Source organism: Gymnoscopelus microlampas, assembly GCF_963454915.1.
Source record: "Gymnoscopelus microlampas genome assembly, chromosome: 16".
Classification (NCBI taxonomy): domain Eukaryota; kingdom Metazoa; phylum Chordata; class Actinopteri; order Myctophiformes; family Myctophidae; genus Gymnoscopelus; species Gymnoscopelus microlampas.
The window spans coordinates 30,360,730-30,504,908 of record NC_139953.1 but is presented as its reverse complement, the minus strand read 5'-3'; the positions used below and the strand labels follow the sequence as shown (position 1 = coordinate 30,504,908).

The 144,179-nt window shown below is 40.7% G+C and overlaps 6 protein-coding genes across 9 annotated transcripts in view; 2 read left to right on the top strand and 4 right to left on the bottom strand.

Moving 5' to 3' along the window:
* Positions 1 to 26,885, top strand: part of LOC311062940 (toll-like receptor 5) — a gene marked incomplete at both ends in the record, with an annotated part of 43,800 nt that extends 16,915 nt beyond the window's left edge. The window contains 5 exons of the mRNA XM_084082159.1: positions 2,410 to 2,520; positions 2,792 to 2,902; positions 3,175 to 3,234; positions 3,934 to 4,017; positions 24,957 to 26,885. Of these exons, the coding sequence (XP_083938285.1) occupies positions 2,410 to 2,520; positions 2,792 to 2,902; positions 3,175 to 3,234; positions 3,934 to 4,017; positions 24,957 to 26,885 (2,295 nt within the window). The remainder of the gene's footprint in view (positions 1 to 2,409; positions 2,521 to 2,791; positions 2,903 to 3,174; positions 3,235 to 3,933; positions 4,018 to 24,956) is intronic.
* Positions 26,886 to 32,975: 6,090 nt separating this feature from the next.
* On the bottom strand, positions 32,976 to 44,540 carry lats1 (large tumor suppressor kinase 1). Its single transcript, XM_084083038.1, has 8 exons — positions 44,364 to 44,540; positions 42,599 to 43,080; positions 41,745 to 41,895; positions 40,021 to 41,504; positions 37,386 to 37,968; positions 36,616 to 36,804; positions 36,088 to 36,194; positions 32,976 to 35,847 (listed from the first exon to the last, which is right to left on the bottom strand). The coding sequence occupies exons 2-8, from the start codon at positions 42,950 to 42,952 to the stop codon at positions 35,281 to 35,283; spliced, it is 3,435 nt and encodes a 1,144-aa protein (XP_083939164.1). The 5' UTR covers positions 42,953 to 43,080; positions 44,364 to 44,540; the 3' UTR covers positions 32,976 to 35,280.
* A 1,162-nt stretch (positions 44,541 to 45,702) lies between these two features.
* nup43 (nucleoporin 43) lies at positions 45,703 to 50,064 on the bottom strand. The gene is made up of 8 exons (XM_084082986.1): positions 49,838 to 50,064; positions 49,298 to 49,411; positions 48,771 to 48,848; positions 48,329 to 48,491; positions 47,820 to 47,955; positions 47,332 to 47,483; positions 47,106 to 47,222; positions 45,703 to 46,802 (listed from the first exon to the last, which is right to left on the bottom strand). The coding sequence occupies exons 1-8, from the start codon at positions 49,955 to 49,957 to the stop codon at positions 46,573 to 46,575; spliced, it is 1,110 nt and encodes a 369-aa protein (XP_083939112.1). The 5' UTR covers positions 49,958 to 50,064; the 3' UTR covers positions 45,703 to 46,572.
* A 1,319-nt stretch (positions 50,065 to 51,383) lies between these two features.
* On the top strand, positions 51,384 to 58,888 carry pcmt (protein-L-isoaspartate (D-aspartate) O-methyltransferase). 3 transcript variants are annotated; one of them, XM_084083085.1, is made up of 8 exons: positions 51,384 to 51,536; positions 55,424 to 55,528; positions 55,633 to 55,664; positions 56,050 to 56,154; positions 56,328 to 56,448; positions 57,269 to 57,354; positions 57,844 to 58,013; positions 58,730 to 58,888. In XM_084083085.1, exons 1-8 carry the CDS (start codon positions 51,482 to 51,484, stop codon positions 58,740 to 58,742), a joined length of 687 nt encoding a protein of 228 aa, XP_083939211.1. In that variant the 5' UTR covers positions 51,384 to 51,481; the 3' UTR covers positions 58,743 to 58,888. The 3 variants fall into 3 exon arrangements, with proteins under 3 accessions (XP_083939211.1, XP_083939212.1, XP_083939213.1); XM_084083086.1 differs by having other exon boundaries at positions 57,844 to 58,069; positions 58,730 to 58,865; XM_084083087.1 differs by lacking the exon at positions 51,384 to 51,536 and adding an exon at positions 52,957 to 53,164.
* A 2,197-nt stretch (positions 58,889 to 61,085) lies between these two features.
* lrp11 (low density lipoprotein receptor-related protein 11) lies at positions 61,086 to 74,568 on the bottom strand. Its single transcript, XM_084082905.1, has 10 exons — positions 74,015 to 74,568; positions 72,707 to 72,900; positions 70,366 to 70,523; positions 67,622 to 67,763; positions 66,445 to 66,570; positions 65,890 to 66,120; positions 62,452 to 62,619; positions 62,303 to 62,359; positions 61,963 to 62,064; positions 61,086 to 61,674 (listed from the first exon to the last, which is right to left on the bottom strand). The coding sequence occupies exons 1-10, from the start codon at positions 74,539 to 74,541 to the stop codon at positions 61,520 to 61,522; spliced, it is 1,860 nt and encodes a 619-aa protein (XP_083939031.1). The 5' UTR covers positions 74,542 to 74,568; the 3' UTR covers positions 61,086 to 61,519.
* Positions 74,569 to 75,299: 731 nt separating this feature from the next.
* Positions 75,300 to 140,894, bottom strand: map3k5 (mitogen-activated protein kinase kinase kinase 5). Of its 2 annotated transcripts, none has more exons than XM_084083358.1 (30): positions 139,760 to 140,894; positions 124,346 to 124,485; positions 121,124 to 121,147; positions 113,468 to 113,661; positions 111,339 to 111,507; positions 108,793 to 108,899; positions 105,007 to 105,177; positions 104,034 to 104,146; positions 103,165 to 103,324; positions 102,128 to 102,281; positions 101,008 to 101,115; positions 100,176 to 100,228; positions 98,542 to 98,637; positions 95,994 to 96,075; positions 93,616 to 93,752; positions 92,369 to 92,496; positions 90,897 to 91,033; positions 89,359 to 89,464; positions 87,580 to 87,737; positions 84,960 to 85,137; positions 84,476 to 84,493; positions 83,387 to 83,564; positions 83,105 to 83,273; positions 82,517 to 82,702; positions 80,944 to 81,049; positions 80,053 to 80,305; positions 79,690 to 79,802; positions 78,858 to 78,988; positions 77,750 to 77,826; positions 75,300 to 77,359 (listed from the first exon to the last, which is right to left on the bottom strand). In XM_084083358.1, the coding sequence occupies exons 1-30, from the start codon at positions 140,217 to 140,219 to the stop codon at positions 77,299 to 77,301; spliced, it is 4,167 nt and encodes a 1,388-aa protein (XP_083939484.1). In that variant the 5' UTR covers positions 140,220 to 140,894; the 3' UTR covers positions 75,300 to 77,298. The 2 variants fall into 2 exon arrangements, with proteins under 2 accessions (XP_083939484.1, XP_083939485.1); XM_084083359.1 differs by having other exon boundaries at positions 93,616 to 93,749.
* Between the last annotated feature and the right edge of the window lie 3,285 nt (positions 140,895 to 144,179).

The window sequence follows — 144,179 nt, the reverse complement described above, 5'->3', positions numbered from 1 at the left end:
ATGACTGCTATTTGAAAATAGCCAATCTACAAGCTCACAACGCGTCGCATGGCTATGCCTTGTGAGCTTGTAGATCTGCTATTTTAAAACATTATAGTATTTCACTTTTGGTACTTTATGTACATTTTGACTTGTAACAGAGTACTTCTACATTGCAGTATTGATACTTTAATTACATAAGTAAAACTTTTTCCACTACTGCTCCTGTGTGACAGCCCCGTGTACACTTGACGTACACAGGTCACTCAATCAGACAGACAGAAGATTTATGGCTCCAGCTGCACAGCCCTTGTCCAACGCAGTACTTGGTGCCCTTAGAATGACCTGGCCTGGGTCAATCTACTGAACATTTTGACAGGGGGGTCTGGTGAGGACCCCCCACAATTTGGAATAGTCCAAAACTTTTCTGAGACCTGATTGGCTCACACTGACTTGGCGTGACCTTACATTTATCCTGCATCTCAACATCTGCATCCTCACATCAGCATCTATCAGGTGAAAGTAATGTTCCAGAGTCTTGTAAAGTGCATCTTTTAATAATTTCCCAATCAAGATGAGTAATCCACGGAGTCGGTAAGTATTACTCTCACAACTATGCTACTGCAAACATTTAATAAGATATATTACCACCATTAATTATTAATGATAAGTTAATAATTAAGTTACATTTATGCCTATTTTAAAATTGTGCCATTCAGACAGGAGGTATAGCATGTTGACCGAAACCTGTCTGTACGTTTTGTTTGTTACTTATTTATTTTAATTGTAATTTTTGAAACATTATTTTTAACACATATTTGAAAATCACTTGCAAGAGGATAAATATATTTTCATAATTGCAATCTTTGATTTGTACTGTGCACCCAGGCCTCTTGAGAAATAACTATTTGACAATACCCTGTACTTCTCTTATGTGAATATGTGAGTCAAGACAATTGAGTTGTGTTGATATACCTATATATTAATAATAATAACTATTGGGCCGCTTCGTGGACATCACATCAAGATGTTTTTTTCACCTTGAGTGGTCCTCCTCTCCTCTCCTCTCCTCTCCTCTCCTCTCCTCTCCTCTCCTCTCCTCTCCTCTCCTCTCCTCACCTTCCTCTCACCCCTCTCTTCTCCCCTCCCCTCCTCTCCTCACCCCTCTCCTCTCCTCTCCTCTCCTCTCCTCTCCTCTCCTCTCCTCTCTTCTCCCCTCCCCTCCCCTCCCCTCCTCTTCTCACCCCTCTCCTCTCCTCTCCTCTCCTCTCCGTAGTAAGAGATGTAGATGTACAATAGCTCTGCACACACATCATGTGTCATGCAAAGTCTGGCATAAACTCTGCCCATCAATCAGTCAAGTATAGTAGTAGGATAATATGATGTATAATGTAATATTGGTGTCTTATATATACATTATTTAACTTATTTATTATTATTAATTATTCTGAGGGTCTGATAGGCCTATCATGGGAATGAGTCAAGCTTGAGAGTCTGATCACTGATTAAAATGGGGAAAGAAGCCTACATATTAGCCAGAGCTCTGATAAATAGTCTGTGGAAAGCTTATGGACAAAATTGTCCATAATTTGTGATGTAGTGTGAAAGTGTATGTATTTAAAAAATATATATATTTGTTTTGTATTTCAGAACATATACTTTTCCAAGATTTGCAGGGGTGAGTAGTCTATATGTGTGTGTGTGTGTGTGTGTGTGTGTGTGTGTGTGTGTGTGTGTGTGTGTGTGTGTGTGTGTGTGTGTGTGTGTGTGTGTGTGTGTATATATATGTATGTATGTGCGTGTATATATATATATATATATATATATATATATATATATATATATATATATTATATATAATATATATACCCCCCCAGAAGTTGTAACAATGTTCGCTTTAAAACATATATATTCAAAAGATCTCTTTACCATTTTGTAAAAACAAACAAACATGTGCTTTTGCCCCACCAGTCCAGAAAAATGAAAATATCTATTGAAGACATTCTAGCACATGTTGAAGCACTTCAACAATCGTCTGAGTGGAAGACTGGGGAATGTTTAAAAGACCAGAAGTTTTGGAAAGCTGTAGCCAAAGCATTAGGTGTAGGTAATACACCCGCCAATGCTTATCGACTGAAAAAATCATTCAATGTTCAAATTCAGGTATGTTAAATCTATCTTGAAGTTAACATGAACTTATGCTTTAGGCAAATAGCCTACATTTCCACGCTCTTCCAGAGTCATTTCTTTTAAAAAAAAGGCACAAATAGCCGACCTACAAGCTCACTATTTGTTACACTTGCAATGAAAAATGCTGTATGCTTGTAGATAAGTTGAGTGAGGCCAAATCTCATATCCCAAATACTAGAATGTAGTTTGCTTTTGGACTTGTGTTGTTAACCTATAATACAATCATGTTGAAATGATCAGGCTTCAAGCAAAGACACAGGAGAATCGGATGCTGGGGACACCACTCCAGAGCAGGAATATAAACATCAAGAGGATACAGTAAATGTTGAATCTGAACAGCCGAAAATTCAGGTACAGTATGCTAAATCTGTCTTGAAGTTAACATGAACTGAGCTTTAGGCAAATAGCCTACATTTCAACGCTCTTCCAGAGTAATTTCTTTTTAAAAAAAAGCACAAATAGCCGACCTACAAGCTCAGTATTTGTTGCACTTGCAATGAAAAATGCTGTATGCTTGTAGATAAGTTGAGTGAGACCAAATCTCATATCCCAAATACTAGAATGTAGTTTGCTTTTGGACTTGTGTTGTTAACCTATAATACAATCATGTTGAAATGATCAGGCTTCAAGCAAAGGCACAGGAGAATCGGATGCTGGGGACACCACTCCAGAGCTGGAATATGAACATCAACAGGATACAGAACATGTTGAATCTGAACAGCCGAAAATTCAGGTACAGTATGTTAAATCTATCTTGAAGTTAACATGAACTGTGTTTAGGCAAATAGCCTACATTTCCACGCTCTTCCAGAGTCATTTCTTAAAAAAAAAAAAAACACAAATAGCCGACCTACAAGCACACTATTTGTTGCACTTGCAATGAAAAATGCTGTATGCTTGTAGATAAGTTGAGGGAGGCCAAATCTCAAATCCCAAATACTAGAATGTAGTTTGCTGTTGCACTTGTGTTGTTAACCTGTAATACAATCATGTTGAAATTAACAGGCTTCAAGCGAAGGCACAGGAGAATCGGATGCTGAAGATGATGAATATCTCAGTGATGATGTAGATTTTTTTACAAGGAGACTTCCTGCACAACCCTGTTTTTTTTCCGTCTGTCCATTCCTCCTAAGGAATGGACAGACATAAGAAAAAAAAAAAAGAAAAATCTGTTCCGTGGACTGGAATGGACAAATGTCATTTCTAAGGGCATTTACACTGAAAAATGGAAGCAGCGGAAACAAAATAGGAGCGGGATCTATAATACCTCAATCAAAAAGCCTTTTGCCTTCAAACATAGTGGTAATATGAAGAACCTTTTCAAATTGTAGTAGTATTATAAACAGTTTGACGAGACATTGGAAGTTTCTAATGGCTTATCTGAATTCATGCAGGTGACTAAACAGCCCCAGTGACAACAAAAAATCCTCCTGCTGACAACCCAGCATCAACCACTGCAGTCGAGGACCATGGGGCCCAAAAACAAGATGGCCAGCAGACAGAAAGTTTGAAGGTGTGCTTAATTTGATTGCCTTAAAAGTAGGGCCCCATGTCCACAAATGTTTTTTTCCCTAAGTGAAGTGCATGTTTGAAATTGTTTATAATGGGAGCACCGTGTTTTTTGAAAGTCATCAGCTTGGCTAAAGGTGCATGTTCATAGCAATCATATATCTTGGTGTTAAATACTTGAGATATGTTGCACAAATGCTTTGGAAATAACACTGTTTGAAAATATTCAGTACTGGTTTTCCTGAATTTAATCAGGTAACTACAGCCCCTGTCACACCTGACAACCAGACATCACCAGTGTCTGTGAAGGACATGGGGACCACACCAAAAACTAAAAAGGTTCGCATAAATGATTTGGAATTTTTAAAGTATAGGTGCATTTAATATAATGTAAAGTGTTATCACCATTCTTATAAGGCATTATAATCTCTATTGTACTGCATTATATAGTGTTTTTAACCTACTTTAAAAGGTCATTGTGCGATTTAGGGGGGGATAATAGCATATAATGGCTCTAAGTTTGCTTACAAAGCATTAGATACATGGGATGCATAGCAAGTGTTAAAGACTGGGTAGACTGAAAGAACGAGCCCAATCGATGGTCTTGAAGGGCGGATCCAAACACAGCCGCAGGATTCTTGCAGCGCTTCCTATTGCTTCACCAATCTATGTCCCGGCCTCCCCTCCCCTCCCCCCGGCCTGTGCACGGAGCACGCTGGCGTCACCAAATTTAGAGCGACGCCCCTCTGCACACTGATTGGTTAGGAGATAACAAGGTCCTAAGACCAGCGTTCCTGCATGGTTCGCCCAGCCTTTTTTTCTTTTGAAACAAAAAAAAAGCATGGGTTTCTGAGGCTAAAGACTGGGTAACACTTGCTATGCAGCCCATGCCTATAATGTGTTTTAAAAATACTTAAAAGGCATTTTAATATGCTTGCAATAATGTATAATTATAGTTATAAACATTTTTTTTTAAATATAATGCTTGATAAAAAGAAGCAGAACATATATATATAAAGCATTGTATAATGACTTATTAGGTCAAGTATTATAATGATAACTGTAATTGGTAGTTGGTTGTAGGTTTAACCAATTGCGTCGAGGCCCATTGTTTTGATCCCGCCCCTTCAGAAAAAAAACGTCCTGATGGAAGCACCAGACTCATATCCACGCAGTGATATAGTCTAGCTACGCCAGGCTTGCATTTACCCATACTTGCTTTGTGTGAACAACTCATTAGGAGACCAGAAGTAGGTCGTGAGTGTCTTAATTCCAGTGGAGAAGTGAATGGAGTGGGTGGTGGAGATGAATGCATGAGGGGGTTGAGAGGCAACCATGGTCACGAAATGGTACACAAATGGTAAACACATTATTCGTAACATTTGTACAATAGCTGTTGCATTTTATAACTACCAGCGACATGTGTGATGGCGTATATTAAAAATCTTTGATACATACTTTCCATCCATCAATCAGATGACCTATATATGTGCTGTCCATGGTACCGAAGTTACTCCCAAGTCCTCTGCTCCCCTAGTGGGCGAGCTTGTGTAGTCTTGCCTAGAGTGACACTCCAGATAGTTATGTTTATAATGGTTTTCTTGATATGACTTCAGCCACAGTTATAGCAAACTAATGTTCACCTTGCAAAACAATAGCAGAAACAACAACCAACAACCAAAGGTCACACAAGGACCACAAAAAGCGTTCCTCATGCCTTTTCCATATAAAACATAAATATTAAAAACATAATAACAAAGGAGTGATACCTGGTTTTAACTTCAGACCAGAGCTGGATCAGAGAGAGGGAGAGTGAGAGAGGGGGGACAGAAGCAGAGAGGTTGTATGTTGACGTCAGAGCGAAAATGCACAGTGTGCATGTGTGCTAAAGACATAGATGAAAGCAGGTAGGTGGTGGGGGAGAGAGATAGGTAGAGAAGAGGGGGGAAGAGAGAGAGAATATTTGAGGGAAATGCTTGGTACCAGAACCTGAACACTGATCAATTTCAGTGATCGCGCCAGTGCTGGCCAAGATGATAAACGTGTGTGTGTGTTAGTTAACAAAGATTACTGTATATCTCAACTACACGGTACACTCACAAAAACAATGTTGTACTGAGGGAATAACTGTCAAAGGTGAGAGCCCATTTCAAGTAAATCATTAGTGTGTTATATGGTACTTGTCTCATAGGTAAGGAAGAACCGGCGGAAAGGTACAAAACACCATGGACCAATTTGGAAAAAGTAGAAGCCACAGGATGTCATCCCAGCCAACAGACTTACAAGATCACCAGTCATTCTTCAAGAAGACCTGTTTAGCATCCTTAAATCAGACATTTGGCTCAAAGATGAGCATAGGGATGCTGCATGTTTTCACATGTCCAAAAAGTTTCCTGACATAGATGGCTTTCAGTCAGTAAACTTGACTGAAACAACGGCACAAAGATGTCGTGGCTACTGCGTCCGCTGGCACCCATATTCCTGGTGCGAAAACCGGTGCAGACAAATTGCAGCAATTGTGGCCTTTATTGCAAAGTCTTGAACCTAATTCAGGCAATTGCATTTTCCTACATGTGCTATGTCAGTTTTGCACTTTTATTATGTCATGTCCACCTTTTGATTAGTAAAGATTAAACTTTGATTATAATCCTGCCTCTGCCTTGTTTCTGTTTTCTTTTCTTTTTTTTAAGGTGCTACTGTGGATGTGGATCCAAGTTGAGAAATTATTTAAATTATTTAATTATTTAAAAAAATATTTAAACTCGTCAGAGCAATAACATACATGCAGACATATTGTACAAGAATATTTAGTCATTTTCTGATATTAAATTGATTAACCAAATTGGTTATAATCACAGGTGTACAAGAGACCATGGGGCATATTAATATATAGTTGTTGGGTGATAACTATGTGTTTTGAAATTATTTAGGTTTTTTGAAAAATTACATTGAAATGTATGGGATCCTGTAATATTTCAATAATTTATTATTAATAATTGCTGCTGTAAAACATATTGATAATCATCACAGGTGTACAAGAGACCATGGGGCACATTAATATATAGTTGTTGGGCGATAACTATGTTTTTGGGATTTTTTATGATTATTTTAAAGATTACATTGAATAAGATGGGATTCTATAATATTTCAATAATTTATTATTAATAATTGCTGCTGTAAAACATATTGATAATCATCACAGCTTTAAAAGAGACCATGGGGCACATTAATATATAGTTGTTGAGTGATAACTATGTTTTTTGGATTTTTAAAGATTTTTTGAAAAATGACATTGAAATGGATGGGATCCTGTAATATTTCAATAATTTATTATTAATAATTGCTGCTGTAAAACATATTGATAATCATCACAGGTGTACAAGAGACCATGGGGCACATTAATATATAGTTGTTGGGCGATAACTATGTTTTTGGGATTTTTTATGATTTTTTTAAAGATTACATTGAATAGGATGGGATTCTGTAATATTTCAATAATTTATTAATAATAATTGCTGCTGTAAAACATATTGGTAATCATCACAGGTGTAGAAGAGACCATGGGGCACATTAATATATAGTTGTTGGGCGATAACTATGTTTTTTGGATTTGTTATGATTTTTCTAAAGATTAAATTGAATAGGATGGGATTCTGTAATATTTCAATAATTTATTATTAATAAATGCTGCTGTAAAACATATTGGTAATCATCACAGGTGTACAAGAGACCATGGGGCACATTAATATATAGTTGTTGGGTGATAACTATGTTTTTTGGATTTTTTATGATTTTTTTAAAGATTACATTGAATAAGATGGGATTCTATAATATTTCTATAATTTATTATTAATAATTGCTGCTGTAAAACATATTGGTAATCATCACAGGTGTACAAGAGACCATGGGGCACATTAATATATGGTTGTTGGGTGATAACTATGTTTTTGGGATTTTTTATGATTCTTTTTAAGGATTACATTGAAATGCATGGGATTCTATAATATTTCAATAATTTATTATTAATAAATACTACTGTAAAACATATTGGTAATCATCACAGGTGCACAAGAGACCATGGGGCACATTAATATATAGTTGTTGGGCGATAACTATGTTTTGGGGATTTTTTATGATTTCTTTAAAGATTACATTGAAATGCATGGGATTCTATAATATTTCAATAATTTATTATTAATAAATACTACTGTAAAACATATTGGTAATCATCACAGGTGCACAAGAGACCATGGGGCACATTCATATATAGTTGTTGGGCGATAACTATGTTTTTGGGATTTATTATGATTTTTTTAAAGATTACATTGAAATGCATGGGATTCTATAATATTTCAATAATTTATTATTAATAATTGCTGCTGTAAAACATATTGGTAATCATCACAGGTGTACAAGAGACCATGGGGCACATTAATATATAGTTGTTGGGCGATAACTATGTTTTGGGGATTTTTTTTGATTTTTTTAGAGATTACATTGAAATGCATGTGATTCTATAATATTTCAATAATTTATTATTAATAATTGCTGCTGTAAAACATATTGGTAATCATCAAAGGTGCACAAGAGACCATGGGGCACATTAATATATAGTTGTTGGGTGATAACTATGTTTTGGGGATTTTTTAATGATTTTTCTAAAGATTACATTGAATAGGATGGGATTCTGTAATATTTCAATAATTTATTATTAATAAATGCTGCTGTAAAACATATTGATAATCATCACAGGTGTACAAGAGACCATGGGGAACATTAATATATAGTTGTTGGGTGATAACTATGTTTTTTGGATTTTTTTCTATTTTTCTAAAGATTACATTGAAACGGATGGGATTCTATAATATTTCTATAATTTATTATTAATAATTGCTGCTGTAAAACATATTGGTAATCATCACAGGTGTACAAGAGACCATGGGGAACATTAATATATAGTTGTTGGGTGATAACTATGTTTTTTGGATTTTTTTCTATTTTTCTAAAGATTACATTGAAACGGATGGGATTCTATAATATTTCTATAATTTATTATTAATAATTGCTGCTGTAAAACATATTGGTAATCATCACAGGTGTACAAGAGACCATGGGGCACATTAATATATAGTTGTTGGGTGATAACTATGTTTTTGGGATTTTTTATGATTCTTTTTAAGGATTACATTGAAATGCATGGGATTCTATAATATTTCAATAATTTATTATTAATAAATACTACTGTAAAACATATTGGTAATCATCACAGGTGCACAAGAGACCATGGGGCACATTAATATATAGTTGTTGGGCGATAACTATGTTTTGGGGATTTTTTATGATTTTTTTAAAGATTACATTGAAATGCATGGGATTCTATAATATTTCAATAATTTATTATTAATAAATAATACTGTAAAACATATTGGTAATCATCACAGGTGCACAAGAGACCATGGGGCACATTAATATATAGTTGTTGGGTTATAACTATGTTTTTGGGATTTATTATGATTTTTTTAAAGATTACATTGAAATGCATGGGATTCTATAATATTTCAATAATTTATTATTAATAATTGCTGCTGTAAAACATATTGGTAATCATCACAGGTGTACAAGAGACCATGGGGCACATTAATATATAGTTGTTGGGCGATAACTATGTTTTGGGGATTTTTTTTGATTTTTTTAGAGATTACATTGAAATGCATGTGATTCTATAATATTTCAATAATTTATTATTAATAATTGCTGCTGTAAAACATATTGGTAATCATCACAGGTGCACAAGAGACCATGGGGCACATTAATATATAGTTGTTGGGTGATAACTATGTTTTGGGGATTTTTTAATGATTTTTCTAAAGATTACATTGAAATGGATGGGATTCTGTAATATTTAAATAATTTATTATTAATAATTGCTGCTGTAAAACATATTGATAATCATTACAGCTTTACAAGAGACCATGGGGCACATTAATATATAGTTGTTGGGTGATAACTATGTTTTTTGAATTTTCTATGATTTTTTGAAAAATTACATTGAAAAGGATGGGATTCTGTAATATTTCAATAATTTATTATTAATAATTGCTGCTGTAAAACATATTGGTAATCATCACAGGTGCAAAAGAGACCATGGGGCACATTAATATATAGTTGTTGGGCAATAACTATGTTTTGGGGATTTTTAATGATTTTTTTAAAGATTACATTGAAATGCATGGGATTCTATAATATTTCAATAATTTATTATTAATAAATGCTGCTGTAAAACATATTGGTAATCATCACAGGTGCACAAGAGACCATGGGGCACATTAATATATAGTTGTTGGGTGATAACTATGTTTTGGGGATTTTTTAATGATTTTTCTAAAGATTACATTGAAATGGATGGGATTCTGTAATATTTCAATAATTTATTATTAATAATTGCTGCTGTAAAACATATTGATAATCATTACAGCTTTACAAGAGACCATGGGGCACATTAATATATAGTTGTTGGGTGATAACTATGTTTTTTGAATTTTCTATGATTTTTTGAAAAATTACATTGAAAAGGATGGGATTCTGTAATATTTCAATAATTTATTATTAATAATTGCTGCTGTAAAACATATTGGTAATCATCACAGGTGCACAAGAGACCATGGGGCACATTAATATATAGTTGTTGGGCGATAACTATGTTTTGGGGATTTTTAATGATTTTTTTAAAGATTACATTGAAATGCATAGGATTCTATAATATTTCAATAATTTATTATTAATAAATGCTGCTGTAAAACATATTGGTAATCATCACAGGTGCACAAGAGACCATGGGGCACATTAATATATAGTTGTTGGGTGATAACTATGTTTTTGGGATTTTTTATGATTTTTTTAAAGATTACATTGAATAAGATGGGATTCTATAATATTTCAATAATTCATTATTAATAATTGCTGCTGTAAAACATATTGGTAATCATCACAGGTGTACAAGAGACCATGGGGCACATTAATATATAGTTGTTGGGTGCTAACTATGTTTTTGGGATTTCTTATGATTTTTTTAAAGATTACATTGAATAGGATGGGATTCTGTAATATTTCAATAATTTATTAATAATAATTGCTGCTGTAAAACATATTGATAATCATCACAGGTGTAGAAGAGACCATGGGGCACATTAATATATGGTTGTTGGGCGATAACTATGTTTTTTGGATTTGTTATGATTTTTCTAAAGATTACATTGAATAGGATGGGATTCTGTAATATTTCAATAATTTATTATTAATAAATGCTGCTGTAAAACATATTGGTAATCATCACAGGTGTACAAGAGACATTAATATATAGTTGTTGGGTGATAACTATGTTTTTTGGATTTTTTATGATTTTTTTAAAGATTACATTGAATAAGATGGGATTCTATAATATTTCTATAATTTATTATTAATAATTGCTGCTGTAAAACATATTGGTAATCATCACAGGTGTACAAGAGACCATGGGGCACATTAATATATAGTTGTTGGGTGATAACTATGTTTTTGGGATTTTTTTATGATTCTTTTTAAGGATTACATTGAAATGCATGGGATTCTATAATATTTCAATAATTTATTATTAATAAATACTACTGTAAAACATATTGGTAATCATCACAGGTGCACAAGAGACCATGGGGCACATTAATATATAGTTGTTGGGCGATAACTATGTTTTGGGGATTTTTTATGATTTTTTTAAAGATTACATTGAAATGCATGGGATTCTATAATATTTCAATAATTTATTATTAATAAATACTACTGTAAAACATATTGGTAATCATCACAGGTGCACAAGAGACCATGGGGCACATTAATATATAGTTGTTGGGTTATAACTATGTTTTTGGGATTTATTATGATTTTTTTAAAGATTACATTGAAATGCATGGGATTCTATAATATTTCAATAATTTATTATTAATAATTGCTGCTGTAAAACATATTGGTAATCATCACAGGTGTACAAGAGACCATGGGGCACATTAATATATAGTTGTTGGGCGATAACTATGTTTTGGGGATTTTTTTTGATTTTTTTAGAGATTACATTGAAATGCATGTGATTCTATAATATTTCAATAATTTATTATTAATAATTGCTGCTGTAAAACATATTGGTAATCATCACAGGTGCACAAGAGACCATGGGGCACATTAATATATAGTTGTTGGGTGATAACTATGTTTTGGGGATTTTTTAATGATTTTTCTAAAGATTACATTGAAATGGATGGGATTCTGTAATATTTAAATAATTTATTATTAATAATTGCTGCTGTAAAACATATTGATAATCATTACAGCTTTACAAGAGACCATGGGGCACATTAATATATAGTTGTTGGGTGATAACTATGTTTTTTGAATTTTCTATGATTTTTTGAAAAATAACATTGAAAAGGATGGGATTCTGTAATATTTCAATAATTTATTATTAATAATTGCTGCTGTAAAACATATTGGTAATCATCACAGGTGCAAAAGAGACCATGGGGCACATTAATATATAGTTGTTGGGCAATAACTATGTTTTGGGGATTTTTAATGATTTTTTTAAAGATTACATTGAAATGCATGGGATTCTATAATATTTCAATAATTTATTATTAATAAATGCTGCTGTAAAACATATTGGTAATCATCACAGGTGCACAAGAGACCATGGGGCACATTAATATATAGTTGTTGGGTGATAACTATGTTTTGGGGATTTTTTAATGATTTTTCTAAAGATTACATTGAAATGGATGGGATTCTGTAATATTTCAATAATTTATTATTAATAATTGCTGCTGTAAAACATATTGATAATCATTACAGCTTTACAAGAGACCATGGGGCACATTAATATATAGTTGTTGGGTGATAACTATGTTTTTTGAATTTTCTATGATTTTTTGAAAAATTACATTGAAAAGGATGGGATTCTGTAATATTTCAATAATTTATTATTAATAATTGCTGCTGTAAAACATATTGGTAATCATCACAGGTGCACAAGAGACCATGGGGCACATTAATATATAGTTGTTGGGCGATAACTATGTTTTGGGGATTTTTAATGATTTTTTTAAAGATTACATTGAAATGCATAGGATTCTATAATATTTCAATAATTTATTATTAATAAATGCTGCTGTAAAACATATTGGTAATCATCACAGGTGCACAAGAGACCATGGGGCACATTAATATATAGTTGTTGGGTGATAACTATGTTTTTGGGATTTTTTATGATTTTTTTAAAGATTACATTGAATAAGATGGGATTCTATAATATTTCAATAATTCATTATTAATAATTGCTGCTGTAAAACATATTGGTAATCATCACAGGTGTACAAGAGACCATGGGGCACATTAATATATAGTTGTTGGGTGCTAACTATGTTTTTGGGATTTCTTATGATTTTTTTAAAGATTACATTGAATAGGATGGGATTCTGTAATATTTCAATAATTTATTAATAATAATTGCTGCTGTAAAACATATTGATAATCATCACAGGTGTAGAAGAGACCATGGGGCACATTAATATATGGTTGTTGGGCGATAACTATGTTTTTTGGATTTGTTATGATTTTTCTAAAGATTACATTGAATAGGATGGGATTCTGTAATATTTCAATAATTTATTATTAATAAATGCTGCTGTAAAACATATTGGTAATCATCACAGGTGTACAAGAGACATTAATATATAGTTGTTGGGTGATAACTATGTTTTTTGGATTTTTTATGATTTTTTTAAAGATTACATTGAATAAGATGGGATTCTATAATATTTCTATAATTAATTATTAATAATTGCTGCTGTAAAACATATTGGTAATCATCACAGGTGTACAAGAGACCATGGGGCACATTAATATATAGTTGTTGGGTGATAACTATGTTTTTGGGATTTTTTTATGATTCTTTTTAAGGATTACATTGAAATGCATGGGATTCTATAATATTTCAATAATTTATTATTAATAAATACTACTGTAAAACATATTGGTAATCATCACAGGTGCACAAGAGACCATGGGGCACATTAATATATAGTTGTTGGGCGATAACTATGTTTTGGGGATTTTTTATGATTTTTTTAAAGATTACATTGAAATGCATGGGATTCTATAATATTTCAATAATTTATTATTAATAAATACTACTGTAAAACATATTGGTAATCATCACAGGTGCACAAGAGACCATGGGGCACATTAATATATAGTTGTTGGGTTATAACTATGTTTTTGGGATTTATTATGATTTTTTTAAAGATTACATTGAAATGCATGGGATTCTACAATATTTCAATAATTTATTATTAATAATTGCTGCTGTAAAACATATTGGTAATCATCACAGGTGCACAAGAGACCTAGGGGCACATTAATATATAGTTGTTGGGCGATAACTATATTTTGGGGATTTTTTATGATTTTTTTAAAGATTACATTGAAATGCATGGGATTCTATAATATTTCAATAATTTATTATTAATAAATGCTGCTGTAAAACATATTGGTAATCATCACAGGTGCACAAGAGACCATGGGGCACATTAATATATAGTTGTTGGGTGATAACTATGTTTTTGGGATTTTTTATGATTTTTTTAAAGATTACATTGAATAAGATGGGATTCTATAATATTTCAATAATTCATTATTAATAATTGCTGCTGTAAAACATATTGGTAATCATCACAGGTGTACAAGAGACCATGGGGCACATTAATATGTAGTTGTTGGGTGATAACTATGTTTTTGGGATTTCTTATGATTTTTTTAAAGATTACATTGAATAGGATGGGATTCTGTAATATTTCAATAATTTATTAATAATAATTGCTGCTGTAAAACATATTGATAATCATCACAGGTGTAGAAGAGACCATGGGGCACATTAATATATAGTTGTTGGGCGATAACTATGTTTTTTGGATTTGTTATGATTTTTCTAAAGATTACATTGAAATGGATGGGATTCTGTAATATCTCAATAATTTATTATTAATAATTGCTGCTGTAAAACATATTGATAATCATCACAGGTGTACAAGAGACCTAGGGGCACATTAATATATAGTTGTTGGGCGATAACTATGTTTTTGGGATTTTTTTCGATTTTTCTAAAGATTACATTGAAATGGATGGGATTCTGTAATATCTCAATAATTTATTATTAATAATTGCTGCTGTAAAACATATTGATAATCATCACAGGTGTACAAGAGACCTAGGGGCACATTGATATATAGCTGTTGGGTGATAACTATGTTTTTTGGATTTGTTATGATTTTTCTAAAGATTACATTAAAACGGATGGGATTCTGTAATATTTCAATAATTTATTATTAATAATTGCTGCTGTAAAACATATTGATAATCATCACAGGTGTACAAGAGACCATGGGGAACATTAATATATAGTTGTTGGGTGATAACTATGTTTTTTGGATTTTTTTCTATTTTTCTAAAGATTACATTGAAACGGATGGGATTCTGTAATATTTCAATAATTTATTATTAATAATTGCTGCTGTAAAACATATTGATAATCATCACAGGTGTACGAGAGACCATGGGGAACATTAATATATAGTTGTTGGGCGATAACTATGTTTTTTGGATTTCTTATGATTTTTCTAAAGATTACATTGAAACGGATGGGATTCTGTAATATTTCAATAATTCATTATTAATAATTGCTGCTGTAAAACATATTGATAATCATCACAGGTGTACAAGAGACCTAGGGGCACATTAATATATAGTTGTTGGGTGATAACTATGTTTTTTGGATTTGTTATGATTTCTCTAAAGATTACATTGAAACGGATGGGATTCTGTAATATTTCAATAATTTATTATTAATAATTGCTGCTGTAAAACATATTGATAATCATCACAGGTGTACAAGAGACCATGGGGAACATTAATATATAGTTGTTGGGCGATAACTATGTTTTTTGGATTTTTTTATGATTTCTCTAAAGATTACATTGAAATGGATGGGATTCTGTAATATCTCAATAATTTATTATTAATAATTGCTGCTGTAAAACATATTGATAATCATCACAGGTGTACAAGAGACCTAGGGGCACATTAATATATAGTTGTTGGGCGATAACTATGTTTTTGGGATTTTTTTCGATTTTTCTAAAGATTACATTGAAATGGATGGGATTCTGTAATATCTCAATAATTTATTATTAATAATTGCTGCTGTAAAACATATTGATAATCATCACAGGTGTACAAGAGACCTAGGGGCACATTGATATATAGTTGTTGGGTGATAACTATGTTTTTTGGATTTGTTATGATTTTTCTAAAGATTACATTGAAACGGATGGGATTCTGTAATATTTCAATAATTTATTATTAATAATTGCTGCTGTAAAACATATTGATAATCATCACAGGTGTACGAGAGACCATGGGGAACATTAAAATATAGTTGTTGGGCGATAACTATGTTTTTTGGATTTCTTATGATTTTTCTAAAGATTACACTGAAATGGATGGGATTCTGTAATATTTCAATAATTCATTATTAATAATTGCTGCTGTAAAACATATTGATAATCATCACAGGTGTAGAAGAGACCATGGGGCACATTAATATATAGTTGTTGGGCGATAACTATGTTTTTTGGATTTGTTATGATTTTTCTAAAGATTACATTGAAATGGATGGGATTCTGTAATATCTCAATAATTTATTATTAATAATTGCTGCTGTAAAACATATTGATAATCATCACAGGTGTACAAGAGACCTAGGGGCACATTAATATATAGTTGTTGGGCGATAACTATGTTTTTTGGATTTTTTTCGATTTTTCTAAAGATTACATTGAAATGGATGGGATTCTGTAATATCTCAATAATTTATTATTAATAATTGCTGCTGTAAAACATATTGATAATCATCACAGGTGTACAAGAGACCTAGGGGCACATTGATATATAGTTGTTGGGTGATAACTATGTTTTTTGGATTTGTTATGATTTTTCTAAAGATTACATTAAAACGGATGGGATTCTGTAATATTTCAATAATTTATTATTAATAATTGCTGCTGTAAAACATATTGATAATCATCACAGGTGTACAAGAGACCATGGGGAACATTAATATATAGTTGTTGGGTGATAACTATGTTTTTTGGATTTTTTTCTATTTTTCTAAAGATTACATTGAAACGGATGGGATTCTGTAATATTTCAATAATTTATTATTAATAATTGCTGCTGTAAAACATATTGATAATCATCACAGGTGTACGAGAGACCATGGGGAACATTAATATATAGTTGTTGGGCGATAACTATGTTTTTTGGATTTCTTATGATTTTTCTAAAGATTACATTGAAATGGATGGGATTCTGTAATATTTCAATAATTCTGTATTAATAATTGCTGCTGTAAAACATATTGATAATCATCACAGGTGTACAAGAGACCTAGGGGCACATTAATATATAGTTGTTGGGTGATAACTATGTTTTTTGGATTTGTTATGATTTCTCTAAAGATTACATTGAAACGGATGGGATTCTGTAATATTTCAATAATTTATTATTAATAATTGCTGCTGTAAAACATATTGATAATCATCACAGGTGTACAAGAGACCATGGGGAACATTAATATATAGTTGTTGGGCGATAACTATGTTTTTTGGATTTTTTTATGATTTCTCTAAAGATTACATTGAAATGGATGGGATTCTGTAATATCTCAATAATTTATTATTAATAATTGCTGCTGTAAAACATATTGATAATCATCACAGGTGTACAAGAGACCTAGGGGCACATTAATATATAGTTGTTGGGCGATAACTATGTTTTTGGGATTTTTTTCGATTTTTCTAAAGATTACATTGAAATGGATGGGATTCTGTAATATCTCAATAATTTATTATTAATAATTGCTGCTGTAAAACATATTGATAATCATCACAGGTGTACAAGAGACCTAGGGGCACATTGATATATAGTTGTTGGGTGATAACTATGTTTTTTGGATTTGTTATGATTTTTCTAAAGATTACATTGAAACGGATGGGATTCTGTAATATTTCAATAATTTATTATTAATAATTGCTGCTGTAAAACATATTGATAATCATCACAGGTGTACGAGAGACCATGGGGAACATTAAAATATAGTTGTTGGGCGATAACTATGTTTTTTGGATTTCTTATGATTTTTCTAAAGATTACATTGAAATGGATGGGATTCTGTAATATTTCAATAATTCATTATTAATAATTGCTGCTGTAAAACATATTGATAATCATCACAGGTGTACAAGAGACCTAGGGGCACATTAATATATAGTTGTTGGGTGATAACTATGTTTTTTGGATTTGTTATGATTTCTCTAAAGATTACATTGAAACGGATGGGATTCTGTAATATTTCAATAATTTATTATTAATAATTGCTGCTGTAAAACATATTGATAATCATCACAGGTGTACAAGAGACCATGGGGAACATTAATATATAGTTGTTGGGTGATAACTATGTTTTTTGGATTTTTTTCGATTTTTCTAAAGATTACATTGAAACGGATGGGATTCTGTAATATTTCAATAATTTATTATTAATAATTGCTGCTGTAAAACATATTGATAATCATCACAGGTGTACGAGAGACCATGGGGAACATTAATATATAGTTGTTGGGCGATAACTATGTTTTTTGGATTTCTTATGATTTTTCTAAAGATTACATTGAAATGGATGGGATTCTGTAATATTTCAATAATTCATTATTAATAATTGCTGCTGTAAGACATATTGATAATCATCACAGGTGTACAAGAGACCTAGGGGCACATTAATATATAGTTGTTGGGTGATAACTATGTTTTTTGGATTTGTTATGATTTCTCTAAAGATTACATTGAAACGGATGGGATTCTGTAATATTTCAATAATGTATTATTAATAATTGCTGCTGTAAAACATATTGATAATCATCACAGGTGTACAAGAGACCATGGGGAACATTAATATATAGTTGTTGGGCGATAACTATGTTTTGGGGATTTTTTATGATTTCTCTAAAGATTACATTGAAATGGATGGGATTCTGTAATATTTCAATAATTTATTATTAATAATTGCTGCTGTAAAACATATTGATAATCATCACAGGTGTACAAGAGACCTAGGGGCACATTAATATATAGTTGTTGGGCGATAACTATGTTTTTGGATTTTTTTTCGATTTTTCTAAAGATTACATTGAAATGGATGGGATTCTGTAATATCTCAATAATGTATTATTAATAATTGCTGCTGTAAAACATATTGATAATCATCACAGGTGTACGAGAGACCATGGGGAACATTAATATATAGTTGTTGGGCGATAACTCTGTTTTTTGGATTTGTTATGATTTTTCTAAAGATTACATTGAAACGGATGGGATTCGGTAATATTTCAATAATTTATTATTAATAATTGCTGCTGTAAAACATATTGATAATCATCACAGGTGTACGAGAGACCATGGGGAACATTAATATATAGTTGTTGGGCGATAACTCTGTTTTTTGGATTTGTTATGATTTTTCTAAAGATTACATTGAAACGGATGGGATTCGGTAATATTTCAATAATTTATTATTAATAATTGCTGCTGTAAAACATATTGATAATCATCACAGGTGTACAAGAGACCATGGGGAACATTAATATATAGTTGTTGTTATGATTTTTTTAAAGATTACATTGAAACGGATGGGATTCTGTAATATTTCAATAATGTATTATTAATACTTGCTGCTGTAAAACATATTGATAATCATCACAGCTTTACAAGAGACCATGGGGCACATTAAAATATAGTTGTTGGGTGATAACTACGTTTTTTGAATTTTTTATGATTTTTTGAAAGATTACATTGAAATCGATGGGGATTCTGTAATATTTCAATATTTTATTATTAATAATTGCTACTGTAAAACATATTGGTAATGATCACAGGTGTACAAGAGACCATGGGGCACATTAATATATAGTTGTTGGGTGATAACTATGTTTTTTGGATTTTTTATGATTTTTCTAAAGATTACATTGAAACGGATAGGATTCTGTAATATTTCAATAATTTATTATTAATAATTGCTGCTGTAAAACATATTGATAATCATCACAGGTGTACAAGAGACCATGGGACACATTAATATATAGTTGTTGGGTGATAACTATTTTTTTGAATTTTTTATGAATTTCTGATAAATCACATTGAAATGGATGGGATTCTGTAATATTTCAATATTTTATTATTGTTAATCGGTACAGTAAAATATATTGGTAATAATCACATATTGTAAAGGACACACATGGGCACAATAACATTTAGTTGCTGGGTGATAACTATGTTTTTAGATTTCTTTATGATTTCCCAAAAACATACATTAAACTGTATGGGATTCTGTAATATTACAATATTTTATTATTAATAATTTGTGCAGTAAAACATTTCGGTAATAATCACAGACGAGAACATTAGACACAAACAATGTTTTTAGTTTGTTTTATTACATTTTTACATGTATATATTGAAGTAACTGGGATTTACGATTTCATTGAACGCACCATCAGTTCGCCTAACCGTAAAAAGCCACGTAGCTGCGCAATCATTTTTGAAGCACGGCTGGTGCGACCGAATCTCTCTGAAGAGCGGCCAGCGTGACCGCAGTAAGTACCAAAAGTAGAAAGTAGTCATTATGCAGAATGTCACATTTCACAAGTTTTCAAATGTATAAAAAATATTTTGGAAATAGCAGATCCACAAGCTTGTAGATCAGCTATTTTCAAATGGCCGAAATGAAGGCTGAAGTGGGCAATGTGTGTTTTGTAATAATACAAAAAAATCTACAAAGTAACTAGTAACTAAAGTTTTCAAATAATTGTAGTGGAGTAAAAGTATACTATTTGCCACTGAGATGTAGCTTAGTGGAGTAGAAGTAAAAGTAGGCCAACTGAAAATTGAAAATACTTCAGTAAAGTAAAACATACCCCAAAAGTGTACTTATGTACAGTACTTGAGTAAATGTACTTAGTTACTTTACACCACTGAGTACTATATGAATGGATGACAGCCAACTCAAACAGCCATTGAACTGTACAAAAGAAATTGGACAAAAAGCATTTAATCTGTAATTTGAGCTCTGTCAAGCCCCTCTATGTCTCTGTCTTTCTCCCTATTTGGCTAAAACTGTCATACTCCGACAGTCGTGAAATTCAGCAGTTCTATGTGATAAGTAAACGTGCATGCACGCACGCACGCACATGTGCGCGCTCACACACACACACACACACACACACACACACACACACACACACACACACACACACACACACACACACACACACACAATGGGGTCAATAGGTCATTTTGGCTTACATTACAAATTGAATAGACTTTGACTGAAATTCGAACGTATTTCACCATTCCATGATTGTATGTACAGTAGGCTATGTGAGGTGAGGTTGTAATTTACAATATTTAGCTTATAGTCCCGCAGTAAGGCTATAGTGTTTGTCTACATAATGTCCAGGGAACAACAGTTTTCTTCAAGACAGTGAAATGGGATAATGTTGTTGTTTTAATTTTTTACATTTTTTATATATTTGATTATATTTATTGTAGTTATTTAGTCACATTGTTATGCTTACTGTTAGGCCAGTATCCTTTGATGATCAAGTTCAACAGTAACTGGGTGCACTCAGTTAATTTATTTGGCCTGCCACAGTGTGGCAATCTGAGGCATTACAATCATGATTCATGAGGCTCTGTAATGGACCGACAATCAGCTCAAAGACAGGAAAGTTGTGAAAGTTTCTGGGAAAAGGACTATCTTACGTTTTAGGAATTTTTGGAATTGCGAAATATGGTATGGTAAATAGTAGGCCCATGTATGTGCCCAGAGAATAAATTTAGTAGGCCTGTAGGAAAATGCCTATATCTCAGAAAAGTTGGTCAATGTGAACTCATAACAAGTGGAATATAAAAACAAGATATGGAATTATTTAATATTGAACATTACATTACATTACAGTCATTTAGCAGACGCTTTTATCCAAAGCGACTTACAATAAGTGCATTCAACATAGGTAGGGAACGAAACTACTAATCACCAGAGGTCTTAAGTGCATTTCCTGTAAAAACAAGCAACCAAGTCAAGAGTATACCTAGCGCTAAGGTAAAAGTGCAATATATCAGCTATCTACTTTCATAAACACATGAGATAAAATAGCCAAATCAAATGAGCACGAGCTAATAGATCCAATACAACAATACAACAATAGTTCCTACAACGAGTTAACAACAAGTAGGCCAGGCAAAGAGGAAGGGTAGCGTTTCCTGAAGAGGTGGGTTTTCAGTCTGCGGCGAAAGATGGGCAGTGACTCTGCTGTCCTGACATCAGTGGGAAGTTCATTCCACCACTGTGGGGCCAGAACAGAAAAAAGTCGTGACCGTGTCGATCGACCAGAAGGACCGTTGAGTGGGGAGGGAGTCAGTCGCCCCGAGGTGGCAGACCGGAGTGGTCGGGCAGGGGTGTGGGCATTGACCAAAACCCGGAGGTAAGAAGGAGCTGTTCCTTTCACTGCCCTATAGGCTAGCACCAGGGTTTTAAACTGAATGCGAGCCGCTACGGGGAGCCAGTGCAGAGAACACATTTAATGAACACAAATGCAATGTTTCTCCTTTCAAATATCCTGACTTCCTGTAAAAAAAAAATCCTGTCCTTTAATAAAAGTGTGATTTTTCACGTGATCTTAAAAGTTGTGCTAGCTTGCCCAAAGTATGTCTGTACAAAATGTTACTAAACATAGTCTTTGGGCACACTTGTGAAGAACATTTGAATTGACTGTATTGACAATGAGTTATTATAAATAAACTTGACTTAAAACTGGTCAGTGGAAATGAAGGATTTGGGATGGGAATATCATTGATATGTACAGTAGTGAAGCATTGGCGTGTTTTTCAAGAGATGTTCTTGAGGAGTTTCTAAACAATGATTTAGAAAAGAGGGAATCCCCCAGCGCAACTGCACATGATAATCACTAGTCATAGGAAAGGCACTGTACTAATGACAGAGCCTAACCCTAACAGTCACAAAGTGCTGGGACACTCTGGTCAGGCATCTGTGTTGCAGACCGACTCCCTTTCGAAACTTCTTATTGAAGAAAAAATGTCTGTTTCTGTCTAAATATAGAGGTTACAGGACAAGTAAAGTAAAGTATGCATGATTAGAACATGCTTAAATATTTGACAATTAAGGTCTAATATTTCTGCAATTGCTACAAGTTCAAGTCTGATGATGTACCATGCATGTTCACATCATGTATAGGCCTACTTTACATTACTTAAGACAATTTGTCAAATATTAAATGTTTTAAAATTGTGGACAAAATAGACAATCTTACATCGAGGTGCCCAGATGTCCCTAGTCCCTATCCTGTATCCAACATAGATATGTTTATGGCATGCAAGCACTCTTTCTGGTTTATTCAGTGAAACTCACAATTTTGGGGTGATGTCTACATTTTTGAATGTATTTATCAAAAACATGTTTTCCATGAAGAATTGCATGTTTAATAATGTATTAATCTTATGAGAAAGATAATTCTTAAATTGAAATATCCCAACTGCATTTGAATGGAATGGTGAAGGGAAAGCAATGGTAATTTATATCAAGATTGAACCAAATCCAGTTTCCAGGGTGTGTAAGACTCAATATAATCTTTGTAGGAGAAACGTTCAGCTGCTGTAACATTCCATAACAGTTCTCAATTACTGACATTCAATTTGCCTACTTTATGACTGACTCAACCGGGGTAAATTGAGTTACACAAATTGTCAGTCTTACACTGTATTGACATAAACATAACAAATTAAAATAACATTATAAATGGGCTACAGGTGGAAAGAAATCATTTGTCGGTGACAGTCACAACCATCATTCATTTTAATCCAAGCCAATTAGACAATCACTTAATGTGTTTGCTTTAAAAAACAACAAATCAAACATTGTGGAAGCACCAGTGGACTATGAACCTCTCAATGACGTCTGAAAACACATCCTTCCCCATAAAGCTGGAATATCCTAAATGTTGAAACTAGTGTCCATGTGGTATTTATACAGCAGGGTCATGTTCTTCATGGTACAGAACTGATGAAGATACAACTGACTGCATGCCACATCCCTCAGTTATAATTTATTTAATTGTACGATGTGTTCATGTATTTAATTCTACCTATTTGTTGAAATTCCTCACTCTCGCAAGGCAACAATGTGGATGCTGGCTCTTCAAGTGGTTATTGGTGTATACCTACAGGTATTGATTGATTGAATATTTTATTAGGCAAAAATGTAAAACAGCACAGTTACATTTCAGATACTTTGTCTAAAAGGTCTGTTCAAAAAAGTCCTTGCGGTCTTGTTTCAATTGAGGTCCTTGTAGAGCTGTATGCAATGTAGGCTACTACAGTACTGCCATACCTTATTCATGTTACAACATTTTATTTTATTGTATGTGTTTGAATTAAGTTAAAAAAATGAAATAATGTATTTATTTTGTAATGCATTATGTGCAGAACGGGGACCTATCAGGGAATGAGTTCCCCGACGAAAATATTCTAAATTCAAGATGATTTAAATTATTTTTCTTAAAATAAGTGTTAAATTGCTCTATATTCTGATCGTACTCATAGAGTGGTTGTTCAGTAATAGGGGTCTCCCTGGCTCTCCAGCTCTTTAGTAAACAGAAGATACATTTTACAGTCAGGATACCAATTTTTGCCAATCGGGAGAGAGAGAACTCATACAGGATAAACAAGTGAAATTGTAAGTGATGAAACAAAATAACGATTAGACAAATTTGGGACTGAAACATTATCAAATTTAAGCTGATAAATGGGTTATCTCTCCTGATTGGAAGAAACTAGCAACTCACCTGAAAAACGTAATTTCTGTCTATAAAGAGGTGGAGAGACGATCTTTAGGAATGATTACTATCAGAAGATAGATCTTTTTGTTTTAACCTAAAAATATCACTTACAGCAACATTTAGCACATGGTTTAGGCCGGGAATATTACTGGAGCATATTACTTTCTACCTCTTCACCCCTCTCTTCTTACATTTTGAGTAAATCCCAAATGTCATCTGTTTAACCTACAGGTGTCCAGCTGCTCGCCTGCCTGCCCTATTTATGGCTCAATTGCTGCATGCACTTCCCAAAAACTATTCTGGGTCCCTGCTCTGCCGCCCGACATCACCCATCTGTACTTGGAGATGAACTACATCAGGGAGATCAATGACACGTCACTCTCAGGCCTCGATAAGCTGCAGGAGTTGGACATTGGAAGGCAGCTCACTCCTCTTGTGATCAGGAGCAACACCTTCCACAGACAGAGAAACCTGATCCGGCTGGTGCTGGGCTTTAATGTGGGCCTCAAACTGCAGCCAAAGGCATTCGTGGGACTGTCCAATTTAAGGGACCTCGACTTGGATTATTGTTCATTGAATGAGTCCATTTTGACAGGAAGCTACCTGCAGCCTCTGTTGGCCCTAGAGACATTGAATCTCTTTGGTAACCGAATTGGAAGACTCCAGCCTGCTCTATTTTTTTCAAACTTGACTAAGTTGACAGAGTTGAATCTCAAGTTGAACAATATCAACGAGATAAGTGAGGCTGACCTGACTGGTTTCCAGGGTAAACACTTCAGACTTCTGAATTTGGACTCAGTCAAGCTTAATGGCATGCATAGTGAAAATTTTAACTGGGAAAGATGTGGGAATCCTTTCAGACGGATGTCATTTAAAACACTTGTCTTGTCCTCCAATAGGTTCAGCGCAGACAGATTGAGAACATTTTTAAGAGTAATTGAGGGAACTAAGATAGATAATCTCATAATATCTGGATCCATGGGTAAAGGATTTTCACACAACAACCTCCCTGATCCAGACCACAGAACATTTGAAGGCCTCCAGAATAGCTCAGTGAGAACTTTGGACTTGTCTAAGAATAGGATATTTGCTTTGCAACCGCGTGTTTTTAGTCCACTGAAAGAAGCGAAAATAATCAATGTTTCACAGAACCAAATCAATCAGATCTCTAGAGATGCTTTTGAAGGTCTTCAGGACAATTTGCAGATTCTCAACCTGTCACATAACCTTTTAGGGGAAATCTATTCTCATACATTTGCTAATCTGTCAAACCTTAGAGTGTTAGACTTGTCTCATAATCATATTGGCACATTGGGATATGGGTCATTCAGAGGACTTGCCAAATTAAGAATGCTAGATCTAAGTGGAAACTCTCTCCGGAAGTTAGGTCTTCCTGCGTCACTACCAAGCTTACAATATCTCCTTTTGAAAGACAACAAGTTACAGACACGTGGCAGTCTCGTGCAGTTTGCCAGTAACAGTATCCATATCGACCTTGAGGACAACAGACTGACAGACTTGGAGGATGTTTATGTCATTTTAACTCAACTGAAGCAACTCCAGAATCTCTTCTTTGGTGGAAACTTGATCAAGTGGTGCATCCTCAGTGGCAACGTTGCCAAGCCTCAATCAAACAGTTTAAGAGTGCTGGACCTTCATGACGGTTCACTGCAGACCATCTGGTCTCAGGGGAGATGCCTGACTATTTTTGATAATCTTGTGGAATTAATCGCTCTTGATTTAAGCTTCAACTTTCTCCAGTCTATCCCAGACGGTGTCTTCAATGGTCTGAACTCGTTACAAGAAATCAACCTCTCCTCCAACTCCTTGACGCACCTTCAAATTGATATTTTCCCCCAAACCCTGAGAACACTCGACCTCTCAAACAACTTCCTAGCTTCCCCAGACCCTGTGACCTTCCACTCTCTCCAGTTCATCAACCTGTCGATGAATCGGTTCCACTGTGACCGCAATCTGTATGGCTTTCTTACATGGTTGAAACAGACCAACGTAACTTTCCTGAGCCCTGTTGAAGAGCTAAAATGTGAATTCCCCTTTAAACACTATATGGTCACTCTGTTGGATTACTCCACAAGGGCCTGGCAGAGAGAGAGAGCACATGTGAAAAAAAGCTCAGGTGAAAAAAAAGACCACCACTGAGGGTGCACTGTAATAGCCTGGCCATCCTGAAAATAGCTCTGGTGTCCATCTAAAAAATAAGAATGGCATTCAACCTTAACTGAGAAATGTATTTTCACTGCCTTGTAAACTTGAGTAAAGCATATGGTCTTTTTAAAATATGCGTTTTAAACAAGTAAGCCTACCCAATACACAGGCATTAATGAAATGATATTGGTACCCAAGAAGTGTTTTCTATCATTTAACAACACTATGTTTTACCAGTAGATGGCGACCTTTGCCATTTTTATTTATTTTTACCCATATCGTTTTAACTTGGTGTGAGTGAATAGCAATTGACCTTGACTGATTACTGGCAGCTCTGAATGTAATGTCACAGCAGGATAATGGTGACATTGACCGTAATCGATTTTTTTAGGGTATGAAATTATATGTTGCATATTAAAAAAATACAATATTCATTTGCCACCTGTGCCTGGACGTCACTTTCCAGTTTTAGAATTACTTTTTATTTCTTCTGTATTACTATGATGATGTAGCCTTGGATCAAGACTATCATAGATGTATTTTATCGAGTCTGCCTTTTACTTTCGTGTCAATGCAAATGTCAACATTGATCAAATACATACATCTATGATAGTGTTGATCCAAGGATAATGATGATGATTGTTATCATTTATTATTATTATTATTATTTATACAACTACAACACTGCACACACACACACACACACACACACACACACACACACACACACACACACGCACGCACGCACGCACGCACGCACACGCGCGCGCACGCACACACACACACACACACACACACACACACACACACACACACACACACACACACACACACACACACACTAAATAACATTAAATCAAATTAAATGAAATAAAGATGTGGTATGTGTATGTGGTTAAAAAAATATACATTCAATTCGCTCACTTCCCCACTGGGGAGCGACACTCACACATGACTGTTGAAATGGTAAAGGTTGCAGTAGCAGAAGAAGTCCTTAGCTCTCACATTACCTCGACTTTGACGTGCAGCAGCAGCTTTCTCTTGACCTTCCCTCTGTACAGAACACACTGAACGGTGAGTGGGCTTCATAACAACAATGCAATAGAAAAACAATTTGATTTACGTAGTATCAATTGTTATTCTCTCAATGACGATCAAACCTTTCATTCACTGTAATGATTCATTCAGTGTGCCTGCATTCAGGGCCTGAACAGTTCAATGAGTTAGCATGTGGCTAACTGTTTGCTAAAGCTTGTGAACTTGTGAACAGTGCAACACAGACAGCTAGCCACGTTGGATTCTCTCTCTCTATATATATCCATCTGCTCATTTGCTCTATATGTTGTCTTGTAACATTTGTGCACATTTTGACAGATTTCGCAGTATTTCAGATAAGTGGTCAGGTTGTCTGTTCCTCAGGCGTTTAGGTAACATTAGCTGTAGCTTGTAGCCAATCGGCTAATAGTGTGGAGATGAGGGCAAAGTGACACTCAGTGAAGTAATGCTCCAAGTTCATCCAACACTGAATTAAGGAGGAGCATCACTTGTCATCTTCATTTGTACCTCGTACATCATAAGCTTTAGGTAGCTGGCCACAGAAACGGTAGTGTTAACTTTAAAGGGCAAACATTTGGCACTATTGAGTTGCACCGACTCACCGAGTTAACTGACCTGTCTGTCTGGCGTGTTCTGCATTGGTTGGCCATGAGCATGCCATAGGCGAAACTGATTTATCCATTTTCACAAATGTAAGCAGTTTAATAGAATTTTCTTCAAATCGGCACACACAACATCCCTGCAGGCTGCAGACTAGTGTTATGCAATCCTCCAAAGCAGTTTCTTGACCTTAGCTAGCTCCAATCGGAACCTCACCCTCCGCTGTATAGCTCCGAGATGAGGTTCCATATCGTTCTCTGCCGTTCGGCTGAAAAATGTCCGCACATTTGCCACTTTACATGTTTCTTACCCCTTTCTGCACATCGTATCCAAAAAGTAAAGGTATTCTGAAATGATCACAGATGTTTGAAATTTTAACTCACCATAAAATCTAACAAACGAGTTGAAAAAAGCACTTTATTCGCCTCTCTCCTCCGCCGGTTACATGTTTTTAAGACATTGCGCAAGAGTTGCGCCCATAGAGATAACATTACTGATTCCCCTACTGGTCAAATGTTGAATTGCATCTTCTAATGCATAATATTATTGAACCGGCTGAGGAGAGAGGCGAATAAAGTGCTTTTTTTCCAACTCGTTTGTTAGATTTTATGGTGAGTTAAAATTTCAAACATCTGTGATCATTTCAGAATACTTTCACTTTTTGGATCGGATGTGCAGAAAGGGGTAAGAAACATGTAAAGTGGCAAATGTGCGGACATTTTTCAGCCGAACGGCAGAGAACGATATAGACTCCGGGCAAAAGGCGTGGCCAAGCTTAGGCTGAAGTAGTTCCGGTGGCCATATTAAGGGAGCTCCATAACAACAGCTCGTATCAACAACATTGACAGTTACCCACGAGTCACGACGTGTCCTGAACTACAGCGAATTTATTGGTAAAGGACAGAAGATGGACCTGGCAATGCGTGACAGAGAGTTACCATACAGAGAGAAGCTGAATGCAGACGCAAAGGCACGCTACCTGCGATCAGTGTTGCCATGTTTTGCGAGAGAAATAAGCAACCAGGTCTATGAAAACAAGCCCAAAAGAAGTGGCTTAGATACATCGACTACTTGAAAATAGCCGATCTACAAGCTCACGTGAGCTTGTACATAGGTTATTTAAAAAAACTCTTGCAATAAAATAAAGAATATTTGGAATATTTTTTAAAACATTCTAACAACACAAATGCTCCCTGGCACAAAACATTTTCATGAAAAGATTTGAGAACCACTGGTTTAATTTTTTTTGTTTTTTTTAAAAAGCCTAAATAATCAAGCACCTAAATAAGCCTAAATAAGCAAGTACCTAAATAAGCCTAAATAAGCAAGTACACTTTATAAATAAGCCATACAAAACTACTAATTTTACAAGCAACTTCACAGAAAAAGAAGCCCAAAGTCGCTTATAATAAGCCGACATGGCAACGCTGATGCTGATCCTCTCGCCTCCAACAGATGTTTACATGTTTGATTGTGTGCTGTCATGCTCGTTTGAGCTTATATGTGTTTGGGAATGTTGTTGAAGGTTATGTTATTTGGTCAGCTGACACCCAAGCCATACTACATTTATTTGATATCTCCGACGTCTTAACTCTTGCTGACAGACAGACAGCTGTTTACTCAGCCACCGTGACCGTGAGCCTGCACCCACGTTACACTACGTTTCTCAGACTGGACACATAGAGAAACACAATTTAGCTGATAGCTCAATCTCATTGTATTTAAGATACCCATGCCAAGCCGTTTCTTTGATATCTCGACATCTGATCTCCAACAGCTTTTCCTCCAGGTTGGAAATGTGTGCAATTTAACTTTTTTAATTTAACGTCTGAAACCTTGGCATTGCATCCGATAATGCAGCACTGTCGTACCATTGCTAAATTAGAGCAACAGACAAGTTAGAGATAGATAATAATGTACACCGTCTACTTGCTGGACAACAAACACAGGACTACAGACTACACTACACTACTCTACACTTGTGGCAGCTGTCAATCTACTCCCTCAACATGGCGGCGGAAGTGGCACGATTTAAGGGCGTGGCGACCATGTTACGTCGCTATGCCCGGAGTCTATAGGACCTCATCTCGGAGCTACATAGCGGAGGGAGAGGGAGAGGTACTATATGGGGCTAGACCTTAGCAGGACAATTTTACATTCCATGGTTAATTTGACCCTGGTCCTCCTAACTCAGTTTCTCCAAAGTGAGCCTCCCTACTAGCTGTTGTGTGCACTACGGTCTTATTTGGTTAAATGCTAAATTATTTGGGAGTGGGTCAATTGGTAATGGACTATTATGGACATCATTTAAAGCTCAACACAGTATGTTAAGTTGAGCTTTAATTGTGACTGTGTCAATACTACATAGGACTTTGTTTTGATACCATTGCATATTTCACTGACAGATGGCTGGACGTGCGTTTGCAAGTTGGTGGGGCAAGATGAGCCCTTACTATAAAGGGGCATACCAGGAGATGTGGCCCGGTATGATCATCATGACATACCTGTACTACAAAGTATCGTACGGGGGTAAGTTCAGAATTCACTGTTTTGGCAAGAATTTTCAGGACTTCTCACTGATGGGATTTTGAAAATTACAATAAAAATTACCTTTAGACTTGACTTAAGACTAAAATAGCTGATCTATAAGCATCTGTTTTTGCAGAATGTTCACCGCAGAACAGGGACGCTAGGGTTCATATGGTTAATTCAATTGATACTGGATCTAAATACTTTTAGCATTTTCTCTATTCTACTTGTGTATTTTATGTATGTATAACAGTATAAAGGAAAACACGTTCTAAAATCCAAATATTTACACAATCCATGCTGGAAAAGGTGTTTGACATTACAGTATATACATAATCAAATGCAGTATATTGACAATGTAATTTATTGGCCACAAAATCAACAATAGAGCAAGATTAGCAGTGAATATTTGGTTCTATGTGCGTGGAAGTAATCTATTTTAAGTACTGTAGATGTAATGAACATTCTAATCAGCAGTCTTGAAGATGCAGTACCTCGTGTACTACAAGTTCATGGTCTAATGTTTTTCCCAGTGCTTGGCTTTTTGTTTTGCTGTTTTATGTAATGTCAAATATAATTTCTACTTTCTCTTTGATTGCAGGAAATAAAGCTGTGGGCGCCAGTAAGTAGCCTGATATTTGATATAAGAATCAATACATGTAGCCTAATGACATGACAAAAATAAGGACATTAATACACAAATGTGATGCACAGATACAAAATGCAACTTACTAGTCACATTTTGAGTTCAGTGCTTTTGTTTCTCTGCTGGGATCCTGCTTGATTTTAAAGGATTCTATAGTATGCTTTCTATTTCTCAGTTTCCCATTACTTGCATATGTTTATGGCAGATCTTTGATCAGGTGTTTTCTCCTTCTCCAGAACCTGCTCACTGATCGTTCCACCATGATGACCATCCCTCTTCCCTCTGTGAAATATCTGCTAAATTCTTTCATGTTAAAATGTCTATTTGTATGGAACAAATAAAGTTGTTCTCAGTTATCCTGGAATCCTTGTTTCAGTGTTTTGGTGTTGTGTAGTCCTTTCCCACTATAGCTTTGAAAGTAGATATGGTGCTTATCATTTTGGAAGCCAAGCCTTTTGAGTTGTTTACTGCTGGGAAAGGACAACTCAATACAAAATAAGATGTACAAGTAATCCTATTCATTGTTAACTGGCATTTAAAGAACCTCTAACTTTAAAAGCTATGATACATTTTATAGATTTGATGTTTTGTGTTGAGCTCAGTGATGTAAGTGAAGTTAAAGGTAGGGTAAGTGATTTACTTTGGTTAAAATAAGTGTTAGATAGCTCTATTCTGATAGTACTCATTTCTATAGAGTGTTTGTTCAGTAAAAGGAGTCTCCCATGTCTCTCCAGCGCTTTATTAAACAGAAAATGCATTTTCAGTGCTCTCTCCTGATTGGCCTAAATTTTGTCACCTACCTGAAAATGTACTATATTCTGTTTACTAAAGAGCTGGAGAGACCCCTGTGACTGAACAAACGCTCTGTAGCAATGACTACTTTCAGAATATAGTACTTCACCTTTTAACAACAAAAAAGAGAAAATATCGCTTACCCTACCTTTAATAGAAAACTAGTGGAAAACACTTATTGAAACTGAAATCTGCACAGTTTAGTTGAAGCCTAAGTTTGTAGATTATCTCATGATTGCAGTACAATAGCTAACATTACAGTATCACATTTTGTTAATCCTCTAAGTAGTTTACTTTTTAAAACAAGTGAATGTCTAAGCTTTTTAAACCCAGCCCGTAGAATGGCAGTATGGGTTCTGTTTGAATATCTTATCTGCAACTGTCAAAGTGTAATGAACTTTGTGTTCTGTTAAGGCAGTGTGAAATAGAATACCAATGCCTGAGTGCAGGCTTTATTGTGACTCAAAGAAGGCTGTTGATAAATTCCAGGTAACTACATGGCTTTGTAGTAATGCCATTGTATCACTATTGTAAATATGCTACAGTATATCAGGAAGCTGGTATTCCATGGAGCCACTTGCTTTAGTACTTTAGTTGATATGTAATAACTTAGTTCTCATTTATCAATACAGCTATTGTTTTGCACATAGTAACCGGTTTCTTCCAACATGGAGAATAAACAGACATTTCTAAGCCTTCCGTGAAAGGTGCCATTGGGTGTAATGCTGTAGACTACATATCGCTGGTGGAAACCTTTAAATATTTAACCTTTGTTTTCATAAATGAATGCCTCGTCAGTCATGACGGCAAAAGTTGCAAAAATAACACATCACATGTTTTGAGCTTGTAGATCTAGTTTTTTATATTTTGCCTAAGACATGCCCGACAAAGTGGTTAAGTCAGTTTTGGATTTTATAAATCTTAAAAGCTCTTTTTACTTTTCAGTGGTTAACTAAATTATATTGAAACATAGATTCTTTATTCCATTTCCTAAAAATAATAGTTGTGGTGGACATAAGGGTTCTGTCCGACAGTGAATATAATCTGAGTGAATCTATTTAATGAACCCCCGGCCCAGTGCTCCAATTGCAGTGAATCACAACAGGTCTTCCATGTTTTTACCTTAAAATTACAATAACAAGGTTGATATACAAACACTTTTCTTTATATTCTTTATTCGTCACCCTCTTCCCTGTACCCAACCTCCCAAAACAAGTGTACAGAAAAAATAAAATTATCTCACCTTTACATGATTACAGTGCAGAGATGCCAGTGGTCATATTTTTGCAACTACATTCAGAGTTCTTTCCTAAGCACAAAGTACAAGGGGATCCAATACATCATGACATGAGATATCAAAAGTGTGCCCTCTGCAGAAATCCTGTTTTTCAATACAGAGGCATGCAGAACTTCAAGAGCTGGTTAGCCTGCCATATATCGCTAAGCTCATATCACAACATGGTCAAGTGCTGTGTGTAAAGATATAAATGCAAACTTATGTTATGCCCCCAATTAACCTATGAGTACCTAGGTTTAAGGTAACATTTATGTTCCTAGAAACCTGGTTGTGTAAGGCAAACGCAACAAGAACCTATGCAGGAGTGAGTGGTGGCCAATAAAGGGAACAAAAGGAAATATCATGTGCTTGAATAGAGTAATTAGTAGCCAATGAACGGATTTGAGAATGTGGGTCCCAAAAGACTTGAGACCCACCCATTTGGTGCTTTGGTTGAGCAACTATATTAGAATGAGGGATGTCAATGTGTATTTTAAAAGAGTGCTTTTAACTCAGGAAACACCAGATGTCTTGTGATTCCAGCTGTAAATACCTATGTACATAGGTAGATGCACAATAGGGCATTTTGAGTAAGGTGGCTACAAGCACATGATAATTCCCCCCCACCTCCCCATACCCGAGTGGAAAGAACAAGACGACAGAGGCAGTCAACACAGAAGAGGGCCTGCCCTAAAGAGAAAAATCAACTAGCTGAAAAGGTAGAGCAAAAATATTTACATGGAATGTGTACAACATAATTTATAAATACATTTTTATGTATAAATTAAGAAACATAAAAGCAAAACTACCTCAAATCAACTAAATCTATTCTCTTTTAAATGCCATTCAGATGATTAACCCCTTTAATATTTGGTGAAAGACAGCAAAGGATCAAAAAGGCACAGCAATGAATAAGAGTTATTTGTCCCTGCAAAATTCTACAAGTCACTGCACTAAAAATCCCCATTGCAATAGACTTCTTAAAATATAAATTAGAGACGATCTCTGGGTAAAAGCACAGTCCAGTCCCCATGCCCAGACAGCGTCTAAAACTAAGTATCACCAGTTACAACTTAAATAAATTAAGGCTTTAGGGGGGGTTGCAGGAGACATCGTCAAAGAGAGAGCACCCTGATAATCTTTCGATTTCCCATCGCCTCTTCTGACGGCACATAATAATGCATACCCTGTACATCCCACTAATACGACCTGTAGTGGAGAGAGAGAGCAGTTCTTGTAGTGTTTCAGAGCGGTCTGTTCATGTGTCACGAATGCCTTTGATGTACTGTAGCGTCCTGTTTTTCCACAGGTACATTCCTATGTGCTACGTTTCAAATGCCGTACCTATGCAAACAACGGCCCTGCTGCACACACACAAACTCACTCATTCACTCACACACACGTGCATGCCCCTCTTGACAGAGACCAGGCAGTTATCTCCTTGGTTGGCCCCATCTTCAAGTACCAGCAGCTCGACAGAAATGGGGTAGCTAGACATACACCAGGTCCCGGCCCTGGGCCCCTGCAGGACTACCGCCGCTTCCCTCCTCCTCCTCATCCTCCTCCTCCTCCTCCTGCTCTCCCTCGTCATCCTCCTGCACGGGGCCCTCTGAGGGGTCATCAGTCTCGTCGGCACCATAACCCTCGTACTCGATGGGCTTGGGGCTGTTGTATGGATGGCCGTTGTCGTCGAAGAATCGGCGGAAAGTGAACTCATAGAAGGCATGCTCTGGGTGCTCGCCGTTGCGGAACCACCCGGCGAGTGTGTCGTTGTGGTTGCCCTCGCTGTCGCTGCTCCACAGCTTGTCCGGGTCCACGGGGTCGAAGTTGGACGTGTCCGTGCAGTGGGCGATGGTGGGGATGTATGGTGCCGGCTGCTGCCGCAGGTCGTTGGAGAAGTCAATGGACCTGAAGAACGGCTGGGCCTTGATCTCGTCTGCACCTTCCTTGCCCAAGCGGTCCTCTGGGCCACGGCACAGCTTGACGATGAGGTCCGACGCCTCCGGGCTCAGCTTGGCCTGCGGGGGGATGTGAAGTGTGCTCTGCCAATTTATCACCTGGTGGGGAGAAACGGTATACAGCGTCATGTCATGGAATATAACATGTGTGGATTCAAAGTAGGTTCAAAAGCACTGATGCTACTGGTCACTGTAACTTTAATGTATGGTTATTGAAACAGGGCGATGCTGTAAAAGAACATGCATGCTCAGCAATCTACCCCATATAAATCAAGTTTTATTTAAAAAAAGAAAAAGGTAGAAAGCTAAATCAGGTTTAAGTACTGGTATTTAACACACCTTCAGCTGGGTTTCGAGGGGCGTGGTTGCTAAGAACGGAGGCTGCCCGACAACCATCTCATACAAGATGACACCAACACTCCACCAGTCACAGAGCTGGGTGTATCCTAGACAAAAGAAAAGATGGTGTTTTTTAAATTCCTTTTAGAGAAGAGAGGGAACGTAATTAACATTTATATCAAACCACAGCATTTGGAATTTAAATGTTTGGGTCAGTTCTATAGCAAAACAGAGAGTGAGGTTTTGAACTCTCATCTAAAATGATTAATGTTGACCACCTAAACAGTATATGCATACATCACAACAATATGAATAAGCAATTTACTCTTACATCTTGACTTGCATATTCAATTATTTACAGGAGAAAAGATCTGCTATTTGTGAAAACCTTTTGAAAGATTTTGCCAATAACGACATGCCCAAAATCAAGACACCAAGGGGTCACACCAAGGGGTGTTTGTTTGTGCACAAAAAAAGTGACGACTAAAATGTGGAATGGTGGCAGTATATTTTCTCTAACAGCTGTACCTGTCCGAAGCAGCACCTCTGGGGCTATGTAGTTGGGTGTCCCCACAAGTGAGTGGGCCAAGCAGCGCTGGTGCTGCCTGGCCTTTCTCCTCTCCAAAGGCTTGAGTCTATCTGCACAGCGACAATTGGCTGGGTCTTCCAGTTCCCACTCCTTGCTGAAGTCCATGCTGTCCTGTCGGACATGGTCTCCTGCAGGGAACCATCACACAGAACAGAGATCAGCCTTATTCACGTTTGCTTTAATTTCCATGTACAGCAGCTGCGTGCTCATTTGTTTGATGACATTTGGTGCAGGATATCATATTTCAGCATAAATAAACTTGCACAAATACATTCAGCACTTTACTGTGCTGCTGTGATCCATCTGTATTACTACTTTGAAGAATTAAATAGCATTAAAGGGATTCTGAGCTGTGTGCAGACAGTGCAGTACAGACATAGTTCGTCGGCTTAAGTGGTGTAGTGTAGACTTACAGGCAAATCAAGTGAACCAGCTAATTGCGAAGACAACAAGCATGTGAAATGTACTATACGTTTTCTATCCATTCCCTTAGGATAGCATTTCAATAGGTTTAATTATTCATTGCATTATGCTTCCCACTTCGGCCTAATAATTAGTTCAACCACGTAACACCTCTGGGGAAACCCTTGTAGTTACAATTGAGGTATTATATGGAGCATTGGGTGAACATTGTAAACATTTAAATAAAATACAATACAATATAACAGTCAAGAATTGCTAAAGCACTGGAACAGAGGTCAGTACTAACCACTCTGGTAGTACTTAGAGTCGTGCGTCCAGCGGAAGCCAGTGCAGAGGCCAAAGTCGGTGAGTTTGATGTGTCCGTCTCGGTCTATGAGGATGTTGTCTGGCTTGATGTCCCGATGGATGAAACCCATCTTGTGGACACTCTCCACGGCACTGGAGAGCTCAGCGATGTAGAACTGGGCCAGCTCCTCTTTGAAGATGCCCAGCCTTATCAACAGGCTCATCATGTCCCCGCCAGGGATATAGTCCATGACAAAGTACAGGTTGTCCTTGTCCTGGAAGGAATAGTAGAGCCGTACCACCCACTCGTTGTCCGCCTCCGCCAGGATGTCCCTCTCCGCCTTGACGTGGGCCACCTGGTTTCTCAGCAGGACGTCCTTCTTCCGCAGCGTTTTCATGGCATACAGCGCGCCCGTGTCCTCCTTCCTGGCCAAGCAGACCTCACCGAAGGCCCCAATGCCCAATGTCTTGATCCGCTTGAACATGGACTTGTCCATCTTGGCACGCTTCAGCCGGATGTAGTTGGACTCCTTCTGACTCAGCATCATGCGCATCTGCTCCTGGGCGTCCCCTGACAAACCCACCTGTGGGACGTACAGGAGAGAAATTCAGATTTCAGGAAGAACAAATTGTTGCTGCCAGACAGAAACCTTGTAGAACCATATGTAATCTTTTTATGTTTTTTTCATTATTATTTCAAAAACATTTTCAAATGAATGCCCTATTTTATACTTTGTCGTATGGCATATATATATAATACCCTATCTACAAGTTCACAGCATAACAACGTGTTGTGGACTTGTAGATTTAAAAAAAAGAAGATAGCTTAGTTTAGCTTATAATAACATGCTCAAAATAGGGACGTCAGGTTAAAAGTGGTTAAGTCTGTCTGTGGGTTTTATGAATATTTAACCAATGAAAAGTATAAACAAGAGCTTGTGACTAAATAATAGCTACATTGGATCCATTGAAACACAGGTTCTTTTTTCCATTTTCTGAAATGTAATGGCTTTGGACATACAAGGATTCTGCCCGACAGTGACAAATTCTTCAATTAACCCAAAATAGTTTTCTCTCTCTTGAGTTGATTACAGATTTTGTCAGGCACAATAGATAAAGTATGACAAACCATGGTTAGAAATAAAAAGCAAAAACATATCACAGGAATTGATTGATTGTACACATCTAGGACAACTAGTGCAAAATGCAGTGAGCATAACCTGGGGACCAACAACCGAAAAGTCTTAAATTGCTGTAATCACACGTCATCAAACCCCTTTTGTTATTATTTCTCACAGAGCAAAAAACACATTATGTGGTGGATGAACATGAGGTGACATGCATTTCCTCTGGACCATGTGGTCAACATGCTGTTTTCATAGGATTTAAAAAGGTAGGGTAAGTTATACGTTTTGGTTAAAAGAAAACACACTATATTGTGATAGTTATCATTGCTATAATGTATGTTCAGTCATAGGGGTCTCCACGTCTCTCCACCTCTTTAATAAACAGAAAATACATTTTCAGGGGGGGTTGCAATTTTTCAGCCAATCAGGAGAGAGTACCCATTTATCAGCTTAGATTTTATACTGTTCCAGTTGCTATTTTGTCTGATCATTTCTTTGTGTCACCACTCTTTCTCCTGATTGGATAAAATTGGTATCCTGACCTGAAAATGCCATTTCTGTTTACCAAAGAGCTGGAGAGACAGGGAGACTCCTGCTACTGAACAAACACTCTTTAACGATGAAGACTATCAGAATATAGAGCTATTTAATACTTAGCTCTCTATTAATGTGGTTAATGTATGCCAATCAACTTCACAAGAACAACATCGTATATGGCTCAATGATACAGTGCATATGCATGTTTGTGTGTTCAGGAGGACAGGAAAGCAGAGATACCTTTACCTTCTATGTCAGCTGTTAGTGACAGCAAGAGAAAAAGAAAAAGAAGGAACAGCTAAGAGGAAAAAATGGAAGAGTGTGAAAAGTACTATCAGAGATTAAAGAGATAACATGTCTTCAGTAGAGAGTAAAACTGGAGGAAGTGCAGACAGAATAAAAGCTTAAAGGACACAATTTATTTTAGATCAACACAAAATAGTTGAAGGAATGAAATTACATTTCAATTTTGGTTGGCTAATTCTTTACCAGACATTGCACAACTAAGTGCCTCCTGGTTTCAATTAATAAAATAGCTAACAATGAAAATAATAAATATATAATATAACATAAACCGTGGCTAATGGTCTTGTGTAGCTAGAGGATCAGAGATTTCCACCTACTGATACGCCTGGGAAAAACCTACGGCTACTGCATTGAAAACAAATATCACCGTCACAATATGAAGGACTGCTCTAAAGTCTAGTTTGCATTGGTTCTGCGATGCTGTTATTTTTTACATTTCCGAATTGTTTCCACCCAGTGTCAAATTCTACCCCTAGATAAAATTGAATGCAGATGTCAGGCATATCAGTAAGCAGCGATCTCTGATCATCTGGTTACGCGATACTAGAGAAACAGAGATAAATGTAGGAAATGTTTTTGTTAGCCGACATGGATAAAAATGTTAAGTATCCCTTTCACAGGTAAATGTGACCACAAATGTACATGATGTGACTAGCAATCTCTCACCCGCTGCATCTCGCTCTCCAGCTGTTTCCTCCGGCAGATGCGCATCTGGTGGTTCTTCAGGACGTTCTCCACATGCTGCTCCATGAAGAACTTGAATGCCTGCGGGGAGTACAGCGGTAGCCGGGGCGTCTCCCCTCGCCGCTCCTCGTCTTTCTTGTTGCGCCGCACGGGAACGGGGGATGTGGTGGTGATCTTCTCCTTCTCTGTCGCAACCGCACTCTCAGGGCTGTCCGTTGGCCTGTCGTTTGAAGAGGACCCACTGGCAGCACTGGCCTCCTCCTCTGGGTCGGCCAGTTCCTCGCGCCCGGTGCCATGCTTGTTGACCCCCGGGTCGTAGGCTGGAGGACCGGGTGCGGCGGCGGGCTGCTGGAGCAGGTGTTTGGGATAAGGGGGAGGGGGACCCTGGTAGCTGGGCACCTCCGTTGCCACGGGGATCTGCTGAACAGGGGATGGGGGCTCTGGGTAGTTATTTGCGGGCGGGGGCGGCTGCATCCATGGCGGGTGCGTGGGGGCAACGGCTGTGTGCAGCTCTGGCTTCTGGACGCGTGTGCTTTTCACAGGCTGCAGGATGGGCGCCTGGGTGATGGCCGTGACGGTGGTGGCTGAGGGCTGGGAGCTGGCTGCATGGGCCTGCCTGTTACTGAGCTGGTGGCTGTTGAAGGAGTTCGAGCGGACAGGTATGTTGTGCTGCCATGAGGGGGACAGGTCCTGGTTGGCGGCGTTGCCGGGAGAGGACTGTTGCTGGCCTGGGGCCAGCGGGGCTTGGGACCAGGACTGAGGAGAACCAATGTTGTACATGTCAAGGTTGTGACTGTTTCGGTTGGGCACCATCATGGACTGAGGAAGGTTGCCGCCGTTAACGTACGAGGGAGAGGAGGCGCCGCCCTGAATCTGCTGGTCAGTGGGACTCTGCCGACTGCTCTGGTTGACTGGGTATGGTGGGGGGGGCTGTCGGTTACTCCCTGCAATGTACTCTGACTGAGGAGAGCCATTCTGAGACCAGCTGGAGGAAAAAGTGAACTTGTTCCCGGCAGAGTTCTGCATTATGATGGGTTGGCGGCCCACAGGCACTGGGCTGATCCCGCGCTGGTTTTGCGGAGCCGGGGCTGGGTACGCCTCAGGCCACGCCCCTTGGGGCACCGGAGAGATGCGGGGCACCAGGTAATCCATGTTGCCGGAGAAGCGCTTGGTGGATGGGTTGCTGTCCCAGGTGGGCGGGGAAGGGGTGGTGCCTCGGTTCGGCGGCGGAGTTACGCTGCGTACCTGAGGTGGCAGGGGAGGGTTGACTCTCTGGCCGTTGCCAGGGTGACCCTGGGGGAAGGCCGGCGGGGGTCGTGCTGCCAGGTCTCCCTGCGGTCCAGGGCTGTCAGAGCGATACATCATTCCGTCCACCATGAGGGGGCCGTGTCTCTGGCTCAGAGACTCTTTCGAGCCCTTCCAGCTCTGCCTCCTCAGCACAGGCTGCTGGATGTGAGAGGCTCCTCCTGCAGGTAAGAGCACAGCAACCACATAGTTTAGGATTGTTATAAAACACTCAACTTGAATGCCTCTCCCCCCCCCATATTTGAGTTATATACATTGTATATACTCGTACTATACTTGTTTCCTTTGTCAATGTTTATTGCTATTCCATCAACAAATGACCTAAATCCTGCAACAATTGCAGGCATCTGTGGACAGGCAGGGAACCCTGTAGTTGGCCCCCAGGGGGACGGTATATCTACCTGAGGCTTTCATGCCTGCATTGACGGGGCGGGCCGCAGCGGCCGCCATCTGCTCCCTCACCGGGTCCTGGTAGCTCATCTTACTGATGAACTCTATAGCTGCCTCCATACTGCGACTGTTGGTCTGCTTAAGAGCACGGATCACCATTTCCTGAACACACAACATTACATTTACCATTTAGTGTCCTTTAAATTGGCTCATGAAAGGTTATACAGTAGGCCTAATTGCCGTAATGGCAAAACAATTTGTGAAGGCACTTTTTGTATTAACAAGTCTGTATAAATATTCTTTATCAGTTTCAGTTAAAACACTAAAGGCCTTTTTGTCCCCTCCAGGACAATATGCCAGGCGATGCGTAGCCAAGGAAAAACGTCCACCTGTACATTTGACTACTGTACATACAGTAATTACCATTCTTGTTGCTGTATACATAATATATACCTTTAATCCTTTTATGCACATCTTCTTTACTCTTATTTTTATTTCTACTTAACAATTTAACTGCAGTCATAGGAAGCCAGCACAAAATAATTTATTTCACCCACTCCTGTATACTCTACTGTAAATTTGTGATGTGACAATAAAGTTGTGTTTGAGTTTAAAGCAAGTACATAGCACCATGAAAACGCCAACTGAGAAAACTGCCGTCAACAGTTCAAGCTGGTCATTCCACATTGCATACTTTTCATATTTCAAATAATTCTCTTCGACAATCGCACGCATCTTGTCTGTAATTGAGACTGCTCAGAATGACATTCCCCGACAATCCTACTAACTTGTCTCTACTGGAAACAAACAGTCAGAAAAACAGTACTGGCTCTTTGAAAACATGCATGTATGCTTTCTGTCTCACCTCTTCAAATCCAGCAGACAAGAGCTCCAACAGCATCTGTCTATTGACCTCGGCCGTCCGGCCTGAAGTGCTGGGCTCATTGGCAAAAGGCATCAGGGACTTGCGGATCTCCTGCAATGCCTTGTGGTAGGGGTTCTTCGGGTTACTGCTGCGCCCCTGCTGCCTCAGATCTTCGGGCAGCGCTTTTCCGGCACTACCCATATCCACTTTAGGGGGGTCGGAGGGTCGAGACAGGTTGCGGAGACTCTCCCGGATTTCCTGCAGCATTTGTTGGCTGTTGCCACTGTAGTTGCTGGCGGGGAATGTCTTGGGTCTCATCTGTCTGTATCCTTCGGGTTTCTCCCCTCTCTTCATGTAAGAACATGTATGTAGACAACCAAAGTGATGAACAGGGTGGTGCACAGTACTGATTTTCTGCGTGGGTACCAGTGTTGGAGAGTGGTCTCAACGTCCCCAATATCTGACTTCACATCTGCATGCTACTGCAATAAGAGAAGTCATGTCAAATTAAATTACACAAACAAGACAAGGATAGCCTAAAGTGATAAGATGTAAATGCCTATTTGACTTTAAGACAGCCATAATGGAATCACTACTACAATGACAGGTTGTACAGAATTAGTAACTCAAATGTTGTATGCCTTTGAGGTCAAACAAGTTGGAAAAAATAATATAATAACATTGAGACCACCAGGGTCACAATACAAGAGCTCTCACATACTTGCAACGTTTGTTAGGTACGCCACGTGATAAGAGAGGTTCATCATGCATGCAAATGATGACATTAAATTCATTATTTGTCATAACTGAGTAAACGTCATGTTTGTGTAGACACAGTCATATACAAGGTGGTGGTTATCAGTGGTGTAAAGTAATTAAGTAAGTACATAGTAGTACAGTACTAAAGACTCAAGTACTGTAGAAGTACAAATTTGAGGTATTTTTACTTTACTTTTACTTACTTCAGTATTTACAAATGTCAATAGTCTTACTTCTACCCCACAGGAAAATATTGTACTTTTGCTCCATTACAAGTATTTGAAATCTTGAGTTACTACTAGTTACTTTGAAGGTTTGGATTATTAGAAAACATTAACCACTTCCGCCCTATATATACTTCGGCTATATCAAAATATTTTGTATACATTTTGAACTTGTGAAATGGGACATTCTGCACAATGAGTCATTTTAGTTTTGGTACTTTAAGTACATTTGTATACCAACACTTTTGTGCTTTTAAATTTTGAACACCAGACTTTTACTTGTAACAGAGCACTTCTCTTCTACATTGCAGTATTGATACTTTTACTTAAGTAAAACATGCGAGTACTTCGCCCACCACTGCCTTAGTGTTACTGTGCACACTGAGGTGGTGCAGCAGTGGCCCCGCGGCCTGTGTGTCTATCAAAGGGCAACCATTTGCTGCTAGGTAGAGGTAGCAAGGGAGCCTCAGCCTACGGACTCTCTCTTTTCACGGTGTTTCGACCAGGTGGGCGTGGTTTTGGGGTTAGGTTTAGGCATAGTTCCTGTGAGGTTAGGGGTAGGCATGGTTTTTGTGAGGTCAAGTTTTAGGCTTAAGGTTAGGTTTAGGCATAGTTTTAATGAGGTTAAGGTTGGGATTTAGGGTTTTAGGGAAAGGCATAAAACCACGCCCACCTGGGCGAAACACCAAAGAAAGAGGGAGTCCCAGGGAGCCTATAGCTAACGAGCTAATTCAACAACAGGTTGCGAATTAGCTCGTTAGCGCAAAACATCAACAACTTACCAGTTAGCTGAAGCAGCTGGCACTTTTCATTCCACTTGTTATTCCGCTTATAAAGCGACGGACACTTAATAACACACGTTAGTCGGCTAATAATTACGTGTTTTCTTTTTTTGATAATGATGTGTTGGTTTTCTCCCAGTCTCGAGCTAGCTAGTGGGTGACTACTAGCCGTGTTGAATTCCTAGGATGTCTAACAAGTACAACAGCCAGTGTTGCCAGATGTTGTGAGAGAAACAAGCTCAAGCAGGTCTATGAAAACAAGCCCAAAAGAAGCGACTAATAGGCCGCATGAGTATTTTAAAATAGCAGATATACAAGTGCACTTGTAGATCTATTATTTTCAAAGAAAAAGTGTGGACATTTTTTAAATGTAGGAATATTTTCATATCCACAAAATCTTGTATGGGAGTCTCTGACACAAAATATTTTCAGACACGGGGGGCGGGTGCTGGGGGGGGTCTGCAGATAAATAGATATTCATTTGGGGGTCCTTGACCTTGACATGAAAATGTTTGAGAACCACTGGTTTAAACAAGATTAGGAAACGAGCCCAAATAAGCAACTGCACTTTAGAAACAAGCCCAAAACCCCGCAACCCTCAACTTTACAGAAAAACAAGCCCAAAGTCGCTTATAACAAGCGGACATGGCAACGCTGACAACAGCAGCAGCGAGAAAACACATACAATAGTAACAAAACACACTTCCGGTCAAGTGCCATTTCTGCTTTCACAATAAAGGTTCTTCATTTATAGCGTGATCTCAACAGTGATTACTGTTGAGATCTCAACAGTGATTACTGTTGAGATCACGTTGATACATTTATATCAGCTCTGCAGACTTGAAATAATACTAACATAGACCTACAGTCTGCATTCATAACCCACTGGATCTTGGTCTAAAAATAATATTCAGCTTCCCAAGCTATTTTAAACTTTAGTCCGTTAAATGTGTTCATATTTATTTGTGCTGATAGAGCGTTGTGCTACAGTGCTGTAAAGAGTAAATAGCATTCGAAGAAACGTTAAATGGAAATACACTTAGAACATAAAGTTATAGGCTTGTGAATGGCCATTAACCACTTGAACCCCAGCATCCAATCTCACAACGCGATGCATCCCATTGTGAGCTTGTCGATCGGCTATTTCCAGCGAAAGCTTTCCCCACAATAACAGAAAACACACTAGCCCAGAGGGACTCCAGTTACCCATATGAGGTTTTAGTGTTTAACGGCAAAAACGGAAATAACTATGTTGACTATTAAACTAACTTTACAAAGCATCGGATGTTGCCCGGATAACACTGGATATCACACCAGATGAATTACACATTTCTGCAAAAGTATTTTATTTGGAAAAGTTTGAACATGTATCATTACATAGCCCTTCTCAAGTACAGTAGAATGGAATGATCAGGCTTATGACATTAGCAATATTTAGATTAGTTCCTTCCACTCCACCTGAGGGAGTGGCGCAAAATTAAAGATCTGTACTTCAGCACCTTAAATCACTCAGTGAAAAATGTAAGCAAAGTTCCACGACAAACAAAATTATGCAATGAAAATGAATGTCACCAGGATATTTTGCAGGGTTCCTGTTATGTGTTAGGTTAAGGTTCTTCAACCCTGGCCCTAGCCTGAGCAAAGTCTCCAGCTGATCCAACGATCGTTTATATCTTCCTAAAGCCTGTACTTAGTTGCGCCTGGGTGTTACACACTGAAAATAGCTGATCTACAAGTTTTTTTTTTACTCTGAGTCAATATTGTGCAGATAACATTTTGACTGACATATTAGTCTTTCTTGGCAGCAGCCAGCACATTGCTCAGCTCTTCCCTCTTTCTCTTGGCCCTGATGGGAGTTCCAATCCTGTTCTTGATGAACTTGAGGGCTCTCTTATCCTTGGACACCTTAAGCAACTCCATGACTTGCCTCTCATAAGGAGCAAAACCACACACCTCACGGATCATATCACGCACACACTTGCTGTGCTTGGTAAGACAACCCTGCTGCTGTGTTCTTTAATGGCGGTCAAGCGGGAAGGCCAGATAACCTAACTTTAACATGATGGACAATACCACCTTATTGTCCCACGACTCAGTGTTTTGGTTTTTGAGCATTAGCTTAGCCTCCTAAACTAAGCACAACTCTGTAGATCTGCTTTTTTTGGTGCACAACAAAGTATAATCAGGCTTTAAGGGACGCTTGTCATTTCTAAACTGGGACCTGCCTGTTGACAAAAATTGCTTCCCCGTCTGTCCCACAGACGAGACATTGTCCAAGTACATCCAGACTGTTGACCGACAAGGTTTGGCTGGGAAGCATGTGAGTTGTCTCCAGACGCCCTTTACTAGAGTCTCCACTGAGCCAGGCACTGATGAGGGACTGGTTCCCACCAACCGGGGCCACGGCACTACGAGACATGACACTGTTGTTTCGACCACCTGTAAAAACAATGACAACACTTCTGGTTAGGATGTGTGCCTACATTATTATCTACATCTTGTGTCCGTTTTTGAGTTGGGTAAGGGTAGAAGGGGAGGATACAAACCCCGGTCAGAGCAAAGGGAAGGGAGTGGGGTTGGGGTTTGCCCCTGTTAGATATGGACCCTGGTTCGGGATAGGTTGGTAACATTTTAGTGATGGGTGGGTATGATACATTTTTAGGTTGCCAAGAAAGGTCCAATATTGGTCACCACTTTTTTCAATTACATTTTATTTGATATACTGTACATAACATGACTTGCCTTGTAGGAAGGAGGGCATGTCTGAATGTGAGGCAGTCTCCCAGTGAAGCAGTGATCCGTCCTGAGAGCACGAGAACAGGTGGTCTGGGTTGGTCGGATGGAAGTGGATCTCCCACACTAAACAAACATACCATATGAAATACTTCATAAAGTAACCATCAAATGGCTATACACAATTGTAAAATCACATGTAAAAGTAAGTCCTCTTAATGTAATGTGAACTTACTCTCAGCGGAGTGCGCCTCCATAAGTGAAAATGGTGTGTTGCCCTGTCTTACGTCCCATATACACAGCATGCCATCTTGGCCTCCAGTGGCCACAATGTGCTGTTGGTTGGGGTGTCTCGCCACGCAATGCAGAGGGACTCTATCGCCGGTTCTTAGAAAGAAGAGAGGACAACATTATTTAAATCGTCAGTAGCCATACGACATCCAAACAAAACCTCCCTCTCTTTAAACAGGCTAGCATCCCTTTTTTGGGGATGTTATAATAGGCTAACATTCACTGAAAGTAGCCAATCTACAAGCTCACAACATATTGCATGTGGTGTGGGCCTGTAGATTGACTACTTTTGGCAAAGAGATTTGACGTAGAGGGAAAAAAGTAAGTATAGACCCTTGGGGGACACTGGTCAATGAAGTATTTAGGGTTTAGGTGGTTAAGAAAGAATGCTCTATACTGGGAAAGAATCTTGAGAATTAAGATGCTCTTTACAGGGAGAGAATCTGTGATGGCGCGTTGCTCTGTTGCCTGAAATCCCACAGTTTGAGCTGGCCAATGGAGTTCACTGTTAGGATCTCTGTTGTTCTCAGGTACGTGGCAGCATGGATCGTGCTGCTGTCAGCATTATCTAACAAAGTACATAATAAATAAATAATTAGAGACAGTTCCGAATATGATTAAAACAAATAATTGAGCTTAAAGGGTATCACACATCTAAACATCTTCATGCATTTTAACCACATGAACCCTACTGTCCCTTTTCTGGGCCAAATTATGATAATGATAATTTGGCCAAATTATCCAATGGACAAGTTCACAACGCGTTGCAACCAGACACTGTGAGCTTGTAGATTGGCTATTTTCGGCCAAGAGATTGCTGTAAAGGGTAGGGCCACGGATAGAGCCTTAGGGGACCCTCGGTCAACAAGGTATATAGCCGGGTTTAAGTGGTTAAACAACATGCCTCGATGAGCCATCTAAAGCTGGTCAATCTCTCTCACCTATGATGCGAGTCACTGCTTCCTGGTCAGCTCTGTATACAATTATCCTGCCATCTTCCCCAACTGAAACAATCTCAGGACTGCTGCACACCACTCCAGTACATGGTGCATTGTCGCAAGGATAACTATGTGCTCTCGTCCAACAGTGAGAAACGGATATTGTCTAAAAAAAAAGACACCAAGATGAAGTTTAAACAGGGCCTCAAACAGGGCCTAAGAAAACAAATAAATAACAGGTACAGCGGTGGAGTGTTGTAAATAGGGCTGCCACTATCAAGTATATTCTTTTCATTTTATATCAAAAAATGGATTAACTACTTAAGCATTATTGTATACTTAATTGCACAATGATGTGCAAAAATAATGAAAAATAGCATATCTACAAGCTTGTAGATTGGCTATTTTCACCACACAACACCATCGTGCGACAACGTTTAAGTACCTGGACGTCGTGATGATGCCGGAAGATGGTCACTGCCCCAGTCGATGATGCTGTGACAATTCTGTGTTGGTCCAAAAACTATTAAGAAATACAGACCATGAATTCAGGCAAATAAATACACATACAGTACATGTAGTAATAAAAGCCCGGTCCATATTTATTTAGCCTCTCTGCCCTTGTGTGTCAGTGTATGCTGTAAAACTGTAATTCTTTTTTGTTATATTGTATTGTTGTTTTAGCAGTCTCTGCAGCACATGTCCCACCAACAGTTCACTACTTGTACCTGTATGAGTACGTGCCAAATAAATCCCTTTTCATTCCCGAGTTGTCTAAAGTCTATGTTTCTCAATCTCCATATAATTTCCAGCACTGTCACTGTAATTTATACCAAAATAGACTCTTGTTTCTTTGACAGGTGCCATTGCCATGATGTAGGGACACAGCAGAAGAATGCTTATGCTTATCAAGACAGTGACCTAAAACATAGATCAAGAAACAAAGTGATCTAGCTATTTCACCCATCTTACTTGAAGATCAAGAACATCTCCATCATGCTTGTATTCGCATAGTAGCTGAGGGTCTCCTTCAAATTCATCTTCCATGTCATGATCTCCTATGGACCATATTGAAATCTTGTTGTGCTGCAAGAGAATCAACAAGATTGGATCAGTAGTAGTAGTGTTATTCATAGCCTTGGAACAAGACTGTTATAGATTTCTCTTATCGATTCTGACATCAGACGTCTTAATCCAAAGCTATGTTACTTGTTATTCTACTGTTAACTAGATAAAGCAGTGATGGAAGGTAACTAAGTACACGTACTCAAGTACTGTACTTAAGTACAATTTTTAGACACTTTTACTTTACTGGAGTATTGCCAATTTTCTATAGTTTTACTTCTACTCCACATCTCAGAGACAAATATTGTACTTTTACTCCACTACAATTATTTGAAAGCTTAGTTACTAGTTGATATAAGGATAACCACTGACACAAAGTAAATCCTCAGTGTAGTCTATCCATTTGTAACTCTTGAAGACTGTGCAATGTGCAGATAAAATGCCCACCTCGTTGTCCCACGACCCTGTGGCAAAGATGTCTGGTTGTTGTAAGGAAGACGCTGATACTGGACTCCATCTCGTTTTGCTGATTTTTTGCGACACGTATTTTGCAAACGTACCCTCCATGGAGACCGACGCACAGATGCTTACTTTTAATACAAGAGTGTTTGTTTGGGTTTTAAGCTGTTAACTAGCTTAGCATCCCACGAGCATTTCCTCGAATGAAACCCGCCGTACGGTGGCCCAGAGAGGTCAGAAGTCTACAATAACAACCTGCTCTCTTTCGACAACGGGAATCGGATCTCGTACGCCCCCTAGCGGCAACTCTCCAAGGGCGGTGATATACAGACATCAGTAACCTATCGAATTATGTGACCAGAGGCTCGGCTCGACTCGGCTTGCTAGGTCAAAATCACCCAAAATGGTCATAACAATATCGTAAATGAATTCCACACATCACAATTAGTCGAAATGGAGGTGGCATTAAATGTGTATACACTCAAAAACTAAAAAGTTGTATTTTCATTTGATTTGGCCATTACGCCAGCCATTAAACAAGCTACGTGCTTAACTGAGCTATCCAGTTTAGTAGACCTTGTATTGCGAATTTGTACTTCCATGTACTGTTATGTACTGCCATGTACTGTTCTCATGTCTTACTAAATAAAGTACATCAATCAATCAATCAATTCGTGGCATTATGGTGGACAAGCACCTCTGTGATTTTTCATGTGCACGACTCAGTTCAAGGCAGAAATTCCATATCTATGAGAAATTCCCCCAACACCAAATTGCGAACAGGTCTACAGCAGGCCAGGTACAGGACTAGTCTCCAGCTCTATGAGAACCTCCTACTCAGCAGCGACCTCTGGAGTCAGAGAATTCTATAGATCGCCGATTTGACCGAAACACCAGCAAATCTGGTTATCCACTTACTGACACTGTGGCAAGGTAAACCTTTATGGCTGATTATGAATGATATACACCGACATTCATTGATGAGGAAACAATGCACTAAGAAGTGACCCCTTGGACCATCATCATGTGTTTTATTATTATGTTGTGCTCACTAGCGTATGGTGGGTTCTAACGTGGACCGGGCCAGATTCTTAAACCGCCCGCCCCCGCCCCCTCGCGGGGGGGGGCTCGCGCAACGACGGCTGATAAGTGACAGTCTATTGAGAATTACCATCAGCGTTAATGCAAGAGAGAGAGTCTCTCTCTTGCATTAAGTCTCTCTGAGAGACGTGAATAAAACACAATAAAACTAATAAAACAACTGTTTACCTGGCAAGAGAACCGGTTTGACGGGGAAACCGTTTTTTAATGGCCACCCATTAACTATCCGGCCGAATGCAAATAAGCCCGATTTGAAAACAAAGGCGTGCTAATGTTGTTATGTAGATTTTTTGTTTTTTTCCCCCTGGGGGCAGTGGGGGAGCAGAGTTTTCCAGACCGGGCCATGGCCCCATTGGCCTCTATGACGATACGCCCTTGGTTGTGCTGAAGGGGTGGATGTCTGCTCTCAGCTACGCCCCCTCAAGCTCCGCTCCGTCTGTTGTGGAGGTGCTCACGTTCGTAGCGAAAACAGTTGGCGCAGGCGCGGCATTGACAGCTGCTCTTTACTGGCTAAGCAGAGTGTTTTCAACCATGGCGTGGAAATCTGGAGGATCCAGCCACGCAGAGCTCGTCAACAACCTCCGCAGTAAGTCGCAACAAATACTGTCGCAATATGAAGTGAAACGCGTCGCCGCATTCAACGCGAGGTCAGATTATAATTCGCAGGACGGTGTTCTTGCAGCGCAGAACAGCTCGGTGGTGGTGCAGCAGAGGCTAATGCTAGGCTAGCAGGTAGCCCTGATACGACAAGTCATGGATGAACTTAAACATGGGGTTTGCACGTTCTCCCTTTTAGGCCAGTCCATCTACATAAACGTTCAGATGTCAAATATAAAGTGCTTACCACATGGCCACGGATATTACAATTATGTACGGGCCCTCAGAAGTACCCGTATCTTCCGTATTGTTGAATTAAAAAGCATTTTAATCCGATTGGTGGCCATTTTCTCCGTATTTTCGCCATATGTTTTCAACTACGTGAACCTATTGGTTTTGAGGTGTATTGCACTCTGATACATTATAACTCTATGAGAAAATGGCCACCGATCGGATTAAAATGCTTTTTATTGAACAATACGGAAGATACGGGTACTTCTGAGGGCCCTACATAATTGTAACATCCACCATGGGGTAAGCACTTTATATTTGAAATCTGAACGTTTTTGTAGATGTACGGGCAAATGGAGAAAGTGCAAACACCAGGTTGAGGTTCATCCATGACGGTCGTGACAGACGGCCGTCGTGTGATCCATGGCAAGGCTAGCAGGTTGCTAGCAATACAGTGTCAGCCTGGTATGTGTTGCTGACCTAGCCGTTGCTTTCGCTTCCACCACACCCGTTTTCTAAAGCTCGTTTATAGGCGTCCAGAATCGGATGCATTCACGCGAGACGTCGCAGCAAATTGGGGAATTAATAGCCGAGATAATGAAATGTTCCTGACATCAAAGTCCATAACATTACACACAGCATCAGCTTGTCTATACTGTATGTGCGTCATTTGCAAGTCGCAACCCTTCCTCGCAACCCTTCCTGGATCCGTCGTTAGCCACGCTGCTAGCTGCCCTGCCCACACTTGATTGATTTCTTGAATGAATACTTTATTCACATTTTGCAAAAAAAATATCTGGGGATAGGCTTGGGCTTTTTACAGGGGCCATTTCCGAATTGCAGCCACCTTACACAACCATTGATGGTGGTGTTGATCTCCATATATTATTAATGATAATGTTTTCATTCATGGGTAAAGACATTCTGGCTCGTGGGAATAGGGTAGCTCATCGGTTCCTGTTTTGATGAGGCTTATTATGCTGATTCCCTGATTGCATGTTGGCTAGGCTGATCTCTTGATGGTCACTGCCAGGTGCAATACAGACTAAACACTTGACTGGACACGACACATGCCATGGGACTTGTTTTCTTGTAGCAAATCCGCTAACTCGCCAGTAAACGATCAGCACCTGGCCTATTCTGTCTGTGTCTTGGTGGAGCAGTGTGTGAATGTACAGCATATGGTCTGCCTCTGAAAAGCTCTTTGTTGGTGAGCTATAATATATCAAGCAAGCAATGACCAGAACTAATAGCTAAAACATTTCTCTATAACATGTTAAATTTGTGCAGAAACACAGCTATTAAGAGTGCTCCGCAAAGTGTGTTTAGCAAGGGCGTGGAAATCTGGGGGAGCCACCCACGCAGAGCTCGTCAGCAACCTCCGCAGTAAGTCACAGTGTTGGATGAAGTGAACATGTCGTTGCATTCAACGTGCGATCAGATATTTGCACGGCAGTGACTTATAGCTGTGTTCCAGGCGCTTGTAACGGTGGCTGACCTCCTGATTATCACAGTCAGGTGCAATAGAGACTAAACAACACTGACTGGACATGATGTATGAAAATGGGCTTGTTTTCTGGTTACAAGCAAATACACTAACTCAGCAGCAAACCAACAGCACCTGGCCTATGCTCTCTTGGTGGAGCAGTTTATGTACAGCCTGAATCTCTCTTTGACAATTTACATTGAAGTTACATTGCAAAACCAAGTAAAGAGTAAATAGCTTGATCCCTAAATGACAGGGTAAATAGTCATGTAGACTGCAAAGAAGATCGTTTGAATTTAGTGTTTCAAAGTAACTACAGTAGAATACCAGATAAACATCTAAATCTAAATAACATTCTTACCATTGAGGTCATGCAAACAGTATGTCTAATCTAAATTACAAGTAGCCAGCATGCATACCGTACAGTAGTATAACTAGGAGCATAATATATAAAAACGCAATGACCTGAACTAATAGCTGAAATATTTCTCCATATCATGTTACATTTGTGCAGAATCACAGCTATTGAGTCTCACAAGGGTGCTATTTTGTGACTAGTTTGTGACACATTAAACAGCAACTACCTTGCAGGAAACAATCTATTTATATTCTGTTCAGTCCAGCATAGAAGCATTTCAACAGACGTAAGGTAGCTCTGAGCATGGTGCCAACATCCTTTGGGTTGTGGGCTGTGCTCTGGTTAACTCACTTGCAAGAGAATGCAAAAGTAGCCAGACTGCTTGCATGCGCTTCACTGCAGCTTTCTGCCTTGGTAGAAAGCATTGTGTTTATAAGGCTACACACATCTGATATCGTATTCTAAGCTGTACATCTTTTATATTAAAAGCTCCACCTTGTTGTGCATGACGGAGCATTTGAGTGTCATACTACATCTGCTGTCTTTTTGTTCTTTTATTTTCTCCAATTTTGGCATCTCTGCTTTTGTGCTATTGTTTAATAATTTAATACTTGAATACTCACATGATCATAATATCACATGGCATGACTATACATAAAAAACAACCTTGTGGTGATCTGCAATGCACTGCAATTACTTCTAAAGGAGGACAGTGCTTGAGCTTCCTGCTTGACCCATTTCCACTCTTTAACAGGGCAGACCCTAAGTTAGGATAAGCTGCATTTAAGCAGGTCACACTCCGGACGCATGCTAATTCTTCTGACCAGCACTCTGTGCTGCATCAGTTTCAGTCCTTGTTCAGGACATTCTGTTGTTGAGGTCTCAGACACATCGTTTTTCGAGTGGAACTTCTTTCCTAACCAGTCATTCTCCTTGCGAGCTATTGAGGCCAGTGGTTTTCCAAACCATGGCTCAGGACCTGAAATGGATTGAAGGGAATACCCCCACTTAACCACCCAATCTACTATGAATTGCACTTACACACAAATTATTTGAAGGGTTCTGTTCAAAGGGAATTGGGTTGGTAGGCTGAACAAAATCATGCAGATTTGTGCTTACACGAAAAGCCTGCAAATTTAGGTTGAGGTGATTAGTGATACATATAATCAATTGATATTTTTATGCATTTTATTTTTGAATAATTGTGGAGCTCCAGAAAATATATTTCACTGATTCTAGAAATTGCTTGTAGGTGTCCATCTGCAATTGATCCTGTTGATGACCATTAAGCAGCACATGACTTAGGGTGAGAGGATTCGGTAATGAGAGCAGCACCGGCTGTCCTTGGCACTTTCTGCTATTGGCACCAACTGCCAGTGGAGCCTCTTGTGGAGTACTTGTCTGAAGAGACACTGATGATTCTGTGTGTGTGTGAGAGAGAGAGAGATGTCTTTGTGTCTTCTATTCATGCCATGTGTTTAGGGCTGTCATGATTATGACATTTTACTTGACGATTAATTGTCACTCAAATAATTGCGATTAACGATTTATGTTGTTTAACATTATGAATAGAAATTACATTTCGGTTTGGCTTTTAGGCTTCGTAAACTAAAGTTGCACAGGGCGGATATGACAAATAACTTACATATTTAATCATTTTATACTTTGATTACTTATAAAAAAACATTAATAGTGGAATATAAAAACATTAGTAGAAATAGCCAATCTAAAAGTACTCTATGCTCTATTTTGTCTTGACGAACCAACTGTAACAAAAATACACTCTCTTTCGCCCCCTCAGAAAATGGGATCATTAAGTCAGACAAGGTCTACGAAGTCATGCTGGCCACTGACCGAGGACACTTCTCCAGGTGTAATCCATATATGGACTCCCCGCAGTCAATAGGTATGGGATCATCTCACCATATGATATGCACACACATTTTCCTGTGCAAATATTATGCCCTAGATGTACAATCCTAATCTATGCCTCTCTCTTTTAACCAAAAGGCTATCAAGCAACCATCAGCGCTCCACACATGGTATGACTCCAAAGCAAACGTGGATTCCTACACCTTATTAATCCCAGTGATCATCAGTAACTGTGAAGCATTTTCTATATACACATGAGGAGAGGAATGAAACATCACCTGCTCCTAGATTCTAAACCAAACCATGTGTTGTGCAGTAAAGTATTTTTCCGTCGGTAAACAACATTCATAATGTTTGCTTAAGTCAACAGTATTTAGTTCTTACAACTATTGTTAACAGCTTGTAAAATGGTTAGAACTGTTAGCTTCATACTGCTAATATAAAGAAAAGCGCTGCGGATGGGTCACAAGCACGTATGGTAGAGGTTGCTAGTCCGTGTTTTGAAAGGTGAGCAATGGGTGGTCATGCAGTCCTCTTGTTGGTCTGCCCCCTTAGCATGCTTACGCCCTGGAGCTTCTGCACGACCAGCTGTACGAGGGAGCGAAGGCTCTGGACGTGGGCTCCGGCAGTGGAATCCTCTCTGTGTGCTTTGCACGAATGGTGAGCCACACATGACGGGTAAACAAACACAGCTTTTCTTCAGAGGCAATTCCAAGTAAATTGATTGATTCAGATGATGATATCATTTTTGTTCAACCAATCGCCCCAAAAATCAAAAGAAGTTTTACTGAGCGAGAAGTACTGAGTGCCATCTCTTCTCTTGTAATTCACAGGTAGGCCCCAAAGGGAAGGTGATAGGTATAGATCACATCAAAGAGCTGGTAGACGACTCTGTAACCAATGTGAACAAAGACGAACCAGACTTGATAGCATCGGGCCGAATCACGCTAATAGGTAAGGTCAAAGCCATGAAACACAACGTGCTGGGTGTCGTGAATGCAGGCTATTAGAGCTGCCTGCCAAACGAAGTACATTGTAATGTTCGCTAGACCTTGAAGCCCTTCCTCCTGTGGGGAGATGAACTTTTTTATTTTATTTTACGTTCTGTTTATTGAGTTTTGGGGATTTTTTACATACAGGTCATATAGGCATGTACTGAAGCAAATAAACAAGGTATCTCAAAATAGTCAAGAAAATTAGTGGGTAACAGGATAAATAATTATAAAGAGTGAGAAAAAAAGATACATTCAATAAGGTATAGACAGAGTAAAATAGCAGCCAAAACAAAAGCAAACAAATAAAACACAGTCTATGAATGGCACATTGAGTTAAGATAGGCATGGTCTTGCTTGTCAGTGAGGTGATAAGCAGGTATAAACCAAGAGGTTATTACGCAACGAATGACTACTCCCATATGGTCTGTAACCTGCCACAGGTTACAGACTCATTCGGGTTCCGTCGGGGGCTGAAGTGTAAGATTGTCAACGTGCGATAGAAAAGGCTGCCAGGTTTTATAGAATGTTGAGATAGAACAGAACCACTCAATGTGTATTTATTTTTTGTGGTAGCTTGTTTTTGTCTGACCTTTTATCTGGGTGGCATCAATTTCTGAGGTCAGAGGAGCTGGGATGGCACACAATTAATTTGCAGTAGCAATTTCTGGCCGGCCCTGCTAATATAAGCTGAGCATAGGCTTTAGGGGTTGGTGTTTCCATGGCATAAACACAGAACGGCCCCTATGTGTGTGACAGCTGTCATGTGTTCTGTGTTCCAGTGGGAGACGGGCGATTGGGAAACCCAGAAGAGGCACCTTTCGATGCCATCCATGTAGGTGCAGCGGCACCCACTGTGCCCCAAGCGGTGAGTCTCTTCTCTTCTCAAAATGTGTATTATTATTATTATTAGTGCCAGAATTTGGGATGGGGGGTTATATTGTATACCCACTGAGGGATTAATGCATATTTTGAACAACAAAATATTTAAAGTGAAAGCAAATGCTTTAAAACAGAAAACAAGATGACAATTTGGCCTAAGCACGGCGCTAGAGGAATGGCCATGAGGTCACTAAAATCAGGAGGGTGCACCCTTTGGGGAGCATTAGGTGTACAGCAAATTCTATTTGTATTGTTCGAGATATGGTTATCCTACAGATTGTAAACCTATTATTATAGGAGATCATATTATGCAATCATGAGTTGAAGGGTAACCACGCTTGCATTCCAGTTGGAGCGAATCAACCATAAACAAGTTTGTGGTTCTGTGAATTGTCGCCTTTAACCTGTTCCGCAGTAGGTGTGCCCTTGTTTGGTGTACATTCTGTGTGTAAATTCTCCTCATTCCTTCTGGCAGCTCCTGGACCAGCTGAAGCCAGGCGGCCGGCTGATCCTGCCCGTGGGCCCGGCAGGGGGCAACCAGATGCTGGAGCAGTACGACAAGCAGGAGGACGGCAGCACCACAATGAAACCCTTGATGGGGGTGATTTATGTGCCTTTAACAGACAAAGACAAGCAGTGGTCCAGGTGGAAGTGACTTCCTTCTCCCTCTCCTCTCCCCTTTCCTTCTTGCGGCGGCAAAGGTGAAATGGTGTGGCTTGGAGCAGACGAATGGATCACAAGGGCCTGCGTTTGCTGCTTGTTGACATTTTTTTGCTTCTCCCATACCATGCCAACTGGCTGCACGTTTTTTTTCTATTGCCCTTTTTTTAACTGCTCGACTAAAGCAAGTGAATATGCGTTAGATTTGTAACAAGTTAAAAGTATGGACTAAATTTGGTTGCAGTGTGATGGCATTATGTTACAGTATGTAGTGGTTTCCATTTGGCTGTTATACTTTGGTCTGGATGCCCTCTGGAACAAGTGCATGCACTTCTTTTCTGTTGTGACACCCCGAGGAGGTTGACAGAATGTTTTGCCTATGGTTATTAACCATTTTAACCCGGCATCCCTATTTTAGGCATGTCAATTATTTTTCTAAATGTTAGAAAACTTTGAAATTCTTCGAAAATAGGCGAAGTATGAAATGTGGCATAAGTGGTTAATACTGTTGATTTACAATATGATTTGTATTTATTCTCGAACTTACTTGTATAGTTATGTTTTGAAGTGATAATCCATGTAAGAAGTATGCATGGGAGCGTTTTCTAACTCTTGATTGTCTGCGTGCATGACAGGACTGACAGGATTGACAGGTTGTTGTTTTTCTGCATCTTGTAACACTCAACTTCTGTATTTCACAGGGACGAACTCTGAGGAGGACGACATATTCCACGTATTCAGTTCGAACCCGGAGGAGAACAGACTGGGTTTTTCCGGCATACCTTCAGAATTCTCTCAAAAGCATAAACCACATGTCTTTGTCTTTCTTTAAAGCTCTAACATGGATTAGAGCATCACGCTGGTGAAGCAGCCCCATGGGGTGGCAGGGATTAAAAGAGACTGCTTGAGTTTGAGCAAAGAAAAGTGGAGAGGGGCGCTGTTAAGTTTTGTTTTTACAGGCCTGTATATTTGGCTATGTATTCATTTTGATTGCTGGATTTTCTTTTTTGTGGTTTTCATTTGATGTGACACTCTTGTTGGACACTGCAGCATCTACAGTATTCTAGGCCATTTTACACTTAGACTAAGCAATGCATTTGAGTGTGCATCTCAGCACACTCCCAAGCAGAGTGGAGCACTAATTTCACATACAGTACATGGCTGTTCTTTCTGCCTGGCAATGATGCTTTGCTGCTCCTGGTTTCCCACACAGTAAAATCTAATAAATCAATGAATTAATTAAACTATGCCAGTATACAAATGTAACCTAATCGACCCGCAAGGGTCCATTTGGTTACATTTGTATACTCAGAGGTACAAATGGATGAATTAACACTGAGGATGTTACTGCGCTTTAACATCTGCTGGCTTATCTGGTGACAGAACTAAATCCCTGCTTTGCCAAAAATAAACACAACCATATAAAGCGAATGAATGTCTGATGTTTTCTTTGAAAAAGAAATCATACATGGAATCTAAAAGTAGTACATTTTATGCTGGGCAAGTCCATGGATTATCTTTTGGCTTTCACACTTTCTGGAATGGCATATGAAAAAAATAAAGAGATGCTTATGTTTTACCCTGCCTTTGTGTTATTAAAAAAACATATAATTGTGAATTGCAAAGGCAAGTTTAACATGAGATGTAGGTCCACAACATAGCTGTCATACGCAAACCTCCATAATAGTTGTTGCTTTTCAGGAACAGGGCTTCTAGTGACTGAAAAAAATTCATTGGTCACAACTAAATGATATGCTAGTAGTGCACCTACTGTTAATGAAAAAGTTAGGCGCACCAGTGCAACCAAAAAAATAACCTGTATTCCAATGTAGATAAGACAAGCTGTTAATACTTTTCATTGGTTAAATATTTATAGGACCATAGACCGACAAAGACTTTCAACCTGGTGTCCCTAGTTTGGGCATGTCATAAGCAAAAATAAAAAAAATGCTGATCTACAAGCTCACGTGTCATATCACGATGCGTTGTGAGCTTGTAGATCGGCTATTTTTGCTACTTTCGTGTGCCACTCATACAAAGTATAAATATGAACTTAAGGTTTCTGCACGTCAGTGACAATAATTTAACGCAGCATACCACCAACTGCATGATATTGATCAATAATAAACTTTAATATCTTTAACATAAAAGACATTGCAGGTTGAGGAATACATCTACATGTAGGCAATTCATAACGTCACAGAGGCTTGCTTGATAAAGAAGCACTGTATAAGCAGTGAAGAATTAGGCTGGAGTAAGTTATTTGTTTATTCTACACCCAGAGATTTGACCTGGTTATGGCTTGCTACGATTCTGGGACATAAAACTGCTTTGAACTGATTGAATAAAATTATGCAATTGGTTAATTTGTGTAGCAATCTTGAGACTGCATCACAAGCAGTACGATACATTACCAAGCTGTTATAATTTCAGTTTGTGATTTGGTTGACAAGTGTGTCTTGGACCTAGCACAACATTGCAGCAAAAATATAGCAACAGTGCCACCCAGTGGCAGATACATTACTGTGCAGCACTAGATTTTAATTGAAACATCCACAAGTGAAAACAAGATTGAAGGTAATTGATATCAAAATAACCAACATAAGAGGGACGTGGGTAACACATTGGTATTTGAAAGAGGCAGGGCTGCATTCTTTGTTGACCGCAATATTTAATGATTGTGTATCCCAAACAAAGTCAATCATATTGATGGTTAATACTAAACTGAAGTGGTTGGGGGGGCGTCCGGGTTGTGGTCAAATGGGTTAAAGTTCCTGCTCACCACTGTGGAGACTAGGGGTTCGAAATAAATCCTCCATTTGGCCGGGCGCCGCCGCGCTCCTACAAACATGGGTGAGAAGAAACAAGGTGGGATGGGCAATATCTGTCACTGCACTAGCAACTCCGACAGTTTGTCAAGCTATTCTTCTATTCTTCTCTGGTGCATTATTAGTGTCTGTATTGGAGGAGACGTGGTTGTCTGTGCTAGTGTGCTCCCCCTAGAACTACTGTAACTGTAGGGGTTAACAGTGACAAGGGGATACAATACATGGAGAAATTAGTAATTGGAATAAAGACTAAATTGGGGGGAAAAAAGGAAAAAAGACCTTCAGTGGTGTAGTTGTGTCTACCTTTAATCATAAATACATTATCAGTTGTGTGTTATAACAGTAACAAAAGGGGATTTTACAAACATCTGAATCTTTATCAGTGAGTTTGGAGGCAGCCTCTGCCAACAGCTTCTTTGACAGTCTGTAAAGGTCTTTTGTCTGTGCGTTCATGACAACAGAGAATTGGAGATGTTCATGACCTGGGGAGAGGACACTGCTGTCAGAGACTGAACTGGGAGTTCCAACAAATGCACAGTTCAATTTCTTTAATGCCCTGCTTCAGCCTCTGGTGATCGCACTGTCCCTTCTCCGTTTTGCTCCCGTCTGAAGGTCAGGAACATCCCACTTCCCAGGTGTCTTTGAACGCCGCAGCCTGAGTGGCTACAGGTACATGCCATTGATGAGGTAATCAGATTCCTCCGTAGTGAGGGGGCGGGTCTTCTTCATCTTGTGACGAACAAGCCTCATACGGCAGCCAATCATGAGCAGTAGCAGAGACGTGATTATCAGGCCAAAGGCCAATGGGAGGATTGCGCCTGCATGAAAAAAGTGAGGCAGCAATGATAATGTAACTTCCAATTAAATAGTCATAAGAGAATAATTCTAATTTTTTTCTCCAACAACAGAATTCTGTTCAGGTAATTAATATACAAAACATGGTACCAGGCGAGGATGACAAGAACATAAAACAAAAAAACAACGGCAAATCCATGGCAACAGCAACTGTTTGGTGCCAAACATGTTGGGTACTGTAATATAAATAACAGTAAATTATTAATTATTATTAAGTAGGAGCACTTCACATTTTTCACATTCAAACTCACCTGACTCGGGCCCAGGGTGCCCCCCCTTTACTGGATATGGCTCAGAGATTGGGAGGTCGCTCTCAGATTGGCTCTGTGAGATGGCTCCTTTAGGTGCAGCCACTATAAAGATAGTCAAACAAAACCGTGGTTATAGTCTAGCATTTCATTGAAGCTATGTAGCTTCGGTCTATGCAGTTGTATTGCTTGTGTCAGTCTGTTATTTACCTGGTATTTACTTGTGTCTGTCTGTTATTCACCTGCCATTTACCTGTGTCAGTCTGTTAATTACCCGTCGGTCTGTTATCTACACACCTGTGTTGGTCTGCTATTTACACGTCTGCGTCGGTCTGTTATTTACCTGTGTCAGTCTGTTTGGTAGTGGTAGGGGCCACGGTTGCTGGGTTTAAAGCAGGACCTAAACAGAAACATCACTCCTGTTAAAGCCTGGTGTCACTGTGATGGAAAAACACTATGTTGGGAGGAGGAGGAGATGAAGAAGATACTTACTCTTTTCAACACATTCACTGACACAGTCTGCTTCTTGTAGGAAGTTGTTATGGTTACCCTGGCAACCGCCAAACAAGAAGTGTTTGCATTCTCCGGCGTCCTGATCGTAGTACCAGCGTGGAAACGTCCCTTTACAGGCCCCTACCACAGGGGGTGCCGCACAGGGGTCTATGGGGACAAAGTGAAGGGAGACAGCACTGGCTTTTAGACAGGGAAGATATAATCTACTTACATTATACACAATACACATTGCATTGACCTACAATGACACAGCAACCAAGCTTCAATTCAAACCACCATCATTACAACTGGACAGCAGTGAAAGGGTCAAAGCCACAGTGAACAGACGGCTATGACACCGTCTGTACCATGGAACCATTAACCACTTAAACTCTCTATACTTGGTCAACAAATACTTGGTTGACCGGAGTCGGCTCTGTACTTGGACTGCTCTTTTTTTCTCCACTCTACACCAAATCTCTTTGCCGAAAATAGCATATCTACAAGCTCACATGTCACGTTGTGACGCGCTGTGAACTTGTAGATTGGCTATTCTCAGTGATCTGTCCCCCCCGGAATAGGGATGCTAGGATTCAAGTGGTTTAAAAGCCTGTGAGAGCGCCGACTTGTGGCTGGAAGCAGTACAGAGGCCTGGAGTAAGGTATAACCCGAAGGTGTATTTATTTATCATCATATATGGATAAACTGTACCAAGCACCCTTGGCATGGTGGTATTTGTCTCTCCACTCACAGCTCGACCGATGTCAACCGGCAGCTCTTTATAGCCAGCTGAGCAAATGAGCTTGGACTGCACCATGTCAAGGGGTGTTTTCCATCTAGAATATATACAGTACATAAATAACCATACAATAAATACATAACCCACATTAATTATCTTAAAACTTGAACAACAATTAAATATAAATTCTTCACACTACTACAACATTACACAACCACAATATCCTTAGCAACCACAAATGTATATCACAACCCCCCTCTGCCATTCTGACTTGGTCCAGCCCAATTACACTGGCCACAGAACCACTTGGTACATGTTAAGGTTTTCAATCATGACATAGCATTACCCTCTCTAATGCACTCATACATTTCACATTGCACTTGCCCCTCATGATAATCATTCAATAATAAAATCATGTGCAAAATGCAACTGTGCAAACTGCTATAAAGTGCCAAACATCAATAACAGAGGTCCTCTCTGTTACAAAGCCTGATTCATACACTGTCGTACGACTAAGCATAAATTAAGTTTTATGTCAGTGTTCCTAGATTTGTCTGTGACTGAAACTTTGTAGTTTTCTTTTGTAAGACTGCATTTCTGTGATTCCTTCCAACTCTCACCAACATCCCAATCTAGTTAACCCATTTAGGGCTTCTAAATCCTGACCTAAGTTTTCTGAACAACTAGCAACAACTACGGGGATTCCCGGATTGAAAGCAGTGGTGTGTTCTACCGTCAGATGCTGTGTACGGCGTATACCTTGAGATTTTTTTCCGTCGCCACCGTATACCTTCAAAAACTGTTCAAAACAGCGTATCTGATACGTTGATACGCATCTGATACGCTGCACCCAGGGTGGCTGCTGGCTGGGCTGGGGGGCGCAGCAATACAAACAGCAAAAGTGTGGTCTGACCATCTGACTAGTCTAACTCTGAGGTGATGGCTTATCATGTGCGTGGCTATTGTTCTTGAGGTGATAATTAATGGCTACTGGCGAAGGAATTCACACATTTCAACGACCTGCCATTCACTTCATTGAACGTATGTCACTGAATTGAGTACTTCATTAGTATTCAAATTGCGCGTCATAGCACAGCAAAACACAGTTTTGTCAATACAGTTTGTGTCTTCAAAGTTAATTCTGTAATAGATACAGGAAGGCTCGCTGTTAACACTGCTATTATATATGATAAGCCTGACCATCAAAAGCCTGAGTGGGCCTGGCCGAGTTTGTTGCATTGAAAATGCATCTAAGCTTGGAAGTGGTTGAGCTCAGGTGATCAGACATCAGTAAGAAAAATCAGTACAAAGCATATTGCATAATGTTCACATTAAATATTTTTTGTGGGCAAAGCGCGCGTGCAATTTTTTTACATTTAATTAATTATAGGCGCGCGCATGCCGTGCGTGTGGGAGGCAGGGAATAATCATAGTATACCTTCAAGAAAAAACTAGAACACAACACTGATTGAAAGGTACAGTATAGTTACGCATAGGGTTAATGGGTTCTCGGTCTAAATGGGTTAAGGGAAAGTACAAAATGATGTCACAACCCTATGTTACGGATCTCGACTTCCTATGCCTTTGGAGAGCCGGAGACATTAGAATTCACCAAGCGAGAAAAAGGAGACTTATGGGAGCACACCTTGGCTGAGTAAGCCCTGTGGTAGAGTGACGGTGGGGATGGAGGGACAGTGGTGTGGGTGGCATTCCGTCTTAGCCTAATGCAGGGATCGGGTGGCAGGGGGACAGAGGCGCTTTGTCTCCATGCTCAGGGGGTATGTGGGGATAGAGCTGCATTCCCATGGCAGTTCTGTGTGCTGGGCTGGGACAGTGGGCCTCTGGCACACACCTTGCCTTGCACTGTGCTGCGCTGTGACTCGCTGGCTGCCTGCAGGGCTTCCATCTGCCCTACTGCTAAAACACAAAAAAGACTAACATCTAATATCAGAAAACTGCACCCGTTGAACCCCAGTCACAGGAGGACCGTATAGTGAAAAGTAGTGGTTTTCAAAATTTGACAGTGGGCAATGGCAAAAAAGCAGGGACAAAATAAATCTCAGATTTGGTGAGGAGGTGAGTACAGCTGACAGTAGTAGCATTGGCTACGTGCATGTGGTGTGATACTGTATACAAACATGGCAAAACATGCCTCTATCTATGGTGGAACGGGAGCAGCTTGCCAAGTCAAGTGCAATAGCTCAATGTCTGTGTCTCTGTGTGTGTGTGTGTGTGTGTGTGTGTGTGTGTGTGTGTGTGTGTGTGTGTGTGTGTGTGTGTGTGTGTGTGTGTGTGTGTGCGTGCGTGCGTGCGCACGTGTGCGTGCATGTTATGGTACCCCCTCATCTCTCAATCTCTTTCTACCTCTCGAGCATGAATGGAACAAGGGGAGGTGGGCTAAAGTGATAAGATAATGTGTTTTCCCCGTAGGACAGAATAAGAGTCTATTTGTGTGCGTAAGCATGTGCTGGTGAATATTTGTTATGATGCCTCCCTTATTTCATTCTCTCCAGCCTCATTGTATTCATTTCTTCGTTCCCTTACTCCCCCCCCACCCCCATCAATGAAAATACCAGATGTCTTTAATGACAACAGGGTGCTGATGGAGTGGGCTTTGCAAATAGATGCAGTGATGCTGCCGTGAAGCTTGCCCAATAGCTTCATCCCAAATGTTTCAGCGATGCAACAAACAACAGTACCTTGACTGACTGTGTCCTCCTGTGGACTGGGGTTTTGTGGGTGGGCAGGTGGTGGGGGAGGGACCCTGGTCCTGTCTTGAGGGACAAAGGGAATATTCGGGGGTACAATGCTCTCCACGGTCTTCCTGGGCCCCTTCTGTAGCTGCTTGGAGCCATCCTCAACCTCCTCTGTCTGGGCAGACAAAGGCCTGCTGGGATTGGCAGCATGGGTCACAGACTTCCTGTTGCCATCTACTGGATAAAGCACAGAAGAAACAATAGCTAAATGCTAACAACAAATTGGATTAGAACTGCACCTCCTAAAAATACGCATTCATCACCTCTAAGCTTTAACTTAGAATTAGATTAAGAATAGGCTTTAGAATGAATTTCCAGTTTCCACAAGTGACAAAAGTCTGCGTTAGTAAATAAAGGCAACCCATTTAAAGTGTTTTCAATAGGTTTGACAAGAAATCAAATAGTTGTGGAAAGATTAAATGACATGCAATTCATCATAATCTATAGAGGCAATATTAGGTGCAGGTGAAATGTGTATATGAGATGACTCATACGCACAGTGCTGGCAGAAGGCCTCATCAGAGCGGTCTGTACACTGCTGCTTCCCATCGCAGGCGTAGGTGATGTCGATACAGCAGCCATCGTCACACAGGAACTGGTAGCGCGAGCACTGGCCTGTACACACTGTACAACACAAGAGACAGCAGTCACACAATGTGTCCTGATGCAACGCATTGTGAGCGCTATTTGCGCAATAGGGCTTAAGTGGTTGTCAAAGATATGATACAAACAGTTTGTGTCACATACTGGAGTGGTGAGAACTCAAAAGCAGGACAGCCAGACAGTGTTCAAAAACCATGGTTGGGTGTTTTAATAACAGAACAGACATCACAAACAAACTGACATGATGCGACACCAAACAATGACGACAAGGACTTGAGATACAGCTGGGGAAGACAAGAACATAGAACTATGAAAGATAGAACATGAACAAAACAAACGACTAGATAATAACCATACATTGTCGACACGATACTATGCATTTTAACACTTCAGGTTAGTCACATGGTCATGAAAAATGACTACCGGTACATGTGGAGGCAGGGTTGTAGCCAGCAAGCAGCTAATTTTAGAGTTTGTCGTATTTTCGGCAAAGACATTTGGCGTAGAGAGGAGAAAAACAGAGTGGTCCGAGTACGGAGCCGACACCGGTCAACAAAGTATTTGTTCATTAAGTATAGAGACAAACAGCGAAAATAGCTTATCTACAACGTGGGCTACCTCCATTACCTCTGGGTAATGGAAAATAGCATCTACCATGCAAATAATGTTTATTTTTGTGATCTAAGATATATCCACCTGTTTCCTAGGCTTTTCACTGTGTTCCACTTCCTGTCTTTTGATCCAATGAAATCCAATGAAACCGGTCAGATGACTAATGATATCCAATGAAATCCGACAGGAAGTGGAAAACACACAGCCAAGAAACAGGTGAAAATGTTTTTTAACAAAGGCGTTTATTTGCTTTTCTTGCAGGGACATTTCACAGTGTATACATTATTTTTATTTTTTTCCAGCAAACAAACTCAAATAAAAACACTGATCTAAGATATTTAATTGACATTTAAAAATGTTTCCCCCATTCATGCAGATTTTCTACAGTGAAATCTAGACACATACTAAATTTTCCCCCAGTAAAATGAATGAACAGAATAGGAGGTTTGTGGTTCAGTACCTTCAGGCTGGTTTTCTGGGGCCAGCACGGTGACGGAGACGTTGTCTGAGCTCTTCTGTCCCGTGGTGTCGGTGACAGTCATCTGGAAGGTGTAGACGCCCTGCTGGAGATCGCTTATCTTCAGAAGCCCTGGATGGGTCACCTTCGACAAGAAAGGGAACATTTCAAGATCAAGACACTGACAGCTCGTTAGCATTTCAACCAGTGGTTTTGTCAATGGTTAGGACCAAGTGTATTTGTTATGATGCATTTTTTATGAGAGGGAAGTTACCAAAAACCCTCTTTCCAGAGACTGGCATTTATTGAGACAAACAAACTACATATCCCATGCTCCCACACAGGCTGTTATATGGGTGAAGGCGTGGGTACAATTTTGTCATGGAAAAATATACTGTCATCAGACAAATAATTAATAAAGTACATCTATCTTTATCTTTAATTTATCTAAATTGTGAAAGTAATGTTTGTAATTACAGTTGTTATTCAGCCTAATAAATCAATCTCACTGAGACTTCAGGCTTTTATTTGGATATAAGAGTGTAGAGAGAAAGGTAACAGAGGACACAGAAAGGGAAGAGACATGTGAAGTATGACAATATATATCGTATTTGCAATCCCACTCACAGGGAACACATACTCATTGCACTAATTGGCTGCCTTTCTCAACACCTGCTTCAGAAGAATCCTCTGAATACACTGGCCAGATATATAAACAACCACTGTCCCTCCACCCCCCTGGCAAAGAACCAGAAAGCAGCCTGTAATGGAAGAAATCCTGCAAAGATGCCGGAAATGGATTGGTCACACTTCGCAAGCCTGCATCTAATATCACAAGATATGCCCTCTTCTTCCCAAAAGTAAAAAGGAAACGAGGCAGACCAAGAAAGACCTGGCACCGTGACCTGGATGCAGATGTGAAGAGGCCTGGTTATACATGGGAACATCTGCAGAAACTGGCCCAGGGTCCCTGGGGGGTCCTTGTTCACAGCCTAGTGCCCAAAGTAAGTAAGTAAGTAAGTCAGTAAGTAAGTAATGGGCTGCACCACCAGTCACCCGCAATGAAAGAAATTCTGAATTAGGCGGATAACAATATAATAATAATAATGATTCATCATTCATATAAACTATATTGTATGTTGAAATTCAGCATGGAGTGAACAACAATTATACATTTTGTATTATTTTTTCTTTTTCATTTGATTTGTAACTTTTTGATCAAGTAACTTTTGGTCATGTCTACTTTTAGCACTTACTCTTGTTTAAAAATGATTGCACTGAAACTTTTATCTAGTAGGGAAAGCATTTTGGAGGAGTATGGGCTGTGGGAATCCACACAGGTGGGTGAAGGTCAACTCTGCTATATTTGTGATTTCCTGTGTGATAGTTAACCATTTAAACCCTACAAATGTCATTGACCAGAATCCCCAGGACTTTATACTTGGCCCCCTGCTTTTTTCACTCTACACCAAATCTCTTTGCAGAAAATGTGATGTGTTGTGAGCTTGGATATAGGCTATTTTCACAGTATGTTCACCCCTTAATAGGAATGCTATAGGGTTTATGTGGTTAAAACTGATAACTAAACAACAAATATGAAAAAGAAATACATTAAAAAAATTATTTACTGTCAAATCTGTTAAAATCCCAAAGTCACAACTTTCACAGGGAGTGAGTTGAGTGCTATTGTTCTTGAGGCAGGGCGGCTTATGACAAGCTCTTTCTTATCTCTGTGTGCAGCACGTCCTTAGGCTCTCTGGTCTCATGCCACCATGTTGACTTAAACACTGCAAACAAATACAAGCCCATTCACCACTGAGCCCCTGTGGACTTTGTGATTATACTATCTTTCCATCTATAAATCATCACATTTCATCAGAACAAAAGCCCAGCAAGGCCAGCAGTAAATGCCTTATTATGCCTCAAACCTCAGAGACTGCTGTACTAATGGGATGATAGCAAACAGTTCATACCATTGGCTAATAATCAATTTGCTCTGATGTGCTGGTGACATGCAAGACAAGATGAGAGTCATATTCGAACCAGGGCTCACAAGATCATATGATCTGTGTGATCTTATTGCAACTTGTGTGGGCTATTATAACTAACATGGGGGTCCACCAGACATACTACAAAGTAAAATCCTCAGTGTTCATTTATCCATTTGTAACTCTGCGAGAGTACAGTACTCATGTAACCAAATGGTTACATTTGTACCATCTCAGAGTTAAATTAACACTCAGGATTTTACAGTGTACTGTATGGCAGCTCCCTGGCAGCACCCATGTCTTTTTGATCTACCTGTAGATCAGGATGGGCCTCAGTCTAAGTAGACTATTTTAATTGAATTATTCTGTGTTTGCATTATTCTGATTAGTAGGTAAGCAGTGGACATGTTCACTGTCAGCTTGGCTGGTAATGGTAGATCACTCAGACTCACATGACCAGCCGTATCCGACATTTCCACCAACCAATACATCTAAATTCATTGTAGGGGCTCGAACAACAGAAAGATCCTCTGCTGACAAGCCTATGCCCACTTGCTTTGAAAACCAATCCTGATACTGTACGTCCCAATATGAATAACCCCCCTAAAGTCTTTGCATTGGTTCTGCAATGCTGTTATTGTTTTTAAATCAAGCCCCTAAATTGAATTTAGATGTCACAAGACGTACTGGTGGGCAGAGATCACATACCTGAAAAGACTGCCCCACCCCTGCTGCTATAATAATGATACTATATATTACCTTCATGCTGATGCCTGAGTCTCCCTTGAGGAGAGCCCATTCGTAGCGGCTGATCCCATGGTCATCCACGCTGTCTCGTCCGTCCAGGACGGCCCAGTCCGTTGGCAGCTGGATCACCACATCCTGCCCAGCGTCACTGCGAGGAGGCTCGTCCAGATCTGTGACAAACAGCCACATATTATGTCAAAGGCGCCTACAGCCACAGAGTGCTCAATGTATATAATTGATGTACAGTATAATAAATTGTATCCTCTTTTCCACCATAAGAAGTGGTAGTGGAGGGGAGGTTATGGTGAATTGTGGTTTTGATTTCTGCATTATTCCTATTTTTCTTTCCATCGCAGGTGATTCCACACTTAGACATTCGATAAAGATTTGCCTTGGCAGGATTCTTTACTTAAAAGTAATTTTCTGTGGCAATGATTCTGCTGCTGTGGTGACTCCTGGGTGTCCATTAAAAGGAAACAATTCAGTGTTCCTTCCTAGTTTGCTGTTCCCTGAGGATAAAGAGTTTATAGTGGCTGGGTTTAAAAAACAAACAGATAAAAGCCCACAGCTGCCACTCCTCTCAGTGAACTAATCTAATTGTGTCCGAGAGGCAGATCATTAACCCATTCTAATGATCCTACCAGCATGACAAGTCACAACACATCACATTTACAGAATAACAATGAAACCTTGTCATCATGATAGATAGATCATCTCAGAAAATGTGAGGAAGGAAAGAGCATGACTTCGGCATACACAGGGAGAGAGAGAGAGAGAGAGAGAGAGAGAGAGAGAGAGAGAGAGAGAGAGAGAGAGAGAGAGAGAGAGAGAGAGAAAGAGAGAAAGAGAGAGAGAGAGAGAGAGAGAGAGAGAGAGAGAGAGACAGACAGACAGACAGACAGACAGACAGACAGACAGACAGACAGACAGACAGACAGACAGACAGACAGGCAGGCAGGCAGGCAGGCAGGCAGGCAGGCAGGCAGACAGACAGACAGACAGACAGACAGACAGGCAGGCAGGCAGGCAGACAGACAGACAGACAGGCAGGCAGGCAGGCAGGCAGACAGGCAGGCAGGCAGGCAGGCAGGCAGACAGACAGACAGACAGACAGACAGACAGGCAGGCAGGCAGACAGACAGACAGACAGGCAGGCAGGCAGGCAGGCAGGCAGGCAGACAGACAGACAGACAGACAGAGATGCTTAAAAAGAACAACATGTTCAGTTTCATCAGCAGTTTCACAGAAGGAGGAATCATGAATCATCCACAGTCCATGATCCATCTATTACGCTTAACCAGCTGGTCAAATTAATTTCTTCTATGTTATTTCTTTATATATATCTTTATTTTATTATTATTATTATTATTTTCATTTGAAAAAAAGAAAAAGACACACATGACCACGTACAGAACAGAACAAAAAGTAGAGTACAGGTACTGATATTCCACCAATTCACTTCCTATATCTATTGCCCAACCCCAGATCTTTTGGAAATATAATGGTTTTCCCTTCACATGATACATACTTTTTTCCGGGGTACATTAAGATAGGAGCTCTGCCCACCATTGTTTAGTCAGGGGAGGGGTTTCAGATTTCCAAATTAGTTAACAGTGATGTAACATTGCGACATCAAGATAGCTATGTGGGTATCAGGAGTCAAATGTTTTCCAATAATTTTGGATAGTTGGTCAAATATGAATTCACAATAGTAATTTAGCTTCTGGCAATTCCAAAACACATGGATTAGATCTCCCTTTCTATGCTGGCATCTAAGACACTTGGGTGATGTCTCATGGCTAAATTGATATAGTCTGAAAGTGAATTATACGCAATAGGCCTATATTTAATTGAATTAACCTGTGTTTGGTATTTGTTGTTAGAGTTGTTTGAGTATCCTGGAGTAGCGAAAACCATTCATTCAAAGTGTATTCATGTTGAATGTCTTTTTCCCATTCTTTTTTTTGTCATCTTTCAGTTCATTATTCAGCAGTATCTTGGATAACTTATATGTTATTGCTAAGTTATAACTGTAGCCTTCTTTTAATGTGTTGGGGCTCAATGGTACAGTCATCAAGATAGGCTAATCCACTAGATCAGTGGTTCTCAAAGTGGGGTCCAGGGACCATCTGGGTTCCTTCTTGAGGGGGTTCCAAATAGATCCTTACAGGTCTGTACCTCTGAGAGTGTACAAATGAAACCAATGATTTGTACACTCTCAGAGTCATGGGGGTCCTTGAAATTAAAAGGTTTGAGAACCACTGCACTAGATAGCTTACAGTAGGCCTACTTAGGGTTGAAATACGTGATTTACATGGTGGGGTAGGTCTGCCCCAGGCTGCCGGTCACTGACCTTCCATGACGGTCTCATCTTCTTCCCCCAGGGTGTTGTCAGGTGGTCTCCGGGCAGAGTGGACCATGTTGCTCCTGGAGGAGGAGGAGGAGGAGGGGGACATGATGATGGGGACGATGTGTCCCGTTGAGTTGGAGGTCCGGCTGTAGGTGCTGAAGCCCGGCTGCGGAGCGAACGAGCAGACATTCTTGTTCCTGAAAGTAGTAGGCCACACAATTATTACATAATCATCTAATCCACACATGGACAACATACGGCCCGGGGGCCGGACCCAGCCCTTTGGCCATCTTAATCCGGCCTGCCAAGTCCTCAAAGAAAAACAAAATGACCCCCACCAAAAATGTTCATTCTAAAAGGCTGCCGTATGTTAATGGTTTTTAGAAAAATGTATTTAACTAGACTCCAATTAATAGTAATTCATATTTACCATTTGAGTACAATAACTACTGCATTCCTCCATCCGTATGTACTCAAATGTATTATGTTTAAAATGTAACAGTGAAACAGTCTGCATGAGTCCATATTTATAACATCATGCAATGTGTTTGATCAGTGACCTGTGGAGTGGTGCATATCCGGTAAGATGCTGTATACATTTATAGGCTAATTTAAAAGTTGAAACGGCAATCACGTGGATTGTTTTATGAAAGTCATCTTTTTATTGTAAGGCCAGAGTACACCAGAGTGATACAGTATAGCTGTAAAAGATTTTACAGCTAGACAACATTTTGTAACTGAAAACTATTGTTGTGAAAGCAAGTACCTTATTGTAAAGTAGTCTGGTATGTCTAGCAAATCCATGCAGTTTTAACATAATTCAGCACTATGTGTTTCAAGTTTCAATTCAATTGTACAATGTGTGGCCCCTCACTCACTTTATGGAAGTCAGTATGGCCCCCTGGAAAGAAATCTTGCCCACCCCTGATCTAATCGCAAATATGAATTGAGATAATCGTCATAATAATCATTTCCATGTTGCGAAAGATTCATACATTTGAAACATTTAAAAAAATAGTGGAAATAGCCGATCTACAAGCTCACAATGTGTCACGATGCAAGGCGTTGTGATACATTTTAAGTCGAAAATATTAAATATGGCGTATTTTGGCCAGAATACATTATACGATTTGATTATCGGTAGGCAACCATAATTTCTTTGTGTATTTAAGTTCTTGTGATAATCTTCTCCCCCGTGCAACCTTTTGTTTACAAAGCCTAAAAAGCCACACAATGAACTCGTTAATCGCACTTATTTGTATGACAATTAATCGTCAAGTAAAATGTCATAATCGTGACTGACAGCCCTACCTGTAAGTACAGTTGAACAGATAGCAGCTGAGGCCGTCGTCCGTCTGCCTGAGGCCGGCGGTGGCCTGGTGGTTCTGGCTCCCCTGGACCCCCTGGACCACCGCCACGGTGCAGTGCGGCTCGGAGCAGCAGGCGTGCAGACAGTCCTTCCAGCTGTACACCCTGCCAGGGGCCGACAGGAAGGTGGCGCCCTGCTCGATGGAGGCCCGGGCCCGGATGATGCGCTCGCTCACGGCGCTGAACTCGTCCAGGCAGACGTCCAGCACACCGGCTCCTCCGTCCTTGGCGTACGCCTGGTCCTGCTGGAGCTGCTTGCGGAACTCCTCCAGAAGCTCCTCCACGCCCGAGATTTTGGATTTCAGATCGGATATCTGCGAGGACCGGGCGTTGACGAGGCTCACCGTCACGATCAGCATCAATATGATCAGTCCGTGGTGGTGGTGATGATGCTGAGACACAGCCATGTTTACACCGCTTCCTCCTCCTCCTGTTGTTCTCCGATGCAGCAGCCGCAATACGCTCTTCATACGTCAATATGTCATACTACTAACTAAATCATGTTGAAATGGAGATTAAGCGTTGCGTTGTGCGGGTGCGAGGTCCTGTGTCGCCATCATGGACATGGTGATGTAGTAGGGCTGTAGACAGTAGGGCAGGCTATTGGCGCTGTGTGGAGCTCTCAGCAGCATCGGGGCGGACGACCAGCTGCTCAGTAGAAACCACTGACGTCACGAATAGAAACACCTGTAGATACCCCCCCACATGCATGTGTGTAATATATGCAGCACTACATTATATATTCTTCTGTCAGATACTTAACTATGGTATTTTATTTCACTAATGTAATAGGGCTAAATGCCAGTGGTGTAAATACATTTACTCAAGTACTGTACTTTTCTTTTGTGATACACTACAACATGTAAACATAAAAACAAACAATTATTGTACTTATTTTGAAGACTTTAGTTAGTTACTTTGTAGATTTTGTTTATTATTACAAAACATACATTACATACCCACTTCCGCCGTGTGTGTCGTGATGCAAGGCATTGTGAGCTTGTAGATCTGCAATGTTCAAGCTTTTGTGTTCTACACGTTATACATGTGAAAACTTGTGAAATGGGACATTGTGCATGAGTACTTTCTACTTTAGGTAGTTTAAGTACATTTTGATACCAATGCTTTTGTACTTGTACTCAAGTAGACATTAAATTCCGTACTATTACTTGTAACAGAGTATTTCTACATTGCAGTATTGATACTTTGAAAGTAAAAAAAAGCTTTTTGTGCAGCTTTAAAAATGCAAGAATTGTCTTGTTAAAACATTTATTTCACAGTTTCAAAAATGAAAATGTTTGTTTTACACAATAAAGCACAAATATATTCAATCGACAACATATGACTCAAAAAAGACACACTGACCTACACTGACCTTTTTTATTACATAATTGTCTTAAATAATAATAATAAAAAGCTCAAGTTGGTTTCATATGAAATTAATCTTCAGTTCATTTTTTTCAATGAAACATTTACATCCAATCACATTATTTGCACTGGAAGGACCATTATGTACAAAATCTGTATAAGACTAAGATGACTTATAGCCAAGTTTACTAAGTCGCCTGCTATGAACTGTGACATTAAAAAATACAATACCATACAAATCCTATTTCAAATTTGGTTACGTACAGTTTCCAACAATGGCCAATTCAATTAAATTACATAGAGATGTTTAATATTCTATTTGGAAAATACATCACTGAAAACAGTCACTGTTTATTACAACACAAATTATATACATGTCATGGATAAAAATAATAAAAAATAATCAGGTCCATAGTATTACAAAAAAAAAAGAAGAAACCAATGCAAAAAAACTAAACAAAAGAAACATGGAAAGCCAAAAGAAAAAAAAAACACACAAACAATAAAACAAGATAACATAGTTCGGCATGCAGTGATGTCTTTTAGAATAGAACAACCATGGAAATAAAATAAAAAAAACATATTTAAATAAAGTAGTGATTATGAAACGGCTGACACAATAATGTTAATGCCGTTGTAAGGACACATCTTTCAAAAACATCCATGGAACGTACTGTAGTAGTTTGACTCTCAGGCTTGTATTGGTCAGTCTCCACTTTTGTAAACATAATGATAAAGCATCACAAGAGACATTTCAACAACCATTAATCTGCAAAACATCTCAGTTATTGACACTAATAGGCTTGAATGTTCCTCTGGTAGGCCTACTCATTTTGTTGCTGTGCCACGCTCATTACGCATGGCAATATTAGTGGCACTTATATAATATATTTTTGCTTTCAACATGACCTCATTTCAATCAAGTTGTCCTTTTCAGAACAACAAGACACTGATAAGATCGGACTTGGGGTTTCACAACGCGTGCGGAGTCAGCTTTACACAGTAAAATCCTGTTAATTTATCCATTTGTAACTCAAAGAGTATATACATGTAACCAAATGGACCCTTAACTCTTTCACTGCCAGACTTATTTCTGGCTGTGTGCACCCACTGCCAGCGGTCTTTTGACTTTTGAAGTAGTCACAGAATATTTATCTCCAGTATGATCGATCCCCTGATGGTTGCTAATCACATAGGGTTTCACTGTGCTTCTGCAAAGAAAAAAAAATGTCATCGCGACCTCCCGTTCGCTTTTATACGCCTTTGAAAATAACATGTCCCGGCCAAAAATACATAGTAAAAAAAAAAAAAGTACACAGGAGCCGAGATACAGGATTTTTAAGTAATAAGTTAACCAAGAAGTGAATGGAGCAATCAATACATCTTCGGACCGCGTTATCTCTGGTTCTGTTTTTCTTTTTTTTTCATCAGTTGTCATAAGTCGTCCTTGGCAGCCAGGGCGTTATGACGATGTCTCGTCATAAGTCGTCCTTGGCAGTGAGAGAGTTAATAACCCCACCATTCTTATTCCGTGAGGAACATTCGCCGGAAATTTTGGGCGAAGAAGAGACTTGGTGTAGACGGTGAAGTCCAAGTACAGTTGTAACTCAGGTCTGTTTTGCTAAGCATAGAGGGTTTAAGTGGTTAAGGGTCCATTTAGTTACATTCGTACACTCTCTGAGTTATATCGAACACTCAGGATTTTACCGTGTAGGCTTGACAATCATTGGTCCATTACCCCCCACTTCCATAGTCTTGGTCTAATAAATACTGAGGTAAAAAGTGCGGTGGTGAGAAAATACTGAGCTGTCGGCATAAAGGCCCGGCTTGCGCTGAGTGGTTGGCTCCACTTAAAGGCCTCAGGTCGGTTTCTGCCTGTAGTCTGCAATGGCCTTCCAGACCTTACACAAGATCCCACCCCTGAGAGACAGACAGACAGACGGACAGACAGACTTTACTACTAACACCAATGCACAGGTGATATTTTACAATTCAACTGTTTTTGGCAGAGTCTGAGAATTGTTATGCATTTTATACAATATGCTACAATCTCAACCCCGGCATTATGTAAAAAGGCATATCTGTAAATAATATCTAAACATCACAACATTTTGCTGAATTTGCACAGACTATTGCACAATAGTAGCCTTATCTGCTATATGTCCAGTATATTAGTGCAGTAGGGCATTTCTTTCATCTGTTAAACAAAAATAAACAACACAGAAAACTAAATCAAATTTGCTACTGATGCAGATGAATCAGCTTTGAATATTTTGATGGCAGATTATTATTTTGATGAGAAAAGGATACCTTAATCTTAAAGTCTTCAGATCATCTCTGGTCACATAATGGAGGATGTCATCCAACGTGTACTGCTCCATCACCATCTACAGAAACACATATGGATTGGAAGAAAGAGAACTCAGAAGTTACAATACTCATTGTGGCCAGTAGATGGTGCTATAGTCATATTTTGACATGACTAAAGAGGACGTTCAAGCTTGAGATCCAACAGACATTACAATCCACAGGGTTACAAGTAGTGTCTTGCAGTTTGCAACACATTCTTTCACAATTCCTGAATAGGGTCTTCAGAGAAGCTATACACTGTTCAAGAATAAGTAAGTTATTCGGTTTGCATTCATTAGGCATGTGTATGCATGTATGTAGCCTACTGTATGTATGTATACTATACTATGTATGCGAAAGAAAATCACTGTATCATGATGGCTCTCCTTAATCACACAACCACACTAATTATGCATACAGTAACAAGAAAAAATAAGTTTGTTGGCAAGCAGCACTGGAGCTTATGGGTTCAGCACAAACATCCTGTTTGCTCCAGCACATCTCTACTACAAACAGGCCTATAATCGCAGCACCCAAGGCCACCTTCTCTCTTTGTGAAATGTACATGCTTGTGTGCTACATTAGCATATATGTTGCAATGCACACTTATTCCCTCCGCGCCTGCTGAGATAACCAGCTTCACAGAAAATAACCAATATTGTAAGCTTGCTGAATAAACATCATCTGAACTCTGTGGGTCTTTACCATCATTTGTTGGTTTTGTTGGTTTTGTTGTTTTGGGGAGTTAAAGGGCAGAGGATTACTGGGGTGTGGGCTTGTTGACATAGCAAATAACATTTAGCACACGTGCAGATGGAGGCATCATAGGAAGCCTGGCATGCTTTATTAACCACTATGACTGGAAAAATCACTCTCTTTTCAGCTGCCAGAATGTGGGAGGAAATGTACCCCCTGGCAACCAAGGATATGGGAGAAATGCGTTTTGTGTCGTATGTATTGACAATTCCTTTTAAGAGGCCACTGCGGCAGGGGTCCATGGAGTTACAGATCATTGGAAGACTAGTATGATGGCTAAAACTGTCCAGAGAAGGCGAGAGAAGGAACCTACTCTGTCTATAGAGTCCTGGTCGGCCCCATGGAGCCTCAGCCATCTGGTCAGTTCTGGGTCCTCCTGTGTCTCTGCGGCTTGGCTCCTCTGACCAGCTGGATGGAGTGATGAGGTGGATGAGGTCGGTGTGTCTGCCAGAACACAAGCACACAGAATCCACTGATATGTTTTGTATTGCATGAAAGCTTGCCATTTATTTTCATTTTTGAAAAGTGTTCGCCAACACTAATATGCAGAAGCTCAGCCCTTGGACTGTTTTGTGAAATATAAGTCAATTGAAGGCTAACTGCATGGAAAACTGAGGCCTGGCAAAGAACAACAGCAAAGTGGGGTGGATTTCAGCACAATAAATCAAGCTTTTAGCTACTTGTTCTGTGTGATTTGCTGATGGACAGTTAATCTAACTAATTGATTTAATTTTAAAAAAAATGGGCGGGGGGACATTTTAAATATATATACTTTTCTTTTTGACAAAAAACGTGTGAGCTTGTAATTTTTGTGTGCCACTGCTGTACAATGAAGTATAATAGTGCTTAAGTGGCTAATCAGACAAGTTGATTATAAAACAAAAATGATTTTATGCTGATTCATTGATTTGTTTTAAATTAATTGAAATTTCTTAGTGAATAATCACATTTGTTTTTTCCGGAAGTCTCCTTGTCATTTCTTTAAGAGCGAAGTTGCCAGAACATAATTTGAAGGATCTCTGGTACAACCTACCCGTAATCTATCATAGTCTCTCAATGACAGTCAATGAGTTAACCACTTAAGCCCTATTTTCAAAAATAGAGGCAATTTCTTTGTCAAAATCAAGTGAGATAAGAGGACAGACCTATGGGCTCCGAGCGTAGCCTCAGTAGTTTAATCTCCTGTTCTCTCTCCACTAGGACCTGCTGTAAGATGGCCTGATATTCTCTCTCCCGCTCCAGCAACTGTTCCAGCAGTCTGGACACCCAAGGAAACATGGGACACACAAGAACACAAAAGGTTGAGGAGATAGCGGGTAAAAAGAGGATATGCTTCATTCATCTTAGACCTTATCACTGCAGTAATTCCTGGTGCATTACAAATGAATTCTTTCACCATTAAGTTCAGTTGTTAAGTTAAGTTGAGCTAATGCTTGCTAATCAAGATGGTGAGCACTGAGCAGGTAGAAAATGAAATACCACTGGCTAATTACAATAAGCAAGGTCACCTATTGGTCTCCAGCTTCATTCGGCCCAGCTCCATACTGACGGAGCGCTGCGCCGCATGCGATTCGTGCGAGACAGTGGAGCTGAGCGTGCTCACGCCGGAGGTCACCACGGTGTCGTCGTGGACGGCGGCGGGCAAGGCTCGGCTCTGGTGGGCGGAGTTCCCCCGCAGATCACCACTGTCGTCATCGTCGTCGACGTCCTCCTGCTCGGCCGGGTCGCTCTCGGAGGCCAGGCTGAAATGGGGCCTCAGTTCTGAACGCACACGGACGCGCACAAATCATGCTATGATTAACTCATTAAAACCGGGAAAGCATCCGTGTCATTTTAGATTTTAACATACGTTTTTCAGAAAACTAGGATTTAGAATAGTGGATCTCAAAAATAGCAGATATACAAGCTCACAGAGATTGAACAACTGCTATTTTTGAAAGATTTTAGAAAAAGTGTTTGAAAAATGCTGAATAACTTGGAATATTTTAACACAAATCTCTTCTAGGGGGTCCCTGGAACGAAACATTTTCAGATGGAGGTCCGCACAGCCAAATATATATAATTTGGCCGTCTTTGGCACAAAAAAGTTTGAGAACCACTGATTTAGAAGGCATTTGTAGAATCGGCCTGAGGTCTTATTGGGTTGAACCATATTTTTGTACAGTAAGTCCAAGCTGTTTAATCACATGAACCCTTGCGTCCCTATTTTGGGCATAGTTCTAATAGATGAACATTTGGCAAAAATAGGCAAACATTAGCTAAAAATACAGCTGACAATGTATCATGTTGTAAGCTTGCAGATCTTCTATTTTGGCTATGGCTATTTGCGGGTCCTTGGCATGGAAAGGTTTGGGAACCCCAAGCCCAGTGGACTGTGTGTAAATCATTAGGACAGGTACCTGGCACCAGGATGGTGATGGCCGTCTGCACGGCCTTACGGATGATGTTATCCAGGGCGAACATCCAGTGAGGCTTGATGTTGTGGTTCCTCAGGACTTTGTTCACCTGGAGATGTGAGAGGGAGGGGGAGGGGGAGGGTGCACGTAGTAAACACAGAGGGAGAGACAGAGCGCTGTTGATGAAGGGCTTATGAACGAGAGCACACGTACAGTATGTGTGGTACTGTACATACTGTTTACTATTACTCACACTTTGCATACACACACAGGGCTGCATTTGCTGAGGGGGGATGGGGAGGAATACATGCCTATACTTCATATTCCCCCCTCTGGTCAATCATTTTTATGGCTGGTGCGGGTATGTTTAATCTCTGCTTCAGACTGTAGACTGATATGTTTGATATTTATGTTGCATTCACAACTATCTGACCGATCTTTCATTTTATTTTATTGTTATGCACACTGTTGAGATGAAGAATAATAATGTGATTGATTGATTGAATACATTATTAGTCAGAAATGCAAACAGCACGAGGTACAGTCAGACACTAAGGCTAAAAGGATAACACTGTATGTATGTATGTATGTATGTACTGTATTTGAATGTTTCAATAAACACCCTGAACCAGGCACCTCAAGCCTGATTTATACTTGTAGATTGTCTATTTTTGGCGCGCGACACGATACACAACCAAGTATGAAATAGGCATAATTAATGGCTGCTCCAAGTGAGCCAACAATGTAATAATGCGAGATAGATGATCCCATGCATGAAGCAGATGTCATTTACATTTTTTCATGCAACATGTATGTGGGATACCATCACTCTGAACTACACATATTCCCAAGGCTCAAAGCGGCTGATTCTCTTCCTCTTTGATTTCATCTCATGTAATTCCAGCAGGAGGCATTGTTTGCCGCCCTTTGAAGATGGTTATGCAATACCTCTCCCAGGAAACAACAACAGCCACTTGCTCCAGTGTCATTTCATGTGCATAGCTTTATGACCTGTTTACTCAATGTGCAATTACCCCTGATGGATTTCTCTTTTATTTGTACTAAAAGCCGCAGGGAAGCCTGCTGTGGTTCTGGTTGACAGATCATAGCATACAGTATGACTTCAATAATTCTTGGAAGTCCTTGCACTGCAAAAGAGTGGTAACTGGTAATTGAACTCTGAGAGTATACAAATTCAATTACAACTCAGAATTTTGCAATGCGGGGCCCATGAATCATGCAGCATCAAACAGCGGTTAAGTGGCCTGCAGGAATTCACAAACATTGTACCTTACAGGGAATTGCGTAAGGAAATAACTATTACAATTCAATCTCTATGTATAAATAAAGAAATGGTTTGCACATTCATACTGCAACCAATCATTTTAAAACCAATAAAGTAAAAATAATCTTAATATAGTAGAATCATTTTGGGAATAAGGGAATAGGCAAAAGCCAACAGCAATAAAATAAAAATATAATGTACAACAATTTACATGTACAGGCTCAGAGTTAAATGAACTTGTCCTGTGTCCAGGTTCTCGATGTATAATGTGGTGTGTGGGTAGTAACTCACGGCGTCCTGGAAGCTGAACAGCACCACTTGGATCTGGCTGATGGCCGTGCTGTCGAAGTCCAGCTCCAGTTTGAGCTGAGACAGTGTGCTGGCGATGATCTTCCTGTCAGCCATACGCACAAAGTCCGCCAGGCTCACCACCAGGGTTGAGATGTGCTGATGCCGCAGTCTGGTCTCCTCAGAGCCCTGGGGGCAGGACGGACGAACAGACGGCCGGACAGACAGACAGAGGGACAGTAGGGTGGAGGAGATTGATGGATGGTTGAAAGGGAGACGAGGAGGAAAGGAGGCGGTAGAGGTCATTATTACATGAGAGATGTTATACATAATGCATGAAGGTTTGAGATTCCATGATACAGAAGTGTGTTATCCATCCATCCATCCATCTATCTATCTATGTGGGGTCCTTGAGGGGTTTCCAGGGGGTCCCCATATGATTGACAGTTAGGAACGAAATGGACCCTTACTGGTGTGTAACTCGGAGAGTGTACAAATGGTTTGGTTTGGTTCCATGTGTACTCTCTCCGAGTTATGGGGGTCCGGTTTGAGAACCACTGATGTAGGGCACAGTATATGAAATAGTCTCACCTGCGTGAGAGCCTCCAAAAGGTTGGCCACCACTTTGTCTCTGTCCTCAGTCAAAATGTGGTGCAGAGTGGCTCTCCTCTCGCTGTCCTTCCTCAGCATGAAGAAGCCATTGTCCTTCTCATCAGGAGATGGAGGGGCACTGTGGTCCTCGAAGTTCTCCACTGGAATGCTGGGTAGAGATTTCAAATGTAAATAAATTGGCAGTCCTCTGATTCAAGAAGTGGGAAAATGTGCTCAATCCAATTATACAAAATATAAACAAAACCCTTTGGTCATACATACCTGAGGAAGAGCGAGCGTGGTCCCTTGACGTCTCTCTCGCTGTAGCACTTGGTGCTGGGCTTGAAGACGAAAGGGTTGGTGTTGAGCTCATTGTCGGGGGAGACAGAGCCGTACTCACTGCTGCTGCTGGTGTCCTCCACCACCACAGGGACCGGCAGAGAGATGCTGCGCAGGTATTCTACAAGACCACACACACAGCAGGAGGCATGTTAGATCAGTGGTTCTCAACCTTTTCAGGCCGCGACCCCCAAAAAGAATCATATTTGAACTGGGGACCCCCCACCCTGACAAGGTATGTAGATACTAGTGTCACATACTGTAGCTAGACGATCAGATATCTCCGACCCAATTGTCTGGATACATTTAAATTCATTGTATGGGCTTGGCCGGCCGGCGAAAGCAACCGTGACAAAGCTACGCCCACTGTTTGATTTTTTATTTCTTTAGGCTCGCCTTTACCGCCTTTACCACACCGACTGAATGACTCCGGCCAGATTAGGAAGGACCACCCTCTGTCCTTCGCAGTGGTTCTGCAATGCAGAGGTTTTATTTAAATCTCTGAATTGGTACCACCCACCTCTAGCCCACACAGAATTAGAACATCACCAGACTTATCAGTAGGCGGAGATCTCTGAAAGTCAGGCTTCGTGAGACTAGTTAGCCGTGGCACCAACATACTGACTACACTGTCAAAGCAAAAAACTAAATGAAAAAAACATGAAAAGAAAAACTATCTTGATGAAGTATAAACAGCTGCCCCACAATAAACGATTGTAGTTAAAAGAAACTAAAAGAATGTCGTTGTCTTAAGTGTAAATACATTGTATAAAGAGTCAAACAGGCCTGGGAAAAACATATTCAAGTATTCAGAAAGTCATGGGGTACAGTACAGTGTCTATTTCAGGTTCTTGGAAAGGGCAGAGTCGTGCTTGGCAGGTGGCCGCATACAAGACAAAAAAAGAAAAAGAAATATTGTAGCCTAGATACTGTCTCATCACAGCAGACTGTTGTTACTTGGAGATGACATGTGTATGGAGGGCTCCCTCTAGTGGTGAGTTATGAGGTAGAAACTCTGCAAGTCCAACTCACCTGAGCCAGGTGTCAGTGCTGGGGAAAGAACACACACATACAGTATATCTGTTAAATCTCAGTCAGCACAGCAACACTTTGCTACAGAGCCTGATGTAAACAATATGTTTGTAATAAAGTCTAATTCGTCATTCCAGTATTGTAGGAGATTTTAACCTTGCTCAACCTGGTGTAATTGTTTTTGGACATGTCATTACTATCAGACATTTTCAGAAAGAAGAGTTCTGAACTTGTTGATCTGCTGCTATTCATCATACGACAAAGTATATTATCATTAAGCTTTTATGTTTCAATTTTATATATTTTTTTACTTAAAGCCCTACTCAGTCAGTACTCAGTAAGAGTGTTGCACCAAAGTAGTGTGATCATCTATTTTCACTGTTTTTTTTTTTTTTTTATAAAGCAGGAACGGTTTTGGACATACAAGATTTCCACCATTTTTCAGTCTGGGACATTACACAACAAAGTCTAAATGATCCTTTACCAGTGAAGCTGTTCTTGCCCTTCTTCTTGCGGCTGGTGACGGTGAGGAACTCGTCTGTGAGCAGGTCCGTGGCGGTGGCGCGTCTGTCCGGGTCAGGTTCGAAGCATCGCAGGATGAAGGCCTTGGCCTCGAAAGACATGGACTCTGGGATCTCTGGGTGGATCTTAAACATGCCCACCTAGCAAAGCAGCACGGGCACACAGAGTCAGGAACCTTGAGCAGCCATGATTAAAGACATGGATATGGACCAGAAAACAAGGGAAGCAAATGGGATTTGACTCGTCTTCCCTAGCTACACACAGACACACACACACACACACACACACACACACACACACACACACACACACACACACACACACACACACACACACACACACACACACACACACACACACACACACACACACACACACACACACACACACACACACACACAAATGATGTGATTAACTAAAAGGGATATTTACTTTGAATACCCCGATAGTGTACAAACTCCCCAAGTGTGACCCCTTTTGTCTGACTGTAAGAACAGAGGAATTCCTGCCATTGCTGCTGAGGAATGTTGACTTAAGGTTAGGAATGAGATGACCCTCCCTTCAGCCATTCCTCAGGGAAGCAACCGGCATTATCACCCCCGGTCTCAGTAACTCCTGTGTTACGCCACCTTCTGTGACGCACACGAAACTGCTTCGCCCCTAGTCATGCTTCACATTCCAGGAGGACAGCACTGCACTGGCCGGCTGTCCTCTGTGGTGGAAAATAGTGCTCGGCGCTGGCATTGCCTGGGAGGGGGGGGGGGGGGGTAATTTACTATTCTGTCCCTATCGGTACATAACTCAAACGGCGCTGAGACCGGTGGTAATAAGGCTGTACGCCTCAGGGAGAGGATGGTCCAGGGGAGACTTTAGGTGAGGATTTTGTTTTATCCGTTTGGTAAATCTCAATGCATCTCTATGGTGTATAGTATTGATTCTCAACCTTTTTAATTTCAAGGACCCCAAGTTATGCATTAGTTGATATGTTGACTCGATATGCCTTATGCCACCAACCATTTAACTGGGGACCGCCTGGAATCTCCTCAATGACCCTCGCGGGGTCCCCGGACCTCACGTTGAGGACCACTGGTGTATGAAACAGCAGTACCTCATGTGACTGTCCTCACCTGACTCCTAGCTCTGAGTCTAAGACAATGTTTCTCAACCAACTGCCTAAAAGTAGGACACAAGCTATTCTGACAGGGGGGGTCGCCACTCGCCATAAACAGCCACCACATGAAAGGAATATTGTATTTCCCAATATACTATTTGGGTCCTGATGCATGCGTCAAGGACCCGGAGCAAAAAGCCGGCTGAGAATTTCAGGGCGGGTGGTTTTCCATAGGGAACGGCCTTTTGGTAACAGGAGCCGCCTAGGCATCTGAAATCACACGCCATTTGATTCAGTGTATGGAAAATTCCATAGTCCGGGGGCTTTTTGACATGAGCGTTGTAACTCTCCACAAACCACTCCTCAGAATTCTTAACGTTTTTTAATGGGCTGCATATGGCTGACAACAATGTATTACATTTCTGTGTGGAAAAACGGGTGTGTCAAAATTTCAAAGGAAACAGACACGTGCTGCACATAGTAACTGTGGGAAAAGACAACAGAGCGTGTATACTGTATCGCTTTTTGGTGGTTTCCAAGCATACATGTGTGTCTGTATGATGTATGTCTCTGTGTACGATCAACAGCTCTTTGTGGTGGTCCATAAGCCTGCCTGTTTTGTGTTCAAACAGATGACATCCATGCAGGCGGGGACAACAACAGCATGTGCTTACAGGTGCATGCAGTGTGATCTGCACAGACCCAAGGGCACTGCGTATTACACATGTGGCAGCCTATATTAAACCCTATATACTTGTTCCCCTCCTTTTTTCCCTCTACACTAAATTGGTGGAAATAGCCAATCTACAAGCTCAACACGCATTGCAGCTATTTAGGCTGATTGTTTGCCTATCATGACATGCCCAGAATAGGGACGCTAGGGTTCGTGTGGTTAAGCAGACAGGGAAAAAGGAAAAGTATGGACAATGTAGTGTACTGTATGGAGGGTGAAGGAGCTAACTGTGTGGGTGTATTAATAATTGGGTAGCTTGGCATGTCAGACCCACAGCCAAACCTAAGTGCTTCATGCAAGCTACAGAGAAATGTATCTTAGTGCTGTGATGTTTCGGTAAACATTAGGCCGTTGGAAGGGGGGATGGAAAAGGATTCTGCCCCCTCCACAACCTGTATAGCACAGATCTTTATAGTCCCTCCTCTTGCAAATAACATATACATATATATATTCTAACACAAATGCCTAATGCACATCGAATTGGAGCTCCTTGAAATAAAAAAAAGTTGAGAATCACTGCTTTAGTCAATTCAAGTCAAGTCACCTTTATTTATATAGCACATTTAAAAGAAAAAAAAAGTTGAGAATCACTGCTTTAGTCAAGTCAAGTCAAGTCACCTTTATTTATGTAGCACATTTAAAAACAACAGAAGTTGACCCAAAGTGCTTTACAATCACAATAGCATGACCTAATAAAATACAGCTTTAGCATACAGTAGATGGCGTTTGTCCACTGACCTTGAACATAGCTGCCTGTGGTTCTCCTAGCTCATAGAAAGGCGGTTTCCCAGTAGCCATCTCTATGATGGTGCAGCCAAGAGACCAGATGTCTGCTGGTTTGCCATAGCCCCGGGGGCCCTTGTCTATAATCTCAGGGGCCATGTACTGCAGCGTGCCTGAGAGAGAAAAACCCGACAAAAGGACAAAACAAATTGGACGCAGAAATAAAATACCAGCATTGTACAAACAATAACAGTGGCCAGGTTCAGTAACAATGTCATCGTCTTTATATAGGAGTAAGGCATTGAGGTTAGGTGTACCACAAAAAAAATAACATTACTGCAAATTCCAAGTTGCTCCAGTTTCTGTGAGGTGATGACACACTTCTCATAAATGACCGATCGGGTTATAAGAGGTTTAACTTGGCCCCCGGCTTTGGTGGAGCAACGCTGCAGAGCCTCTCTCTGCGAGGTTGGGTAATCACAATATAGTACATAGCAACATTTGTAGGAGCTAGCTGTCTTGAAAGGGGTCCTTTGTTCTAATAATAGCACGCAGAAAATGCGGTATTTTAGAAGCGAGACTGTGTTCAAACTCCCGGTGACACAAACACACTGTAGTGTAGGCAGGCCTGTGCTATTAAAAGGCGAGGTGAAGCAGGCACGTTTCCTGACAGGGCTCCAGGGTTCAGGATGACTACCTGTCTGTTCCAATCAGGTGGTCCCAAGCAACGGGTCGCCCTCAGCTGTGATTGGCCGCTGCCGTGCCAACATCACACAAAGGCTTAAACTGGTCCTCCTGAGCTCAGCGCAAGCTCACACCGTGCCAGGTGCTCTGAATAGTAGCGGCGGGCTATTCTCAGATGTATCGCTTACAGGCTAGTGAGCCGAGCCTGGATTTTGCTCCTCCAAAATAGTCACAAACACACGTGAAGCCCGATTTATACTAGGCTGTGCATTGTGTCTGGCCCCGAATATAGCCGATGTACAAGCTCACAACGTGCCACGCTGCAATGCGTTGTGAGCTTGTAGGTCAACTATTTTCAGTGCAAGACACCGGCGCGTAACGTAAAGTATAAATCAGGCGTTAAGGGTTTCTATGGGAACGACCTCTGCATCAGCAGAAAGAATGTTTCGGGACTACAGTGTGAAGTAATCTCTTGTTCATCAACACCAATATGAAACATTCCAACCATGGACATCTCAAGAGTCTCACGCACAACAATAATTTGCATGCAAGGAAAGAGGAAGGCTAAGAATAGACATGAGATAATGAGTCAGTCAGTCAAGTCAGCCAGTAAGTCTGTAGTTGAGTCTGTCAGTCAAACAGTGCTTGTCACAATTATTACATCATTGTCATGAACACAATTTGAGCTCATCGCAATTATTTTGAATAATTGCTAGAAATGCTGGATGAAATAAATAGAAATGTCATATTCCGATCATTATTTCCACATCATTGAACATAGTAGAAATAGCAGATCTACAAGCTCACAACATGTCACGAAGCATTGTGAGCTTGTAGATCAGCTATTTCCATGAAACATTTTGAAGTAAAAGATTAGTATATGTACTATTTTTGCCGGTAAACTAAAAAAAAACAACTAAACATTTCAGTAAAAGGCTTGCGTATTTGAGTTATTTGTGCAATTTCTGTTCAAAAAGCTTAAAAAGCAAGCAGAAATGTAATTTGTATGTTCCAATGTTCAATGCCAAAAACACAATTACGTTATTCACAATTATTTGTTTGATAATGAATCAGCAACTAAAATGACAGGATGATGACAGCCCTTCTTACCAGTAAAGGTCTCAGTGCAGGGGTTGATCCCTGCCAGCCTCTTGGATGTGCCAAAATCAGAAATCTTCAAGACGCCGCTGTAAGTGTTGATGAGAACATTGTCACCCTGTGAAGAACAAAAGGGGTTCATGAGAACAGATCATTCAGGATCTATTCATGGCACGCAGAGCAGTAAGAATCACTGCATACATTTACCAAACTCAGTTGAGGTCTAAAAAAACAAATAATGAAAGAAATAAAAATATAATATACAGTATTATATTTTAAATATATTAACCACATGAACCCTCGCATCCATGGGCATGTCATAATACAGTAGATGACCATAACAGATCTACAAGCTCACAACTTGTAGATTGGCAATTTCAGCAAAGAGATTTGGTGTACAGAGAAAATAAGAGGGAACCAAGTATAGACCACTAGGGGACTCTGGTCAATTAAGTATATCACATTTAAGTGGTTAAAATATTTGTTAAAATATATAAAATATGAAGATACAAAAGCTTCCATCATTTCCTAATCTAAATCCAAGGATTGAGGTACTGTATATTCTGGAAGGCTGTAAATCCACAGATGCAGATAGCAGGTTGTAACACACCCTCAGTGGGATGACAGCCTCTCAAACCAAAACAAAGTGATTAACATTTACGTGAATAGGCACTGCAGTCATTTATATGACAGCGTTGTTAAATCAGGCAGAAGTTGGAGCCGTGCGGTGGCCGCATAAAGAGTCTATTGACCCTAATGACTGGCTGTGATGGGAATGTAATCAGTGAGGTTTATTATGGCTCTTACATCTTACCTAACTAACCACTTAAACCCTATAAACAGTACTTCACTGACCGGAGTGCCCCAGGGGTCTATACTAGGCACCCTAATTTTTCCCCCTCTTTGCCGAAAATAGCCAATCCGCGGCTATTTTTGGTGAATGTTCACCCCCAGAATAGGACCGCTAGGGTTCATGTGGCTAACTAAGCAGTAGTGTTTCCCCACAATACATTGTGGTGCTGCGCTACAGCCACAAAAGCAGTAAAAATGCTAGAGAAATTTTTCAAAAGACGGTATAATTTAGCCAATATTTAGACCCGGGAAACATAGGAGATGCAGTCTTTGTGAGTAGGGAGGAGTGACTGTATATGTTTTTATTATGATCAAGTATCCAAAGTGCAATATTGTTTTTTTTACCACTGCAAATGTGTACTAGAACCATAACGTGGAATGAAACAGGAACAGATGTGGAACCACACCTGAAATTAGTTAAATGAGCCCCCAAGCTTCATAAGGTCACAGAGGAAGCACTGACAACAATAAGGGGAAGCCATGACGGCTGTCTGGGATGCAAGTCAAACTCATGAATGTTGCCATACAGCTGCAATGTTCAGCCGTAATATGCAGCTGCATCAGCTATTGGGACACAGTTGTCCTTACAGAACACCCAGAGCTCCTCATCTTGTGCAGTAACGCACACCTTCTCCTTGACCACACAGGGAGGAGAGTGGAGGCCACTGAAACAGAACAAACATTGCTCTTAAGATCACCTTGATGTCCCTGTGTGCGATCTGGTTGTCATGCAGGTATTTGAGACCCTCCAGGATCTGCCTGGTGTAGAAGCCGATGGTGGATTCGTTGTTCTTCAGAGGACCCCACTTCGATCTGAGCAGCGCCGACAGACTCCCTGGACAAAAGCAGGACATTGCATGTACAGTGACGATCAGTGGGATGGACGATACATTTTGCCCTTTCTCGTGATGTAGCAGCAGTTTAGGGCCACTGACAGTATTCACTAGACCAGGGTTTCCCAAACTTTTTCAGCTTGAGATGCAAACGAAAAAAAACAGATATTTTTTAAAATGTTTTTTGTTTTATTTCTCACAAAATCATGGGGAAAAAACCCCAGGATATTTAATAATGACTCATAAAACAAGGTCCGTCACCCGAAATGTGTCGCAACCCTACTGTATGTTTGGGTAACACTGCACTAGACAGTTCAAAGTGTCCTTACGTGTATATTCACAGCTTATTTAATTCCTCCCTCACTGTGACACAGGCTCCGTGTATGATGTTAAAACTCTCTGTACAGTGCTGAGATTGGCAAATCCGTTGCTGCATTTTCAGTCTTAAGCCCTTTCAAGAAGATCTACAAGTTCACAACACATTGCATAGCGATGCGTTGTGCTATGACAAACTCAGTGATATGAAAAGGTGTTTATAATGTGAACAATTTTGAAGTACATAATGTGGCATCAGTGGAGGCGGTGATGTTCACAGTACTGCCTGTAAAAAGGTCTACATACAGTGTTGATTGTTGAAAGCAGTGAAATGCACTTTAATCATCACCTTCATGGAGCTGAGAAAACAGAACTGCCCAGTAAACTGTAGACAGTTTACTGGGTGTATACATATTTAATAACACTGTTCTACAAGATTCCGCCATGATTTACACCTTGTGAATGGCATACTGTAGGTTAGAAGGATTCAACTGAAAATGAGATTGTTTTTGATTCCTCACTACTAAATGTTTTAAATATCATTTATTAAAATATGTATCAATCTTTTGGGAGCCATGCAACCTTGGGACTGAGTCTTAGTAGGATGCACTGTTTTTTGTTAGTTAGTTAGTCAGTCATTACCTTTTGTGCCAGGGAAACAAATAAATCTTAATAATAAAAACGCTTTTTCAACCCTTCATCATACTATCCTTTAATGAGCACAAATGTAACAAAATAAACCAATGGCTGTCAACAAGGGGAGTACCAACCAATAACCGCATTCAGCCGATTAATCGAAGCAACAGGATTTCCCTTCTTGACCACAGCACTGATATGAATGAAGACCAATGCACTGATGTTAACCACTTAAGTTCTATTTACTTCGTCAAACGACTAAGAGCGAAAATAGCCAATCTACAAGCTCACAACGCATCTATAATGCCCAAAATGGGGACGCCAGGTTGAAAGTGGTTAACAAAGACCAATGGAGATATGAATGAAGACCAACGGGATTCCCTCACCTCCAGGCACCTGCTCCATAAAGATCTTAATGAATCCATTCTCGCTGATGGAGCCCAGGTACTGCACAATGTTCTTGTGTTTCAGATGCTTGTGAAGTGCAATCTCCTCGTGAAGGGGCTGAGAATACCTGAGGAAGGGGAAAGAAATGGTGTCACGCAAAAATAGCCATGCAATGTACAAGCTCACAACGTGACACATCGCAATGCATCGCAAGCTTGTAGATCTGCTATTTTCGCTGTGTTTGCTAAAGTATTTAAAATAGAAAAAAGAAATGATCGATTAGCTAGATTAACTGTTGCGCCCCTAATGGCTGCTAATAACATCAATTGTTGAGTCCACAGTACCCTTCAAGACTCTGATTGAAAAAGGAAGGGGGGAAAACTTCATTACATAGAGGCCACGTGCACTGCCAGCGCACGTGGCAGATAGAGTGTGCGTCTATGAATTTCACAGACATGGTGTGTTTGTCCTTCAAATGAATCACACACTCTATTGTGAGATTTGGAGTGCCACTTATGTATTGTGCATGTCGAAGTCACAGTACCCTGAACACGCAAAAAAACAACAACAACATGACTCTCTTTGATGTGATTAGTTGAACAATGCGAGGCGTTAGAATCGTGTCGTCTGTGAAGGTGTCTCGTAATTAGAGACGAGTGGGCGGAACAATGAGGAGACAAGTATCTCGAGCAGGAACAGCGGTGGGAGCACAAGGCTACCAGCTTGGGGTAGTTGCTAGGCGACCCAATTTTTTTTTGGTGCTTTTTTCTTCACTGCCAAGTCACTCGCTCAGCTGGATGTGTGGCTGTCGAGAGTCAGGGAAACGCACACATGCCATGTGAGCGCACCAAAAAAAAAACAAGAGTGAGAGTGAGAGACCACAGGGCCCCGCTGTCAATCACTGTCTCACAGAGACGAAAGCATGCTGTCAATCACTATCTTTCAGTGAAGAAGGCAGCAGCTTGCTTCAATTCCATTTACGTAGCTTTAGCACTGACTAACTGGGCACATTAACATTCAGCAGCAGCTCAGAAACCTGTTGTTATTGAACCTGCAATTTGCTCTTTGTATGGGGAAAGAACAAAATAAAACATCAAATGCCTACGTCAACACTCTCCCACGTAGCATTTACAAAGTCCTTCAGTTCAGTTGATAGTTAAATTACACTGAGGAAATTACAGCGTGAGAAGTTAAACTAAATGCAGGGAGCTTTATTTGGAGACAAAGGCCCAGCGAGGATACTCACCGACTGTCTCTCTCTGGTATCTCTTTGATGGCCAGTCGCACCTGGTTGCTGAGGTCTCGCCCCGCGTACACAACTCCAAAAGTGCCTTTTCCCAGCACCACCCTCTCTCCATGCTCATCGTACTCATAGTCATACTGCTGAGACAACAAGCAAGCACAGGGCAGCAATTTGTATAGTTGCAATGATAGAGGAGAGATAATTCCAGTTTAAACAGGTTATTCTTAAAACTAAAAAACATTTTTATGTCCTTGCAACTGGGTAGATATTTAATAAAAATGGTAGAAGGTAAGGTTACTTTCACAATGCAACATTTACCTGCTTCATTCAATTGACAATCAGCAACACAATCTCCTGTTACATGTAACTTCATGTAGTTTGTCCCTAATTTATGCGTAATCTAGTACAGAGTAATGCAGTACTTTTCTACATTTTACAGACTGCATATCATGGACAATGATTTCAATCAGCTCATTATTTCATATAAAGCTATTTTGATGTCAATAATATCACACTGTAAATGTTTTTCCTTCAAACATGTTTCTGTGTAATCACCCAATTAACCACTTAAGTCCTGTACTTTGTCATAGGATGAATAGCGAAAATAGACAATCCACAAGCTCACAACTCGTTGCATCGTGATGGGTTGCCAGGTTGAAAGTGGGGGAAAAAAGAAAAGAAAAGAAAAAAGAAAACAATTGTAGTGTTTTACAGCATACATAATGACAAGTAATCACTTTGTAATCAGATTACTGTCAAGGAGATTACTGTAAACCCATTACAGGTACTTGATTCCTCCTCATCGCTGGCACGGCTCCAGTGACAACAGTCCATTTCCTATCGGAGAGCGTATGACTAATGTTGACAGAGACCATAGTGGCTAGCACACATGGTTTGGGGACAGTGGACGACGGGGCGGGAGGGGACTCGCACGTAATGCCAGAGATTAGAGACAACCATCTGATTGGACGGCCAGGTTTTAGCTCGACACGGCTCGCCACAGATCAAACACGGCAACATTTCTAATGGCTCCATAAGGGGAGAAAACTATCCATTGGGGGACATTTGATCTGCGCCGCACACTCTCAACGGGAACAGGGTGTGTCATTGTTTTGCATAATTAGCCGCTCTTTTTCTTTTCCCCTCGCGGCACTGCAGCGGAGGCCAGGTGAATGCCCCAGCAGGTGTTTCCACCTGCCCCTGTTCTCTGTGGCACCGCAGAGAAGACAATGAGGAACGTGCAGCCAGGCTCCACTCCGGCTGAGTCGACTTGCGAGCTCACATGTGCGTCTGTGTGACTGCCGTGCCAGGAGGACAAATGGGACAAAGAAAAAAAAAGAAAGAAAAAAAAAAAACACCACCTCAGGTGGTTTTTATTCCCGTACCTTGACAACACCGTTTAACCACTTAAACCCCAGCGTCTGTATTGTGCTGTGACGCTGTGACCTTGTCGATCTGCTATTTTCTGCGAAAGCTTTCCCCACAATAACAGGAAACAGAAAAGACACTAGTATAGAGCCCTGAGAGACTCCGGTCAGTAGGGTTTAAGCGGTTAAGGAATGCGTTATTTTTATGCGTTATTATTACAACTGATGCTTAAACTCTGTTCCACTACAACCGTGTATGTTTGTTTTTCTTTTTCTTAGTAAAAAAAAGGCCTTTGTTTTACTACATTAGTTGACAGTGCGTGTCCTTCCCTTCAGTAGAGTGGGATAAATAATTGCTATGTTCACCAAAGTACAGTTCCTGTGCAGTGAACTGGTGGCGATGATGACGATTACATTAGAGACAACACGTGTAGTAACACAGCAGCACACACTGAAATGTGATACACGAACAAAAGGACCAGATGTACTCTGCAAAGGGACAACCAAACATGAAGGGTACGATGTGTTAGGCTGTAATTATTCACACAGTACAGTACAGTACAGTATAAATGGCCTCCTTTTGAGATAATGAACAATGAGTTAATTTCTCAATGTCAATTGAAGGAAAAAGCCTTCAATAATCTATAAGAGGGGTGACAACCACCTCTTTTTGATCAGATTGGGCTATTGAGGTGATCAATTGAGTTAACCATTATTGTTTATTGTATGCATAAAATGTTTCTCCCAAGACAGTTCTGGGGAATATTCATATTCAGTTATTGACTCATTCTTTGTTAGGTTTTAATATAAAATGATTGACTTATTCTACATGCTTATATTAATCTATTTAGCAGCTTAACATAAGACATAAAACACAATGGTGGTTTCCACTGTCCTGCACTGGGTGATCACGACAGCTTTGGAAAACAGCTACTGTAAGTGATCACGTGACTGAAAAGGTTGTAGAGGCAATGAAGACAATGAATCATACCCCCCCCCCCCCCCCCTCCATACCTCTAAGGCGTCTGTGTCACACTCCCCCTCTTCCGGGCCTTTCCAGGACTCCTCCGTTATGCTGTTGACCAGGTCACAGAACCTAATGGAGCACAGCCATGGTGACAGTCAGTAAATAAACAGTTGTTAATCCCATGCAACATAAACAGCCTGCACAAAGCCACTATGTTGCCAACTACCATACATTGCATTTCACTAGGGCTGCAATTAGCGATATTGTATATATACAGTATATATATACAGTATATATATATATATATATATATATATATATATATATATATATATATATATATATATATATATATATATATATATATATATATATATATAGTATTAGTTAGTATATACTGTAACAGCGAATAGCGAATGAACACGAAACTTACTTACCAGATCTACAAGCTCACAACGCGCCGCATTGCAACTTGTTGTGAGCTTATAGCGTAGAGCTTATCTGCTATGTTCTGTATTTTTATAATTTCTTGAAAGTTTTGAAAAGAAAAACAAAATTTCAATATTTTCTCCAAAAATTGTTTATTTTATTCTAATTGATTATTTAGTTTTCAACGATTAAATCGATTAGTTTTATTAACCACTGCACCCCTAGATTCCACCATTCCACTGTAGTGGGGGGCTCCTATCCAGAGCATCTTTCTAGTTAGCCAAGATGACACGGCCTCCATCGGTTGAGGAGTGCGTGACAGTAATAGGTGTAACTTAAGTGCCTGTGCCTCTAGGCTACTTCCATGTCACAGAACAGTGCTGGGTAAACAAGTGTGATCCAAATTGAACCTCTCAGCTTATGTCTTTATCCTTATTACAATACCTACAGTTTAACTGTTGTGCTGACGCTCTTATACCGGAGAGTTGATCACTTTCAATCTGCCGTCCCTATTTCGGGCTCGTCATTAACTCATCATAGCCAGAATTAATTTCTTTCTCCCCCACATAGTGAAAATAGCAGATCTACAAGCTCACAGGTGCTGCAATAGGATGTCTTGTGAGCTGTAGTCATAGGACGTATATTGTATAGGGCTTAGCCGCTTGAGTGGTTAAATAGGTCTACACAAGCTGTCAAAACCCTGTCCCTTAATTTTCGTTTCTCTACGTCTCTCACTCTCAGGTTTTGGGGGAGTTACAACAGCCAACATCACAACTAAGGTTGGGATTCAGATCTGGAACCGGTTTTATCACACTGTCAGAGCTGGTATGTGGACTTCACGTCTGCTATACAATTACAATACCAGTGGTTCTCAAACGTTTTAATTTCAAGGACCACCATAACTCTGAGAGTGTACAAATGGAACCAAATGGCCCTTTTAAGGGTCCATTTGGTTCCATTTGTACACTCTCAGAGTTATAGACCTGTAAGGATCCATTTGTGTTTATCAAAAATTTTAATGAAGGCCAAATATATTAAAATAAATAAATAAAATATATTTCTTAAAATATAGGCATCGTTGAAGGTCATCGTTAAGGAATCGGACCGTTAAGAGGGAACGGTTAAGGAACCGGAATCGTTAAAATCCTAAAGGATCTCAAAACTGCGTGCCTCACTTGACTCTCTCAGACAGTATTCATTCACACTGGAAGTACTGTTCCTTTGATCCATCCATCCATCCATCTATCTATCTTCAACCGCTTATCCGGAATCGGGTCGCGTTCCAACAGAGAGCTCCAAACTTCCCTTTCCAGAGCAACATTAGAAACTTCCTCCTGGGGGATCCCGAGGCGTTCCAAGGCCAGTGTGGAGATATAATCCCCCCATCTGGTCCTTGGTCTGCCACAGGGTTTCCTCCCAGTGGGACGTGCAGCGAGGACCTCCCTAGGGAGACGCTCGGGAGGCATCCGTACTAGATGCCCGACCCATTTAAGCTGGCTCCTTTCCAAGTCAAGGGCGGTTCTACTCCGAGTCTCTCACGGATGACTGACCACCCTGAGAAAACTCATTTCGGCCGCTTGTATCCGCGATCTTATTATTTGGGTCATGACCTACACTTCATGACAATAGGTGAGAGTAGAAACGAAGATTGCTTGGTATATCGAGAGCCTTTGATGTGAGCCCAAAACATACTGTACGTACACCAACCTGAACGTTCAGTCCTGCCCTGCGTGGCCGGGCAGCCCCAGAAACAAACAAACATAGGCAAACACAGAAACACTTTGTTTGATTGATGTGCAAGGCACTTTCAGGACAACAACCGGAAAGAGCTGGTGAATTTCAAACATGTGGACGAGGAGGACAATGTTATCACACAAAGAAAGGGCTGATGGGACGGATCAGGCAGGTGTAGCGGGACACGCACGCACGCGCACACGCACACACACACACACACACACACACACACACACACACACACACACACACACACACACACACACACTTTATTACACTGGCGACAATGCCATCTGCTATGCTTCTAGCATAATTGCATATTGGAGTTTGGAAATGTCCCAGATCCGTGCTGTCCTAAATTCACCGTTGGTGCCAAGGTGCATGGACAGCCAGCCGAGACAGACAGACAGACAGACAGAAACACAGACAAACCTTTTGCAGTGCATCTCCGTGCAGAAGTAGATCTGGAAGTCCTCAGAGTTGTGAAGCACATAGAGGAACGCACTGCGCTCGTCGAACTTGGAGATGCTGCAGAGCATGAGTGGACACAGTCAGGCGTTGGAGGACAAGAGCTTATATGACATGGAAATTACAGTCATTCCGATATTTCAAGTAAGTCTGCCAGTTCATGTTGAAACCACTGTCTAATAATTAGACAGTGGGGCGGGCTACCACCTCTTTTTGATCTATCAGCTGATCAGATTGGTCTACTGAAGTGATCAATTGAGTTGATCAAAAACAACTATTATTAACCATTATTGTGCATAACACTTTTCTCCTCAGATAGTCACAATTGATCTTACCTTAATTATTCCTATTCAATTATTGACTCATTCTTTGTTAGGGTTTATTACGACATTATTGACTTATTCCATGCTTGTATTATTCTAATTAGCAGCCTATAATATGACATAAAAACAGTGGTAGTTTTCCCTGCCCAGCACTGGATGATCATGCCAGCCTTGGAAAACGGCTAAGTGATCTTGTGCCTGAAAACGTTGCCCACCCAAGTTCTAATTCTTCTGCTCACTGTCCTTATAGGGGTCCCTGGCACAAAATGTTTGCAAATACTATTTTTGACACCATCGTACGACAAAGCATAACATAGGGCTTAAGTGATTCATCAAGAAACCAGGTAATTGCAGTCGCAGCATCCTGGTTTCTTGTGTGCAAGTAAACATATTGATTGCTAGGACTTTCTCAGCCAGCCAGCCTTGGTTGGCTGCCTTTGCCGGCTGAGGAACAGAGTGTTTCCTGTGTTCTCGCCTGCTGCTTTTAGAGCCGCTATTGTGTCACCACTGACTGACTGTGGGACGAGTAGGCACCAAGAACGAAACGTTCCCTAGCAACGTCTGCGCGGGGGCCCTTTCGGATCTGCGAGGCCCCACGCTCTCTGCCACTGAATTCCTCTGAGGACAGAGGAGTAGGAGGGGAAGAGAGGGGAGGGAAAGGGAGGGGAGGGGCAGGAGCGGGTTAGGCTACAATATTGACTTGTCTTAATATGATTCCGACAACCAACGCAAGAACGCAGAGCCGATTGTGGTGTGTACACAGACACCACAACCCCACACTCCCACCCATGTAAATGTGGACATATCACCCTACAGGGACACCCACTGAGATCATTAACAACTGCATAAAGAAGGCTTTTGGAATCTCTCACTATGACTGAAAATGTTCTCACATTCTTTTTAAGTTAAGACAGCAATATTAGAGCTCTCTTCTATTGACTCCTTGCATTGTGAGAGTCTTTCCAGGCACTGAGTACATTACTGTACAGCAGTGGTTCTAAAACTTTTTCAAGTCAAGGACCCCTATATTGAAATGCATTTGGCCGCGGACCCCCATCTGAAAATGTTTTGTGCCAGGGACCCCCCAGAAGAGAAGATTTATGTTAAATAATTCAAAAATATTAAAAAATCGCCACAACTATATTCCAAATATTTTCGAGATTTTAAAAAAATGTAAAAAAATAGCAGATCTACCAGCTCACAGCGCTGCACGAAGCGACGAGCTGTGAGCTGTTGCATTGTATGAGTGTGCACGTGAAGATGAATGCCACTGACCTGACACCTCGCACGGATGTTGCGCTGAAGTTCCACTCATGGATGCCCTTGCTCTGCAGGAGAGATCAGACCACACGACATGAACTGAGAATGACGGCTCCAAACTCAGGCACTGATCGCGGACATCCACACATAGATAGAAGTAATGTTCCAATAGACCAGTGGTTCTCAACCGGTGGTCCGGGGACCACCAGTGGTCCTTGAGGGGGTTCCAGGTGGTCCCCAGCTAAATAATGGAGAGTTAGTAACCTACAGTAATGGACCCCTATAGATCTTTAACTCTTGAGAGCGTAAAATGAAAGGGTCCATTTGGTTTCATTTTACACTCAAGAGTTAAATTAATGTTAAACATCTGCATTACTTAATTTACAAGAAGTCTACACAATTACAGAATATAGAAGAATTGTTCTTTTGATCAACGTTTGCCTGTTAATCTCTCCTATGGTACCAACATCAATACAGCATGGAATTGTGGACAGAATCTTATCCAACGATAACAAAATATTCAAAGTTTTGGGTCTGAGAGTCTAAATCTCATCAAATGGTGGTCCGTGGCTCAAATGCCGAATAAATAATGGACCTTGATATTAAAAAGGTTGAAAACCACTGCAATAGACTGACAGCCGGTCAACCAAGGAACTCACTCACAGAGTCTGACATGTTACAAAAACAACAGTGCTGCTGTGTCATCTTGTCAGTGTCTGTGTAAGTCGTGTAAGTCGCAAGACTCGCAACCCTTTGGATGTTTTCTCAATTCTTGCATCATGTGCATGAAAAATTTAGTGTATCTTTATATGGCTTAAGTGGTTAATCTCATGAGCCAGACACTCACCTTGTCATCAGGAGCCACGTGCCAAATGGACACGATGTTATCATCCACATCCTTATTTATGGACAAATATGAAGGCTGGTACACTTTAGTGGGCTCCAGTATCAACACCTGGGGAGAGAAAAACATCAGACAATTTGTATCATTATTTTACCTTTATTTATACATAAATGGTAGGTAGGCTTTTTCAGTACCATTCTGCTTCGTCCTCGCCTCACAAATAACACATTTCCCCACCTGGGAGGTGGCCTAGTACAGTCAGTCTTTAGAGACTGGTCGCTGCTGCTGGACTGGCTGTGCTCTAAGTTTATTTTCTTTTTTGTCTCCGCCAGGCCGAAGGCATGGTGGAGAGTATGTTTACACTTTGTCCGTCCGTGTGTGTGTGTCCGTCCGTCTGTCTGTCTGTGAACACCTAACATTGGTCAAGCTTCACGTGACATCACAATATGTAATATAAATAGGCAAGACAGAATTAATCAGGAACAGTTTTACCACCTCGCCTGGCGGAGACCTGTGCTCCGAGGAGCACATTTTCTAGTTATATATATTTTTGGGGGCTTTTTCTGTAAAAAATAGTAAAAAAATCACACCCAGTGTGAAGTGAGCGGTGCTATTTATGAGCGAAGTTTTAAGTTAATTTCATCATGTGTCTCGCTAGCCAATAACATCACGTCCTGCAAAGATAAGTATTCAGACCCTTTGCTGTGACACTTGTATATTTGCACCGCTCGGTGCTCAAAAACAACAGTGGTCATCACAGTGATGGAAGCTCACTTAAAAAAAAAAGTATTTTTTTGAAGTGAGTGGTGCTATTTATGATTTATTAATTTCATCATGCGTCTCGCTAGCCAATCACAGTACGTGTAACAGCCAATACAGCCAATCAGCCAATCACAGTACAGCGAAAGACACATTTTCGCGACGGAAAGAAAAACTTTCGCCACGGATGGGTCCCAAACTTATAGGAGCGGCTACACCGCTCAAAAATGGCTAATAAGTTCAGGTATAATGGGTAAGGCGGCGCCCAAGATAGGGCCCTATATGTGGTTAGCGCCTGGACCACTAGGCCAGCGGGCGCCCCGGCTTTGCTCTAAGTTAAGTGTCATTGTCCTGGCTCACTTACAGGGAAGCGGACAGATGAGACATCCTTCTTGGTGGCTTCTACCAGGAAGTCCATCCAGAAGTCCACAAGCTCCTGCTTGGGGGCCGGCTGCTCCGTGCCGGGCTTCTTGAAGTGCTGGTAGATCAAGATGGTTTCCACCAAAGAACGCAGGTACCTGGAGGCAGCCGATCACAGAGAGAGGGAGAGAGTGAGAGTGAGAGAGAGAGGGCAGGGGGGAATAACGCTTGAAACCCACCAAGCGCACAGACGTTTTTTTTTCTTCCGCTCCATGTTAATGAATGCAGTTGTTCTCACTGGCGGCGCACGGGCACTACACTCACGCATGTGAAGATTTTTTGGGTCTGGGAATGAAAAAAAGTTGGCCTGCTGGCCAGGCCAACTTTTGGCATTGAAAAGAGAGTGCGGATGCTTTTTTGGTGGGTTCAAAGCGTAATGCTTTCAAATGAATATTTCACATTCAACAGAGACTGGAGAGGTAGATATATTAAATGTATTGTCAATTTAGCTGACTGTCTCTGTAAATAACAGTGACACATAAGGTGCCTAGCACAACAGAACTTCTGCTTCCAGTTCAAATAGGCACAATGAAAAACATGCATGCATGTCAGTGGTGGACCGGGGTCCCCCAGCGCTATACTTGGTCCACTCCTTTTTTCTCTCTACACCAAATGTATTAACCAATAGATCATCACGTGTTGCCAAGCAACATGTTGCTCAGCTTTTGATCAGTTATTTTCACTATTAGTCATACAAACAAATGAAAGTGAAATGTTTTTGTTTTTTTTTACAAATCGAACATGACCACACAGTAAAATAGTCCCGTGTTGATTTTTCCATTTGTTCGGTCTCAGAGTTAACGTGACACTCAGGATTTAACAGTGCAGAAGAATGGAACATGGGGACCACTAGACCTTAGCCAAAGAAGGAACCTGGGACATCCAGGGAAAACCCAAGCACACTTTAGATCAGTGTTTTTACACAAATGTACACATTACAGTCGGGCATTACACTGAATGTTCTCTAATGTGTGTCCTCACCAAATGGGGGCTTTGAGTTTGAAGAGTTTCTCTGAGGCGTGGATGACCCTGGTGTTGTCACAGGCCAGTATGCTGGCCCCCAAGAAGAAGCCCACATCCCAGTAGCTCTGCAGCTTGTCCAGGCTACCCTTTTTACCAAGCAGACTGCTCAGCTTCACTCCTGAAACAACAACAATAACCCATTAAAACCGGGAACGCATCTGTGTAACCACTTTAACCATTATTTTATACTTTGGCTACTAAAAATAGCAGATATACAAGCTCATAGCTTGTAGATCAGCTATTTTTGAAAAATCATGACATTTTCACAAATTGGAACAACATATTTTGAGATGGGGGTCAGCGGCCAAATACATATCATTTTGGGGGCCCTTGACATGAAAAAGTTTGAGAACCACTGATAATAGCAACATACGGTAAGTCTTTTTAAAAAATTGTTAGGATTTAGAAGACATTTTCTAGAATCCCCAGAAGCAAAGATTTGAGTTACAAATGTTCATTCAAAGAATTATATATTCAATATATATTCAAAGATTTACACACAACTTCCACGGCACAGCAGCCACACACTCCGGCATCCTGGCAAGAATATGAGTCATAACGAGCAGGGTTTGTTCCTGCATACCACCTATATTCATCACCTGAGTAGATATTACTGATTGAGGAGGTCTCTCAGCAAGACTTATACTTCATGACGAAAAAAGGCAATCGATAATTGCCTATTTTAGGCCCATAATGCTGTTGTAGGACAGAGCATCAAGTAGACGTTAAAAGAATGAATGAAAAGCTCGTCTTCTGTGCAGTGGCGACAAAGACACCTCAAAGACTTCAAGGATGATAGCAATCATGGAAACCAGTTGCTCACTTACCCACTTTGCGGAGCTCGAAAGAGGCGTCGAATTGGTGTCCTGCTGCCAGGAGCAGCACGGCGTAGTTTATGCCGGAGTGCAGTGTCGGCTCTGACTCAAAGCCTTTCTTAAACCTTAGAAAATAGAGGGGAAAAACGCTTGTGTTATTAACAGAAAATGCGTCATTCTGAGACCCCCCCAACACATGCCTCCTCAACTAATAATGGACCCCTTCAAGGGGCCCTCACTGCCCTTTAATAACAGTTTTAGTGTCATAACAATTACAGCCATATTGATTTGCCACTGGCAAGGCAAACTCGCAAAACATGAAATCTAATTTATTTTAATGGGCACTCTGCTCCACTGAGGGCGGGGGTGTGAATATTACTCAAAACGACAGCCAGATGGGAGCCTCTCCTAAACAGACGCCACGTGTAATTGACAAAGATATGAAACCTTAAAAGAACTGTGTGGAGGAAGGCAATTAGTGGGTTTATGTTATGAGTCAGCTTCTGACAGCTTCCCGAGTGCCTCACTGTGCCCGGATGACAGGCACGCTTGTTAACGATGCTGATGGGGTGAGAGGAAAGTGAAGAAGCTAGTAGCCACCGTCTCACACAATCTCTGTTCGTTTTGTGCTGATTGCAGCCAGCCACAACCTTCAGCACACATGCAAATGCACTTCCCGCCCCCCGAAAATATCTGATCTCCAAGTTCACAATGTGATACGTTGTGAACAGATATTTTTCAGCAGCATAGGCCGGCATAGGGGGACCAGCTAAAGGGGACCAGCTGAAGCGAAAGTAAAAGCAAGCGCGTTTGGAGAGAGAGAGAAAGAAGCAGACCAGAAACATAGCCGATCTACCTGTGAGCTTGTAGATCTGCTATTTTCACTAGCTTGGGTCCTAGGGAGACATGAGATTTCTCTTTTGGGTCTCGAGCTAAAAAGTTTGGGAACCAGTGTGCTAAATGCCTCAACTGTAAATGGTCTCACCAGAGCGTGCCGCTGTCTCGGCTCTGCGTGTCGGCGAAGTGGGACTCCAGGAACATGTCCTTGTAAATGCGTCCCACCAGACAGTAGATGTCTGAGGCCACCTGCTCCTCAGACTCTACCAGGGGAAGCATGATGTCCAGCGCCTTCTGCCTGTCCCCTGGCAGGTTCCTCCTGCATGGACACACACACACACACACACACACACACACACACACACACACACACACACACACACACACACACACACACACACACACACACACACACACACACACACACACACACACACACACACACACACACACACACACACACACACACACACACACACGATGACCTGAGGCCCAGTCTACAACATTTTTTTTTTAATTTCAAAAATAGCAGATGTACAAGCTTGCAGCACGAAGATGCGTCTGAACATGTATTCTATTGTTAGTTTGACCAATTGAAATACTCTTTAATCTTAAAATAACTAATAACTGAAAATAGCTGATCTACGAGCTCACAATACTAGCTTGTAGATCGGCTATTTTCAGTGCGCAACATGCTTCCAAATGTCGTGACGACTGAGAACTTTAATCCATGTGAACATGAGGTTAGACTGGCGACTACACGAGCCAGACTATGCTTTGTTTGTGTCCTGCGACAAATTTGTGGTTCCAATTAACCAAAAAATAAGTTTGTACAAATGTACATATAGATACATGTAAGTATGAAAAATGTAAATGCAATATCACAAACTAATCTTGGTTTGGTTCCACCATTTGTGAAAGCATCAGTGTGTGTGCGTGTGTGCAAATACTAGCAGATAGCAGATCTGTGTGTGTGTGTGTGTGTGTGTGTGTGTGTGTGTGTGTGTGTGTGTGTGTGTGTGTGTGTGTGTGTGTGTGTGTGTGTGTGTGTGTGTGTGTGTGAGCGAGCATGATGTGCTGCTATGACTCATACAAAGTTGGTGTGAAGGATAACACATTGCAACTTCATTTTAGAAGCTGTATGAAAATTGTATAATATATATATATTCTATTTAAACAGACCAGCTATTCTGCGTCTGGATTTGTATACCGTTAATGAAGAGATTGATGCCAGCACTCACGATGTATCCCTCAGGTACTTATTTTATTTTACTTGAAAAGTAAAGAGGCAACAAGGCAATCAGGAAGCGTTTCAGCTCTGTGCCTTCATCATTAGCTGATGAAAGCATAGAGGCGAAACGCATCCTGATTGCTTTCGTGCCTCTTTACTTTACAAGTAAAACAAAAAAAAGTACCAGAGGGACACATCGTGAGTGCTGGCATCAATCTCTTAATTATTGGATTTCTGGAGCCATGCACCTGTCAAGTTTGTCTTATCGTTTATGTTTGATTGTAGTTGTGTGCTCGCATTCCTTCTAGCTTGGATTTGTATGCCGTACTGTATGTGTTTGAGTATTGAGAATACTGTAAGTACTTGTGTATGTGTGCGCATGCTATGTGCATGTGTACACGCGCACGCACGCACGCACGCACGCACGCACGCACGCACACACACACACACACACACACACACACACACACACACACACACACACACACACACACACACACACACACACACACACACACACACACACACACACACACACACACACACACACACACACACACACACAGTGTATTGTGTTTATACTGTATGTGTGTTAACCCTTCTGAACACCACACTGCTATTGTTGTGGGACAGTGATTCTTGGCAGAGGAGAGCCCATTAGAAGCCCCCAGCTTAAATTACAGCGAGTTTGCTTCTTTTATCAGAGTGTTATTGATTCTGGTGTGCATTCGATTCACTCCTAAATAGAGTTAATTTTGCAAGTAGACAAGGAGCTACTGGCTAAGGACAGTTATTTTGTGAAACCCAATAAAAAACAGCTGAGAACAAACCTGTCTTTAGCAACCAATCAAAAACCCTATACAGGAATAATTGGGAATGACTGTTCTAGCATTCGTAAATTATGTGTATTTCCACTTTATGTTGGAACAGATTAAATTTAAAACTGGCCTAACCAAAGGCCATTTTATTAGATATTTGCCACCGTCTAAGATCAGAAACCGTGTGCATGGAGGTTAAATAAAGCAAAAGAGCTGCCATCTATTGCCATGGAGACCATCGAGACTGAGCAAGGTATCCTTGCTGAGGGACATGGCGATAAGGACCCTCCCAACCCCCGCGCGCTTTTGTGCACCTCTCTCTCTTTTCATACAGCTCCACCGCTCTCAGGTGCCGTCTCCTCTCAAGCGAGCGCCGATGACTCAGTCCTCTTCACAAGGCGAGTCCGCGTGCACAACACGGCCTTGAGCGACCCATCAACCATTCAAGTTCTCTACCCCGCAACAATGCTGCTTCTCCATCGGTACGCTCAAAAGCCAATTACACCTCAACACTCGAGCCGTGGCTGGTTTATTAGGACAAGGTGCTCTGCGTTCAAGATCACTGTTCATTATTTGATGCATATGGCTAATCAGCAGGCTCGGCGTGGGACCCACACCAATGACTCAGCCTCTGACAGAAAGAAAGACTTAAGGCAAGGTATTTGGACAGCTCCGCATGCAACAAACAAATAGTTGCTGTCGGGCGGAAACCTTGTATGTCCAAAACAACACCTTTTTTATTATTATTTAAAAAACATTTTTTAAATAGTGGAAAATAGCCGATTTACGCTACTTTTGTGTGATGCTCTTGTATGACGAAGTAGGGCATTAATCTACCAAAAAAAAGTTGAAACGTGGAGATACAAGATTTCTGCCCGACAGCTACGAAATGTATTCAATATCAAACTTGTGATAGTGCCATGCCACAAATCTTTTCTTTAGCTTTTCTTATAGCTCTCCTGGGGCGTATTTTATTTTAATCTTTTGTAATGCGCTGTCGCATCCGGGTGACGGGTTAGAGTGCTGCAGAATATTTGAGCAGCCTGACGCCCCGCAGAGGTTTTTTTCCCCAATCGGTGCCAAATTGAAGAACAGCACGCTTTTTATTGCCTTTGGAGACTGTCGCACCGTGAGAACCACAGGAAGTTCACAAGAGGCAGCTGGTGAGAGAGGCAGGCAGTAAAACCTTCTGGCTTCTGCATCCGTCTGCCTTCCTAAACACATGTTCTGCATATGGTCTTGTACAGTATGTGTGTTTGTGCAGGGGTGTCATTTGGGGTTCCAGGGGATGGCAATTTCCACCCCGCCGCGTTTAACATCAAAATCAATTATTTTATGCATATTTTCTCTACTTCTCACTCGATCGTTTTTTGGGGGATTCATCTGTTCATCTGATTGTTTTCATGTTTTCTTGTCTGCAACCATACATTCATTAACCACATTCAACCTGGTGTCCCTATTTTGGGCATGTCATTATAGGCTATTTAATTTGTATTTAAAAAATAAAAAAAGTAGCAGATATCACAATGCGTCGTGATATTTAGCGTTAGGAGCTTCTATTTTTGAAATAGGGCTTAAGTGGTCACTTTCTTTTTCCCCCTGAAATGAGCCACTTTGTGTGTGTGTGTGAGTAAGTGTCTGAGCGTGCCTCGATGACTGGACCAAAGAATAGAAAGTGACGCCTCACTAGCACAAAGGGGCTATTATAAGGTTTTAGGTTTAGGGACATTTTGAAGTTTAACATTAGTGAGAGTTAATGTTAGCGTTAGGGGATGGGGAGGGAATGAAATCCATGAAAGGTCCTCACAGATGTGTGTGTGTGTGGTGCAGGACACGACTGCAAGTGTACATGTGTCTCCATATGCATGTACGCTAGCCGTCTTACCGATTCAGTGCAAAGGCATAATGAAACTTCACATGAGGGTGGGCGATGGGGTCAAAGGTCGGCAGCTTCTCCAGGGTCTCCACCAGCTTCACGATGGACTCGTAGTCCTGAATGACAGCGCAGGAAACGGACTGATGAGAACACTCTGTCCATACTACGGATGTATGTCACCAGAAAAAGCGGTTTTCAATCAATCATCAATCATGTCAATCTATTGCACTTGGATCAATGAAAGAGGTTTGGTAGATTTCATCTAATGTATTGTATGATACTAATTTTCTCATACAACGTATTCTAATAGTGGCCCTTTGCTGTGACTGTATAGGGGGGGGGTTATTAAACTGTCCTTTATCTCAGCTCTTTCTGTTGACAGAGCCCTGGGTCAGTGAATCCCCCTCCCTGCATTCTAATGACACACACTGTAGTAAAAGGGACACTAAATACAGTATGCATACACTCACATGCTAATATGCACTCCAAAACACACACACACACACACACACACACACACACACACAGACACACACACAGAGTGCAGACCATTTGTTTAAAGCGCTATAAAAAGTCTCTGTTCCACAAAGCAGCTTTGAATTCTTGTTAAGACAGATTTCCCAATTGGCAACAGTTACATTTATACTGAACCATTTTCAGTTAACACTTTGAAGAGAATCTATTTTGTGTTTTGACTTTTTTTTCTCTTACTACACATTGGAGGAATTTTCTTGGGTTCAGACAGAGCACACATAAAGTCATTCTGGTTCTTCTGACTTGGCATGAAGCAACACGGGGAGTGACTGCTCTGCAGCCCGAGGGCACGTCGTCAGAAGTCGAGTCAACTATTGTGCTTGCCACTTGAATAATTTAAGGTCCCCCTTTGTCACATCGCGCTTTTTGCGGTTCCAAATATGTTAGTCACCATGGCCGAAGGACGGTGAATAATTTAGTGTCTCCTCCACACTTGTTGTTCTCATCAATAATTCATGGGGTAGAGAGCTGCTTTTGAGTGAGTGGGCAGATGTGTACAGTGACTGGCATCACAATGCAGAGACCGGAGAGCTAACTTAAGACGAAGCGGACTGAAAGTTTAGCCTACAGCACTCCACAGGCGGTACGCGCCGGCCCCGCTTTGAGGAAAGTACCGCTAGCAAACAGCAGTGCCTGAAAGAGCTGCTACTGTTGCTGTGAACTCTGTCTGTTTCAGTTTGAACTCATTTTGTACAAAAACTTCACCTCACCAAGGTCAGAGACGTCAGACTACAGCTACACAGGATTGATGCCATGTTGAAAGTTTAAAAGGGGAGGTTTTGGGCACCTAAACCCCCCCCCCCTTTTTGTTTCTCCTTCTTCTTTTATACAGGGAAACTTTTTTTGTGTGATACACTGTTAAAGGGGAAATTATTCTTCCTTATTCTACAGGGAGGTCATTGCTCAGGATGAGTTACTGTACAGACCCAGAAACCTGCCCGTACTGCTTGTTCCAGGACACTTTCTCAAGGTGGACACTTGCGGTCACAGGCAGTCAAAACTGGAACCTTCCAGTTAAGCAATACACCGCGATGCACCAAACTCAAAAGTCTTATGTTGTGTAGTGCAAATTTGCTAATCTGCAGATACAAACAACAGTCCACACTCACAAACAGTACACACAGCAGTAGCATTTCAGCCTACAGGCAATGTTTATGCATGCAGTATGAATGTAGACTATTGTGTGTCCCTTCCAATAATGGGACACTCTCTGCGACTATACAGCAAAACGTCATTAAAACTCATTTGGAATTAGCGGGGAATATGCATTCTATACAGCAATTTGTACAAAAAAGAGAACAAGATGGATATGTTTTTTTGTTTAAAACTGTAGACCACAATGGAAATAAACCGCTGATGCACTGGCCAAGCGTATATAAAATCTGCCGGCTACAAGCGCTTTCCTTCTGAGCTGCCGCTGTGCATTCTGTTCACTGCCTCCTGCTCAGCTCCCAGCTTTAAAATGTTTGTTTAACCACAAACCGCTACCCCCCTATTTGGGCATGTCATTATAGGTATTCCACACATTTCTTAAATACTGAAAACAACAGATCTACAAGCTCACAAAGTGCCGCCATCCAACGCACTGTCAACATATAGATCAGCTATTTTTGATGTGCAACACCGTCATACACGCCACCATTGGACACGATTTCTACAGCTTTGTTGTAACGCAAAATGGGCACGTCAGAGTTATAAGTGACACCCTTGTAATACTGTACGTGAGTTGTGATCCAGCGAGAGCTCCACTGCTCCAGAGAGAGGAGAAGTACAAACACTCAATGCTCATCACTGACAGCTTGGTTGTAAATTATCTATTCATTTTAGGTAATAAATAGGCCATGCTCAATCTTGATTCATTTGTCATTTCACATCTACAAATGCTAGTTTAAAACTTTTTAAGTGGTTAAACCGAACAAAATACAGAGGGGAGTGGACTTCCAATTGGCATTCTCATATTAAAAAAGTGTTCTTTCACAAATTATGCAATAAACTAAACAACATTTCTCCCTAGTGTGCACCTGAATATCCCTGTAGGACAGCAGCAGGTTGATGACGATGTCGGCAGAAAGGCACTCCACATTGTCCAGACGCTGCTGGATGCGACCCAGCTCAGCAGCCAGTTCAGGGCCCGTGTACAACTCCCGAGCTTTTCGGATCTCATTCAGGATGGTTTCACGGAAGTACTGGCTGTGGAGAAGAGGGAACACACACACACACACACATTTTTTTATACTTGCTATTATGGTACTAGGCTGGCCCACCCTTTTTAAATTGTCATACAGTAGAGCCACAGCAGCCACAACCCACAGTAACACATTTAGATTAATCAAATGCACCTGGGGTGTAAACCAACATCTCTTGTTCTATGTCTCTCCATTGTGGCCTTGAGCTTTTAAACCTTTTGACCCAAAACTTAATCATCTCTTCAGGCAGCCTACTGATCATTCCCTCCACGTTTACTACAAAACTGTGCATCCATTCTCAAGTTATCTTGCTGGAAAACAAATAGACACACAAACAGGCTTCTGGGCTTCATGCGGTTAAAGCATTTCTGCGTTTTCTTTAGAAAGCGCAGTGGGGAGAGATGGTACAGAGAGGTCAGGTCATGAGCTGCATACATTCCCACATCATCACGATTGTGTGGTACGGTGTACATACTGTACTGAACCACCAGTGAGTCCCTGTGTGTGTGAGTCCCTGTGTTTTTCAGCTCATTATATAGACCATGGCACTATACAGGTTGACATCTCCACTGACTCTCTACTGGCCTATCATAAATAGTCTGTCATCTCCCCCCCCTCACAGTGTACAGTACAGTACAGTACGTGATGACCTCGGGTTAGGCTGGATCCAAATCCCATGACTGCATTCAGCTCTCTATTGTATCTCCAGCAGTAGTGCAGTGGACTGAACTGTGCCAAAAGGATTTGTTAACAACAGCACATGCTCCTCCGCTTCTAGAAAATGACTCACTATTCCTGGAACTGAGAATGCTGAGATGCTGAATGTCGGCAGGAAAGGCCTAAAATATTACAACGACGTCAAGGCCATGTGCATATTTTAATACTTTAATAAAATCCCCCCTCTGGTCATTCATTTTTATCAGTGGTGGGGATATGTTTTATTCCTGCTTCTGGTCCGACTGCATGCATTTCCTTTTGGGAAAGACTGTCTGATATGGTTGATAATGTCCCAATTTAACAATTTAACACAAACTCATGCATTGTTAAGGCATACCTGGACTCACAGCACACCGTTTGGGAAGCACTGAGCCAACATACCAAACGAAACTCTAGGGAGAACACTGGGCTAATGAACAAACCACTTGTGGTTTCTGTATTGACACTAAAGTTAAACACAAAAGACAATAATGGCAGGGCCTTCGTGTCCAATCTTTAGCTATCAGTAATTTACTACAGTATTTGTGCAGTTTGTGAACAAAGCTACACCAAACGCTTGTTCAGTGAGGAAGCCACACTATACTGGCGTGGTGTAGTAGTGTGCTGACATTCTATTGGCCAAATGGAAGCATCAATCTTTACAAATACTTCACCCAAAACAACAAAAGAAAAAACGGATATACATTTTCTGTGACCTTTATCAGGACACTGTATGCCCACTGATACGAGAGGTACAACAACATCATCATGGCATCATGTTTTCTCTGTACTTATTCATACAGTACATTACTCTGTTACGTTCTGTATCTGTTATGACTAATATCTCCTGGTCAAGTAATGTCTGTATATTCTCAATGTATTTAATTAACTTTAGAATTTGAAGCTCGTGCTTGCTTACAGAGGAATACTTCAACGGAATCATCACTCACCACCTTTAATAGAGGAATACTAAATTCACAACACGCACCCTGTTTTGTGCGTTTTGGCCTACGGCCAAGAAAGCGTTTTGTTTGCATAGTTATCCATTCTAACTGAAATGAATGGGTGTCACTACGCTGTCAAATCCAGTGTTCATTAAACACTGAGGTTCCATTTGTACACTCTCAGAGTCAAATGAACAGAACACTCAAAGATTTTACTGTGTAGCTGGAAGCAACACATCTTGGTTTAACTGATTCAGCATGGCTAATCCAGTGTTAAACCCCAAACCCCATCGCCGGCCCAACTTCATCTCTCCTGGTACTCACCAGGAGTTGGCCGGAGGCACCTTTAGCAGCCGAATGAAGCGGTCCAGCAGGGGCATGCAGATGGGCCCCAGCAGCATCTCAAAGCTGGGCTGCATCAGCTCCGTAAGGCCCTTCATCAAGCTGCTCTCGCAGCTGTAGACCTTGTTGTGTGGTGTCACCATGTACGGGATGAAGGTGTAGTTGGCTGAGCATGTCTGCGAGGAAGAGAACATCACCACAGTCAAATCAGGGTTATTAATTTAACTCTCACAGGTCCATTTTTACATTCTCAGAGTGTAAAATTAAGAGTGTTACATTAACACTCTGGATTTGGTCCAAGTAGTACACAGCCAACTAAGGTCCTGTTTACTAAATCTAGAGGGTTGTTTAAGTGGTTAATGAACATGCACTGTGAGGTCACAGTGACCATTGACCACCTACTTCTAATCAGTTCATCCTTGAGTCCAAGTGGATGCTCTTGCCAAATGTCAAGAAATACCCTCATGGCATTGAGGCACCAACCTCACCAAGGCACCAACCTTATCAACCTCACCAAGAATTATTGCTCTTATGTTCAACCATACCTGGCAAATAAAATAATTCTATAAATTCTATCTATCTATGTATATAATACATTAAGCACATTATCTTTCTTCAGTAATCTACCACCATATACTGCAGTATCTCCAGTCTTTACCGTGTCTAGATGACCTAAACACTTAAACCCTATATACTTTGTTGATCGGAGGGGGTCTATACTAAGCCCCCTCCTTTTTTCCCCTCTACATCAAATATCTTCACTGGGAATAGCCGATCTACACGTTCACAGTTATTTTCGCCGAATGTCAACCCACAATAGGGACGCTATAGTGTTCATGTGGATAAACACTAACACACCGACAACAATACAGTGTACATGATGGGAACTCATATTGTCAGGTGGAAGTCTGTTGCTTCCCCTGTGCAAGACAGAGAGGTGACATAACCCTTCATTTATATAGACCGACCTATGATGAAGTATAAATCAGGCTTAATAGGCTCTCTCTGCAGAGACAATGGTCTCTCTGTCTGTACACAGTTACATCCTCACACAGAGAGTGTACGAATGTAACTAAATAATGTCCATTTGTACACTGTCATTGATAAATGAACACTCAAGATTTTACAATGTAGTGAGCCAGCCTAAACAGCTGGCAGAGGCCTAAAGCAGTGGTCCTCAGAGTGGGGTCCTTGAGGGGTTTCCATGGGGTCCCCAGCTAAATGTGTTAATATAGCAACAAAATCCCTTTAACCCTACAGTAAATACATCGGCTATTTGAAAATAGACAATCTATAAGCTCACGATGCGTCACGATGTGACGCGTCTTGAGCTTGTAGATCTGCCGTTTTCAAAAAGTCTTTGAACAAAACACAAATCTTGTATGGGGTCCCTGGGACAATTCTTTCAGATTCTAATACATATTAATTTGGGGATCCTTGACATGATAAAGTTGGAGAAGCACTGGCCTAAAGGACACATCAGCCACATCATCGGCAACAGGTGCATTAATGAACACTTCACCTGAGCTGCTCCTGTCCCGTTTCACCCCACAACCTCGGGGAGAAAACTAACGTTCAAATTCTATTCATTCATGCTGATAAGTGATAACTGCTTATGGAAATCAGCTCACACAGCCGTCCTTGTCTTATTATTTACAGAAGGAGTATTATAATGTAAGTACAGTACATACTATCTCATTTTGGTTTTGGCTCCACGTCTGTCTCTGTTTTGGCTCCAGTTTGTGCTTGAGGGACACTTTTGTTGTTGTTTTGGGTACATGTGGACGTGGTAGGAAAAGGCACCCATTCTAAAAACCTTCCATTTTTGTTTCGGTCAGGAATTTGGAATGCATTGGTTGCTGCAGGCAGTATTTTGAAATATCTGCACTGGTTGCTGTGTTAACGACATGGGCGTGACTAATGCTTACCTATATAATCTTTGTATGGCAAGTGTTGCTTGCCAAAAATCACATTGCTACGCAGGCTTCAGTATCCAAGTGTCCAGACTTAAAGCCTCACTATTTAATGAATAAAAGAATTTTGTCCAATCTATATGGAAGAGTATGTTATACAATATAACTTATACAAGTGGGGTGGTTGTATTTGTTACATAGTGCTTCTTTAAGACACATCTTTAGATTATGGATTCAATGTTCCGGCAGCCTATTTAGGAGAACACAGGTTCCTGTACTCGCTCTCAGGGGCGTCATTTGGGGTTCCAGGAGTTGGCAATTGTCACCCCCTAGCTTTCACATTTAACCTCAAAAATCAGGTTTTAATTATTAGGTTTGAATTATTTAGAAGTCTATTTCTACTACACTGCTCTCTTTTGGCTGTTCCAGCAATACCATTGATGTCCATAGGTGTAACAAGCCTGTAGGTCTTCATATTTCTTCCACCTTAATCTGAATGTTTTTTGCAGATTAATCTGATGTTTTTTTTCAATCTGCAAGCTTACATTCATTAATCACTTTAATTACAGTCAAAGTTTTTATTGTATTTTTTCTAAAACAGCAAAAATAGCAGATCTACAAGCTCACAACGCTCACAATCGGCTCTTTTTGTAAACAGGCTTAAGTGATCACTTTTTTCGAATGAAATCACACCTCTGCTCACTCTGACAACAGAAAGAGGATGTGAAAGGATTAAGGCACCATGGAGGTGAAGCAATTGGAGATTTGTGCAGAAAACACCTTCCTTCCGCCATCTGTGCAACTGTGTTTTTAACCCATTAAGACCGGGAAACACATCTGTGTCATTTTAAGATTTCTTTGGCTATTCAAAAAGCAGATATAATAGAAGATATACAAGCTCATAGCGCTATGAGCTTGTAGATCTGCTATTTTTGACAAATCGTGAACATTTGTGCAAATACTTGAATATATTTGTTTTTAAAGGGAACATTTTTGACATTTTTGGAACAATCTTTGCTTCTGGGGGTCCCTATTACAAAATATGTGAGATCCCCATATCATTTTGGGGGTCCTTGACATGAAATGTTTTCCGAACCACTAATATAGAAACATAGTGTACGTTTTTTTTTAAACTGTAGGATTTAGAAGACATTTGTAGAATCCACCAGAAGCAAAGCTTTAAGTTGCAAATGTTTGCTTTAAAAAATATATATACAGTATTCAAAAATATGCACACATTTTCACGTTTTTTTCAAAAAAATAGCAGATCTACAAGCTCGTAGCGCGGCCGGCACCTATGAGCTTGTAGATATATATATCTTGAATAGCCACAGAAATCAAAAAATTACACAGCTGCTGTCTTAATGGGTTAATGACATCATCAGGCTGCATGGAGCACAGGTTTTCATCCATACAACCAGGTGACAGTTGGGTGCAGACAGAGCAGACACATGTTGCAAGACCCGACGGCAGCTATATTTAGATCCACTCTGCGTGATTCATGCCGCCGTTTGGATCACATGACTGCACGTCATTCCACTCCAATGAGATCCCAAATTACTCCGTCACCAGTGCCTCTGGCTAGTTCTACCTCTAGGTATTGGCGGCAGTGGAAAGTACCCAAGTACACTTACTCAAGTACTGTACTTAAGTACAAAGTTTAGTTACTTTTACTTTGCTTGAGTATTCCTATTTTTCGATACTTAGTTCTAGGGGTGTGCCGATATATCGTCCCGCGATATATCGCGATACGTACGTATTGCTCCCCCCCCCCATATATTTTCATAAACTTTTTTTCAAATTACAGAGTATTTCTACATTGTGATATACTTTTACTACGATCCTGATCAAAAACAGAGGTACATGTGACATAACTGACTTGCAAACAAAGGTGCGAGACAGTGAGAGAATGTGAGAACGAGTCCATGATTCAGTCAGTTGCGCCTAAAGGCTGCATGTTTGTGCGTGCTTGTATTTGCAGTAAAAAGTATGGTAACACTTTACTTAAAGGCTGGGTCTATAATGCATTATAATGGCATTTATGATGCATTATCATGCACTTATAAGGCTTCATAACACTCATTATAAATGTTTATAATTATGTATAACAACTTATAACAAAGACACTTTATAACTGACCTAGTCTTTAAGTAAGGTGTTACCAAAAAGTATTTAAGAGCTGAACGGCTGCACAGGATAGGATAAGCTGAGCTCCAACGGTTATGATGTTAATGATTAGCAGTTAATTTTTACAGCTCCAGTGGTCATTAAGCCGTGGAGGAAGGAAGTCATCCTGATGACTTTGTTAGCCGTGGTCTAATAATTCACCCGTACTGTAGCTTGGAGAAAGATTGTGCCTCTGTGCCCTGCTGCAACACATCTGGTGCTGCAGTGCTTTAAAGGAGAATTTTGGACTGAGGTTTTTTTACCTTTTCTATGATGTTATGGTATCTTAGGATGAATGGTACAGTAGAAAAATGTCATAACTCCATCCCGGGTCCGCCACAGCTTAAAACGTGCGCGGATAGGCCTTGCGTTAGATCGCATATTTTAATAGCTTTTTTTTGTTTTTTGTTTTGTGAGATCTGACGTTCATAGTGACAGAACACTGTCAAAAAAAAAAAAAAAAGCAGATGTCGCGCTAGACGAGATTGAAATCTCGTCTAGCGACTTTTTTGGGTTGCATAGTGTCACTATGAACGTCAGATCTACAAAAAAAAGCTATTAAAATATGCGATCTAACGCAAGGCCTATCCGTGCACGTTTTAAGCTGTGGCGGACCCGAGATGGAGTTATGAATTTTTTACACTGTACCATTCATCCTAATATATCATAACGTCATAGAAAAGGTAAGAAAACCTTAGTCCAAAATTCTCCTTTAACCAATTGAATCCCAGCATCCATATTCTATTCTACATTAGGCAAAAATAGTCGATCCACCAGCTCGTAACATGTTGTGAACGAGCGGCGTGTTGTGAGCTTGTAGATTGGCTATTTTTGGGGCGAAGATATTTGGTGTAGACAGAAAACAGCAGTCCAAGTACAGTTGTAACTCAAGTCCGTTTCACTAAGCCTAGAGGGTTTAAGAGGTTAACCAGATACCACTCTGAGCATTGTGTTACCACAGAGGGTCACTGCACCAACTACATATCGTCGTTGTCCGGCGGGAAACTTGTATGTCCAAAACCGTTACTTTTCAGGAAATGAAACCCACCGAAACCCACTGACACACTTAACCACTTTCATTTTTTCTTTCAAAATGTTTAAAAAATAGCAAAATAATTCTACTTTTGTGTTGTACTATTATGAAGAAGTAGGGTATTAATTAACTTTTTTTTTTATTATTGTATGTAAAGTAATGATGTTTACACCTACACAGGTATAGGTGTAGGTGCAAAATAATCTATGTGGGGTTGCCAGACGTTCCAAAAGTCCTGCTGTCAACATTCTTAATGTTGTAATGAATTTTATCTACGGTAGAAGGGTGTAGCTGGATAGTTAATTTAGACAATGTGAAACAGTAGGAGGGATAGAAGACTTACAATGTATTGTAATACATTTCTTTGCTGCTAGAAAAGCTAGGTCAATGTATTGCTTTTGGTGTATGTTCCACTTCCAATCATCCCCCTCTCCAGTGCCAAAAAGGCATACTGTAGACGAGAGGAATGGGGAACAGAAACCCCCAAGCAAGATGAGATTGCATTTACAACAGAGTGCCAACATGATGATACCACACTGCATGACCAGAGCATGTGGATGATTCATTTAGGAAAACATGAATTGAAATATGGAGATACAAGGTTTCTGCCCGACGGCGTACAAACCAAACACAGAGGGGGGTTTAGTTTACTGATACAAAATAGAGGGACCGGAAGGAAGGGAGAGAGGTAGTCCGAGGCAAGGAGAGAAAGTTCTCTCTCTTATAGAGAGAGAGAAAAGCAGGGTATGAGTGCAGGGTTTGTAAGGATCACTCAAGTCCTGACGTCTAAGTCACACCCACTGGCCTGGGTGATAAAGATGTTTTTTCCTATTCCAAATGCATTTTTGTTAATGCATCACTTAATATAATAACTGTGTTCTAAAATAGATAAAGAATGAATCCAGGCATGTTACTTATACGATACCTAGCCTACAGTATATTAGGGGTGTCAAAATAAACTCATTTCATGATACGGTACACGATACTGGACTCACAATAACGATACAATGCAATATTTTCAGATTGTTTCGTTTTTCACTGTGTACAACCTCGGAGTGAAGTGTGAACTGATAGAGAGACCATTGTATATGTCATTCATACTATACTATACCCCCAGTAGAGTATAGTATGAATGAAAGATTATGCCTGAACACATAAACATATACAGTATATGCTGAAAAATAGAACAGATAGATTTAGAGATAGAACAATAGATTTGAGTCACACTTCTCTGCCGATGCTGCCATGTCTGAACTTTCTAACATGGTGAAAGGATACATCATTAACCTATGCATTGATTGGACCATAATAGTTACATAATTTAACCTATGCTGTGATTGGACCACATAGTTGCCATACGGGAAGAGGATTTCAAAACACAGGTTGAAGTTTAAAGAGATGATTTGGCAAATAACTTCCTTGTTCAGTATTGCACGAGAAGACTGGTAGTAATATCACTCTGTCTGTATACAGTATTTACAGTAGTTTACAATGGGGAATGCAAAAAGCTACGGTTTACTTGATTACTTCATTTTTTTTGATACTTTAAACTTCTACTCCACTACATCTCAGGGGCAAATATTGTACTTTTTACTCCACCACAGTTATTTGTCAGCTTTAGTTACTAGTAGTTACTTAGCAGATCTACAAGCTCACGATGCAGCACGCGTCACGATGCGGCACGTTGTGAGCTTGTTGTTCTATTTCCAAAAACGTTTAGTACTTTTACTTTGGTAAATCTTTATTTCGATGCCAATGCATTTGTATTTTTACTGGATTACAGAATACAGGATTTTTTAAATGTATTCTCACTGAGAATCGCTGACACCGATTGATATTATAGAAGTGAAAACAGTAGTAGCACGCAGGAACAGGATGCACATGTGGGTATGTGTGGTTTTCTTTTGGCCCAACAGTGCATACAAGTGGAACGGAGAGGAGTGCAGTCAGGAATTGGTGTCTGCTGAATGTGCATTCCTGCCTGGTTTCCCAGGGGCGGTATGGGTGACTTTCAGGTAAGAACTGCTTGGAAGATATGGGGGGTTTGGGGGTAGTACTTTAGACTACTTTGTCTATTCAAAATAATTCACCCCCTTACACAAACATGTGTGGGGAATTGCTATAATCGGGAGAGAAAGGGGAAACAATAAAAAACAAAAAAAAGGCAAACACCACAAAGTTACCCCAACCACCAAACAACAGTGGCATTCATTCAGAAGAATTACAACTCTAACTACATGAACTTTAGTGTCCCTATTCTGGGGCAGATGTACAACCTCACAATACGTCTGAGCTTGTATATCGGCTATTTTCGACGAAGAGATTTGGTGTTATGGGGGCCCTAGTATAGAGCCATGGGGGACCCCGGTCAACTAAGTGGGTAGGGTTTAAGTGGTTAATGGTGTCAGTTATTTGTGTGGCTGTGAGAACATTCCTTCTTTGCACCACATAATGTGGGAACAGGATTTGTGAGTGTGAAGACACAGACAAGGAGAACTAGAACTGAAGATTGCATTCAATACTTACAGTGTTTTTCTGGCAAACGATCTCCTGGAAGAAGCAAAGAGAAACAGGCTATTAGAGAGGCTTCAAGACTTCACATTTTCCCCTTGATTTTACCCAGTACTGCAATGCTAACAATAATATAATGCCATTTATAATACTTCTTTTGGCAGCCTCATCGATTGCATTTGATTTTGGTAAAATAAATATATTTTTTGTTTTTGTCGCATTCCTAAGCCAATAATTTGATGACAGGCCGGTAGGAGACTTACGGAGTCTCCATTGAGTCTCCTACCAGACACTCCACCGGTTTCAAGTTATTGGCTTAAGAATGCAACAAAAACTAAAACATCTCCATGAATTCAAGGCTTCATGGGCTGTGTAATTGATAGAACATAAGTAATGTTTTGGGTGAACTACTCCTTTAAACCCAGGATAAACACATAAAAGCATAATGAAACACTTGTTTCCAATGTGGTACTGCAAGTGTTTTTTTTTTTTACATAACTAAGCATATTTACATTACTAATAGTTATGGAATTGTGTAATCTAAAGTTTACATTTTGAATTGAGGGTGGTGCTTGAGTGTGTTCCTAAAGCAAAACAATGGGATCACTAAAAATAAATACACTCAAGAGGGTTTAACTGTAATCCAAATTAGATTTAGAGACAGCTTGTACGATATAGGACATTTTGGCTTAAGGGTGGCGCTAGAGTAAAGACTATAGGAGTCAGCAAAATCAGCAGGGTTCAGCCGCTGGAGAGCATGATGATGCAAAGCAAATGCCATGGTTATAATATTACTGTAAAGGTCATCATTAGAAACTTGACTGCGTCCAATAACAGTGCGGCTTCATGTGGATCTCAGACTTATTAGTCAATTATTATTTAGTCAATTTTTCTCCCATTTTATCTTTACAGTAATGTAGGTGCACGGCCCAAGAATATCATGAAACTGAGAACAGCCAGCATTCAATAAAAGTGTTTGAAAGCTGAGGAAGACCTGTCTGGGAGAGATAAATATAATGTGAAAAGGACATTTATTGAGTTCTGGCTGTTTTCTTATTGAGTTGTTTCAATGAATTCCTCAACACACATTCACTTCCTTATAGACAGCTTGTCTCTCAAAGAATTTAGCAAACAAATGTGGACATTCCAAGCCCCATTGACTTCCATGATATAAAGTGATTAAGTTAAATATTTCAAAAAATGTAGAACATGAACATGATGTGAATAAAACTTAGTGTGATTCTACATTAGGCACAAGAAAGGCTGGCTTTGATCGGTGCAGCAGTTTGCCAGATTAGCTCCTGACAGACACAGACAGGACCCTCTTATAGATGGCTACATCTTTCAGAGCCACGCCGTAAAAAGAAGATTGAAACACCATGCAGTTAAATAATTGAGTAGCAGCCGGCTGATCCACAAGTGAGGAAACCACCAGAGAAAAGTGGTCTTACATTAAGACAGGGTGGGGAGCTCCCAGACGGCCAGCCATCCCACCCAGGCACACAATCCCACCACAGCATGGGGATAGCGTCATGGTTAGGGGCCTATTTTGCATTATAGCTGCAAAGAATAGCATCTTTAACCACATACACCCTGGCGTTCCTATTTTGGACATGCCATTATAGGTGAAATTCTTTAATGTCTTTCCAAACTTTTCAAAGGTGTTATTTATTTTACAGTTTGCAAAAAAATGCATACAAATTAGCAAAGAATATTTTTTATTTAAGGTTTTCTGTATATAACCTGCATTGGCACTCGCTGTTCCTGTGCACATGCCTGTATAATTGTATGCATGGCTGTGCATTACGGTACACTGTAACATCCTGAGTGTTACTTTAACTTTGAGAATGTAAAAATGTACCCTTTTCAAACTCGTTTTGCAGTGTATGTAGCCGTATCCAGTGTGGTCACCACCTGGGGGATTTCCATGTCGCCAGAAGGCTCCTCTCACTAAGCAAAACACTTTGAAGAAAAGGCTCCCTGTTCTCTTACTGCAAGACGCCTGCAGCAGAGACTTTGAAACCTTTTTCATCTCAGCTCTTAAACTGAGGGACTGCTTTCTAGGACTCAATGAAACATCCCGGGCACACGAACACATACAGGTCTGAGATTCATTTGGGGTTCTGACCTTACAATGTTGTCACAAGCGTTGACAGATTCACTTAAAGGGGGTGTAAGTGATACGTTTTTGTTTTTTATAAAAGGTTAAAGCTCTATATATTCTATGCTGGACTTCATCAACCAATCGATGCACATCTGGCAATCTACCTGAGATGTGGCATACAATGATCATTGTTCCGGTACCAAGGTCAGGAGACCTCGCCAAGGCGGACAACTACCGGGGCATCAGCTTGAGCTTACTTGTCGCCAAGACAGCTAACCAGATGGTCCTCAACCGTCTTTAGACCCTCTGCTGAGAAACTCACAGAATGGCTTTCACCATGAGCGCACAACAGTGATCACCTTCATTGACTTATAAATAGCTTTTGACACCATACACCGGGGGAAACTCATGAACATTCTCCAGACCAATGGTGTTCCTGATGAGATGGAGCAGATGATAGCGGCGAGCTATAGTCGGACTCGAGCCAATGTTCTGACCCACGATAGTGTGACTAAAAGAGTTTAAGATACTCGAGATAATGAGATACTATCACTTACACCCTCTTTAATCACCTAAACCCGTTTTTATTATTCGTGGTATAACAGTGTCCCGCAAAAGTAGTGAAAATAGCCGATCTACAAGCTCACAAAACATTGCATTGGGATTTGTGACACGTTGTGAGCCTGAGAAGATTTTCACATGCATAAAAAAGGGACTCCAGGTTGAAAGTGGTTAAATAAATGAGCCAATTAATGTCTGTGAAAGAAAACGCTTTCATATGAGTCATACAGTACGAGACTAAGAGTGCTTGAGAACAGTGCAATTTGACTAAATGAAAATGTTTGTTGATCACTGTACCTCATTAAAATGCAATTTTCACTTTAACACCATTTTTCCTGCCTCCCTATAGGCATCAAACACTCCACTCACCTCACACCTCAATATGTTCTGTTAATGTGTCTTCAAGCACCAAATCACAGCTGCATTCATTTAATGTTCCGTACAGATCGCTTCTAAATGCAGAATTTAATCACCAACCACAGCCAGAACATTGGGTTTGATTCATTTCAGTGGGCAGAAAGCGATGGGCAAAATGTTGGTTTGATTAACGTTTGGAGGCTTTAACGGCTTACCTGCAGAGACTGAATGGAGTCCGAGTTGCTGTCGCAGTACAGGATGATGTTGTTGGCCATGCTGAAGCTCTCCCTCACACCCAGGTGGTAGAACAGGGAGGGCTGGCGGAACGCGTCGGTCATCTCCACCACGGCTATGTCTGAGGGTCAAGCGGGAGGAATGGATGTTAGCTTTACTGCTGTGGAGATCAGGTCAATATCAAAGTGTATCACACTGCAAGCACATGCAGGTGGAAGTAGCCTGATTATCTTAAAAGCTTATTAACATTTAGAGTTTGTAATCACCATGCCCGTTCACAAGATTACTTGGTTTTAAACATTCCGACTCTGATCTGGGTAAGACCTCTTTTCTTTACTATGTGTGTACTGTTTATGTGTTGCATACATGGCTGCTGGGTCGCAAGACAAATTTCAGTGTGAACTGACAATAAAGTATTATCGTATCGTATCGTATCGTATCTATGCCACACACATGTGGAACTGTCAACAATCTGTTTTAAAATTGGATAATTTAATTTCACTCGATCGTTTTAAACAGCTTGTCATTAATACTTTGAAATCTGTTGTACTTGTACCTTATGAAATCTGTAATGTTTGTTATCTTTTGTTATTTGTATCATTTATAAAAAGTTATATATTTGCTGTAATCAGGGTGTCATTGGAAAAGAGAGCTAGCTCTCAATTGGCCTCCCTGAATAAAGGTGAAATGAAAAGAAGTGCTACCAATCTTATTGTAAAATTCTATTAAGTTAGTCATTGGCCAGTTATTAGTCATTTCCCAAGTCCATTATACTGTACACCACAATATAAAACTCCTCTACATCCTACTCAGTTGGCATCAACTATAAACCTTTTTCACGGGAGCCATGTTGACATTAAATAGTAGGGTAAATACAGGTGTTACCAATGATACTATTTAAGGCTCTGTTCCATTTAGTGTAGCAGAGTCTTTCCAACATGCACAACAGCAGCACTCTGACTCCGTTTGACCTGAGTGGAACACAACCTTAATTAGTATCATTGGTAACATCTACTATTTCATGCCAATATGGCTGCTGTGAAAAAGGTATCTAGTAAATGAAATGTTGCTTGTCTTTGTGACCATCAGTGATCTAGCAGAAAGAGAGATATTCTGGCAAACCACAAAAAGAAGAAAATCAGAAAACTTCATGAATTTAAAATATTTGTGTCTCTAATTCACATAGCACAAGGCATGAGTAGCATGTTTACTCTGCATCACCCAGGGCTAGAAGAAGAAGAAGCAGAAGAAAAAGGAGGAGGAGGAAGAGGAGGCAGTGAGAAACGGTGTAAAATGTCACTAAGTTTGCCTCCAACCCACTAGACCAGTGCTCAACTGCTAGCCAGAGGCACTTCACTTGAGCTTCTGTATTAACCCATTGTGTCATTTTAGATTTCAGTCATATTTGGCTATTCAAAAATAGCAGATATACAAGCTCATAGCGTCTACGAGCTTGTAGATCTGCTATTTTTGATAAATCTTTTAAAATTGTGCTTCTGATGGGGTCGGCAGCCAGATGCATATAATTGTACTTGTTTGGCCGCTATATCAGTGGTGCTCAAACTTTTTCATGTCAAGGACCCCCACAATTATGTATTAGGCAGTGGACCCCCATCTCAAAATATTCAGTTCCAGGAACCCCCAGAAGCAAATATTGGAGTAAAAAAAAAAATCACTTTAAAACATATCCTGTATATATTCAAAGATTTGGTCAGATTGTCAAGATTTTTTCAAAAATAGCAGATCTACAAGCTCATAGTCGCGCTACGAGCTTGTAGATCTGCTATTTTTTAACAGCCAACGAAATCTAAAATGACACAGATGTGTTCCCGGATTGAATGGGTTAACGATGCGACGCAGAGAGGGAGAGTTTTTCAAAAGCCATACCTGCTCTATCAGAACATGTACAGCATAGAGAGATACAAGAAGTACAGGGTGAGGCGAGAGGTGATGATGCGTGGCAAAGGTCACAAACTGGATGTGTGCCCAAATACACAGTCCGTGTCACTCAGCCTGGGATGGACTTTGACTTGACTTTGACAAACTAGCGGTAACACAGTACTGTATGTGTTGTCTATATTTCAACCCATTAAAACCAGGAAAGAATCGGTGTCGTCACAATTTTTGCGTGGGTTATTCAAAAATAGCAGATATACAAGCTCACAACGCATCACTTTGTGCTGCGGTGCGGGCTGGTACATCTGCTATTTTTGAACCGCTTTGAAAAAACTTGAAAGTGTGAGAACTACAGATTTAAAAGGCATTTGTTGGGCCTCAGGTCTTAACACATTACCTACTATCCACGGTTCTACTCGTGAATCAAAATGTACCCCTTTACCTGCCACGGGCTCATTCACGGTTTAAACCGTGAATGTGTTTTTTCATTGATTTACTGTATATTAGACTGTTGCGCGGCCTGTGTGTTAATATTGGACCTGTAGATGAAGGGGTTAACCGAAAAAACACGTCATCAGTCAGCTGATCACAAACAGCTGTTTGCCCAAATGTGACAAAATGGAGACGGTGTTGCAGCGTGCAGCGTCGGCCGGCCGTTGCGCCCAAACATTTGAGAGACAGAGAGTGACGGTGATCGGAGTGAAAAGAGTGGGGGTTGTAACAGCAATAGAGTTAAAATTATTTTTGAGACAGGTCAGTCAGTGTGTGAGACAGTTTGTGAGTCAGTTTGTGATTGAGAGAGTGTGTGTGTGTGTGTGTGTGTGTGTGTGTGTGTGTGTGTGTGTGTGTGTGTGTGTGTGTGTGTGTGTGTGTGTGTGTGTGTGTGTGTGACTGCGTGAGAGTGTGTTAGAAAGTGTGAGCGTTTGAGTGTCTTTAGTTTAGTTTTAGTTTTTTAGTTTTTAGTTTTATTTCAGTCGAGAGGAGAGGTCAGTTATAGTGATCGGGAGAGGAGAAGAAAAGAAAAGAGGAGATCAGATATAGCGTAGTATAAGATAATACTGTCTCTCTCTGTGATAATATGAGGGCAAAAAAAAACAAACAGGGGCGCCAAACAAGTGACCGGTTCGCTACGCCAGCAGAGCAGACACTGTTGGAGTCGTTGATGACTCGGGCTACTGGGGCACAACCAGCGCCGCTTGTGGACGATAAGAAGCGGTTACGCCAGTTACTGGGATTGGGCCCATACTCCGGTGGACGGGGAGGACGAGCAACAGTTAGTGGGGGCGACCTCTACTACGCCCGCAGCGGGTCCATCTACTGCCGCGGTACCGACCGATGGTGTTCGTCGGAGCGGCAGGACCCGCCCGGAGCTCACTTCAGCAGTGGTAAGATTATTTTTTATTGTGTTGTGTGTGTTTGGTGGACTAGACACGAGAAGTTGTTGCCAGGTCTGCTTATAAGTTATAATATACACACACACACACACACACACACACACACACACACACACACACACAGAGAGTAGCATGGGGACACCGTCTCTGATTATGATGTTAGCCTATATATTTACTGTTCTGGTGAGTGATGCCTTATAAAATAGCAGATCCACAAGCTTGTGAGCTTGTAGATGGCTGCTATTTTTATTCTTTTTTTTTTGTAGGGGGATGCAGGTGCACAAAGCACTCTCCTCTGACCTTGTCTATAAAAATAGCAGATCTACAAGCTCTTTGTGAGTTTGTAGATCTGCTATTTTTAGTCGCTCTGTCTGGATACAAGTGTTTGCTAAAAGTCTAAATTGGTATTTTGTGTATGTATATTTACAGCTATCCGACAGCCCTGCCGACTTTCTACAGCTACTCCTGCCTGATGTTCTGCTCCAGGAGATATGCAACCAAACCAACTCGTATGCTAAGCAGAGACTTTCAGAGAAGCCACATGCCAAAGGAAACCGTTGGACAGCATTGACCGTTGTAGAGCTGAAGCGTTTCCTGGGGCTGCTGTTTCTGTCTGGGCTTGTTTCCAAACCTGAGCTTTCACACTACTGGTCAACCGATGAGAACCTAGTAACACCGTTCTTCGGCAGGACCATGAGCAGGAACCGCTTCCAGTTGATTTGGAGCAATCTTCACTTCAATGACACTCCTTCTAAAGACCCGATAAGTATGGCATCAAATCTTATATGCTCTGTGACTCAACGACCGGCTATCTTCACAACATGAAGCCAGACTGTGGCATCAAGTGTTCCATCCCGGATACCGTCACCTACCTGCTAGGAGGCCTTGCAGGTGAAGGATACTGATTGTGGATGGACAACCTCTACAATAGCAATCTCTACAATATAACCCTGTAACAATTGAGCACACACACACACACACGCACACACACACACACACACACACACACACACACACTCTCTCTTTATTACTTTGAAAAGAAAGACTTTGAGCTGTGTTGCACTTGATATGCCATGTGATAAAATGTGTTCAAAAGCAGTTTTTTTTTTATAAAGTATTGTTTACATGACTGATGTCAATGAAGGCGAAAAATAAACGTCAAAGACTTGAAATCATTTTTTATGTCTAAACGTGTTTCTTTCACTAAAACTCTGAATCCAAGAGAAAGCTGTATGCAACTACCTCTAGCTAAAAAACAGAGCATGCTATAAACTTACTTTTTTCCCAGATGAAAGAAGAGATTCTAAGCTTTATTTTGAGATATTCCATGTGTACATAGTCCTAGCACAAAACATTCTGTGTGTCCTCAAAGATTTTTATGACTCTAAACGTGTTTATTTTACTAAATCGCTTATATCTCTGAATCTAAAGCAGTTTTTTATTTTTTTTATTTTTATAAAGTATTGTTTACATGACTGATGTCAATGAAGGCGAAAAATAAACGTCAAAGACTTGAAATCATTTTTTATGTCTAAACGTGTTTCTTTCACTAAAACTCTGAATCCAAGAACAAAGGACAGTTTTTGGTGAAAACAAGCTGTATTCAACTACCTCTAGCTAAAAAACAGAACATGCTATAAACTCACTTTTTCTTTCAGATGAAAGAAGAGATTCTAAGCTTTATTTTGAGATATTCCATGTGTTCATAGTCCTAGCACAAAATGTTCTGTGTGTCCTCAAAGATTTTTATGACTCTAAACGTGTTTATTTTACTAAATCGCTTATATCTCTGAATCTAAGAAAAAAAGGTCATTTTTTGGTGAAAGCAAGCTGTATTCAACTACCTCTAGCTAAAGAACAGAACATGCTAGAAACTCACTTTTTCTTTCAGATGAAAGAAGAGATTCTAAGCTTTATTTTGAGATATTCTATGTGTTCATAGTCATAGCACAAAATGTCCTGTGTGTCCTCAAATATTAGTCAGAATGGTCAAAATCCCTGGCACTGAGGGAACCTTTTCTGAAAAAACCCTCTGGCAGGGAATGTGTTAATGGGTTAATGCCTATGGCTGGTTGTAATAAAAGCTGGCTTAAGGTTACGTGTTGAATAATTAACTGTGCATTAGTACTCACTTCCTTAATACTTCATTTTAGAGGGCATCTTAAGGGGTATCAAAATCTACATGCATCATAGACCATAACCACAGCATACTGTGCCATAACCCATTATGTAAACAATATGACATCCCCTGGAATCTTTGGGGGGGATTTGATGGGTATCTAAATCTGGATATGCTGTATCCAAAACCCTGCCCATAGGATAAGCCGAGCATTATGTAAGACCGCAACTTAAACTCAGGATAAACTTGTGAGGGTTGGGCCCTAAACACTCCTCTGCAGCTGGATCAAGCCGCTGATAAGAGCACAAACACAGCAGCCCTGTGGTTCGCCTTCAGTAATGACAGTAAGCCAGCAAGACACAATACTGCAGCCTGCTTTTTCATCCGTTTTCCAATATCTACTGCTCTCCATTTCAACAGATCATATTACGTTGCGCTTAAGAGGCTCTGATCCGAGCAGCGAAATCTCTCTCCCTAATGACTAATTCCAGACCCCTGCATCTCAGACAGATTTGGTGGTAGAGTATAACTGGCTGAGGGCACCACAACACTCAGCCAGACATCCAGAGTCAATGGGATCATCTAAACCCAAACAGACTCTCTATTTCAATAGGCTTGCTGTTGTGCATGCGTGCCAAGATTGTGGAGATAAAATGTCACGAACGGCAGCACTTTGCTGTTGTTCATAATGTGAGGGGCCAGTCCCCGCAGGAGGCAAGGGGCCACCCCCTCCCAACTCAACATGAGTGTATAATATTCAAATGCATCCAGGAAGTGGGCCGCTGTTCGTGGGCACAGAGATCTTCATCATCAACCCCCCGCACACCCCCATTGCAAGCAATTATGTGTCTGTGTCCGCACCCTCACACTTTCATTACAGCCAAGACGTGGATCAGTGGCGTGGTGCAGGGTGAAGGGTATTTTCCCTTCATGAGAGGCCAGAGTCATTCCATCATGACGTCTGATCAAGTGCAGGCTAGATTACACTATTTGACGTATGTGTGCTCACTGCGCTGAGAGCTGGTGTCACACCTTAATCCTCGCTTAGACTGACCTTTGCTATAGAGCTACCCCTTCCCATCTATGACGTATCTCCATCACTGTTCGGAAGAGCACACTTGGCTGAGATTAAAAGCCCCCGATGTTTCCGACGACCTTGCATCATCATGCAAACATATAGCAGAATATAAGGCATATTCAGAGTGGAAAAAGTATCTATGTATTTGTTTAAGCTGTTTGAGCTAAGCTATGTGTGCTTAACACAACCTGGGTTAGAACATTGCACGTGTGAGCCTGCGTTATTTACATTTGGCAGCTTGTTTTTTCTTCACTTGCGCAAAATGATGAGGAGACACCCCGAGTTGTCTCCATGGCACCTCATAATGACAAACCAACGAAAGTAGTTGGTACAGTCCACTTTATATACGCTCCAAATGTAAACAATATGAAATATGTTTACAATATGAAATATGAATGCAGGGAATAAAGGGTTGATCGGCCTACTCAGTTCTCGTGCTATATAGAGCAACACTGAGGTGGAACACTGTGGGGGTGGGTTGCCAACATCAATGCCAATATCGCTTCTCCTAGACAGCAGAGGCTGCAGATGAATAAAACATTTGTCTCATTTCACTGCTGGCTGGGTGGCCCCATCAATATTACATCAGAGGGAGCCTTACTGCAAACAGGCCATTAAGAAAAGCAAAGGGTTAACACAACCCGGCTCTGCGACAGGGCTCACTTGTGTTAGCAGAGAGGTTGCAGTCACACTTCAGGAACGCACCGATGATGATGATGATGGCATGAGGTGATGGCACGGGGAAACGTCCCCGGCTTTGTAGGAACAGGTCTGAGCCAAGCAAAATGTTTACTATCATAGCAGCTTGTACTGAGCTGCTATTTTTGTCATGTGTCACCAGTGTACGACTACTATAACTATAAACCAGGCTTCATATATAGGTGAGGAGCAGACATGGAAAACATTGTCAAAAAAAACTGATCAAGGCACAAGAGATTCTTGTCCTGCTGGAGGAGTCGGGGGAATGCTAAGTACTCAGCCAGAACAAAGCTGCTGGGAGCTGACACTTTCGCAAGTGATGCATGACATTTTCTGTGCATTGTGTGTTGCGTGTGGGTGGAAGAGTGTGTACTGCACGACGTACGGAACAGTGGTTCCATATACTCACAGTGTCTAACAGCTAAGTGAATAACATTATATTGCATACAGCAGTGCTGTAGCTGTCAAATAAATCATACAGCATCTATCCTGCTGCATTAGTAGTGCAAGATTTTCCTGCTTTCATGAGAGGCTTAGGTAAGGAAGATTTTCAGAGTTCAGACTAAGCAATGAAGTGTGTCATCATCAAATACTGCTGCAGAAGCGTTTGAATGTTTGCTCAACGCTTCCGGGCCTTCTCCAGTTCCTTAAGGAGAGGGCTCAAAGGCAAGCTGAGCTTCACAGCGTTACTCCTGGACATGTTCTTACCTGTGAGTCATCTTTAACATCGCAGGCAACACGTGACCTGTAGCGCAGAAGTAAACAGAATGAAATTGAAAGAGAGAACAGTTTCTTAAGGCTGGTGGTGTGAAATGCCATTCCCATTTTATTTTCCACTTCGACTGCCTCGTTCTAGCACACAACAGTCAGGGACGGACTGATACAGATAATAACTCATGGTATGCTTTAACCACTTTCAACATGTCGTCCACATTTTGGGCATGTCGTTATAGGTGTTTTAGGCTGACTGCTTTAGTCGCCCTTCGCAACGCAGGGTGCAATTTGTGAAATGTCAACAACATTTGGAGATAGTCATCATTGCTTGCAACATCTTCTATTGGCAAGTTTGTGAAAGTCAATTGTTGATGCATAATCTATAACCTTCTGACGTGATCATTAGAAATAATGTCTCTGTCTGTTACCTCTGCCCTTCACAAACAAGGAACACAGCAAACAAGGTCTGAACACTGACAATCTTTGTAGCACAAAAGAGCACCAAACATGTCTCCCTGCCCAGCAGTGAGACTAAAGGCTTCTTTATTTTTAGACAAGGTGGCAGCAAATTAAGTTCAGCAATACAGTAGGTAGGTGACATATTGGCTTTTGCTCCATATTCCTGTCAAAACATTTGTAAAGTTGCCGTGCTAATGATCTCTCCTGAGACATAACTGCACTTAGCACATGTGCAGAGCCAGAATGCTTTTGGAGGGAGGACTGATAGCATGCCAAAATGCCAAAATGTCAGCTGATCTGCTAGTGTTGACAGAGGGCTACATGAAGCCAGTAGTCCTCTGTCTCCCTATATTATAGGGGGACATATAACACAGAAATAGCCGATCTATAAGCTCACAATGCATCTTGCTGCGACGCGCTGTGAGCTTGGAGATCTGCCTGTACACACTGGTGTAAGTAAGTATGAATCAGATGTAACCCTGCCAGGCAGTCAGTCATCCTACCATAAAGGTCCTGACACTGTGTCAGAGGTACTGACCTAGAAGAGCAAACCCTCAGCCGGGGCACTCACCTTTAAACAGGGTCATATTCAAAGCTCACCTCCACGGGGGTGGCAAGACAAAAACATGTGGTGATTACCTCGGTCTGATCCGCCACTGCTGACCAAAACTCGATTGATTCTCTTGCCTTCTACTGCTCAACGAGAAATTCAATATTCTCTCACACTGTTTGGCTTTTAACGGTCCCCCAAGCAAGCCCGCCCGTGGCTCGGGGACGGGGGTTGGGAGCTGGGTAGTGTGCAGAGTCGAGAGCTGCCTTAACCCACCAGGGATGTTATTGGAGCGCCTGTATCCAGGCCTGCCTTTATAGATCCATCTCACTCATTCATTTGCACCGTCCACATGTGAGGAAGGGGGGGGGGGATTATTCAACAGAATAATTATAGCAGGATCAAAAGCAGCAGAGTAGAAGAGCTATGGATTATTAAATATCTCTCTCCCTCCCTCTCTCTCTCTCTCTCTCTCTCTAGCAGGTATAGCTTTGAGGTTCACAATAAACTCATCACGATTTTAATTGCGGTGGCTTGTCAGGAATGTTGGCAGTCGCACACAATCACTTTTCATGTATAAAAACATGTTTGAAACAATGTGCAGCATTTCTTCCGAAGCCAGAAACCCCATAAATATACATATATGCAAATCTAGATTGATGCAGGGGAGGAGGAGACGTTTTCTTTTCTGAAAATAGACCTTGCCCAAAAGTTGCATTTTTGAAAATGACATTGTACAGCTAATCTGTAATTACACTACATTATTCGAATAACTTCTTTCACGTCATTGTTTATACTGGTTGCCAAGATAAGACTGTTGGTTGCACACACTGAGGCTTCCAGATGTGAACGTGTCAGCCTATACTGCGTATATTGAGTGTTCATTAACTCAGAGAGTACACAAAAGTAACCAAAATTGAGCCTTTCAGGTCCATTTGGTTACGTTTTTCTTTTTGCACTCTCTCAGAGTTAAATGAACACAGGTTTTTACAGTGTAGCGTACTAGCAAGTAAACAAGCCCTGCGTTGGACATTATCAAAAAGCTATGCTCACCTACCCTTGGTACCTAAAGGTTAAAAATACACTTGCAACATATGATTTAATAGCGATGACATGCACAGTAAGGTGTAACCATGGAGATTTTTTTTGCTTTGCACTCTGGGAGTAAAACAGTATAAATGCAGGTGAAGTCATCACCGGGAAGCTGCTGTGGTTTTCCCCCTCTTATCATCAGGGGAGAAGGGAGAGAATGAACTGGATTACCCTGGAGCTCTGCCTGCACTGTGTGGATAGAATGAAACTCTGGAAGACTGTCTCCCATGTCCCCATGTCCACGGGAAATCAATGTTTCCCACAGTTCAGTCTTTTCCCCCGAACAAAAAAGAAAAAGAGAGAGACAACGTACAAAGAATAACACACAGATCCGCTGCCAAATTTCCAAGAACTACCAAGTTTGTTGAATTTTCTGCGTAGCTGCTGTGTGTCGGGGTGATCCAGCTGTTGGAGTCGTGCCATGAATGATACTTCACTCCTGTCGGTTGGAATTGACTTGCTGTATAACAAGTTATTGGGATTCAAACATGGCTTGCTTTAGTTTCCCTTATATTTGCTTGTGAACCACACCTGCTGCTGCTTTATGAAACCACACCTGCTGTAACAGTAGGCATGGTAAGCTAGTGAACACAGACGTAAGCAAAAATGAGTTATTATATGGGGTCTTGATCCAAGAAATCCTCTTGATGCAATACTGTGCTAACTTTTATTCCTAAGTATTTATTAAACTACAGTGGCAGAGTGGAGTCATGGGAGTTACTCACTGTTCAGAGAAATCAGATAACCCTCTGCTTCAGGGAATTCAGTCCAAAAAGTAGTCAAAAGAGCATTGTTAAATTCTACTCAGTTTTAGCTGCATGTGAAGACAAAACCTCTAAGGAGATTTAAGCACCCTGTTTAGTTTATTTACAAAAATATCATCCTGGAAATGAAAGACACCACATACGTCATTCAATCAATCAATCAAGTGTTCTAACCTAGAAATACCAACACCGCCCTCCCAGAGGATGGTATGGGAAACACAAAACAATGGTTATTCAGTGGCTAAGATGCCCTGCCCAGCAGTGAGACTAAAGGCTCCTTTATTTTTAGACATGAGCTCAATGTGCAGGAAAGAGACAAAACCTAGATCCCTGCATGAACACACCATCATTCAGGAAATGAGCCCAGCCCAGTAGCACCAGTCTCTGGCAGCCCAGCCCTTTACGCCTGTTCTGCTTTGTTGCAGTTCACACACACTGAGGTATTTCGCAAACCTCAGTGACATGGCCCAGAGGGGAAAAGTGCTGAGAACAGAATGCGAATTCATCCAGAGCTGACAAGCGCACAGGGAGAAACTAGCACGGTCGTGCAAGTTGCCCCAACTTGCCTGTTTTATTTACTTCCTGCTTGGTTTTGCTGTAAAACAAGAGTGATTGCAAACAAGAGGGATTTTTTCTTTTCTTTGCAGAGTAAACAATGCTTGAGATTAAGCCCAATTACTTCACATGATAGCCTCGCGCAAACAGTCGGCCTGGATGCAAAAGAAATGCTGTCGGCATACAGAAAAAGACTGTCAGCCTTTGAATTCTGGTCTGGTGCAATGCATTGTAGACGGTAGGTCTGCCCTATCTTCAAGAGGGTAATCTATTGACCTCTGGGGAAGACAGAGGGATTCACTGATTGTGACTGCTCCTATCATCCCATCACTGAGCTGAACTAATCATTTCACCCTCCACCAGCTCTCCCACAGGGCAGGGCAGATCTCTGTGATAGTGGATGCTGGCTGCCAGCCCCAGGCACCACTGACCTCCCATGAACCAGGAATAAAACACCTGATAAAGCTGCCAACACTAAATAGATTCATCCAATGGGTGCAGCCATGAGTACATGAAGGTGGGGCGGGGAGTAAACTCACTTTGCTGTTAAAATGCTTCAGTTCAATTTGTCTGGAATTCAATTAAGGTTAATTACTTTGTCAGTAACCTAAAGTTGGTCTTTGTTACCGTCTACAGCACAATGTGGATTAAGATTGTTATCAAGCAAAACAACATAAAGGCAGGTTTGGAAAGGAAGTCTCTACTGTTCTCTGTGATAAATAATGTTGATCTGTGTGGCTGTGTGTATACTTCATGCTTTTGACTCTAACTTTCTTGCAAAGGCAGGTTTCCACAGTTAAAGAGTGTGACCTGTGGTCTAATTCCTGCTGAGACTGTGCTCTCTAACCTCTGATGAGCATCCAGCCGGGCAGAGTAAACAAGAAGAAGGATAAACAACTTAGCAGAGGGCCGGCCAATAGGGGCTTAAAGCAGGGGCCTCCCAGCAAAAGGAGTGGGATCTTCCACTGGAGAATCCCCAGCCGTTCAAAACAATATGCTGTCAGCTGATACACGGCAGTGTTGACACTACGCACAGAAGGACCTCGTACAGCGCAGAAACACTGCGCCCATGTCCCTGAGAAATCTAGTATTTCCACTTGATATTTCGACTGACAGCATCTCCCATGTTAGGCAAATGGCTCAGCAAATGGTGCAGCGGCTAATACTATATTATCTACAACTATCATAGATACCACTACCGATCAGATTTTTTATATAAAAAATATTACTATTCAGATGTCACTAAAAAATAAAACAAACCGTAACCGAGAGGAATAACGTGTTCCTCTGCATGCGTTGCGCCCTCCCGGTAGAAACTCCTCACAGTCAGGTGAAAATAAGTGGCTGGCGATTTCATGTGAATTTGAAGACCAATGGTTGTCTATGACCAACTGCAGGGGTTGACAGTGACAGGGAATACATGTAAGGGGAAAAACTGGGAATTGGCATAACAACAAGCAACAAGCTAAGATCTGTCAACAGCACTCACATGCTTTAGAAGACAAAACTATGGATAGGCTTGTAAGCTTGTGGCAAAGACAATCAACATATCTCGATGAGAAGGAGAAAGAAACAAGCCTGCTAATCACAAACACCCTGAGCTGTTTTGCGTCATACACTTTGAAGCCGTTTCTCTAAGATTGGACTGGTTTGAAAGAAAATGATAACTTTTCAAAGGTGCACATACTGTAACACGAAACATGTTATCAGTGACTGATTTGGGGTATAGGGCATGTTCCATGCATCCTGCAGACTGGACATTGACCCACACTGCAAAATCTGATTACACCTCTGAGTTACAGTAAATTAACAATCAAGATTTCACAGTTGTGCACCAGAGCAATCTCTCCTGTGTCTCCCTTCTCATGTCTCTCTCAGGTAGGTCTTAGATAAAAAAAAGAAAAAAAAGAAATGCTTGTGGAATTGGACTGCCTTATTCCAAACTGGAGACAGTTCAATGTTCTCATCAGAGCAACTCTGAAGAAGAGCTAAGCAAACATTAAGTTGACCAGGACTAAAAACTCATCGTTCTCGCTCAATTATACATAAGTACAGTAAAGATTCAAGAAGATCAACTTTGGTGAAAAACTGCATACGCCAGCTACGATCTAACGCACCACCAGACAACACACTGAAATGAATGACACATGCTATGACACAAGGATACCATTGGCAGTGTAGGGTGCAGTGATTATTTCGCCAGCAGGTGTAACCAAGCATATTTTATTTTTCACTATACTTTGCTGCTTCAGATAAGTAATCTAAATGTATTGTTGCTTTAAGATAATAGGGATCATTTTGTTCTAGATTGATGGGGTAGAGTCCCCAGCTGGCAGCTGCATATCTACAATGACCTCTGACCTTCATTTCCTCTAAAAGTTGTTTATGCGTTGTTACATTCAGAATTTAGACACTTGTCTCTCTGGTGCGCTTTACTACACTGGCTTATAACAAGGTATGATCAGGCATCAACATTGGTATTCAAAGTATGTGGTTCTGACAATTCCACCTTTCCAAATAAGGACGACAACACTGTCTGGGCAAGCAGCTCATTGTTAATGTTTAGAGAAACGTTTGTTGTCTGGTCTCCATTTCTGTGTGGCTCTGCAGGAAAACAATAGAGTGGCTGTTGTTAACACATTACTGGGGGCAAAATGCTTCGAATTCCACAGTAGCTCAATAGTAAGACAGCCAGATACAAAACAGAGATTTGGCCAAACCAATAGTGTAATGTTATGACACACAACAAGCATCTGGTTTCATTTGTAATGTTCCTGACTTTATTGTGGACATCATACCAAAATGCATTGTTTGATGTGGGGGAAACAAAGTGGGTGTGTATGAATTGCATGACAATATGCCATGCTGAGAATGAAAGCATGTTTGTTCAACATTTCAGTCGATTGCTTTCATATACATGTAGACTGTTTGTCTATTTTAGGACCTTCCCTTTGTCAGTTTCTTGCAAAACTCGAGAAAGGTGCATTATGACAACAAGCTGAACAAGATGAACAAGAGTTCAACCATCTAATTTCAGTCTGATTATGATCATTGTTATGTTAAGTGATCTGCTTGTTTTTTTTTGTGGTATACTACTGCAGATATATGCTACACAAAAGACAAAAAGTATAGTGATTGGCACTTATGGTAGTCAAAAGCAATGCCATTCTGCTGAAATGCATGCTGATCATCTTGTTAAAGCATCATTTGTGAAAAATGCAGATGCTGATACGTGCATTGACGCCTCATTTCGGCAGATATCAATACACAGATGGATTGCTCAGGCCACTTTGTAGGCAGCTGCTATTTACAGTGTTTGATCATAATCCCTGAAGATTCTACTTAGTTTCCAGAATGAGTTTTCGAAGTCAACCAGGCAGCAACAGAACATTTCCAGCAGGATTAAGGGCCAAATAAGACACATATGGGTAAGAGGGGAAAGTGCTTTCAGTCAAAAGGTTCGAGTTCATTTCTCTGCTGTGCAGATTCCAGTGGAAAGTCCAGCCTCATGCCTAAATCTCAGTCCATGACGCTTCGGCACACTTTTCAAAACAGACGCACACAATGGAAGGGGAAAGTATGTGTAGGGGAAAATATAACAATTACCCCACAATTGCGGAGCATAATAAAACACCCCCCCATTGAGACTCAGTTGCTTAGTAAGTTTCAGGCAAATTGAGTGGGTATGTGCTGGAAAATACTCATGAAAGGAAGACGCATGCCTACATGCCATGTCATGCAATCTCTGTGCAGTGCATCAACACTGCACAGTAGCCATAGCAACTACAGGTCAATATGTTTTGAGAAAAGGCTGATGCAGTAGGGTTGTGACCCTTGACCCTGCACCACTGGCTGATGATGATGTTTGCCATTTGAACCCTGCAGGTCACGGATTTGCTCACATGTTATGATACAGCTGTAATAATCGTGTGTGTGTGTGTGTGTGTGTGTGTGTGTGTGTGTGTGTGTGTGTGTGTGTGTGTGTGTGTGTGTGTGTGTGTGTGTGTGTGTGTGTGTGTGTGTGTGTGTGTCATTTGTACTATAGGCTCAGCTGTACTGAGCCATCATCACTCACCTGCATTGTAAAACTGATCAAGTACCACGGTTTCTCCAAAGTCCAGTTTCCCAAAATGCACGGTCTCCAGTTTGCTGCCCACGGTGTCACATGCATCCTTCAGACACTGCAGGGCCATGTTCTCCGCGTTGTTCGTATTGTTGGGATTGTGTTCACTGTTGATGACATAGGCCACGGTGACCGACCTGCTTTTAGAAGACTTCCCCATAGACATCAGCAGGCCGCCACCTTCCACCGGACAGTTTATGATGGCACTGGGGCTGATGCTCCCGCTGATCATGACCGAGTCCTGCCAGAACGCCCCGGCCGCCGGGATGATGCCAGCGGCTCCCCCGCCGCTGCAGCCGAAGCTCTCCTGAGCAGCAGAACCACAACCCGCGGCAGAGCTTCTGTTCCCCGGATCATGGCAAGGACTGAAAGACGGAACCGACAGGGAGATCCCGTCAACGTCTTGGCTCATGGTTTCAGTTTAAAGTGACACTCGTTGTGTTTGGTTGTTGTTCTGACAGACAGTGCATCCAAAGCCAGCACTGGGCATGGTTACCCATGCAGGGGATTCCGTGTAGATCCGTGACAGAACATGCACGATGTTGCACAGCCTCTGTCCTCCGCCTACTTCACTTCAACACACAGGTAAACAAGGTCTACGTTGGTATGAACGGTGCAGCAACTCCCCGTCGATGCATGTCTGGTTTCGGTTGCAATCGAGTAGTTGCTGACGTTACAATCAAACAGAGTAATCGCATGGATATTATATTGTAGCCTGGTCCCTGCAGCCTATGTATGGTTTATCCTGCAGAAACGACTCGGCTAGTGGCGGTTCTGAAGAGAAAGCACGCAGTTGAAGGAGTCAGTAAACGATTGCATTCCAACGAATAGACATGTAACATTACTTCCCAAAGTTGAGCAAGACCGCTGTCAATCCAACAGCCTCCATCGTTGAAAGATTATCGTCTCTGGAGACACATGCACCACAAAAACAGAATCACGGTAAAAGTCCAAACCTCTGCCCCGATCGTCCTCTGTCTCCCAGCCAGCGTGCAATTAAACAGACATCTAATGCATGTCAGAGAGAGTCCGAATGGGGATTGATTTCATGCACAGACCGTAAAACCCTGCCCTGTTTCCTCTGTTATCTTTCCTGCTCAGTCTCACGCACACACACCAGAGTTGCCAGATTTTACGAGAGAAACAAGCAACCAGGTCTATGAAAACAAGCACAAAAAGAAGTAGGCTAATTAAAAATAGCCTATCTACAAGCTCACACCGCGTCGCTATGCAATGCGTTGCCGTTGTGAGCTTGCAGATCTGCTATTTTCAAATTATAACCTTTGAAAAAGATCTTGAAGAAAATTTGAAACATTTAAAAAAATATTTAAAGAAACATTTTAACAACACAAAGCTTGTATGGGGGGTCCCTGGCATAAAATATTTTCAGATGTTGGTAATTTAATTTGGGGGTTCTTGACTTGAAAATGTTTAAGAAACACTTGTTTAAACAACATTAGGAAGCAACTGCAAGACCAAACCCCGCAACTACCAATTTACTAACCTCGCATCACCAGCAAGCAACCCTACCGAAAAACAAGCCCAAAGTCGCTTATAATAAGACATGGCAACACTGACACAGGGCGGAGAGACTGACTGTGAGCTTTGTTTACATGGGCGGAGACATGGCCATGTATGGAACAGCGTAGCACAGTATCACTATGGCCTTATAAAGGGGCATTTCACTCAAAGTAACCTGAACAAAAGCGTCATTCATCATCATTCAGTTTAATAAAGTTCCCATCCTGATTTTCTTTTTTTTAACTCTGAGACCATGTACTACTTCTTTAGGCTATTGATATTACTAGCAAAAACCATTACGTAGGTGCAATGCCAGACTAGCAAATTAGAACCCTACATTCAAACACTCATCTCAATAATCATATTCATTCACAGGCGCACCAACTATTGGAACTTATTGGCCCATTATTACCCGTTTACACATTTTAAACCCATTTCTATGACCCACGTCCAATGAGTTGCTACAGCCATACAGCACCACTTTCAAAGTGAACTGAAGACACATCAACATATACTAGATGACTGCAGTAAACTATATCATAAGTATAACTCTATGGCAGTAAAGCATAGAGGTAGCCTAATAATGGCCAGTCTATGTAATAAGAACGCCATCTTGTGGTAATACTGTGATATTACAGACTCAGACTCCATGAAACCAGAGAACTGCGCGTGTGTGTGTGTGTGTGTGTGTGTGTGTGTGTGTGTGTGTGTGTGTGTGTGCGCGCGCGCGCGTGCGTGCGTGCGTGCGTGCGTGCTGTTTGCCTCTTACTTCAATTATTTGACAAATTCAATTTGGCCAATGTTTGACCAGTTTTTATAGTATAGTTTGTTGATGCAGTAATGGTCTTTTTTCATTTGATTTCTTTCTTTTTTCTTTTTCTTTTTAGGTATTAAAAATGCATTTTAAAAAAAAAATCATGAGGGGAGTGGGGACCCCCCTGGGTTCTCAACCCACAGGTTGAGAACCACTGTCCTAAAAAGCAGAGCCACGCCTTAAGCAGGTAGGCCTATTACGCACGCAGCCACGCACACAACTGTTACGCATGAACACTCAGAGCTCCGTTCCGTCAGCAACTATAGGACATCCGGTTTTGGAGCTAGCAACTATAAGGTTTCCGGTTGCCTTCAAAATAAGATCAAGAATGTGTAATGTTTTTAAAAGACACAAATGTATTTTAAAAATACATTTATGATGTACGTCTTTTAAATGGTGCATACTAGAACACATCTAATTGCCAATTTTATTTTCATAGACACAAATGTATTTTAAAAATACATTTACTTTAACTGGATATTCATTTGTGTTTGTTACATATGTATTGTTTTTGAACTGTTTGTCCATTATTGTAATAATGCTGCCTCTAGGCCAGGTCACTCTTGGAAAATGATCATGATATGATATTGTTTATTGCAGAAGCAAATAAACAGTGATAAAAGTAACAACAAAATATGCTACAAATAATAATAGTAGATCAGTGCAGGTGCGATTTAAAAAAATAAAGCAAGGGAGGTTTATAAAGTTGATCTCACCTATTTAAAAACTAAAATACAATACAAATAAGAATGTAATCAGAAAAATAAAAGTGTGTGTGTGTGTGTGTGTGTGTGTGTGTGTGTTCGTGAGAACTGTTCCATAACTGAGCGCCCCTGAACTTGATAGAAAATTGATACAGACCAGTAGGACAGAATGTTGGTGAAAATTGAGAGATAATTTGTAAAAAAAAAAAACTGGCAGGCCGTCCAGTGCGGCCAGATGTAAGAAAAGAAAGTGCCGTTTTCAAACAGTGGACACTGGAAAGGCGCCGGCGGACGCTGCCAACACTTCTGACATATGCACGCGTGCGGGGACACCTGCCCTACAACGCCACACTCTCAGATATGCCCGAGAGGTGTAAAAAAAAGTGTGGCGGACCGTCCAGTGAGGTCAGAGGTCAGAAAAGTGCCGTTTTCACACAAAAGTGGACAATGGACCGGCGCCGGCGGACACTGCCGACACTTCTGACATACGCACACGTGCGGGGACACCTCCCCTACAACGCCACACTCTCCGCTAAGCGGGAGAGGTGTAAAATAAAGTGTGGTGGACCGTCCAGTGAGGTCAGAGGTCAGAAAAGTGCCGTTTTCACACAAAAGTGGACACTGGACAGGCGCCGGCGGACACTGCCGACACTTCTGACATGCGCACACGTGCGGGGACACCTCCCCTACAACGCCACACTCTCCGCTAAGCGGGAGAGGTGTAAAAAAAAGTGTGGCGGACCGTCCAGTGAGGTCAGAGGCCAGAAAAGTGCCGTTCTCAGACAAAAGTGGACACTCGACAGGCGCCGGCGGACACTGCCGACACTTCTGACATACGCACACGTGCGGGGACACCTCCCCTACAACGCCACACTCTTGGATAAGCCCGAGAGGTGTAAAAAAAAGTGTGGCGGACTGTCCAGTGAGGTCAGAGGTCAGAAAAGTGCCGTTTTCACACAAAAGTGGACACTGGACAGGCGCCGGCGGACACTGCCGACACTTTTGACATACGCACGCGTGCGGGGACACCTCCCCTACAACGCCACACTCTCGGATAAGCCCGAGAGGCGTAAAAAAAATTGCAAAAAAACACATCCACACCATGGTCAATATCTTCCAAATTGTCCTCTATTGTGATGCCAGCATTAAGTGATGCATCATTACATTTCACATAGAAATAAATGTACCCATGTGTTTTTTCCACTTGCAATTCATTTGCTGGTTGGAGGATGTTTATACTTGTACAGGCGGACGCTGCCAACACTTCTGACACCAAACCTACCCATTGGCTTTTTGGAAGAGGACGCAAGTCCCAGGCAGTGCCACAGAATCT

Coding starts and splice junctions, on each gene's coding strand:
- lats1 (XM_084083038.1), bottom strand. CDS start 42,952: ATGAAGAGAGGGGAGAAACCCGAAGGATACAGACAGATGAGACCCAAG. Junction 41,505..41,744: donor TGCAGGCATGAAAGCCTCAG/GTAGATATACCG, acceptor TCTTACCTGCAG/GAGGAGCCTCTCACATCCAG. Junction 36,195..36,615: donor AGAGGTGCTGCTTCGGACAG/GTACAGCTGTTA, acceptor TCTTTTGTCTAG/GATACACCCAGCTCTGTGAC.
- nup43 (XM_084082986.1), bottom strand. CDS start 49,957: ATGGAGGGTACGTTTGCAAAATACGTGTCGCAAAAAATCAGCAAAACG. Junction 48,492..48,770: donor GGCATCATCACGACGTCCAG/GTACTTAAACGT, acceptor CTTTTTTTTTAG/ACAATATCCGTTTCTCACTG. Junction 47,956..48,328: donor AGCAGTGACTCGCATCATAG/GTGAGAGAGATT, acceptor GTACTTTGTTAG/ATAATGCTGACAGCAGCACG.
- pcmt (XM_084083085.1), top strand. CDS start 51,482: ATGGCGTGGAAATCTGGAGGATCCAGCCACGCAGAGCTCGTCAACAAC. Junction 56,155..56,327: donor CTGTGTGCTTTGCACGAATG/GTGAGCCACACA, acceptor TGTAATTCACAG/GTAGGCCCCAAAGGGAAGGT. Junction 56,449..57,268: donor GGGCCGAATCACGCTAATAG/GTAAGGTCAAAG, acceptor TCTGTGTTCCAG/TGGGAGACGGGCGATTGGGA.
- lrp11 (XM_084082905.1), bottom strand. CDS start 74,541: ATGAAGAGCGTATTGCGGCTGCTGCATCGGAGAACAACAGGAGGAGGA. Junction 70,524..72,706: donor AGATGAGACCGTCATGGAAG/GTCAGTGACCGG, acceptor TGTTTGTCACAG/ATCTGGACGAGCCTCCTCGC. Junction 66,571..67,621: donor CCCAGAAAACCAGCCTGAAG/GTACTGAACCAC, acceptor TGTGTTGTACAG/TGTGTACAGGCCAGTGCTCG.
- map3k5 (XM_084083358.1), bottom strand. CDS start 140,219: ATGAGCCAAGACGTTGACGGGATCTCCCTGTCGGTTCCGTCTTTCAGT. Junction 105,178..108,792: donor TATGCCTTTGCACTGAATCG/GTAAGACGGCTA, acceptor GTGTCCATGCAG/GAGGAACCTGCCAGGGGACA. Junction 93,753..95,993: donor GTGACACAGACGCCTTAGAG/GTATGGAGGGGG, acceptor TTGTTGTCTCAG/CAGTATGACTATGAGTACGA.